The following is a 144,179-nucleotide window of genomic DNA, read 5'->3' as shown; positions in this document are numbered from 1 at the left end:
GCTCACAGATCTACTGATTGAACAAGGCTGGAACTGAACCCAAGTGTGTCAGAGTCCTGAAGACAGGGTCCTGCATCTCCCAGCACCACTCTTTCTCTCACTAGCTATTTATTTGCTGAGCTAGTCTCTAGACTGCCACTCACAACCTCTCCACTTCTCCAAGGAGATTTGATGTTGACTTTAAGTGTTTGTTTGTTTGTTTTTTCTCTAATGAACATTTGAAAGAACATTTTTATTGACTGCTCACTATGTGCCAGATATTTTGTTAATCACTTTACAATGGATTTTCTTAATTATTCCTGTGGGCTTTCCTGGATCCCACTATAGCTCTGGCTTAATTCTTCAGCTTCAATTCTGTTTTTGTTTTTTTTAATCTTATTTGGTTTTTAAAGTCTTATTTGTTCCCTTAACAACTCTGCAAGGTAACAACTGATATTCTCCTTTTGCAGAAGCTCCAGGAGATGAAATCATACAACTCTTCACTAGCAGGCCAGAACTGATTGAGGGTCTAAAGTCCTTCATCTTTCTACTTCACCATAGCCACACCCATACAACCATCACCCACCACTCAGAAACCTTTCCCCTGTGCAGCAAGCTGGTCAGCTCCCAGGAGGAGGCCTCCCCAGCATCCTGGTCATGGATGTGCTGAAGTTGATAGAAGGGGAAGAGGACCAACCAATGAGTCAGTCGCTTGGCTCTGATGGGAGGCCTCCCTTTGACCTGCTGCTCCAGCCCAGCCCTATGGAGATGATGAGGCCCGACAACCTCACAGCTGGAGGTGTGGTCGGCCTGCAGGGATCTGATTGATGATGTTTGTCACAGTTCTAACTCTGGGTGTTATTCTTTTAGCACTTCATCTATTTCTCTTTAGATGGCTGGTGGTGAAGATTTTCATTGTTGCCTTTTGGTTAACCTCAAAGAAGGAGGAAGTTAACAAGCACCAAACATGTTTGGAAGGATTTCAACCCCAATTAAGTGCATACTGTAGCATGATTTGATTTGTGGGAGAGGCATAATAAGGAATTCAGAGTAAATCATATCTAACATGACACCAGGAACTAAATATAGATGCTTCACATCATGGAATGTGTGGTTGCCCACCCAGGAACACAGCTATCTGCAAATTCCTGTAGGCTGCTTGTGCTGGCTGACTCTCCAGATGTTTGTTGACATCTCATAGGGTTTTTTGCCTGTTGGATCTTGGAAGTGGGCATCACCATTTGGGTCCCCTCTCCCCATATTTGCTAAGAGAGTTATAAGAAGATCTGCTGACAATTCTTTGATAGAGAAGTGCTCCCTCAGTACAAAATAAAGACTTCCCTGGACCTGGGAAGTCCACACAGACCTGGACTCGGGGCACCTAAGACTCACTAGTTAGAAAGGTGTGTGTCCATTCTAGTTGTTCTGTTTACAGACCCAGTGGTTTCTTGATTTTCTCCCTCTCCCACGGTGAGCTTTTTCCTTACCATTGACCAAAGGGAAATGGCAGACTCAGCAGCTTTGGAAAGCTCATTTCCTTTCCCTCTATTTAGTTCCACTGAACAAGGCAGCATTTTTGGATAGGCCACAGCTCTGTCAGCGCTCTTGGTAGAACTCTTACCTGCTCATCATTCATTTCCTCTCATTTGTTGGTTTATCACTGTAGCCAATTTTCAAGGTGCTTTTCTCTCCTCTCTGTCTTCTTACTGAGGATGAGACATGGTTCTCTAAAATTTCCTACTATAAAAAATCATTTTCAAATTTTGGTTCATCCTGTAAGTCTTCAGAGTCAGTGTCCTTTTACTTATTTATTTTTTTGTCTAACGTTTTAAATAGGCCTGATGTTAGTTTTTTACTTTTCTTATTTTTAAAGAATGGAAGATACAGTATTTTTCATAGATAGAGTCTGTGGTTTGTCTTTGAGCTCATTCTTCATATGAGCAGCTGAAGAACATGTTCACGATCACAGCTCCTAGACCCTCCTCAAACCCTGGGCTGAGAAGTCTCATGGGCTCCTGTTAGATTGACATTTCATTTCACCTCACTCCTGCCTCCTGACAGCTGACCCTGATTGAAATCCTAAAAGGCTGTCACTTCCGCATGTGCCCTTCCTGGGACTGCTTCTAGAGAGCAGTGCTGCCTGTTGTGATTTAGAGAACTGTACTTTCCATGCATTTGCTGGGAATTCCTATATCTGACTAAATATAGGAGAGAAAGTGTTGGGCCAGGATGAGAGGTAGATGAGGATGGCACAAGTCTCCAGAGAACGTCACCACATAGAGAGAGAAGGCCCCTGTTACCCAGTTAGTAGTCTCTGGCATGTCTGAGCCCAGGGATCAGATATGGAGAAGGGCAGGGACCACTTCCCTCCTCCTGTCTGTTTTCAGCGTGGCACGGGGAAGTTTGCTCTATTTCTGTGGTTATAGCACCAGGCGTTGTGGTTTGTGGTTTAATCCCAGTTTGCCAGTCTTGCAGTTAATGGAAGTTGATCCTAGATTCTGAAAATAGGTTATTTAGTTCCAGTTTTGCTGGTGGCATAAGTGTGCATTTGTTTCTGTGTATTTATAGGTATTTTGTTGAACTGATTAGAGAGGTTGAATAAGGGCCTCTAAGCCAGATGGCATTTTAAACCCAACTTTCTCCCAATCTCCATTTCTTAAAAGTCAAAAAGCCCTTTAGTCCAAAATATGGCTATGTTGATATCCTTGTAGATAATGCATCACTTAGCTGACAGGAAAGAAAGGTCTATTGAGCTGCGATGAGCTCGCTAAGGCAGGGAGGCTTCTAATTGAGGAACAGGTTTCCTGTAACACAGTTTCTCATTGTCTGGGGAGGCTGCATTGACAGAAAGGCTACATTGGTGAAACCATCTGATCTTTCAGCCCATTCACCGTACGTAGAGAGATCCTATAAATTCTAATCCAATAGCAGAGCTTAGAAACACGCGAATATAAAAGCCACACAACTCTGAGAGCAGATTGTGAGTTTGTGTCCTCCCCGCTCAGGGGTCAATTACTGAGGGCTGCGGACCAGTTTTTCTGACTCCCCTGAGGACCAGCCCTGCAGCTCACTTCAAGATGTGTGCCCAGCCTCTTTGGCTTCACTGCCACGGGACACACGTCCCATGGCGGGATGGGAAAAGGAGTGCCTTCCTCCCGTGACAGGGATGTTGACAGAGCCGAGTCCCTGCTGCATGGGAACAGAGTGCAGACAAATGTTTGGCACTGGAGCAGGGCTTAGGCGCCAACGTTTGAGCTGCTAAAGCCCAGCACAGTCATGCAGCCAAAACTGCAGAGTCCAAGTACTCCCTTTACAAAACCTGAAGTGAACAAGCATCAGTCTAGACTCTGTCTGATGGGATGTCCTACACACTGGTGATGTCTTGTCAGGGTGTCAGGATGCATTCGGTTGGGTGGAACGAAAAGACGCACGTGAGGGGATCTCCTCCCACTGTTCTTCTGCTTCACCAGCACTCAGGGGCTCTGAGCCAGGTCCTCTGTAGTTTTAGGAGAATAGCTGGGAGGCAGGATCAAATAAAAAGTATAGAATGTATTTTTTTTTTTTTTGGTTCACACACTTTGTTGTTGTTGTTGAAGTATAGTTGATTTACAGTGTTTTGTTAGATTCTGGTGTTCAGCAAAGTGATTCAGTTCCATATATACACACAGATATATATTCCTTTTCAGATTCTTTTCTATTATAGGTTATTATATGCTGTGTTGTGCTTAGTCACTCAGTTGTGCCCAACTCTTTGCGATGCTACGGACTGTAACCCACCAGGCTCCTCTGTCCGTGAAGATTCTCCAGCAAGAATACTGGAGTGGGTTGCCATGCCCTCCTCCAGGGGATCTTCCCAACCCAGGGATCGAACCAGGTCTCTGATTCTTTACTCTCTGAGCCACCAAGGAAGCCCATACATTATTATAAGATATTAAACATAATTCCCTGTGCTGTACAGTAGGATCTTGTTATTATTTTATATGGAGTAATGGGTATCTGTTTGGATTTTTATGTCTGTGAGTTGGTTTCTGTTCTATAACTGAGTTCATTTGTATAGTTAAGATTCCAGAATAAGTGATATCATATGATATTTGTCTTTTTCTGTCTGACTTACTTCATTTAGTATGCTAATTTCTAGGCCCATCCATGTTACTGCAAGTGACGTTCTTTCTTTCTTTTCTATTGCTGAATAGTATTCCACTGTGTAAATATTCCCACTCTTCTTTATCCATTCATCTGTTGATGGACACTTGGGTTGCTTCCATGTCTGGGCTATTATTAATAGTGCTGCTATGAACATTGCGGTGGATATGTCTTTTCAAATGAAAGTTTTCTCCAGATTTATGTCCAGAAGTGGGATTGCTAGATCAAATAGTAGCTCTGTTTTAAGTGTTTTAAGGAACCTCCATGCTGTTCTCCATTGTGGCGGTACCAGTTCATATTCCCGCAAACAGTGTAGAAGGGTTCCTTTTCCCCACATCCTCTCAAGCATTTATTATTTGTAGAGTTTTTGATGACAGTCATCCTAACTGGTATGAGGTGATACCTTGGTATAGTTTTGAGTTTTTCTAATAATTAGCAATATTGAGCATTCATGTACCTATTGTCCATCTGTGTCTCTCCTTTGGAGAAATGTCGATTTAGGGGTTTTGCCCATTTTTTTATTAGGTTGTTTGTTTTTTTGATATTGAGCTGTATGAGCTGTTTATATGTTTTGGAAATTAAGTCCTGTCAGTCTCATGGTTTGCAAATATTTTCTCTCATTCCATAGGTTGTCCTTTCCTTTTGTTTATAGTTTCCTTTGCTCGTTGAAAGCTTGCTAAGTTTTATTAGGTTCCTTTTTTTTTTTTTTTTTTGAAATTTTGCTTTTACTTCTTTTGCCTTGGAAGAGTGACTTAAGAAAATGTTGCTATGACATATTTCAGAGAATGGTTTGCCTGTGTTTTCATTTAGGAGGTTTATTATGTCCTGTCTCATATTTAAATCTTGAAGCCAGTTCAAGATTATTTTTGTGTATGATGTGAGGAAGTGTTCTAATTTCAAAGATTTACATGTAGGTGTCCTTATATCCCAACTATACTTGCTGAAGAGACTATCTTTTCTTCATTGTATACCTGGCTTGAAGATTGTAGAAGATTAATTGACCTTAGGTGTATGAGTTTATTTTTGGATTTTCTATTCTATTCCATTGCTCTATATGTCTGCTTTTATGCCAATATTTTTTCATTTTGGTTCCTGAACCTTTGTAGTATTGTCTGAAGTCTGAGGAAGTTATGCTTCCAGCTGCATTTCCCCCCTCAGGATTGCTTTGCCAATTCTAGGTCTTTTGTGGTGCCATTAAATTTTGGAATTATTTGTTCTAGTTCTGTGAAAATGTTATGAATAATTTGATAGGGATAACATTAAATCTGTAGATTGCTTTGGGTTGTATGAACATTTAAACAATATTAATTCTTCTTTAAGAGCATGGGATATATTTTCCATTTCTTTGAATCATCTTCAATTTCCTTTATGAAGTAAGTCAGAAAGAAAAACACCAGTACAGTATATTAACGCATATATATGGAATTTAGAAAGATGGTAATGATGACCCTATATGTGAGACAGCAAAAGAGACACAGATGTAAAAAACAGACTTTTGGACTCTGTGAGAGAAGGCGAGGGTGGGATGGTTTGAGAGAACAGCATTGAAACATGTATATTATCATACATGAAATAGATCTCCAGTCCAGGTTCGTTGCATGAGACAGGGTGCTCAGGGCTGGTGCACTGGGATGACCCTGAGGGATAGGATGGGGAAGGAGGTGGTGGTGGGGGGGTTCAGGATGGGGAACATAGGTACACCCATGGCTGATTCATGTCAATGTATGGCAAAAACCACTACAATATTGTAAAGTAATTAGCCTCCAATTAAAATAAATAAATTAAAAACAAAAAAGAGTTTCACCTCACTGGCCAGGTTTAATTCCTAAATTGTGGAGTGTTTTGTTTTGGTTTTTTTTTTGATGTGATTTTAAAGGGATTTATTTTTACTTTCTCTTTCTGACAACTGTTATTGTAAAGAAATGCAATGTATTTCTCTATGTTAATCTTATATCATGCTACCTTGCTTAACTTGTTTTTAGTTCTAGTAGTTTTTGTGTGGATTTTTTTAGGGTTTTTTATACATAGTATCTTGTTATCTGCATATAATGACACTTTTGCCTCTTCCCTTCCAATTTAGATATGCTTTATTTCTTTTTCTTATCTGATTTTTGTGGCTAGGGACTTCCAATTATTGGAAGTCCTGTGTTAAGTAGAAGTGGTGAGAGTGGGCATTCTTATCTCATTCCAGATTTTAACAGAAAAACTTTCAGTTTTCATGGTTGAGTATTATGTAGACTGTGAGTCTGTAATAAATAGCTTTTATTATGCTGAGGTATATACCCTCTGTCCTCACTTTGGTAAGAGTTTTTTTTTTTTATCATAAATGGGTATTGAATTTTATCAAATGCTTTTTCTGCATCTATTGAGATGATCATGTGGCTTTTGTCTTTTCTTTTGCTGATACTGTATATCACATTGATTGATTTGCAAATGTTGAACCATCATTGTGACCCTGGGATAAATCCAACTTGATCATGGTATATGATTCTCTTATAGTATTCTTGGACTCAGTTTGTTAATATTTTATTGGGGATTTTTGCATCTATGTTCATCAAAGATATTGGCCTGTCATTTTCTTTGTTGGTAGTGTCTTTGTCTAGTTTTGATAACAAGGTGATGGTGGTTTCATAGAATGACTTTGAGAGTGTTCCTCTTTAGTTTTTAGGAGAGCTTGAGAAGGATCAGTGTAAGTTCTTCTTTATATGTTTGGTAGAATTCCCCAGTGAAGTCATCTGATCTTGAACTTTTGTTGGCATGGAATTTTAAATTACAGATTCTATTTCACTCCTAGTGACCAATTTGTTCAAATTATTTATTTCTTCTTGATTCAGTTTTGGTGGGCTGTATGTTTCTAGAAACGTGTCCATTTCTTCTAGATTGTCAAATTTGTTGGTATATAATCGTTCATAGTATTCTCTTATTGTTTTTTTATATTTATGCAGTATTGGTATCAACCAACAATTTCTCTTTTTTCATTTCTTATTTTATTTGTGTCCTTTCTCTTTTCTTTCTGGTGGGCCTGGCCAGAGGTTTATCAATTTTGTTTATTCTTTCAAAAAATAAGCTCTTGGTTTTATTGATTTTTTTCTATTTTTTAATCTCTAGTTTATTTCCTCCCTAATCTTTATTGTTTTCTTCTATTCACCTTAGGTGTTGTTTGTTCTTCTTTTTCTAATTCTTTTAGGTGGTAGGTTAGGTTGTTTATTGAGATTTTTCTTGACTTTTGAGAAAGGCCTGTATCACTGTGAATTTCCCCTTTCGGACTGCTTTAGCTGTATCTCATAGCCTTTACATGGTTGTTAAAATGTCTTTAAAAGTCTTTTTGCTGAGGCCACAGACTGACTTTTAACTGCACAAAAGTAAGTAGGTCTTGGAGTAGTGTTAATGAGAAGCTGGTAGTCACCTGTCTGGTCACTGGTACACCATCATCTACACAACCCTCAAGAGAGAATGAGAGAATGCTAATTAGGCCCTGTCAGGGTTGACATTGAGACTGTGTGACCAATTACTAAAACAGTGTGCTCACAGAAATCACTGGTAAGAGCTAGTACGTGTGTGATGGTTTCTGTATATGCATAGGGATTCTGGAAGTGCAGCACACGCTGTTATTCACTCTGGTTGCCAACTTTGTGAACTAAGTTTTTCAGTTCTCTATATTTTTTGTCATATATATTTTATGCCTCCTCTGCATTGCAAAAGAGGAAGAAAAGAGAAAACCTACAGTCAAATCATATTCTTGAATTTAATTTAGCTTGGATTGTTTCACCAAGAACACCTTCCTCAAAAGATCTTTAGCCTCCAACCATCTTTCTAGAGGCTAAGCCCTGTGTTGACAGTAGAGAAAAGAGGCCAAGAGTCCTATCTTGTCCACATTATCCCTGACTTGAGGCAATCTAGTTACATCAGGTTGGTTCTGGAATTTTCCCTGATGTTGTTTGAATTTCTCTGGTGACACTTAGCCTACTGGTTGGTCTCAAAATGAGGTCATGCTTCAAAAGTCAGGGTTTTCTGTGGTAACAAACAGCCTCAAAATCTCAATCACTTACCCCACTTATTTCTCACAGTTCTGCAAGTCAGCTATAGCTTTGATGGCTTAACTGGGCTCAGCTAGAATTGCCTCTAGGCTACAAGCTGGGTTCCCATCTGCTCCATGTATCCTCTCATCTCACTAGCTACGGCATATTGTCTTTATGATAGAGGGTAGAGGATCAGGAGGGGTAAAAGAAAACACCCCTGTTTGAAGCCTTGGCTCTGAACTGGCACAACAACACTTCCACTCAGATTCCATTGGCCAAAGCTATTGATTCACAAGGCCCATTCCAAGGTTGATGGTGTGATGTTATATAGTCTCCCTAATAGGAAGTATGGACAAGTCACATGTAAAATGGGTATTATCTTAGTACCAGGACAGAACAGAAAGTTGAAAACAGTAATCCTGCTTTATCCCAAAAACCATATAGTGACCTGAAAAGGAGAGTCACCATACTTCACTCCTAGCTTTACTAGACGTCCTCAGTCCATCTAATATAATAACGGTAGAGTATGTATCTCTCCTAGAGAGCTAGAAAAGCGTTCTTCCACTCCTCCTCACCTCCACCCTCTCCATGTATACACACTGGAGGACGTGCTCATTAGGCTAGACAAGATTTATTTTCTCTTCTCTTCAGTGGAGTGTGTAGTAGAAATAGCTTGGAATCTGTTTTCACATAGATGTTTCTTTCACTTCAGCTAAGGAATTAAATAGCTGAGAGTCATCTTGGGAAATTTATGAGGCTTCCCCAGTGTTCATTTCTTCCATCCAGCATAGGGGACAAAGAACCTTCTTCGCTGACTTACTCTGTAGATTAAATGAGATGACTTATATAAGCTACTTACTATGTCTCTCATAAAGATTCATTTCCTTTTCCTTCTCCTAGATCTCATCAGCCATCCAAACTAAATTTTAAATCCTAATGCCTTCCCTTAACCATATTTAACTTCCCTTTGAATTCACTGAGTTTCTCCTCTGAACTTCAATAGTTCTTAGGGAAGGGATCCATAAACTGCTCCTATATTCATGAGTGGATTTCAGGAATTTCGTGGACCATCCCTCTCTTCTTTGGAATCCATGTGAAATTATATGCTTATTTCTGGGGAGAGACTACAAAGTCTTCTTCTGAACCATCAAGTGCCTCTGGACCCAGAAGAGGTTCTGAACCATTGATATTAGATGAGCTGGATAACCTGACCTCCACAATACACCACTGTGTATGCTGAGTGTTGCTTCACGCTCTTAGCTCTCTTTCCCGATCTTAATTATGAACTTATTGAGAGGAACCAAAATATCTTGCATGGCTTACAAATCTTCTCCAACCTGTAGCACAGGCTAAAACTTGGTAAAAATTCAAGAAATATTTGTTGAATAATTATCCCCAGAAAAAAGGCTTAAGAAGTTTTACTACCACACCCCTTCCCACCAGGATGAACCTAAAGAGTCAAACATTTAATGACAGTGCTGAAAGCATGTAGAGAAAAAAAAATCACTTAAAAAAAAAAGCCCCCAAAACTCTGGTAGTAGCTGTTTGTCTGTCACATGAAACATTTCATCAGATGTGACTGAGGCACATCTCACTCCTGATCAAAACCCATCTCCTTCCTTCATTTCATATAAGAAGTATGGAATATTTTAGTGATTACATGTCTGGTTTTAGGTTAGAGCTAGGAGGGGGAGGCTGTTGGAGAGTGACATTTTGAGAATGTATTGGAACGTAACACAGTTCTACTAGAGAACTCTCTGATCTTTTTGCAAAAGGGGCCTCTCTTAATCCATAGGTTGATATTTGGGTCCAAATATAATCTTTAAAAAAAAAAAGGAAGAAAAGAAGAAATAAAGGTAAATGAACTTTTTTGGTGCTCTTTATTTCTGGGAAGCAAAATAAATGTAAGGTTGAGATAATTAATCAGAACCATAAACAACACCCAAAGATATCTTCAGAAGGTATATTTCTAAACATGTTTTAACCCATTGAAAATACCAGGTAGGTTTGAAAGAGAAAGAATGGTCAAGAAATATTTCATGGAAGATGGAAGCATGTTGTCAAATGTCAGGGAGCTCTTGCTGGCCCAATGGTCCCTTTATTGGTTGTGACTTCCAGGATTCAAGTCTTTGATTCTCCAAGATTTGCAAAATGAGTTGTGGGGACACCATGGTCAAGTGCAGCACGGCCATGGAATTCACAAGACACGTTCTCTACATAAAAATTCACAAGCATACATTTTTTTTTTTTAAATCAATCCTCGAACACTTTCTGACGGCCAGATTGTGTACGCCTAGCAACAATTCTATTTTTGTGTGTGTTTTATCCTTTTTCTCAGCTTCCTTGCTAGGCTTTAGGGAATTAGCAGGACTTACCACCAATTGGATTGCAGGCTTTTTGGCCCACAGCGAGGCTTGCTATCATCAGGTATGTAAAATCTTGCCCAATGTAGTCAGAAGTTAAAACCAAACCATCGTAAACCTGCAGGACTTATGACCCTGAAAGCCCTGGGGGAGGCTGCTGGACCAGACCTCGGTGGAACTTTGCCCATAGCCCCAAATGGGAAATATATATGAACTGGTTCCATGCAGTGTGAAGGCTGAGGCAGCAGCAGAATGCTTTTATAGACAGATACAATGATAGATTAGTACACATTTAATCTTAGGCTGGGGGTTTAGAGGACCCAGTCTTCCTTAGCTCCTCCTCCCTCTCTGTTAATGTTAATGGTCCAGAGTGCAGATTTAATGATAATGGGCATTTTTCTTTTGTGACACAATTATTTTATACTTAAGCCAATTAGAAAGTCATTCCATAAGGAAAAGAAATGCAAATGGGACACCAGTGTATCACGTGGCTGAGATGTACTGTAGGATTGTTCTAGTTTAATTGGGATTGGAGGGATGAAAAGAGGTCATAGGTAGTTTAATAGTAGTTTGGCAACAACAAAAAATAACATCACATTTTAAAGTATGTAGATATAATTGACTTAAAGAAAGTCTGCTTACATACAAACTTATAGAACCAATGAATTAGGGGCCATTGTTTACACTACAAAATTTCTTTACTGTTTGCTAGAGTCTTTATGAAGACTAAGTTTCCTGGTTATCTTTAATATACATTTGATTTGCAAGCATCCAGGGGGTATACTGCTTTTCAGGAGCCAACTTATTGGGAAAAGGAAGATACTTTGCAAAAGTATTAGAGTTAAAAGATGTCATGTTGGAAAACACTTCAGATATAAGCACAAAGACCTTGACCACAGTTTATGATGGAGATAGAAATTATAGGCTGTCTTGAGACAAGCTGAAGAAACAGAATCTTGTGGAACTGTTAATCTCATGTCGTGTATACAGGTAATTATGTATTTTGATCATGGAAATGATTAAGCACACGTCCTGAACAGAAAAACCAAAGCTGTTGGGTTTAGCGCTTTGTTAGATTCCATATTACATTCTATATTCTATCAGAGCTTAAATAAAAAACAAAAGCAACAATTAAAAATTACAAGTTCCTGAAGAAGTATCAGAAGCCTTCTTTAGATCAAGGATTAATTTCTAGCACTGTTAGAGTTCTTCACAGTTAGATATCTCTAAGACATCCAGCATGTCCTCACCCTGGGTTCATTTTTAAGTTATCTGACTTCTCAGAGGCTCTAAACATCGGTGGTCGCTGGGGAAGTTTTCTGCATCCTATTCCCATGCGAATGGAAGATGGAAAGTAAATACATTTACATACACAGTGATTCTGCCAGAAGAACTAGGAGCAATGAACATCTTTCCCCAAGGCATCGAGAAATTGTCCAGGGATCCCTCTAATAGAGGAAGGTTCACAGTCTCCAGGCCTGTGAGCTACTCAGTTTTTTCTTCTGGGACTTTTCTTCACATCTCTGAGAAATGCTCCAAAAGGCATTAAGTGAAATGGAATAAAAACAGGACAAAACCAGAAACTGTGCTGCTCCTAGTGACCGAGCTCAGGGTGCTCTGTTAGAGCGTAGACTCAGATTTCAGCTGTTCCCACCATGTCCCAGATCTCCACTTGTTCTGGCTACTTTGCCCTTTAATATTTAGATACACTTAGTTTGAAGCCCATGAAATATATAGTGACATATCTGATGTTTTATTACATATGAGAAATTCTCAGTGGTGATGGTGGTGATGAGTAGGAGTGTATGTGGGGCAGGGGGATGGTGATGACCGTGATTATGAGGCTTTCTTTGAGAATTCTTACCTGTAGTGTGTTCTCTGGGCTATGCTGGATTTCTCACATTCCTTTGCAGCACTGTATGGTTCCTGGGTACAATCCTAATCCTTTTTCATCCAGAGAACCCTGACTCAGGACTGTGTATGGCAGTCTTCACTCAAGGCTTAGAACTAAGGGTGCACAGTATAAAAATCTCAATGGAAACTCGGCATCTTTCTTCTTAAAGTATTGTGGTGATTCCCCAAACCAGGAATTTCCTCCCCCTCTGTCTCTAACTCATTTATCATTCCTCCCTGCAGCCCATTTACCCCTCATCCCCCTCCCCTCAAATTCCTATTCTTTTGTGTATAGAGATCAGTTTAGTTTACTCTGTATTTTAATTTAAACTCATCTTAGTTTTTCCTTAACCTCATTGCCAAATAAACCCAGTAAACAAAGATTGTTCTTTCTATCACTTAGCGAGAGTTAACAATTCTGTTCAATGAATTTTCACTTCATTTCAGTCCTTCAGTGCACACCTATCACTCACTCAATAAAGTGTCTTTTGAGCACTTTAAACACATTTTCACTTCCTCAGTGGGCATGTGAGAACAGTGGCCCTTTTTCATGGAACCCGACTGGTCTTGGAGGTAGAAGCATGGAGGCTGTGGGATTTCTCCCTTGCCAACTCCTTCCCCTATTTTGCTAAAGGGTAGACTTGGGAAGAATACATAAACTCTTTTAAATTCTTTTCCTGAAATTTCTTGTGGTTCTGAGAGACTCCTCCTCTGCTGCCCATATAACTCCCTGTTCCCTCTGCCTTTCCACATTCAAAACTGAGTGTCAAATTCTCTGCTGAAAACTGCCACCATCCTTATCTCCATTGGCATGGATGTCTCTGCAGTGGACCAGCCCCAGTGATGACACCTCAATCAGAGCTCCACAAGATAGCTGCAATCCACCCCAAACCTCTGCTTGCACAAAGGTTGGGTTTAAAGGGCTATTTGTATGTCCTTTTGTTCCTAAGTCCTTCATGATTAAGGGTTTAAACTTTAAAAGTAGGCATTTTGTTTTATTTTGTACTGACCTGTATTCTATTGGGGCATTTTTTGGAAAAGTAAACCAGTGTCAACCATATCAAATTTCTATTGCGGCAGGACCACTTCCATTTATAGGTCATTTTAGATCAGATTACTCCACCTAAGGTGGCCAAACTCCTTATCCCCAAGTTCCTACCTCACCCGACCCCATGGCATCGGCAAGTGATGTCAGAAATATCTCAGCAGTGACAGTATTCATACCGATAGCCCAATCAACTCCCATTCTGATTCATAGACTCATAAGAGCCTCTGAAAATGAAACCATAGGAACTATTGAGACAAAAAGGTTTCTGTAGCCGACTTTTATAGTTAAGTTCTCCAGTACCCTCCTGGCCTTCTCCTGAATTAGTATTAGGTTAACAGTCTTTTGATATTAACACTATTCCATTTCATCAATCACTTGCCCTTGTCTCTTGCTGATTACTGTCCTTTGCTTAGACCTAGAGGTTTTCACTTTTCATGGTTTGCTCTTTGTCCTTCAGAATTGTTCCTACTGAGAGATGACTCATCTCACAAATCTGTGTACTTCTGTAATCTTTTTGCCACTTTTCATTTTTTAAAAAGTTTCTAGCTTTATTTCCATTGTCATCATAACCTTTTATTAATGGCACTTTCAAAGATCTCCATGTCTCTGTACTCATCAAAAATTAAGCACATACAAAAAATAAGGAAAACAGAAACAATCAGGGTGTGGACTAACAAACCAAAGGATGGCTGAGCCCTAAATGACCAACATGACCAGTGACAACGTCTGCGGTAGTGGTAGAGTTCAGAGTCTTGTGCTTTGGGCTGTCAGTTTGCTTATAATTTTAAAGGCATATAAGGTGAAAGTTTATAAGTAGAGGATGTCTATATGTCTCTCTTGCTACTGAGGAGATCATGCTAGGCTCCCCAGAGTTGGAATCACAGTGCAACCTCAGCCTTTGAAACACACCATTCCTCACTGAATCTCTATTCTAAGATGGGCTCAACATCCTATGTCTCAGCACAACTAGCCTGTTTCAGGACCGCCCTTTCAGGGGCTGGAAGCAGAGATTTGTTCTGCCTTTCTTTGTTGAAGAGTCACCTTTTCCTGGGGGAAATGTCTTCCCTACTCTTTGTTCAAGGTGGAGAATTGGGTGAGAAGGTGAAATGAGCATGGTTAATATTTCTGCTGAGATTTCCTTCATTTTTCTTCCAAGGGATCGAGATGCTCTCCTGCACACAGTTTTCCTGGTGGCCAAACTCCTTTTCCCAGGGTTCCTAAGAAAGATCTCCAGGTTAAGGTCTCCATCATGCTCCTTGCTAAAGTGCTATGAATGAATATAAAGAGTAGCCAACAACGCTTTCCCTCTGTTGCTCCCTATACTAGCCTGTCCCGAATGGTAAAATAATTCTGAAGATTTGGTGAAACCTGTTCCATTGCATCTCCATCCCAGTGCACAGAGGGTGGGAGTGGAGGAGAAGCTGTGGTCCCTGAGCCAAACCTTGGCCTGGGCTGCCTGATACACTCGAGGACCTCAAAAGAGCTCTGCTCCACTAATTTTACAGGATTTTACCCTATAACTTAACCCAAAAGATGCCAAGACTTTACAATAAATGGTTACCCTGGAAACTCAGGGAAACCCAGGATAAATCCAAAGTATGAAATCATTATTTAGAATGTCCCTGGCCTACTTTTTCTAATTCTTGGTTCACGCTTTTTGGACAGGCTCTTTGTTGCTGAGGAGGAGGTCTGAAACAGCACATGCTTCATAAACAGATGAGAAATTCAACTGTTTCAGAGGAAATCCAACCTAACCAGCTATGGGCCCTGCTTTGACCTTCACCTAGCTGCTCATTTAGCTTGAATTCCACACCAGATGAAATGCAGAAAGCCTTCGTGTCTCCCTCCCGTGTGCTCTTTGGTACCTGCTAGCATTCTCCGTTCCTCAGTTTTGAAGATGTCATGTGCATATTTGAGGGACCCTTTAAAGAAATTATTTACTTTTTATTGAAGCATAATTACGTTACAGAATTTTGCTGTTTTCTATCAAACCTCAACATGAATCAGCCATAGGCATACATATGTCCCCTTCCGTTTGAACCTCCCTCCTGTCTCCCTCCCCATCCCACCCCTCTAGGTTGCTACAGAGCCCCTGTGTGAGTTTCCTGAACCATACAGCAAATTCCCATTGGGTATCTATTTTACATATGGTAATGTAAGTTTCCATGTTACTCTTTCCATACATCTCACCCACTCCTCTCCTCTCCCTATGTCCATAAGTCTATTCTCTATGTCTGTTTCTCCATTGCCGCCCTGTAAATGAATTCTTCAGTACCATTTTTCTAGACTCCGTATATGTGTGTTAGAATATGATATTTATCTTTCTCTTTCTGACGCACTTCACTCTGTATAATAGGTTCTAGTTTTGTCTGCCTCATTTGAACTGACTCAAGTGTGCTCCTTTTTATGACTGAGTAATATTCCATTGTGTATATGTACCACAACTTCTTTATCCATTCATCTGTCGATGGACATCTAGGTTGCTTCCATGTTCTAGCTATTGTAAATAGTACTACAATGAACAATGGGATACATGCGTCTTTTTCAATTTTGTTTTCCTCAGGGTGTATGCCTAGGAGTGGGATTGCTGGGTCATATGGTGGTTTTATTCCTAGTTTTTTAAGGAATCTCCATACCATCTTCCATAGAGGCTGTATCAATTTACATTCCCACCAACAGTGCAAGATCATCCCTTTTCTCCACACCCTCTCCAGCATTTATTGTTTGTAGACTTTTTGATGATGCCATTCTGACTGGTGTGACGTGATATCTCATTGTAGTTTTGATTTACATTTCTCTAATAATGAACGATGTTGAGCATCTTTTCATGTGTTTGTTAGCCATCTGTATGTCTTCTTTGGAGAAGTATCTGTTTAGTCTTTTTCCACTTTTTGATTGGGTTGTTTGTTTTTCTGGTATTGAGTTGTATGAGCTACTTGTATATTTTGAAAATTAATCCTTTGTCAGTTGTTTCATTTGTTGTTATTTTCTCCCATGCTGAGTGTTGTCTTTTCACATTGCTTATAGTTTCCTTTGCAGTGCAAAAGCTCTTAAGTTTAATCAGGTCCCACTTGTGTACTTTTGTTTTTATTTCCATTACTCAAGGAGGTGGGTCATAGAGGATGCTGCTTTGATTTATGTCATCAAGAGTTCTGCCTATGTTTTCCTCTAAGAGTTTTATTGTTTCTGGTCTTACATTTAGTTCTTTAATCCATTTTGAGTTTATCTTTGGGTATTGTGTTAGGAGGTGTTCTAATTTCATTCTTTTACATGTAGCTGTCCAGTTTTCCTGTTGAAGAGGCTGTCTTTGTCCCATTGTATATCCTTGCCTCCTTTGTCAAAAATAAGGCACCCATAGGTGCATGGGTTTATTTCTGAGCTTTCTATCTTGTTCCATTGGTCTATATTTTGTTTTTGTGCCAGTAACATAGTGTCTTGATGACTGTAGCTTTGTAGTATAATCTGAAGTCAGGAAGGTTGATTCCTCCAGCTCCATTCTTCTTTCTCAAGACTCTTTTTGGGTATTCAGGGTCTTTTGCATTTCCATATGGGTTGTGAAGTTTTTTGTTCTAGTTCTGTGAAAAATGCTGTTGGTAATTTGATAAGGATCACATTGAATCTATACATTGTATTTGGTAGTATAGTCATTTTTACAATATTGATTTTTGCTACCCAGGAACATGGCATATCTCTCCATCTGTTTATGTCAGATAGACCCTTTTTGTTCTAGGAATTATTGCACAGCATCATCTCACGAGAAAAACAAGAAAGCATCATAAGCTGTTCAGTGACATGATCATGATTAGTGTTTCTATGGCTTACTTTTCCCCTCCTTTTCCATTTTACATTTTTCTCCTCCTTTTTCATTTTTGTAGACAACAAATGGTTTCTTTTGCCTTTTTATTCATTACAAATATGTTTGCTTTTGTTGTAGTATATATCCTTCACATTTAAGGTAATTATGGATCTATTTGGGTTTAATCAACCATCTTGCTATTTGTTTTTGTATTTATCATATCTGTTCTTGGTTCCTTGTTTTCCCTTTTTTCTTTCCTTCTTTTGGATTGGAAATTTTACATGATTTCATTTTATGGCCATTACTGGCTTAAAAGCTTGTCAGTTAGACCTTGCTGATTTAGTTTTTTGTGGTTGCTATATGTTCATAGGATTCCTCATTAACTTAAAATTTTTTTATATTATTTCATGGAAAAATGAAAGACACTTACAACAATCTATTTTCATTTCTCCCATCCCATCCTTTCACTACTGTGTTCATACCACATTAAAAACCCACAATACAATGCTATTATTTTCTTAAACATACTTATATTATAAACTCTACAATGTATTGTTACTAGTTTTGCCTGATCTCTTAAGTGAAACACAAAATGGAAAAGTTTTAAATATTTATCTGTCTATTTCCCATTGCTGGTGTCCTTCTGAGTTTCTGTCTGGTATCATTTTACTTCTTCAGGGAACTTCCTTTAACAAATTGTGTCAAGCAGAGCATCTAGAAATGAATTATGTCTGAATTTTTGTTTCTCTGAAAAAAATCTAGATTTTTTTCCTTCATTTTTGATAAACATTTTTGCTGGATTTAGAATTAGGTTGATAAAAGTCCCCTCCAAGCCCAGCTCCTCTCAGTACTTTAAAAGATATTGTTCCACTTCCTTCTGGCTCACATAGTTAATGACAAGAAATCTATTTTATTTCTTACCCTAGTTCCATTTAAGTAATGTGTCTTGATGAGTTTTTTTTTTGTTTGTTTTCTTTTTCAAAATTGCTTTTCTGGACTAATTGAGCTTTGTGTATCATCAAATTCTGTAGCATCAAAAGCAACAGTTTTCCCAGTAGTCATGTGTGGATGTGAGTTGGAGTGATGAAGAATTGATTCTTTTGAACTGTGGTGATAGAGAAGACCCTTGAGAGTCCCTTGGACTGCAAGGAGATCAAACCAGTCAATCCTAAAGGAAATCAACCCTGAATATTCATTGGCAGGACTGATGCTGAGGCTGAAGTTCTAATGCTTTGCCCAGTTGATGCTAAGAGCCTAATCGTTGGAAAAGACCCTGATGCTGGGAAAGACTGAAGGCAGGAGGAGAAAGGGGCGACAGGCTGAGATGGTTGGATAGCATCACTGACTCAGGGGACATGAGTTTGAGCAGACTCTGGGAGATAGTGAAGGACAGGGAAGCTTGGCATGCTGCAGTTCATGGAGTTGCAAAAGTTGGACATGACTGAGTGGCTGAACAACAAGTCACCCAATTCAGAAAATGTTCAGCCTTTATTTAAACAGAACATATTTAACATATAACATATTAACAAATATGTTAAACTACTTGCTGTTGTCTCACAGATCACTAAGGTGCAGTCAGTCTTTTTCTGCTTCATTTGGATAATTTTTATTACTGTGTCTTCACTAATCTTTCCCTTTAGAATGTCTAACCCTTGTAGTGTTTTTCTAGTTTTCTTTCTTTTTTTTTTTTTTCTAGTTTTCTGTTTGGGGAAGGTGAATGAAATCTTTGCTACTTCTTCATGGCCAGATGTAGGCCTTCTCAAAGAAGTCTTTTTACATTTAGTTTGTTTAAATGTAAAGGTCATCTGTTATATTCAAAGGTTTTGCCTCTATTATCTCTTTTTCTTAACTCATTCTTGTTTTCTTATGTCACTGATTTCTTGGTTACATTGGGAAGTTGCATTTTGAGATTCTGGATTTGGCTGATTCCTTCTTCGTGTTGTCATTTAATTTGTCTCTCTCATCCTGGACAACTGTGGTTAGATATAGAGTTTCAATAACTTAGGTGAAATTGTTTAGACAGTATTTCATAGGTGTGGTGTACACTCCTAATGCATTACATCATGAGACAGATAATGTCTGACATTCCAACTTACATAAATGTTAAAATTGGTCATTTTGTTCAGGTCCGATTATTCCAGTTCCCATTATCAATTCCACCAACTAAAAAACTCTTTTATTCTATAGTTTTGGTATTTATTCACAATATTTGACATTCCCATTGGGATTTGTAAATCATAATTTTCTAATTCTATCATTTTTTCCTGCATTTAACTAGAATTCTACTTTATAATAGGTGTTTCTCAATAAAATTTCTAAACCATTATTCTGCCATTTTTAAGGACATCAGACTGGAATTTGGGAAAGGGGCATTTATAGAAAAAGATAAACAAATGGGACCTAATTAAACTTAAAAGCGATTGCACAATGGAGGAAACTATAAGCAAGGTGAAAAGAAGGCCTTCAGAATGGGAGAAAATAATAGCAAATGAAGCAACTGACAAAGAATTAATCTCAAAAATATACAAGCAACTCCTGCAGATCAATTCCAGAAAAATAAGTGACCCAATCAAAAAATGGGCTGAAGAACTGAACAGACATTTCTCCAAAGAAGACATACAAATGGCTAACAAATACATGAAAAGATGCTCAACATCACTCATTATGAGAGAAATGCAAATCAAAACCACAATGAGGTACCGTCTCACGCCAGTCATAATGGCTGCTATCAAAAAGTCTACAAATAATAAAGGCTGGAGAGGGTGTGGAGAAAAGGGAGCCCTCTTACACTGTCGGTGGGAATGCAAACTAGTACAGCCACTATGGAGAACAGTGTGGAGATTCCTTAAAAAACTGGAAATAGAACTGCCATATGACCCAGCAATCCCACTGCTGGGCATACACACCAAGGAAACCAGAATGGAAAGAGACACGTGTACCCCAACGTTCATCACAGCACTATTTACAATAGCTAGGACATGGAACTCCAGGAGTTGGTGATAGACAGGGAGGCCTGGCGTGCTGCGATTCATGGGGTCGCAAAGAGTCGGACACGACTGAGTGACTGAACTGAACTGAACTGAACTGAGGACATGGAAGCATCTATCCATCAGCAGATGAATGGATAAGAAAGTTATGGTACATATACACAATGGAATATTACTCAGCTGTTAAAAAGAATGCATTTGAATCAGTTCTAATGAGGTGGATGGAGCCTATTATATAGAGTGGAGTAAGTCAGAAAGAAAAACACCACTACAGCATATTAATGCATATTATGGAATTTAGAAATATGGTAATGATGACCCTATATGCGAGACAGCAAAAGAGACACAGATGTATAGAACAGTCTTTTGGACTCTGTGGGAGAAGGCGAGGGTGGGATGATTTGAGAGAACAGCTTGAAACATGTATATTATCATACGTGAAATAGATCATCAGTCCAGGTTCGATGCATGAGACAGGGTGCTCAGGGCTGGTGCCCTGGGATGACCCTGAGGCATGGAATGGGGAGGGAGGTGGGAGTGAGGTTCAGGATGGGGAACACATGTACACGCATGGCTGGTTCATGTCAATGTATGGCAAAAATTACCACAATATTGTAAAGTAATTAACCTCCAATTAAAATTTTTATTCAAAAAAATAAAATAAAAAACATTTTCCTATTTAAAAAAAAGATGTATATGGTTTATATAAATCAGGTCATTCTTTTTCAATTTTAATAGCAATTTAGTGGTTGAGCAGGTATATTTGAAGGAAATCACGTTACTATTTCATTTCTGCTAGCTGTTAAAAGTGATAACTTCAGCAACTCAGAGGATAATCCTGGAGGTAATAATGACCGACAGTTTCATACTTTAAAAGCCTATTTAAATGTAGAAAAAAATAATGGTTCATTAAACTGACAGGAGCCTCAAAGGTCACCTGCTATACCCGCTATTTTTACTGATGAAGAAAATGGAGCTCAGAGAGATTGAATGGAGTAAAATAATATAGTGGCCAAAGCAAAGGCTCTAAGATCATTACAAACCTGAGTTTGTTTCTTAACTCCCCGCTGACTACCTGTGATACCTTAGTCAAATTATTTAACCTCTGAAGTCTTTGGCTTCCTCATTTGGGCTAGATGGCAGCTAAATAGGAAAGGCACGAGATACATCTAAGCAGTCTTGAAATAATATAGCCACCTATAACAACAAAATTCTTATAATGCATTTCACAGATACTTACTGAGTGTGCTATGTCAGGCATGTTCTACATCCTAGAGATACTATTTTTGTGGGAGGCAGAATAATGCCCACCCCACCCCCATAGATATGCCCAGAACTGGTGACCATGTTACCATACATGGCAAAAGAGAACCTGCAGCTTGAGTTCTGGCTCAAGATAAGGAGTGTCTCCTGGATTTTCCACTGGACCCAATGTAAACACAGGTGTCTTTAGAAGTGAAAGAGGGAGGAAGGAGAGCAAGAGTCAGAGATGGAGATGTGATGATGGAGCAGGGGGTGGAGCGATGAAGCTGAAAAGCAAAAGAATGCGGGCATTCTCTAGCAGCTGGAAGAGACAAGGAACAGATTCTCCCCTAGAACCTTAGGAAGGAACACAGCTGTACTGACTCTGTGACTGTAGCCCTGTAAGATACTTTCCTGACTTCTGATTTTTACAACAGTTAAGATGATAGGAGATGCGTTTGATCCCTGTGGTGGGAAGATCCTCTGGAGAAGGGAATGGCAACCTACTCCAATATTCTTGCCTGGAGAATTTCATGGACAGAGGAGCCTGGCTGGCTACAGTCCTTGGGGTTACAGTCCTGCTGGTTACAGTCCTTGGGTCAGACATGACTGAGTGACTACCACGTTCACTTTTTTGCAAGCCACTGAGTTTGTGGTTATTTGGTACAGCAGCAATAGCTAACGTGTGTAATCATAATGAAAACACAGCCCCTAACTTCAAGAACACTAGTATTAATTACTGCTTAACTATTTCCAATTGGCCTATGGTACCTATTCTCAATTCAGTGCTTTTCATGCTACAACACATCCCAGTTACCAGGCATTGATACATCATCACCATAACATTAAAAAAAAATTAATTGGAGGATAATTGCTTTACAATATTGTGTTGGTTTCTTCCATATATCAACATGAATCAGCCATAGGTATACATATTTCCCCTCCCTCCTGAACCTCCCTCCCACCTCCCATCCCATCCCACCCATCTAGGTTATCACAGAGAACCAGAGAGCTCAGCTTGAGCTCCCTGGGTTATGCAGCCATTTCCCACTAGCTATCTATTTCACATATGGTAATATATATGTTTCAATGCTACTCTCTTAATTCATCCCACCCTCTCCTTCCCCAGCTGTGTCGCCTTTTCTCTATGTCTACATCTCTATTCCTGCCCTGCAAACAGGTTTGTCAGTACCGTTTTTCTAGATTCCATATATATGTGTTTGACACATCAGGTGAATTACCTGATGTTGCTATTGGCTTCAACCTCTCCCTATACGCAAATATATTTATAAAAAGCACAAGTTTGATATATACTAACTGTTTAACACATATATATGGAATCTATAAAAATGGTACTGACGAACCTGTTTGCAGGGCAGGAATAGAGATGTAGACATAGAGAAAAGGCGACACAGCTGGGGAAGGAGAGGGTGGGATGAATTAAGAGAGTAGCATTGAAACATATATATTACCATATGTGAAATAGATAGCTAGTGGGAAATGGCTGCATAACCCAGGGAGCTCAAGCTGAGCTCTCTGGTTCTCTGTGATAACCTAGATGGGTGGGATGGGATGGGAGGTGGGAGGGAGGTTCAGGAGGGAGGGGAAATATGTATACCTATGGCTGATTCATGTTGATATATGGAAGAAACCAACACAATATTGTAAAGCAATTATCCTCCAATTAATTTTTTTTAATGTTATGGTGATGATGTATCAATGCCTGGTAACTGGGATGTATTGTAGCACAAATAGTTTTGTCAGTATCATTTTTCTAGATTCCACATGTATGTGTTAGTTGACAGTATTTATTTTTCTCTTTCTGACTTACTTCATTCTATATAACAGACTCTAGGTTCATCCACCTCACTAGCATTACTTTTGTATTGTAACTTCATATCACCTGATACCATAGCTACAGTTTTGAGGATTAGCATCAGGTGAATTACCTGATGTTGCTATTGGCTTCAACCTCTCTCTATATGCAAATATATTTATAAAAAGCACAAGTTTGATATATACTAACTGTATTCTTTTTGAATATGCATTAAAATATGTTCATACCCTCTGAAATTAGTTTCACATAGTCCCTCCCCCAAAGTACTTTGTAAACTGTCATGTATTTTGAGATACCTAGCTGTACTCTATTTAGCATTTAACAGGATTTTCCTATCTTAGTGCTTCATGTTGGGGAATGTAGTTAGCTTCTATGTGGCATGGGTTAACCAGCATGACTAGTAACTAGCATAGCAGCAACGGTGGAAAGATGCCAGGAACTCAGTTCATTGCTGATCTGTGATGTTATTAGGCATCCGTCTCTAATCAACTCCAGTGAGAGCTTGTAGATCTGTGTAATTGGGAAAAGCAGCGCAGTGCCTTGAAATGTTTAGTGTTTACACCGTCACATGCGCAGCCCCCCTCCATCACTGCTTGCTAATACTTTTCTTCAAAGGAAAACAACCGGGAAAGCTCCTTAAAATAAAAAAGAGAGAGAGAGAGATTTTTCTGTCAGTATTCACACTCTGGCATTTAACTACTGATTTAGGTAAACTTGCCAAATTCTTGCATGTCGCCCATAAAATGACCAGCTAGAGATGGGGGAAGACACACCCCCATTGACCACACCATGCACATCCTCTCCAAGTTTACAGCAGTTGCAGGAGCAAGTTGAAACAGCACCCAGAAGGCTGGAGATTTGTCCCACCCCCTTCTTTCCCCACTGTGTGCACAATTCTGTTCTCTACATCTGCATCTCTATTCCTGCCCTGTAAATACTTTCATCTGTACCATTTTTCTAGGTTTCATATATATGTTTCATTATACGATATTTGTTTTTCTCTTTCTAACTTGCTTCACTCGGTATAACAGACTGTAGGTTCTTCCGCTTCAGTTAAACTGATTGCTCTGTGAAGCCTAAAGGAGTGGGATGGGTGGGCGGGCTCAAGAGGAAGGGATACATAGATATATATACTTACAGCTAGTTTGAGTTGTATAGCAGAAACCAATACAACATTGCAGAGCAAATATCCTCCAATTAAAAAAAAAGAAAAGAAAGCTATAGATGGCAGCTTCAGCAGTGAAGTAGCTGGATCAGACCAGACCTAACTGAATCTGGCATGGCTTTGAGGAGCGTGTTTTTGTTTATTTTTTGCCTTCCATTTGGGGTGAAACATTCTCAGATCATCTCTCCACTGCATATACCATGCTTGTTTTTTCACCTCAGGAACACAAGCCTCTCTTCTCCCTCAGCCTCATTTCTTCCACTGAGACCAGTGACGGAGATTTCAAGCATCCCCATCCTGTCCCTCTTGGTCTAGTTCAGCAGGAAGAAGACAAAAGCCAGAAGACTTGGATTGCATGCCTCACTTGTTACCATGTCACCATGTCATATTCACCATGTCACCTCAAGCCAGATTCCAAACTTTTGTGAGTCTCTTTTTCCTTCTTTATAAAATGACAATAGTGATTTAACTACCTTAAAACAGTAGTTCAAATAAAATTATACTGTGAACAAAGGACAAATTCACAAAAAAGCTTTTGGTCAACTGTAAAATGCCCCATTTTTGCCTTGACACATGTTGTTATAATACCTAGCATCTCTTTAGACAAATATGCTAATTGGCCATTCACTTACTCCCACAAATATAGAGAAGAGTAGAGAAATATCACCAGATTCTGTGATTCTTGGGGTTCGCAGGTGGTGTTAGTGGTAAAGAACCTGCCTGCCAATGCAAGAGACACAAGAGACACGGGTTTGATCCCTGGGTCGAGAAGATTCCCTGGAGGAGGGCATGGCAACCCCACTCCAGTATTCTTGCTTGGAGAATCCCATGGACAGGGGAGCCTGGCAGGCTACAGCCACGGGGTCACAAAGAGTCAGACATGGCTGAAGTGACTTAACATGCACACACCTGTGGTCCTTATCTTAAAACCCTTAAGGAGTTTAAGTAGTTTCACATTTTCACTTTGAAGTAGTATCATCTGACCACTACTTCTGTAAATTTATGTCCCTTTGGATTATACCTTTTTAACCACAATGGTTTCTGATATGTCCCCAACCACATCAAGGTCATTTCCATCTTGCAGGCTTACATCTTACACTTGCTCTGACTAGAACTCTCTTCCTCCTGGGCAGCTGGAGCCTAGATCCTCCACAGAACTGATCTGTCACCTGCTCAGAGACCCTTGCCTCATCTGCTTTATCAAAAGGAATCTTTCTGGCTCATAATTCCTTATCTTAGTAGCCTCTGTATTTCTTTCATATAGCTGATCATAAGCTGTAATTAATCTGTATATCAATTGCTGACAAACCTAGACAGCACATTAAAAGGCAAAGACATCACTTTGCTGACAAAGGCTCATCTAGTCAAAGCTATGGTTTTTCCAGTAGTCATGTATGGATGTGAGAGTTGGACTATAAAGAAGGCTGCTGCTGCTGTTGCTAAGTCACTTCAGTTGTGTCTAACTCTGTGAGACCCCATGGATGGCAGCCCACCAAGCTCTGCCATCCCTGGGATTCTCCAGGCAAGAACACTGGAGTGGGTTGCCATTTCCTTCTCCAATGCATGAAAGTGAAAAGTGAAAATGAAGTTGCTCAGTCATGTCTGACTCTTAGAGATGCCATGGACTGCAGCCTACCAGGCTCCTCTGTCCATGGGATTTTCCAGGCAAGAGTACTGGAGTAGGTTGCCATTGCCTTCTCCTTAAAGAAGACTGAGCACTGATGAATTGATGCATTTGAAATGTGGTGCTGGAGAAGACTCTTGAGTGTCTTTCGGACAACAAGGAGATCAAACCTGTCAATCCTAAAGGAAATAAACTCTGAATGTTCATTGGGAGGACATGCTGAAGCTCCAATATTTGGGCCACCTGAGGCAAAGAGCAGACTCATTGGAAAAGACCCTGATGCTGGAATAGATTGACGGTAAAGGGAGAAGGGGATGACAGAGGATGAGATGATTGGATGACATCACTGACTCAATGGACATGAATCTGAGCAAACTCCAGGAGATAGTGAAGCATGCTGCAGTCCATGGGCTCGCAAACAGTTGGACATGACTTAGCGACCAAACAACACAACAACAATCAATTGCTGGCCGGTTTATTGTCTGCTGCCAGTACAATGTGAGCTCAGTGAAGTAAGTAAGTAAGTGTTAGTCGCTCAGTTGTGCCTGACTCTTTGTGACCCCATGGACTGCAGCCCACCAGGCTCCTCTGTCCATGAGATTTTCCAGGCAAGGATACTGGAGTGGGGTGCCATTTCCTTCTCCAGGGGATCTTCCCAACCCAGGGATTGAACCCGGGTCTCCTGCACCGCAGGCAGATTCTTTACCGACTGAGCTACAAGGGAAGCCCTAAGCTCCCTGAAGGCAGGGCCATTTTTTCTCTTGACTTAAGAACAAATCTCAGTCTAGTATGCATTCATTCTTGCAGAAGCATGTTGATGCTTTTGGCCATGGTGGGGTCAGTTGAGCAAGAGATTTGAATCTTCTTCTGGGCTTCTGTTTAGGAAGATACTATCCTCTAGGAAATACAGTTAATCTTTCCTCAACACCCTCGGCATCTATCATAGAGCCTGACACACAGCTAGGCCTTACTGTGTTTGGGTCAGTACAGAATGAAACCTGCCTCTCTTTTCTGAAATGGACTAGCAGATTAACACACAGCTGGTCCTTGTCCGCAGAGAGCCGGCATCTCAGGACTCACCACTCATCCCAGCAGCTCAACCTTACCAAACCTGGTAAGGCGTTCCTCTTCCCCTTACCTGCTGGCTTGCACTCAATCTCCTGAGCCTGCTGAAACACAGTAAGGACTTTCCAACTTCTGTACTTCTTGTTGAAGGGCATACTTATGAGAACTTGTTAAAAATGAAAATAATTGATGATAACACTCATAATGAATTAAAACATGATATAATATGTACCAGCCATTATTCCAATGAAGAGTTTTGCACATTAGCTTTTGTGTACTAACTCACTTGATCCTAACAATAACACTGTGAGTAGATTATAATTATCCCATCCATTTTATAGCTAAGGAAATGGAGACCCTGAGGGGCTGAGGAACTTGTCAGTGACAGGGCTGGGTCAGCCTGGCTTGAGGGACCCTGTGCTTACCAATTCAGCTGTTGCTGTTGTTCAGTCACTAAGTCACGTCCCATTCTTTGCAACTCTATGGACTGTAGCCTGCCAGGCTCCTCTGTCCATGGGGTTCTCCAGGCAGGAATACTGGACCCTGTGCTTAGCAACTCACCTATAGGTATCACAATTCCTAAGGACAGATCTTTTGGGACTATGATTAGCCCTCACTAAGCCAGATGGCATATTTTTCCTCTAATTAATTGTTCAATGTTTTTTACATAAGTAATGCATGACATAAATTCTTCTGTAAAGCAGTCAGCACTATCAAATAAAGTAGGAGTTCCCCTTTGACCTCCTTTGAGCTCCTGAATGGCTTCTCCCTTCTCCACCGGTGGCCACTGCACTCAGTTCTGTGTCTGTCCTCCCTAACTATTCCCCACGCACTTGCATGCACCTGTGTGGCAATAGAAAACGCAAACTATTCCTGTGGGTTTATGTTTTCTTTTTCAGTATTACATAGAGAGCAACATGTGTAAATAACTAAATCGTTCAACTGTCTATATTAAGCCCTTTCTCTGAAAACACACATTTAGGTGGTCTTTTGCCTGCTGCAAAGCTGATGCTCAGCTGGGACACAGCAGTAGGGCTATACCTGGAGCTGACATTCTGAAACATTTCTGGATTGTTTGGTAAAATAGTCCCTGCTGCCCTTTTCAGATCAGGACCAAAGGTACATGCATGGATCCACAAAAATGTTTTAATTTTAGTTTCTTTGAAAATCAGAAGAAAATGAATAAGAATGACTTAAAAATGAATCTAACCAAGTTTATATTTCTCTTTATACCAAGAGAGTCTTAACATATGATTTTGATGTTTTATGTAAGATAGGGCCCTTGGAAGGCAAAAATACCTTGAACAAACACCCAGGACCCTGCCTGGGTTCCTTCCTAGGATGCAGCAAGTCCAGGGTCAATGCCTGGCAAAGCAGGGGCCTCCTGGGACCCATCCTTATGTGTGGACTGGTGTTGGTTAGGGTTGGTCGAGGCCATTCTCTATCTATGGGTGAATGTTTGCAAATATGACTCATATCCATATTATTCTGAAATGAACAATGTGCTGCCTAACACAGGATATTGCTGATACAAGCGGTGGAAAATGAGATAAATGAGCTTAAGCAAAACCAAGCATTTGGGGTGGAGCGGATCTAAAGCAGAAGGATGGTCAGGTCACATGGAGGTCTGAAAAAGCATCAGAAAACTTGCCTGAGACCCAGGTGGCCAGCCTTCTCTTTTCCAAGCCATGGCCTCTCTTCCGCTTCCTTCAGCGGATCTGCTTCCATCCTCTCTCTCTGTGAACCACCTCTCTTTTAGAGCTCTGCCGTTCACAAGACTCGTGTCCCACCTAACAGTCTCTGTGTTTCTCATTTCAAATTCCTATGTGAGAGAGAATCTATGGGGTCTCACTTAGATCAGCTGCTGATCACTCGTCCAGTAAGCTAGGGCCAGAGGCCAAAGAAACGGCAGTAGAGGTGGGATCTTGGTGGTATTTGCACACACACTCCAAGATATTAGTGTCATCTCGCCCTTGATTATCCAGTCAATATACCCTTCTGCCCCCGTATACAATGTCCACAATGTCATTGTTGTCCTGCTTAATGAGCCAGCCTTCTCATACACAACTATGCATATAATCTCTCCATTTCCATGGGAAGGAACCCATAATCCTTTCCAAGTAACAGAGATCTTGTCACAGGGTCAGGGCTCTTGGCATCCTCTATCTTCTGATGGTGTTTATTCCCGGATCCAAAATAACTACTCGACAAATGATTATCTAAATGAAAAACTTAACTACCATACAGAGAAACAAAAGAATGAAGTAGAAATCATAAGTGTATCATCATCTTTGTATACTTTAGCAGCAAACAGACAAGTATGGGTGGGGGTTATACTCTAAAAGAACACTCTCACACTGAATCATACAAAGGCAGTCTTTAGAAATGGCTCAGATTTGTCACAAAAATATTAAAGAATCAGTTGCTTTCTCATAAAAGTTGACTTATTTTTTCAAAGTAACTTTCCTACTCTCCTTGAAATGAACTTGCTTTAGCTCAGCCTCTTGGGAGACACTGTAATTTACATTCTAAAGCCATCATTTTGTCTGGGATAATAGCTTGAAACGTCACTCATTTCTTTACTATCTTATGACCAAGTCAACGAAACCTCAGTGATTGCTGTAGGGAATCACTATATTCTAGGCTTCCACCCAGAAAAAGAAGAGAACTGAGGCTGACATCCTAGGCTTTACCTCCCCTGACGGGTGGTTAGACTATGAACTTGACCTTCAACTTTAGAAGGCTAACAAAACAAAGGCAGGAACAGAATGAGCATTTAATAATCACAGAACATACAAGTTGGAGGACTTTGATTTTGACTATAAATTAAAACCTAGGAGAATGACTCAAGTTGGCTGTTATATATACAGCAGAATGAAAGTTTTATTAGTTATCCATCAATATTTTAATATGATGCCCAATATTGAATAAGGAAGCAGTGTTTGATTTAAAACCTTGTTCTTAAAAACACTTACAACCCAATAGTCTATGGAATCTGCAACCTTACCAAAAAGATGAAGATAGAACTTGAATATAATTTTAACATTTACTCAGATCATTTTCCACTCTGATCACAAAATGTTTATTATGCAATATGTAACAGTGACCAAAAAAAAAAATTTCCAGAGTGTCCCCACAATACAGATGGTGCCACGTAGCTTTGTAGTGAAGGGTCATATTGTAGGATAAAGTCTTGGTGGAAGTATTTTTGTGTGTTTCCCCAGGAGGCTGGAATAAATATGGGAATGTGTGTAGCATTATTGTAAGATCACATGTGCTGCACTAAATTGGCACAAGGCAGCTGGGTTACAGGTGCTCTGGCAAGTTGCACCGGGAAGGCTTCTTTTCTTTTGTATTTGTAACATCATGAGCATGAAATGATTTTAATGTGTTTGTGTGTGTGTGTGTGTGCTGGGGTAGATACTGCAGGCATTCCCTTTGGGCTGAGGAGTTGGACTTTGAATGTGGTTTCTGGAAACAGGTGAGCGTCCTGTTTTCTTCTTAAGAGGATCCTTTGTTGTGGGTCATGCCAGGGATTAGTAGCTAGAGCAGTTCTCTTTGCCTTTTCATCAAAACTGAGGAGAGGAAACTTAAAATGGACCAAAAGATTATCTTTGCAAAGCTTTAGCAATGCCGCTCTGGTAATGTTATTCAGGCCAAGGCAAATAGGTCACAAAGGATTAGCCAAAAATTTATAAACAAAGAGACAATTATGCACACACTTAATAGTCTTTAATCCAGAAGTGGGCCAATGTTTAGTTGTGATTCTGATGGACACCGTTTTTGCTGGTGGAATGCAATCAGCTTGCAGCAGAGGAGATGGTCCTGAAACAACAGAGCCCACTGTGAAAAACTGAGGATAGAGGAGAAGGCATTTGATTCACCTAGACGCCTGGCTGCTCTGTTGGGAATGAAGCTGCTTGAAACATGGCCATCTAAGGGCTGCTCTTCTAGATCACGAAATAAAGAGAAGAAAGAGAAAAAAATAGCCACCCCTACAACTGTGCTGAAATAAAACTGTTCTTCGTTAGATTCTGACCATTCCCCATTGTGCATTCTCGTTCGATGATGTAAAGTCGTTCGGGTGTGGGAAGCCATACCATGAAGCACAGGAAATAGCTTAAATCTTTGGAAATGTTTCTAAGGTTAAATAAATGGAGAAAAACTCTAGTTAAAGTTGCCAACCACTTCAGAGTAATTTTTACTGGCAGATATTTGTTAATTGTCAGTGTTCTTCTGAAAGCAGATTCAATCAAGGTATATTGAGTATAGCCTTCTCTCTGGGTGCAGGCTATGTGTTTTAAAGAAACTGTCATCACTTCATTGATTTCTCTCAGACTCAATTCAGATTTAGACAGCCTTCTGAGAATAAATCAGTGAATTAGGTGTATCTGATAGATCAGACAGTGTTACTAGGATTTCTAGATGGATGATAATAATGTGGCAAGACTTTAGAGGGTTTTGCTAAACATCAACCATTGCCTTCGATAAAATCAATAGACACATGTTCGAGTTGCTTTGATGGAAATGTTCCGTTTGTTCTGTCAACTATCCTTGTATGATGAATGCAGGGAAGTCATGGGATGTTGATTTTGATGACAAAATATGAATTCAAATAAAGTTAGAAAGTAAAGCTTATTGGCTATAAATGCTTAAAAAGCTGTAGTATTTTATAAAGCAGAAGTAGTTAACCTACTTATTTGATATAAAATCAGCAGTTTTCCTGCAGTCCTCATGATCACCGACTATTGATGGTGTAGATCTAGGAAAGCCAGTCTTTTGGGCCTCTTTTTTCTCTTCTATCTCTTCAGTTTCCTGACATTTGTCTCCTTGATCTCCAGAGAGCAAAGCAGGGAAGGCAAAGAAATTCATTTTAGGATCCTCTTTTGTTACAGGTCAGAATCTTAGCCAGTACTCTGTACGTGTCATTATTATGGTTTATGGAACTGATTATATGCTGCTGTAACTATATGATAATGTTTCTATTAGCCCTGCTGGTCTATTTATTCCTTAAGGGCATGGGATTATGTTTAATACTCTATTCTTCATACCTAGGAGATTGCCTACAAATAGTACATGCTTAATTAGTGATTGCTGCTAAGTCGCTTCAGTCATGTCCGACTCTGTGCGACCCCATAGACAGCAGCCCACCAGGCTCCCCGGTCCCTGGGATTCTCCAGGCAAGAACACTGAAGTGTGTTGCCATTTCCTTCTCCAATGCATGAAAGTAAAAAGTGAAAGTGAAGTCACTCAGTCGTGTCCGACTCCCAGTGACCCCATGGACTGCAGCCTACCAGGCTCCTCCGTCCATGGGATTTGCCAGGCAAGAGTACTGGAGTGGGTTGCCATTGCTGAATACTTAAATGAGTAATGAAAGGTCAGTATAATGTTTAAAATATGGACAAGTAATTGTGTCAACCCATTACTATGTCTAAGTATACTTAAAAAACAGCTTTATTGAGATATAATTCACAGATCATAAGGCTCACATTTTTTAAATGTGATTTTTAATATATTCATAATGTTATGCAGGGCTTCTCAGGTAGCTATAGATTCTCAGGTAAAGAATCTGCCTGCCAATGCAGCACACCTAAGAGATGAGGGCTGGGAAGAAATCTTGGAGAAGGAAACTGCTACCCCCTGCAGTTTTCTTGCCTGGGAAATCCCGTGGAGCCTGGCAGGCTACAGTCCATGGGGTTGCAAAGAGTGGTACCTGACTGAAGTGACTAAGCAGTGTTGTACAACTATAACCACTCTTTCAATTTTAGAACATATTCATCATTGCAAAAAAACCCAAAAAACAAAAAACAACCTGCTGCCCATTAGCATTCACTTTCCATACCTTACTTTTCCCAGATGCTAGCAACTAATAATTTACTTTTTGTCCCCATGGATGTGTCGATTCTGGATATTTCATATAATTAGAATTCTAAGATATATTTTCTTTGGGGTCCAGTTCTTTTCAGTTAGTATAGTGTTTTCAAGGTTTATCCATTTAGTGCCATGAATCAATACTCATTCCTTTTTTATGGCTGAATAGTATACCATTGAATATGCATACAGCAGCATGTTTCCACTCATCAGTTCATGGACATTTCATTGGTTTCTACTCTGTGACCACTAAGAATAATGCTTCTATAAACATTCATGTGCAAATGTTTCTGTGGACATATGTTTTCAGTTCTCTTGGGTATATAGCAAGGAGTGAAGTTACTGAGTCAAATTGTAACTCTATTTTTAACTTTTTGAGGAACTGCCAAACTGCTTTCTAAAGAAGCTGCACCATTTTATAATCCCAGAATTCATTAAGGTTCACATTTTCCCACATCTTCACCAACACTTGTTATATGTCTTTTTGTTTCAGCCATTCTACTCTGTGTGAAGCGGTATCACAGTGTGGTTTTGACTTGCATTTCCTTGGTGGCTAACGATGCTGTGCATCATCCCATGTACTTATTGACCATTTGATTATTTCCCTTGGAGAAATATCTATTCGTGTCTCTTGCTCATTAAAAATAAGTGGATTATTTGTTCTTTTATTGTTTAGCTATGTTATTTATATATTCTGGATACAAATTCCTTATCAAATGTATAATTTTAAAATATTTTCTCCTAAGTTTGGGGTTTCCATTTCACTTCCTTGGTGGCATCCTTTGAAGCACAAAAGTTTTTCACTGACAAAGTCCAGAGTATCTAGTTTTCCCTTTGGTTGATTATGGTTTAGTTGTCATATCTAAGAAATTATTCACTAAATCAACATCACAAAAGTTTAGACCTACATTTTGTTTTAACACCCGAGTAGTTTTATCTCTTAGGTTTAGGTCTTTAATTCATTTTGAGTTAATTTTTGTATTTGGTGTGAGGTAGGGGTGGAGAAGGCAATGGCACCCCACTCCAGTACTCTTGCCTGGAAAATCCCATGGACGGGGGGCCTGGTAGGCTGCAGTCCATGGGGTCGCTGAGGGTCGGACACGACTGAGCGACTTCACTTTCACTTTTCACTTTCATGCATTGGAGAAGGAAATGGCAACCCATTCCAGTGTTCTTGCCTGGAGAATCCCAGGGATGGGGGAGCCTGGTGGGCTGCCGTCTATGGTGTCACACAGAGTCGGACACAACTGAAGCGACTTAGCAGCAGCAGCAGCAGCAGGGGTCTAACTTCATTCTTTTTTATGTGGTTATCCAGTTGTCCAGGTAAGCTTTTAACATCTAGTGAATGTATCAGCAGAAGTAGACTGGTATTTGAAAACATAATAAACCATCAATAGTTCGTACTATATCACAGTCAAAATGAATGATAATATGGCAATTAACTTTTTGTGTTAGTTATAAAGAAAGGCTTTACCAGGAAATTATCAATAAATATGATATCACCAAGGAATGCTAGTATACTTGGACAATTCTTCTGAAAACCAGTAATTATATTCATTCACTCACCAATGTTATTCATAATATTTAAATTCATTCACTGGAAAAATTTTGAACATTGTGGTTTAGTTGGGCTCTTTGAATTGCAGAGGACAAAGATGTTCATCGTTAGCTTTAATATGAAAGGCTTTTACTGAAATGAATCTGTGAAACCATTAGAATCTGAGTCAGGTGTCCACATCCTTAAGAGGGCTCTTTGTTACTCAGTTCAAGGTAGAGAAAAAAGGGAAGCCTTTTGGTACAATAATGTAGAAAAGCTACATAGGAAGGAAATTAACTTTCCATGGAAGAATGTCTTCTTTTTCTTTAGATATCTCATCCTGAAACCAGAGCACCTTAATGGTTGTCCTCCTCTCTCTGTCTTCAGGAATAAAAGCATTCCAATTCTAGCAATGGAAGTGGAGCTCAGAGGGTAAGCAGGACTCATAACATAGAAGATTATGGGAAAGATAGGTAGTGAAAGACCAAGGGCTGTGGAGAGAGTCCAGGGGAAATCCTCTTTATCCTGCTTAGGGAGTGGCAGTGTGCAACACCCTTAAAGCTGCAACTAGAATGTAGAAAGGATGGGAGCACCATGACTTATTCCCACTTTCCAGCTCTGCATGGGTTCAGTCTTATCACTTAATGCTAGAGTAAGAAACCACCGTCAGATTTCGGGGGTTTGCATATGTCCGCCTGACATTTTTTTTATGTATACAGAGATATATGGGAGGGGCCAATAGTGTGAAAGGTGATGTACCTTCTCTTTCTTGATCAGACTGGATGCTTCACCTCCATCAGTGAGCTATGCCCACAGGAGAGTTATTAGCCAATCGATTAGTCAGGCTTCCCCCTCTTTACCCAGCCCCAGACTGTTCCTCCTCCCTTCTATACTCCTTGCTTCTGAGTAAAGAGGCTTCCCATGTGGCACTAGTGATAAAGAACCTGCCTGCCAGTGCAGGAGACGTAAAAGACATGGGTTTAATCTCTGGGTTAGGAAGATCCCCTGGAGCAGACCATGGCAAGCCACTCCAATATTCTTGTCTGGAGAATCCAATGGACAGAGGAGCCGGCAGGCTGCAGTCCACAGGGCCGCAAAGAGGCAGACGTGACTGAAGCAACTTTAGCATAGCACACACATGCCCGAGTTACATCAAGACATCTGGAAAACTGACTACTTTCCTTGTGACTTGGATGTCTATTTATTACTAAACTGCTTCATTTTCTTCTTCCATCTGACTTGACCTCCTCACCCTCTCCTCAATGCAATTTCTCTGATTCAGATTCAGCATGCTTTGTTTTCTTTAAAACAGCTTGGTATACCACCTACCTTCCTCGACTCTGCTTCCTAGTCCCTAGTCCCTTTCTTTCAACTCCAGTTCCCATAGCTAATTTCCAGTTCTTGCAAAAAAGAATCAGGTTGGTCCAGCTCAGCCTTCCCCAGCTAACCTCATGTGCGTCTCACCAGCTTTTAGACTGTTGGTCTTGGGCTCTCAATTTTACACTGCTATGGCTGAGTCTTAGGCTCATTTACAGTTGGCTACCTAAAGGCCAAGGGAAAGGATTAACTCTCTAGAGGAATACATGTATATGGGAAGCCCTGTGATTTTCAAATATAAGAATTACCCACTCTGGGATAGAAAACAAATATGTCTAACTTATGAGAGAGTATATATAAATGAATATAGATGCTTTCTGTTCTTTTACAAAAATAAAACAGTAACTTTCTCTTTTAAATTCACTAATTGAAACATTTCACAACTCTCCAATGATTACCAATTAGTAATATTTTTATATCTTTAGGAGCTCAGTTGTTTTGCTTCTGCTGCTAAGTCGCTTCAGTCGTGTCTGATTCTGTGCGACCCCAGAGATGGCAGCCCACCAGGTTCCACTGTCCCTGGGATTCTCCAGGCAAGAACACTGGAGTGGGTTGCCATTTCCTTCTCCAATGCATGAAAGTGAAAAGTGAAAGTGAAGTCACTCAGTCATGTCTGACTCTTAGCAAACCCATGGACTGCAACCTATCAGGCTCCTCCATCCATGGGATTTTCCAGGCAAGAGTACTGGAGTGGGGTGCCGTTGTTTTAACCACTTATACTCTTCAATATAGGACTCCGGTTTTTTGCTCCTTTACTCTAATGTTTCTATGTAAAGGCTCACTTTTTTCTTTTCTTAACTGTGTCGAGAAGTTCTTTTAGGGGGTTGAAGAATGTTATGGGCTGAATCATGTACCCCCTTCTCCAGACTCATATGTTGAAGCCCCAACACCCAATTTGATATTTGGAGATGGGGCCTTTAGGGAGGTGATTAGATTAAATGAGGCCTTATGGAGCCCTAATCTGATAGACAAATTGGAAGTGGTCAAACAAGAGATGGCAAGAGTGAACGTCGACATTCTAGGATTCAGCAAACTAAAATGGACTGGAATGGGTGAATTTAACTCAGATGACCATTATATCTACTACTGCAGGCAGGAATCCCTCAGAAGAAATGGAGTAGCCATCATGGTCAACAAAAGAGTCCAAAATGCACTACTTGGATGCAATCTCAAAAACGACAGAATGATCTCTGTCCAAGGCAAACCATTCAATATCACAGTTATCCAAGTCTATGCCCCAACCAGTAATGCTGAAGAAGCTGAAGTTGAACAGTTTTATGAAGACCTACAAGACCTTTTAGAACTAACACCCAAAAAAAGATGTCCTTTTCATTATAGGGGATTGGAATGCAAAAGGAGGAAGTCAAGAAACACCTGGAGTAACAGGCAAATTTGGCCTTGGAATGCAGAATGAAGCAGGGCAAAGGCTAATAGAGTTTTGCCAAGAAAATGCACTGGTCATAGCAAACACTGTCTTCCAACAATGCAAGAGAAGACTCTACACATGGACATCACCAGATGGTCAACATGGAAATCAGATTGATTATATTCTATGCAGCCAAAGATGGAGAAGCTCTGTACAGTCAACAAAAACAAGACCAGGAGCTGACTGTGGCTCAGATCATGAACTCCTTATTGCCAAATTCAGACTTAAATTGAAGAAAGTAGGGAAAATTGCTAGACCATTCAGGTATGACCTAAATCAAATCCCTTATGATTATACAGTGGAAGTGAGAAATAGATTTAAGGGCCTAGATCTGATAGATGGAGTGCCTGATGAACTATGGAATGAGGTTCGTGACATTGTACAGGAGACAGGGATCAAGACCATCCCCATGGAAAAGAAATGCAAAAAAGCAAAATGGCTGTCTGGGGAGGCCTTACAAATAGCTGTGAAAAGAAGAGAGGCAAAAAGCAAAGGAGAAAAGGAAAGATATAAGCATCTGAATGCAGAGTTCCAAAGAATAGCAAGAAGAGATAAGAAAGCCTTCTTCAGCAATCAATGCAAAGAAATAGAGGGAAAGAACAGAATGGGAAAGACTAGAGATCTCTTCAAGAAAGTTAGAGATACCAAGGGAACATTTCATGCAAAGATGGGCTCGATAAAGGACAGAAATGGTCTGGACCTAACAGAAGCAGAAAATATTAGGAAGAGGTGGCAAGAATACACAGAAGAACTGTACAAAAAAGATCTTCACGACCCAGATAATCATGATGATGTGATCACTCATCTAGAGCCAGACATCTTGGAATGTGAAGTCAAGTGGGCCTTAGAAAGCATCACTATGAACAAAGCTAGTGGAGGTGATGGAATTCCAATTGAGCTGTTTCAAATCCTGAAAGATGATGCTGTGAAAGTGCTGCACTCAATATGCCAGCAAATTGGGAAAACTGAGCAGTGGCCACAGGACTGGAAAAGGTCAGTTTTCATTCCAATCCCAAAGAAAGGCAATGCCAAAGAATGCTCAGACTACCGCACAATTGCACTCATCTCACATGCTAGTAATGTAATGCTCAAGATTCTCTAAGCCAGGCTTCAGCAATACGTGACCAGCGAACTCCCTGATGTTCAAGCTGGTTTTAGAAAAGGCAGAGGAACCAGATCAAATTGCCAACATCCACTGGATCATGGAAAAAGCTAGAGAGTTCCAGAAAAACATCTATTTCTGCTTTATTGACTATGCCAAAGCCTTTGTGTGGATCACAATAAACTGTGGAAAATTCTGAAAGAGATGGGAATACCAGACCACCTGACCTGCCTCTTGAGAAATCTGTATGCAGGTCAGGAAGCAACAGTTAGAACTGGACATGGAACAACAGACTGGTTCCAAATAGGAAAAGGAGTACGTCAAGGCTGTATATTGTCACCCTGCTTATTTAACTTCTATGCAGAGTACATCATGAGAAACGCTGGACTGGAAGAAACACAGGCTGGAATCAAAATTGCCTGGAGAAATATCAATAACCTCAGATATGCAGATGACACCACCCTTATGGCAGAAAGTGAAGAGGAACTAAAAAGCCTCTTGATGAAAGTGAAAGAGGAGAGCGAAAAAGTTGGCTTAAAGCTCAACATTCAGAAGACGAAGATCATGGCGTCTGGTCCCTTCACTCCATGGGAAATAGATGGGGAAACAGTGGCTGACTTTGTTTTTGGGGGCTCCAAAATCACTGCAGATGGTGATTGCAGCCATGAAATTAAAAGATGCTTACTCCTTGGAAGAAAAGTTATGACCAACCTAGACAGCATATTCAGAAGCAGAGACATTATTTTGCCAACTAAGGTCCGTCTAGTCAAGGCTATGGTTTTTCCAGTGGTCATGTGTGGATGTGAGAGTTGGACTGTGAAGAAAGCTGAGCACTGAAGAATTGATGCTTTTGAATTGTGGTGTTGGAGAAGACTCTTGAGAGTCCTTTGGACTGCAAGGAGATCCAACCAGTCCATTCTGAAGGAGATCAACCCTGGGATTTCTTTGGAAGGAATGATGCTAAAGCTGAAACTCCAGTACTTTGGCCACCTCATGTGAAGAGTTGACTCATTGGAACAGACTCTGATGCTGGGAGGGATTGGGGGCAGGAGAAGAAGGGGACAACAGAGGATGAGATGGCTGGATGGCTTCACAGACTCAATGGACGTGAGTCTGAGTGAACTCCAGGAGTTGGTGATGGACAGGGAGGCCTGGCGTGCTGCGATTCATGGAGTCGCAAAGAGTTGGACACGACTGAGCGACTGAAGTGAACTGAATCTGATAGACTGGTATCCTTATTAGAATAGGAACAAACACCAGTGCCGTCTTTCTTTTCTCATGCACACACAGAGGAGAAATCTGATGAAGACAGAGCAAGAAGATAGTTTACACAAGTAAGAGAAGTCTCACCAGAAACCAACCCCGACGGCACCTTGATCATGGACTTCTAGTCTCTGGAACTGTGAGAAAACAAGTATCTGTTGTTGAAGTCACCTAGTGCGTGATTTTGTTGTGACAGCACTAGCAGACTAATACACAAAGCAAAGCAAAGGTTCATGTGTTCGATCCTACTTGCCTCTAACGCTGAGCTCAGTTTTATTTTTGTCCTCGCACTATGAACTGAGCTTATTTAAGCATTTATTTACATACTTATTGGCCATTTCCTTTGCCCCTTTACCGTGTAAACTCCATGAGGAGAGCACTGGCCTATCTCGGTTGCTGCTCTGCTCCTAGGCACACAGCAAACAAATAGGTATTTACTGAGTGAATGCATTAATGATGAAATCATTTTGGTACACTTTTATGAATGAGAACATGGGAGATTTTTTTCTTTTAAACTTTTTATTTTGTATTGGGGTATAGCTGATTAATTCTGTGATAGTTTTAGGTGAACAGTGAAGGGACTCAGCCATACATATACATGTGACAATTCTCCCCCAAACTCCCTTCCCATCTAGGCTGCCACATAAGGTTGAGCAGAGTTCCCTGTGCTATAAAGTGAGTAGGTCCTTGTTGGTTATCTGTTTTAAATATAGCAGGGTGTACGTGCCCACCCCAGATTCCCTAACTATCCCCCTCCCCCCACCACTGGCAACCATAAATTTAGAGAATGTGGGAGATTTTTTTCTTCAAATATTAATATTTGGCCCAACTGATCATTCTTTTCCTTGTAATGCTGTCTACACTTGGTTCTGAGGAAACCATATGCTCCTGATTTTCTATTTTACCTGAAGCTGTGCTCCATCCCTTTTTCTTTTACTAACTCCTCTTATTTCTGGATGTAAAGATTGGTACTTCAGGTCTCAGTCCTTCTACCCATCTCTTCTGATGGAAGATGCCATACTGAATAGTGATTAAAGCACAGATTCTTGAACCAGATTGCTTGGGTTCAGATTCTGACTCTACACCTAAAACAGAAGAAGCATAAGCTTAGGCAAGGAATTCACTTCTCTGGACTTCCCTATCCTTATTTGTGAAATGCCAGTTGTAGGTAGTTCAAAGTATTGTGGCAAGAGTTAAATGTGTAAGACTTTTAGATGGTGCCTGGCATATAGAATGCATTTAACAAACATTAGATATAATTATTTTTATATTAATACCATTTTTTGTCATTTACAATCTCGAGGTGATTTTATCTAATCCCATGACTATAATAGCTCTGAACATGTCTGAGCTCCAGGCTCATAAAACCTCCTAATCCAACTGTGGAGGCAGGATTCTAAGGTGGCCCTAGGATTCCAGTACCCTGGTATCTCCTCCTGTGAACATAGTGTGATATCACTCCTGTTGGGATATTAAGCAGTCGACTTTGAGATCATCAGATGGTAGATCATCTTAAGTGGGCCTGACCTAATCTGGAGAGCTTTTTAAGGAAGGTGAAGCATCAGAGAGGTACGCTCTCGCTGGTCTGGAAGAAAGCAGCCAGTGATGGTGTGGACCGCCCACAGGAGCCAAGCAGTGAGGACTGAGAGCAGCCGCATGGGGCTGAGAGCCAGCGAGAAAACCGGGCCTCGGTCCTACAGCTGCAAGGAAATGGATTCAGCCAACAACCAGTGAGCTTGGAAGAGGCTCCCGAGTGTCAGATGAGAATCACAGCCCTGGCCGCCACCTTGACTTCATCCTGGTGAGCCCCCGAGCAAATGACCCAGCTCAGCCGGTCCCAGAATTCTGATGTACAGAAACTGAGAGATAATAAGTGGATGTTCTAAGCTGCTAAATATGTGGTACTCTGTTACGCTCAACAGGAAATGCATATACCAACTGCCAAGTTTACTTCTCTACATCAGCGTGGAGGAAGAATCTCACACTTTACACGTCCAAAAGGAGCTCTGGATTTCTTTCCACCCTCCTAAACTTTTTCCTCTTTGCCATAAGCTGCTCAGGCCTAAAAACTAGCGGGAGCCTTGAAACCACTCCTTCCCTCAGAACCCACCTACAATTCATTAGCATGTCATATATGGATGTGAGAGTTGGACCATAAAGAAGGCTGAGTGCTGAAGAATCAATGCTTTTAAACTGTGGTGCTGAAAAACACTCTTGAGAGTCCCTTGGACAGCAAAGAGATCAAACCAGTCAATCTTAAGGGAAATCCACCCTGAATACTCATTGGAAGGACTGATGCTGAAGCGGAAGCTCCAGTATTTTAGTCACCTGATGCAAACAGCTGACTCACTGGAAAAGTCCCTCATGCTGGGAAAGATTGAGGGCAGAAGAAGAATGGGGCATCAGAGGATGAGACAGCTGGATGGTATCACCAATGCAAAGGACGTGAACTTGGGCAAACTTGGGGAGATGGTGAGGGACGAGGAGGCCTGCTGTGCTGTGGTCCATGGGGGTCACAAAGTCGGACACAACTGGGTGGCTGAACAACAATATCATCTCCAAGTCAAGAATTTGTTCAGAAACAGGACCTACGCATATTTAATAAGGGAAAAAAATAGTTTCATAAAATTTTAAAATATTGGAACAAAGAAAGTGAGAAACAGTTAAAGGATAAGCTATGTATTAGAAGATATTTTCAACATATATATAACAAGCAAAGGACTAGAATCCAGGTTACAAAAGAATTCCCATACGTATGGGGCATGACTAAGTGACTGAACAGCAATAGGATCAGTCATCAAAATGAACCCTGCATCTGACAGCTTCTCTTCACCTCCCTTACAGTCATCTCATCCCAAGTCACCTCCACCTCCTGCCTGGATCCCTGCAACAGCATCTGACTCCTTTCCGCATTCATGCAGTAACTCCATCACTGCAGTTATAGTGGGTGACTGAATGTACATCAGGCCATGTTACTCTGTGCAGGATACACCAATGACTTTTCACGATGCTCAAAATAAAATCCAGACTCCTTGTTATGACCTCAAGGCCCTGCAGGATTTGGTCCCTGGCTACTTCTCGGATCTCACTTCCTGGCACTAGTTCCCTCATTGTGCTCCAGCTGCATTGGCCTTTCTGCTTTTTCTACATGATGCCAAGTAAGGTTGTATTCTACAACCTGTAGAATTGGTTTTCCCGTTTCCTGGAACATTCTGCCCCATGTGTTGCATGACTCCTTCCCTTGCTTCATGAAGGTTTCTGACCAAGTGTTACCTCTTCCAGCAGCCTTCCCTGATTGTCCATCCTAAAGAGCTGAGCCCACCACCTCCCACCACTGCCTGTTTGTCTTTATCTCACTTCATGCTTCTGCCGTGGGTACACAGGCCATGGTCTCTATTTGTTAGTTTACTTATTTATCACCTGTCTCCACTCTTAAGAGTATAATAAATTCTACTAGGGCAAGGACTTTGACTTATCACTCAATCCTTAGGCCTTGTAACAGTGTCTGGCATTTAAATCACCTTTATTGAATTAAGAATATAGAGAAATATTTGAAAAGTTTACATTCAAAGCATAATTGAAACTTCTGTCTTTTCTAAGAAAATCCTCATTGTGACACCTGTGAAAAATAGGAATTGAGAAAACACACATTTTTGTATTAAGAAATATTTGTGCTATCAAATTTTATGGTATTTTAGAGAAGTTAAAAAAATCCTAATGATATTGTCAGTGCCATTTTTGCTGATGTAAGGTTATGGGGCTTGAACTCTAAGACATAATGTTATTCTTATGATGTTCTCTTCTTCTCTCTCTCTCTCTCTCTTTTTTTTTTTCTTTTTTGGCAGGCAGTAAGTGATTTTGGTTATCCAAACGCTGAAATCTGAATTCTAGCTCTGATCAAGGAAGACATGAAAATGGGGCTGTAATGAGACCATGTCCTAGGTCAAATACAAACCTCCTTAGTAATCAATGGCAAACAGAGCTAGAAAATATCCAAAATATATGTGACATGGAAAATAGGGTTGTTTAGAGCTCATCTCATATTTTAGATATCTAGAGAGATCAGAAGTTCAAAGTTTCAGCACAACAAATAGATGCCATTACAATGAAGTTTAAGATGTTGGAAAGTTCTTCCCAGTATAAAAAGAACTTAAGTGATCCAAGATGTATCAGTTTTTAAGGCCAGATTTCCAGGTTTACAATGATCATTTCACATGTAGAGGCGTATTCATCCCCTTTCTTTCTTTTCAAAATGAAACTTATTTTAAAGACATTGGTCAATAGTCTCCACCAGGCTAATAATTAGTTAGCTTCCCCTCAATGTAGAAAGTGGCATATTGATAGTGAAGAAAGTCGAGACAATGTGGGTGCTTTTTTCCAACTGACATTTTAGGTTTCTACTGATTCAAAATGCTCATATCTCTCAAATAATGCACTCATTTCTTTTCTCCCAGCAGGTCATCTTGTCAACTTGAGGCTTTGTAAACAACATAAATATCTTTGAATTTATAAAGGAAATGTTTACTATAATTTAGCATGGCTTAATCAAGCAAGTCCAATTCAAATGCCTTCCAAATTATCTTCTTAACAAAATAAAATGCAATGTAAAATTGTTTTTAAGCTTTAACATAGATATGAAAATATTTACTGTTTACTAAAAAGGGCCTTTTTTTGAATCCTAGTCAAGTATGGAAGTATGCTGTGAATTAAAAATCTGATCTGATAAAATGACACATAAATATTTTAGCAGGAATTTTGGTCCTAATGCCCAGGAGATGGTTGTAAATCTGCCTGTAATACAAAGCTCTCTCTCTCTTTTGACAACTTCAGAGAGCCAACTATTTGGGTATTAAAAACTCCTGCCCAGATTACTGTTAATGCTAATCCTGATGGAATTACTGAATAAGTATGATTTTATCCCTTTTATAATATCCTAGCTGTATGACTGTTACATTGCATGTCTTCACTCTGACTGGATTCTGGCTTCTTCCAATGTGCACATGGATAGAAATTATGGTCTGTTTCTCATGAAGGTGAGTTTAGTTCCAGTTGAGTGAACGTTATAAAAGAATTATTTCTTTTTATTGAATGTCAATGTTATGCCCATGGCCTAAAAAAAGAGAGAGAGAGGGGAAAAGAAACAAATCTTTAATTTTATTTAGACAGAGAGACTGCCTGATATTTTTAAGATTAAGGAAAAAAAAAATTCACATTGACCAGAAATAGACTTGTTTGAAATAGTCAAAGCTTCAGTCAACAGAGTGGTTAAAGGACTAGGGGTGTCTGAGAACTTTCTAAATTGCACTAATCTCATACAATAGCAGTTGCTCCAGGGAGGTGAAAGTGATATGGACTTCTAGGAGCTAACAAGCTGGGATGAAATGTTCATAAATAGATCAATAGAAGATTATCAGTGATTTTCCCCTCATCACCTTCCCACCCTACACATTTCAAGGAAGAATAAAGAGCTATTCATTGCTCTTTCTTGCTTTTTATAACAAAATCTGCCCAAATTAGGTTACAGTTTACTCTGCAAGTTTATAATGACATTAAAATATGTTCAGATATGAGATACAGCACCAATAACCCATGATGTTCAAATGGAATCACTGGATTAAAATGCTTCAGAACTCAGTGCTGTTTTCTCATTCATCTTCATACCACTCCTGTGGGTGGGAGCTGTGATCACTGTTTGATAAATATAGGCACTGATGCAAGAGGAGAGCCAAGGATTTTTGAAATATCACCAAAGAGATTCAGGTAGGAAAATGGAAGCAGAATTCAGATTCATGGACTCCTTGTATATTGCTAGGTCCACTGTGGCACAAGCCATTGAACTTCACAGTTAAAGGAAAATATCTTTTAAAGTACAAACTAGAGGTTACCAGTGGAGAGAGGAAAAAGGGGAAGGGCAAGATAGGGTAGAGGACTAAAGTACAAACTATTATGTATAGAATAAGTAAGCTACAAGGCTATTCAGGACAGTGCGAGTGATATAGTCAATATGGTATATAACTATAAATGAGCTCAACCTTAAAAAATTGTGAATCACCATGTTGTATACCTGAAATATGTAATATGGTACACCAGTTTTACCTCAATTTAAAAAATTATCATAAATGATTTCTTAGGACCTACTTTTCTCAACTAAGCTTTCAATATGAGTTCAACAGCAGAAAACAAGAAAAAGGAAAGTATCTTTATTTACTGGAATAAAGAACAGGCACCTTGGGCTTATGTTGGCCTCTTTTATGAGAAGGAATTTTTTTTTTTTTTTTTTTTTACAGCAGAGGACCTTGAAAGTCTTTATGGAAATGTTATTTTTATAATTAAAATTTGCACACTTGGGCAATTTAGGAAATTTATATTGTTAAAGTGCCACTCTCTGCACCATGATTACCCAGGCCCTCATCATCACACCTGGTGACCAATTCCACTGAATTCAGCACACACAATATACTCAAAGCTCCTCCAATAATTCCTCTTAAATAATTTCTCAGCTCAAGACATTTTGATGATGCTTTATTGCAAAATGCCACATTAATTAACAAACTTGGCCATCAGAACACTCCACTAACTCTCCTTCTCCACCCATACCTCTCATTCATTCATTCAATGAATATTCGTTGGGTATCTATGCATATGAGGCACTGTTTTACACACTGTTTTGTGTAATCCATGTCTTTCATCCATCTGTAGAGGAACTCATACTTTTGAAAAGGGAAACTAAACAATGATTTAATAATGAAACAAATGAAATTAGTGAGAGAGCTGTGTCTATATAAATATAGTAGATGATTACCTTGAAGAAAATTTATAATATTAAAGGTAAGAAGGATTTGGAAAAAAAGATTTAGGCTTGTTTGTTATAGGAAAGTATCAAAGTATTGCTGAAGCTGAAGTTCCAATACTTTGGCCATCTGATGTGAAGAGCCAACTCTTTGGAAAAGACCCGGATGCTGGGAAAGATTAAAGGCAGGAAGAGAAGGGGATGACTGAGGATGAGATGGTTGGTTGGTATCACTGGTTCAATGGACGTGAGTTTGAGCAAACTCAGGGAGATGGTGACAGATAGGGAAACCTGGTGTGTTGCAGTCCATGGAGTCGCAAAGAGTGGGACATGACTGAGCGACTAAAGAACAAATTGTAAGCAACTCTACTAGAATGGGAAATGGGCTAAATAATTATAGTACATTCGTAGATTCGAATATGAGGCGATTTGAAATATTCTGCTCCTGACCTCTTTACAGTCTCTCTAGGAGTAAAATGGAATCTTCTCCAGCCCTGCCATCAGTTTCTCCACCACAGGCACTACATGGAGTGTTTGATGGAGGATTTCTATGGGACTTCTTCCTGGTGTGCTAAAGCCTTTCACAATGCACCTACTTTTTGTTCCTTGCCCGTGAGCTTCCTGGGAGTTGTAGTCTTTGGTTGAGCTTAAGCGAAACCATTCTCCCTCCCACAAAAAATAATAATCACTTGAAATAAGGATAGTTCCTCAGTTTTGTGTTTGAATTGGCTGAAAAAGAGAAAAAGGGTTCTCCTGTGGACTCCTAAGTAGGCATGATCATTCTTCTATCCAGCTCCATCACTTTTCTCTTAAGTGGAAATTCTTTTTAAATTCTGGCAATAACTAGTAGTACTGCTTTTCACTATAGTTGTTGGTTTTCATCTTTCTTTTTCCTTCCTTCTGAATCATCATAGGTATTTTAGAGGGAAGTTTAGAAAAGCTTTTTCAGGGACCAATGCCAGCAATATTTAAAAACCATTATTTTATTTGGCTTGTACAATTTTGAAAATTCCTTCAGGCTGGACATCAATTCTCCATTTTGCCATAGTTTTTACCACTTCCTATGATCTAAATTTGACTTACTCACTCATTTAAATTACTTTCCTGGCCACTGAAGCTGTCAGTGTTTGCTCTGTTTCATAGGCATAACAAAAATGGGGGGAAAATCACCTGGGCAGGTGTTAAGTTGGTAGAAGGGATTTCTAACATTTCCAACTTAGAAATCAGTAGGAACCGACAACAGTAAATTCATACAGGGGAATTCTTAATGGACCCTAGTATTTTTCATTCATTCCTAGATACAGGGAGAACTTCTTAGGTACTTATAAAGACTGTCTTCAGTCTTTCAATGGAAGAAAGGAATGTGAGGCCTAACAAAATCGATGTCTGAAAGAACTAGGAAATGCAAGCTCTAAGGAGTGACATGTAGTGGGAATTTTGCCAAGTAATAAAACATTTGCCTTTCAAGCCAGGCACTGCGCCCAAATCAACTAGCTGGATCCTTCATGGTTCAGATCCTCTTCATTTTCTCTCTAGCTCTCCATCTTGCTAGTCAACTCTGATGTTTTCCAAACATTTAGAAACTGGAATGTAATCCCAGAAAGTGAGGGATTTCCTCTGGGCAGCCACCCTGATCTTGGAAAGAAACAAGATTTCAGATTCCACACCCTCTTCCTGGAAAGCCTATTTCAGATTCCTTTCTGATAGCCTAGGGGAATGCAGATGACATTAGAAAAGACCTCAACCTTTAGTGGAATCCCAAACAGTGAACCCTTCTGGTCTCATTTGGGAGAACTCATTAGATTGGAATATTTGGGAGGATATCAAAAAATCTATTATCTATGTTGATTAGATAATCCATTTTTATCCAAATCATGCATACCCTTTGTTTCAAAACTATTAAAACAGAGAAGGGAGATTATGAGACATTGCTAAAAAACACAAAAATTGGGACTTGCAGGTGTTAAAGTAGGGTCTGGGAATATGAACTTTTAACAAGCAGAAAGTCCATAAGCCGCACGCCTTGAGAAGCACTAAGTGAAGTGAAGTCGCTCAGTTGTGTCTGACTCTTTGCTACCTCGTGGAGTCCAGCTCTTTGCAACGCCATGGACTGTAGGCTGCCACACTCCTCTGTCCATGGGATTCTCTAGGCAAGAATACTGGAGTGGGTTGCCATTTCCTTCTCCAGGGGATCTTCCTGACCCAGGGATCAAGCCCAGCTCTCCTGCATTGCAGGCAGAGGCTTTAACCTCTGAGCTACCACTAAGACTTCACTCAATCTGAAATATATCTTTAAATTTCCACTGTGAACTTTTTTTGCCATCTGTTTTTTTTAAAATTGAAGTACAGTTGACTCACAATATTGTGTTAGTTTTAATTGTACAGCAAAGTGATTCTGTTATGCGTATGTTGTTGTTCTTCCGTCTTCAGTCGCTTAGTCCTGTGCCACTCTTTCGACCTCATGTACTATAGCATGCTAGGCTCCTCTGTCCTCCACTGTCTCCCAGACTTTGCTCAGATTCACGCCCATTGAGTTGGTGATGCTATCTAACCATCTCATCTTCTCATGCCCCCTTATCCTCTTGTCTTCAGTCTTTCCCGGCATCAAGGTTTTTTCCAGTGAGTCGGCTCTTTGCGTCACGTGGCCAAAATATTAGAGCTTCAGCTTTGGTAACAGTTCTTCCAATGAATATTCAGGGTTGATTTCCTTTAGGATTGACTATATATATTCTTTTTCAGATACTTTTCTCATATAGGTTACTGTAAAATATTGAGTATAGTTCCCTGTGCTATACAATAGGTCCTTGATGGTTATTTATTTTATATATAAAATCGTCTTTATTCATTCATCTAAGGACATTTAGGTTGCTTCCATCCACTGTGAACTTTCAATTATTCTTGACTATGATGAAACTGGGTAACATAAATCTTCTAATAATTCATAACTCTAATTTTAGCTATTGGATCCAACATGTTTCCAAATCTCCACACCCTAATAGAGTTTTTCACTTGAACAAAGAAGAGAAGCAAATGTCGATCATCCATTCAACCGGCTACTCAATTCATGTTCACTATGGAGATCATTCGAGTTCTTTGGATGTTAAGGTTTCAAGAGCACACAGTATCACAGAGGGGAAAAATCAGTTTATTGAAATGTGACTTAACTACAGATTTCATGAATGGAAAAAGAACACAAAGTAAATTGAGAATGTGAGTTTATCTGTTACAAAATTAGAAAAATAACAGCAAGAAATATATGACCGCTAATGAAATTAAAGGGATACAGTGGATATGTAAAATCACTTATAGAAATATAAACATACAGTTGCCAAATTGACAATAGTACTTTAGGATCACATATTTACATTTTTGTGAAGCTTGTATACTACTACTAAGTCACTGCAGTTGTATCCGATTCTGTGCGACTCCATAGACGGCAGCCCATCAGGCTCCCCCGTCCCTGGGATTCTCCAGGCAAGAACACTGGAGTGGGTTGCCATTTCCTTCTCCAATGCATGAAAGTGAAAAGTGAAGTCGCTCAGTCGCTCAGTCGTGTCCGACTCTTAGCGACCCCATAGACTGCAGCCCACCAGTCTCCTCCGTCCATGGGATTTTCAGGCAAGAGTACTGGAGTGGGGTGCCATTGCCTACTCCAACTTGTATACTAGTCCATGCTAAAGAAAACTGCATCCTAAATGTATTATTAAGATAATATAAACATTATCTTTATCAAGGTCAATAAGGGCTAGAGTTTTGAATATATGCGATGTTAATATGGAGTGGGTTATAACTAACAGGAATTTCTTTGGAGGTTTTGTTCAGTTTGTGTATTAATTTTGTTTTAGGTCTTAAGAACTGAGTTCAAGAAGAAAATGAACTCCTGTTAAAATATATGTGGACATATTTAGGAAAGTGCCAATGTTACATAAATGAACAAATTCCTGAAATAATTCGCAACTTTTACTCTTTTGTAAGTATCCCTATAAGCCTCATTTTCTCAAATAAGTCTAGAATTCACTTAAGATGACTTGCTAGTAAGGAGCTTTATAATCTCTGATAAGACTGTTGCAGACTTTGAAAAGATTCCAAACATGGCTCCATCAATGACTAAAGTAAAGTGCCCTTGTTTGCACAGCCAACACCATAATTTGCGCATGTACCTGGATGAATACATTCAGGTACTCTAAGGAATAGTATCCAAGGCACAGGAATTTCAGAAGGTGCTGTTTGCTCTGTATATTTGCTCACAAATTTCTTTTTTTTTTTTTTAATGCTTTTGAAAGGATGGAATCAAGTACAAATAGCACTTACTCCCTAAGTAAAGTTTTACATATTATAGTTAAATAAATTAAGATTGGCAATTTACTTCTAATGTGTTCCTTCCCTAGATGTTAATGTTATTTTCACCTAATAGCACGAAGAGAAAGGCTCAAAAGCAAAAATGAAATCTAGTCTGTCCTTCCACTCCCTTCCCCCCAGCATAAAGGCACTTAAAAATTTAGATTCATCACATTTCTGTGATTTACTTTCTAATTCATTTACTTACTTATACAACTGAAGGATTGCAGCTCGACTTTATCTTCTGAAGTTTAGCAACTTTCTGAGTTCATGTGCTTCTCTCTCCACTTCTCCTTCCCTCCATCCCTTTCTTCAGTGAATACAGATAGGCACTACTGCATGCCAGGTACTCTTCTGAGCACTGGCAGGGGATGCAAGGTGAGAAGATACAATTCTTACTCTCTTGGAGGCTAACAGCCTAGTTAGGGGTCAGAGAAGGATATAACCATTACAATAATGTGTGGGATCCACGCAAGATAGGGGCGGCGTAGGAGGAGGAGAGTGAGTTGAGTGGAAACACCTGGCTAGAGGCCTAACCTAGTCCTGGGAGAAGGAAGGTCAATTAAAGTTTCTTGGAGACTCTTCTTAGGTCATTGTCAATTTTGGACCACTTCTGACTTTCAGCTCCAAATGGAATCAGTATTCCTTGCTTTTTATGACAATATGTATTTTTTTTTTAACATTCCCTTGACTTTCTGAAGGGATGTTTCATATATTCCAGCCACCATTCAATTGGCCAATTTTAACCTATTCATCTTTAACAGCTGTAGTGTTGTACCATTGAGATGTGAGGATTTCGCTGTTACAACAGTTACTATTACCCATCCCTTGATCCTGATTCATGACAGCTGTGGGATTCCCATGTATACCTCTGAGGCTGAATGTCGTGGAAAGCCCAGATGAGGCCTGGGAAGAGGCCTATTCCTTCCCTCCATTACCTGCCATGGTTCAAGGTAACAACTTGCATTTCTTACTTACCTTACCTTCTCCAAACTTCGTTCTAAATTTCTTCCTGTGTCCCATCTTTACGTCTTGTCTTTGAAAAGTTTAAATATGCAATTTAAAGAGGAAAAAACATGGTCAAGAAATTTGAAGTAGACACTCTGAATCCCCACAATAATTTCCTCTATCAAGTATCTTAGTGTATCATGTTCTACTAAGAACTCTGTGCTGAAAAACCCAAGGGCATATGTGATAAAATTAGATGAGGCAGGATAAAAAAGAACGCTGGATCTTTTCTGAATTTTGTCAAGGCCTGTAGTACTTTGTCTATGTAGCTAGTTTGATTTCTTTCCTTTTTTCCCCATATGGGCACTGTAATTTATCAGGTTTCATGACTGCCTGCAAGTTGAGAGCCAAAACTGTGGCTATAGCTCTTTACGGAATGTGCGTTTGTATTAACTTCATCTTTGGTTCCATTTTAAGGCCATATCCTTGTTTTTCTTCCTCATCTATTTTTTTCCAAGTGGAAATATCTTTATTATTTTTTTTAATTATGAAGTTAATTCATGCTCTAAGTAACAGTACTCAAACAGTGTTGAAAAACAGAGTAGAACCTGAACTATGCCAATAATCCCACCCTGACCCTCATCCCCTGAGAATGTGAATGTTCTCACCTACATTTAATTAGATATCTTGACATATTTTTTAAACATGTATCTTTACAAGCTGGCTTAAATTCTTCTGGAACATAGCAGTGTACCACTAAATAATGATTTAAAGTGTTTTTAATAGTGCTTCACAATTTACAAAGCACTTTCACAAGCTTTAGCTCATTTAATCTTATAAGCAAAGATCAGTATCTTCTAAAACATGTTCATTTTATCGTTGCCAAAAATCTCTTTGATTTGGCTGAATTTCATTTTCCTGCCAATACCTTTCTTTTGCCAGTGTATTCAGTTCAGAAAAAACTATAAGCCATACTTCAAATTTTATGTTCACATTCTTCCCAGTGGATACTGAGATCCTTGTTAGTTGAATCTTAGAATAGGAAGAGCAGCAGGTAAGACTGTTGGAGCAGTTAGAACAGGTAGAAATGTGTCTGTCAGTAATTATGGGGTCACAAAGAGTTAGACACGACTAATACACACACACAATTGAGAGTGAAAAGGAATAGTTGCTTTCAAATTCATATCACCTTTTGTTTTATTCCAATTCTAAGAAAATTATTTTACTAGAAATTATTTTGCTAATTCATTAGTGAGAAGCAAACAAAATTCTTTGTTTTCGTGCATTCGCATTAAACGGAGGTATAACTTACACACTGCCTTCTATACATGTCTCTAGCTAAACTGAGGATAACTTACTCCAAAAGAAAGAGGTCCATTTTCCTTTCGTTTAGACACTGATTTCAAGTTAAAAACAAAAGATGATTATAATAAGCAGAAACTCTTAATTCCAAGTCATAGGCAATGGCTGAAAAGTGGAATGTTGCTTAGTACATCAGTGACATTACTTTGCTTCTGTTGTGTTTGCTAAGGTGCTCTTGTAACACAAAAAATCCCCAGCACCTGGGACTTATTTTGGAGGTCTGTGACACCATCAAGGAACGTCAGATGCTGGGTTTGAAAGAGGTACTGTATTTCATTTACCAACTTTCTCGTATGCCCGGTGTGCATGGAAGTAGAGAGAACATGGACAGATACTGGGCTGGATGATGTTGCAATGAAGCAAAATATACCAAAACATACAGACGGCTTGCATTTTCTTAAAGGCATTCTTTTATATATAGGGCAAACTCCTATAACAAAATGTTGAGTTTGTTGACTTGACAACTACCTACTAAACCACTGGGGGTTTCCCTGGTGTCTCAGATAGCAAAGAATCTGCCTGCAGTGTGGGAGACCCAGGTTCTATCTCTGGGTCAGGAAGATCCCCTGGAGAAGGGAATGGTAACCCAGTATTCTTGCCTGGAGAATTCTTGCCTGGACAGACGAACCTGGCAAGTTACAGTTCATGGGGTTGCAAAGAGTTGGACACGACTGAGTGAGTAACGCAACACGCACTAACCACTGGTACTTTGTATATGATAGTGGAAGTTGCATCTCAAAGCGTGCTGTGTCAGGACTTCAGAGAAATAAGGATTCTGCTCATTGACATACTCTGACAGGGGCTTTGGGAAGCTAGTCATAAATGCAGAATCAGGGTATGTCCTTGCAGTTCCCACTCTGGGGTTTTAAAATAAGTGTTCAGTGCTGTTCATCAAACATTTATTGAGTGCCTGCTGTGTGGTAGGAATTAAGGATACAAAAATGACTGTGATAGGATATAATTCTTTCAAAGGGCTTAAGAAAAAAATGGGAGAATAGATATTCGGGGGATGGAAATTTCTTTCATAAAATTTTGCAAACTTTAATTATGAATTTTGACAGAACAAGGGTCACGTATTTTACTTCTTTTACGTATTTTCATAACGGCTTGTACAAAACAGAAACTGGATATCATTGTTGACAGACTAGCGGACTTACGGAAAAATTGTTGCCAAGTTCAGGTAAACAGTATCTGAATTCTCCAGAGAAGATGAATGGAATGAAAATGTGTGTTTCTAAATGCAACTTCTTGATTTCTTTATAATCTCTGCTGTCCTTTGCTGTGTTATTTGGACAAATCCTTCAACATGAAGAAAGAATGACAATTTTGTGAAAAGGCTATTATTATATAAGATTTTCTGTGTGATAAAACCACACCCAATGGGCCTCACCCAGAGGAGCTTATATGTGTTATTAGACGCAGGAATGTTAAGTGTGTTAGATTCGGTCCCTGTTGGGCAGTCATATGACGCAAACGGTGACTCTGAAATGAAGCCATAATATATGGTTTAACCTCTTAACAGTTTGTGATGTCATTTTTTATGTGGTAAGAAAAACAAATGCTGTCACATTTTATATTTGAGACTCCTGCAAGCCAACATCAAGAGATTAAGTATGAGCATTACCAACACAGTATCATGAATGCAGTCATATGGATGCCAGAAAATCATTGGGACCACAAACACTCCCCAGTAACTCAGTGTTATAGAATGGAAAGATAAGTCTGCTGATAAGTTATAACCCTCATGAGACACTGCGTTTTTCCCTTAGAAGGAAGCAGAAGTAATCTTAAATATGTCGATTTGAATGTTAATTCATCTAACTCTAGTTCCAGCTAATCTTTATGCCTATAATTTAAAAACACAGAAATAGAGTAACCAAAATTTTTTTAAAAATCTGTGTGTTCATATAAAAGACAAAATTAGAACAGAGATGAAATTGGGGCAGAGTCAGTAAAACCGCTGCTTTCCAGTGTTTACTTTCTTGAAATATAGTTTTGAGTCATTTCTGTGAGATATAAACATACTACTTTATGTTTCCTATCATTTTTTTATTATGCACATAATTTAACAGTTTGTAATAGTTGAAGCCACATGTCTCTATGGACTAGAATATTGTTGAAACAGCTTCACTCAAGTGAGAAGACTTCTAGTATAATTCAGGTATGTATATTTTCCTAGAACCAAGTGTGTGACATTCAACTTGTCAAAAATGAACATTTTGCTTGACTGAACAGCTTTGCTCTGTGTTTTGCTTGTCTACCGAGGCAAATAAAGCCTGACAAGAAGAGCATTTCCAGCTAGTTAGAGACCAAGAGGGGAATGAATGAGGATTTGAGCCAGTTATCAGAAAATTCCTTTCTTGGTGAATATTTTATAATGTACATGATATACCAACAAGAAATAATTTAGATAAATCTTAACTGCAGGTGACAGAAGGTGTGCCTCTTGATTCCTCCTGCTTCTAAGTATTTACTGAATTTCTTTTTATCATATGCTTTTTATTTTAAGAAGGTATATAATTTTTGTATTGTGGACTTTCTATATATATTGTTCATGTTATTTTATTTCTGTTTCCTCCTATTTGGGGAAACTTCAAGGTGATGATGAGGAACACAACTGGCTTGGTACCAAACTTCATTTTATTTTTTAAAAGCAGGAAGGGTTGTTGGAATGTTTTATTATCACTCAAGAATTATATGGCTTGTGGATCTTTGTTTGGAGTTTGCCTAAAATTTTATATAAAGAGGCATTCCATTTCACTAGTGAATTTTGCCCACTCACTTAGTCAACTTGTCTTTTTCTTTTCTGAGTACTTGCTATGTTTTTAGGACTTACGTTGGTTCTAGGAAGAAGGTGAATAGCGTATAAAGTTTGTCCTCAAGGACTTTCAGTTTGTGTCTCACTTGATGGCTAAGTTTCCAGGACAGCTGAAACTTAAATAATGAATGAACTAAAACCTAAATGATAAATAAACTGAAAGAGTTTATTCATTTATTAATTAAGTCAACAGATTCCAATTTTTGTCAGACATGATGTATTAGGAGCATTTGAACTGGATAAGCATTGGAATCACAGTGATGAACTGCTTAGAATTTACCACCTAATAGAAGGAAAGACACATTTTGGTCAACTGATCACATCAGTAAAAGTACAGTTATAAACCAGAATAAATTTTATATGAAGAAAAATAATGCAGATACAAGAGTGCATATAATTAAGGAATCCAACCCAGATATGGGAGGGACTTGCAATGAGTTATACTGGAGAAGGAGACTGGGAGGGAAGGGTACAGGACGAACGAAAGATATATTCCTAGGAGCAGCACACCAGTGTCTGAGGAACAGCCAAGAATGAAGGAATGATCCACATTCCTTTGGTTTTACAAGGACAAGTAGGATAGAGGACCAGTCGATGTTCATTGGACATAACCGCATGAAAATAACTGGTGACTGGAGCAGGCTCCATTTTTCTAGAGTGATGGTGGTGAGTTCTGACTGGAGTGGACTGATGATCAAATAGGGAGAAAACAAGAAAGGGCATAAATGAAACCCTCCAGAAGTACGGTTATAAAGCAAAGATCTCAGGTAGTTGAAGGAGAGTAATTCGTTTCTTTATTTGTATATGGTAGAGGCTGGACCAAGTTTGAGTATTGGAAAGTTGGAGAGAGTGTACAGGGGGTTGCTGAACATACAGTGGAAAAGAGGCAACATTTGTAGTGAGTTTCCTCACTAGTTGAAGGTAGGCAGTGACTAGACCCAGAGCCCTGTGGGGGGACTGACTAAGAGAGGAAACGAGAGGGTCTTGTGGGTATAAGTAGATTTGGTGGGAAAAGGTAAATGTAGAAGTTGTTCCCATTCAACTCACGCAGTTTTCTCTGTAAAGTTGGAGCTCTGCATTATCTGTAGAAAGGGAGGAGATAAAGGAGGAACTGAAGGTTTGGGGAACGTTTGAAATAGTCATTGTAGGCAGTGAAACAGAAAAAGAGTGAATGGACCAGGAGGATTGATGGGCAATGCTGAGGGTCCGTTTGAGGTGGGTGAAGATGGTGCTCTGGTAACTAACATTTATCTGCTCTATTCTGTGGCTTTCCCCTGCAGTGCTGGGCTCCTGGAGGGCAGGACCAAGAAGCAAGGGTGTGTAGGGTATTGAAAGAGTGTTATTAAATGATGGGCCCCAGGAGTGGGGTTAGGGGGAAGGATGCTCGATGAAAAGGTACAGAAGAAAAGACAGGGATGAAGAAAGGATTGGGACATAGTGAGGAGTCAGTGGAGTAGCAGTGCCCTGACATCAACAGGCAGACCCAGAGTCAAGCTTCGAATCAAATCTTCTAATATTCCAATAATGTTCCAATAAAATGATTCTTTAAGAGCTCTGACTTGTGATGCCAAAACACATCTGCAAGCCTCCAATGAAAGGCCCTGTGGTCCAGAGCAGAGGCTCTGGAAAGACTAGGACTGGAGTGAGATGAAGAAGTATTAATGGTGGCTGGGATCCTCTAATACTCCATGTGTATTCTAGTACCTGAAGAATGTGACATTTTTAGTTCCTGTGTTACACTGAGGTCATTAAGTTGTTAAGGAAAAACATCTGTTTTAAAGCATCCTCCCTATATTTTATGCAGTATCAAGGAAACCTGATCTTCAGTGGATACTGAGAATACTTTGTTCCATTTCATTCAGTTATTTCTTAAACTATCAATGTTTATGGATTGGAAAATAATCTAAGGACCTACAGATTTTTAAAAAACTTTTTATTTTGTTTCGGGGTATAGCCAACTAACAAACACTTGTGATAGTTTCAGGTGAACAGGGAAAGGATTTAGCCATATAGGTACATATATCCATTTTCCTCCAACTCCCCTCCCATCCAGGCAGCCACATAACACTGAGCAGAGTTCCATGTGCCATACAGTAGGTCTCTGTTGGTTATCCATTTTAAATATAGCAGTGTGTACATATCCATCCCAAACTCCCTATCCCTTCCCCTTGTAAGATTTTTTGAGCAGGAATCAGTCAACAGAATCAGGCTATCTGTTAACATTTGAGTCTGGGCTCAAGGATCTGGACTTGGACCTCTGGTATGGTGGTGCTCTAAGTGTATATACCATCTACTTAGGTTATATAGAACAAATAATGCTTTCCTTCTCTATCTGGCTTTCTGAACACACTTTGTTCTCCAGGAGCTGGAATGCATCTCCAGTAATGGAAGCCTTCATCATCTCATGGCTGGTTTAAGGCAGCATCTTCTTAGCTGGTCTCCCTCCTTTTGGACTGTCTACCACCTTTTTACCCTATACTTTACTGCCTTATTATTTAACTTTAAATCTCTGATCCTTCTGTTACCTCCTTGTTCAAGAAATAGAAGCTCACCCCTCCCTTACCACATTAAGATAGGAATAAATTCAGCTGCCTCTTAAGTGACTTGTGCAAAGCCTCACTCTAACGGGGGAGAAAGACAATAACCAAGCAAAGTAACAGAGGATGCACTACATGTAACCACTTTAGTCTCTTCACCCATTTAAAAATAAAAATGTGGCTATGGAACTAGATGGCCAAGCTCGTTGGGGTTTAGGTATGTAGTTGGTTAGTTCAGTAGCTCAGTCGTGTCTGACTCTGCGACCCCATGGACTGTAGCACACCAGGCCTCCCTGTCCATCACCAACTCCCAGAGTTTACTCAGACTCATGTCCATTGAGTCGGTGATGCCATCTCATCCTCTGTTGTCCCCTTCTCCTCCTGCCTTCAATCTTTCCCAGCAACAGGGTCTTTTCAAATGAGTCAGCTCTTCGCATGAGGTGGCCAAAGTATTGGAGGTTCAGCTTTAGCATCATTCCTTCCAAAGAACATGCAGGACTGATCTCCTTTAGGATGGACTTGTTGGATCTCCTTGCTGTTCAAGGGATTCTCAAGAGTCTTCTTCAACACCACAGTTCAAAAGCATCAATTCTTCAGTGCTCAGCTTTCTTTATAGTCCAATTCTCACATCCATACATGACTCTTTATCAATTCAAGTTGAAAACCTGGCCCCAAATTCCTTTTAAAAATTTTCTAAAGATTTGGGCCTTCCAGCTCTGACTTTCTGGGATTCTAAACTCAAACGAAAATAATTTTTTCTACTTCTGATTTTTTTATTTTGCACCTTGGGAACTCAAATATACACATAACTAGCTCATTTACCATATACAAGAACAAACTCCCACTATTCTGGGCACAAATGCTCCTGCTGGCACATGTAGCATTCACTTCCTATGGGCACTTCTGCCTGGAGGACTGTACCTCTCATTGTCTGCGGTCTGTGTCTGGTCTGTTTAGGCAACTAACATGGGCAAGATCTGAATCTTCCAAAACACTGATGAGCTACAGTGTGTAAGCACAGTGCTTGGCTTTTGGAGTGTGTGGACTGATGAATAGTTGCTGAGGAGTATGGCCCCATCGTCATCTTATGCAGGGTTCATCCCAATGGGCACACATGGGAACTTCAGAAAAGTTATTTCACCAGCACTGGGCTGAATCCTCTTATCATACGGAGTTCACTGAAGTGGGGCCAGCCCTCCGCCTCTGCTAGCTCACTGCCAAGGTTTGAGAGGGGTGGAGTGGCCTGGAAGATGGTTAGAAGAAGGGTGGGGGACTTGATTTCTTATAAAGATGCTTTGGAAGGCTGGCCCAGAGCGTCAGGTTTTCAGGAATAGATGAGCCTGGGTCTCAGTGGCAAAGAACTTCAAAAGGGCAAGACGTTTGATTTTTGCTGGAAGAAAGCTTGGAAGCCTCGAGTCTAATTAAGAGTGCTGCCCACACTGGAGAAGGGGGGGGGGGTCCTGGCTTGCCCCTCAGAAATCCATCCATACAAGAAGATAGCAAGCAAATTCATTCTCACTCAACCCGTTTCTTGGACTCCCTATGTGTAATGCCGGCTCCTGAGTCTCTGTGTCCCTACCTGGGTGTCAGGGACCTCAGACCCAGGATGCCAAACAAATTAACTCCACGGGAGAATCTCTGCGCGCCCAGAGTTTGGTTCCCCAAATCATTGTGTGGAGTCTTGAGATTTAGAAACTCACCCCAGCCACCCCACACGCAAACTCTTCCCCACTCCCTGAAGGTCTTGCGTGGTTCCCAGGGCGGTTGAAGCGCGCCGAGCTCCAGGGAAGGCGTACTGGCTCTCGGTCTCGTTCCCGGGAAAGCGCCAGCATCCGGGGAAAGCCTTAGCTTCTCATCCCGCACGCTCCCAGGACAGACAGGGAGGCATTCCCAACGTGAGCAAGGTGTGCCGCGCAAGACTCCCCCTGTCTTTAAAAAGAATAAATAAATAGAACCAGCGCCTAGCTCCGCTCGGGTTTCCCGAAACGCGCACAGCGGTCGCTGCCGGGGCGGCTGGGTGTCTGCGCTCCCCGCCTTCGTTGGGCTGACACAGGAGGGGAGGAGCAGGAGCCGGAGGGGGTGCTGGGGTGGGGGGGAAGGGGGAGCGCGAAGCATCCGGAGCCAAGACAAGCAGCACATTCACAAATAACGCCCCCACCCCCAGCGCACGCGCTCCCATTCAAAGCCGCCGGCTCCACGGCCGCAGGGAGGCTCGGAGCACGCGCGGCCGCCCCAGCTCAGCTCTGCCCCGCAGGCTCACATCCCGCGTCAGCCCGCCGACGCGGAGCCCCGGAGCCCACGCGGGACGCGGCTACCGCTTGCAGGGTGGGGTCTCGTCTAGGATTCCCCTCCCTCCACGCTGCGGGACCATGGCCCGGCTGGCTGCGCCCCAGCGCTCGGGGCTCCTGGCCCGCATCCTCGGAGGCACCTGGTGCCTGCTCTGCGTCGCCGGACAGGTAGGGCAGTTTGCGCGTCTTGTGTCCCCTCCCCCTCCTGATAACTTTCTCTTAGGCTGTGCTACTGCGGGAAGTGCTAAATAGCTCGGGGCGCGCTCACTCTGGTCAGGGACTGTCCTAGGGTTGCGCTGCCACCCGAGCTGGGACAGGTGGCGCGGGGTTGGAGCTAAGGCTGCTCCTCGCCCGCAATCCCTGAGCTGAGTCTCTGCCCAGCCTCCTGGGGCCGCGTCCCGGCTCCCCGCCACGCCCTGGTCCTGCCTCCAGCTGGGCAGAGTCGAGGCGAGGAGGTGGCGCCTGAGTTTGGGTGCGGCCCTGTCCCAGGGAGCCCGCGACCCCGGCAACCCTTCTGGACAGTCAGTTCTTCAAGGAATCCCTTCTCTCTTTTCTGGCGGAGGCTGAGGCGGCTCTGGGAAGGCTCGGACGCTGGGACACTCCTCATTTCTGTCCTTTCTCGGGCCCAGTAAACTTCTGACATTGTCACCTTAGGGCCACCCGCGTCCGGTAGAGTTGGGGGCGGTTGTATGGTGTGTGGATGGCAGACCGGGTGGGCTCCATGACGCTCTGCAGTGGAGAATAGGTGGTCGTGGGGGCTGGTGCAGGGGGACTCGCCCTCGCCACACCCCCTTCACATACTCCCAGAGTTTTCTCCCAAGCCAGATGGGTTATAGGAACTGAGTTCTCTTGACCGGGTGGGCTCTGGCCCGAGGCAGAGCAGAAGAGCCCTGGAAGGGTGTCTAATTCACAGTTGGCTTGGCTCTGGTTTATTACAGCAAAGACCCTGGAGAGAGCTGCTTTGGGGAAGGGGGCGGGGGTCATTCATACCCCGTGATGCATGTGGTGTCCTTGGCTTTCAGGATTTCCAGAGTCAGGTAACTTTCGATTAAAACTCATGATTTAGGCAGTTTGTACATAATTTAGCCTACATAGATTTGCTTTTCACAGGATTACTTGGGTAATTCTGGGAAAATGCCCAAGTACTCTTGGCCGGAATTATCGCCAGATAGCCTCCCTTTCCTCTGTTTTGCTTATGGAGACTTGTCCAAATCGGGGGATTTCCTTCCTTTGCTTTTAGTTAACAGTTTCTGAAACTTGTTTTCAGATTTCTGTTTTAATGATCATTTTGATTGCATTGGTGGACTTTTAGAGGATGAGCAAGGACCAAGAATGAGGGCTAAGAAGGGCCCAGAGCCCAGTGGAACCTGACAGACAGAGACTAGGCTAAGAAGTGATAAAGATTTTCAACAGGGAACACCTGCTTAGATTGGAGCCCAGAACCCTTGTAAAACCTTGTGTTAATTATGAGCCAGTTTTATTCCCCAAATGCCTTACTGCACGGGCAGGCCTTCTCAGAGGTGGCTGCATGTTAGGATTGCCTATGAGAGCTCTAGATACTCCTGGGGCCAGGCTCCACCCTAGCTGAACTGCATCAAGGTCCTTGAGGGGTATATGATGATAAGGTGGAACACTGGGGCTTATAAAGCTCCCAGGTGATTACATTATGCAGCTGGGTTGAAAACGATGGTGTCAGAATGACCTGCCTTACCAGTGACCTGTTCTAACAGAGTCATCAGCCCAAAAAGAAACGCAAGGGAGAACTGTAAAGAGGGCCTAATAGACATGCTAGGGGAGAGAGGGTTAACATGCAGCTTCCAGTCCTGGCTCTGTCCCTAACTAGATGTGTCATTTTAGTCAAGGCCCTTAACCTTCTATTTCTTTATCTGTAAAATGAGGGTGTTGGCCTGTGTTCTAGAAGGAACTGCTAGCTCTAGCATCACCAGGCAGGTTGGCATCTAACCCAATTCGAGACTGAACACATTGTGTCTTACTTTAAAATAATCATAAGGGTAGAAATCCTGCCTTATCCTTGATACTTTGGTAAACTATCTGGTAATATTTGAAACCAGCAAAGATGCTAAAGAAAATGCAAAGATGCATGAAGTAGTTTCTTAGACTTGTGTATTTGTTGTTGGTGGTTTTTAAAAATATACTTCAACAGACTGCCTATATATATATATTCACACACATATATACATGCATTTTAAACACTGGACTTGTTTAGACCTATTTCAAGTCATTTGGTACTCTCTTGACATTTAGGACAAACTGATTTTCCCAGTGTTACACACCTGTTCCTCCTTGCTTTTCTTCTCAACCAACTTTCTTCTGGGTGAAGATGATGAAAGCAGATTTGAGCCGTGTGTGTGTGTGTTGGAAGTGGTTTATTGCTTAATTTCAAATGACTTTTTCTTGTTCCGCTTGGCAGGGCTGCTGTCCACATGTGCAAAGCCTGACTAAACTTGTCAGGGAAGGGATAGAAGAGGGTTTAAAGCGGTAGATGGGTTCTGTATTCTTATTGAATGCAGTGCACTTTAGATATAATACTTAGGTGTTGGTCAGAAGCAGCTGATCTTGCAACACAATTTAACACTTCTATTTTAAACTACATGAATTTTATACCTTATCAGTGAATTTAACAGACTGGAAACTTGAGGATACTTAGTATCAAATCAAGAAAAAATCAAACCAATAGCCAGTGCCAAAGGATTGGAATACTGTTTGGAATTTATATTATACATTCTTTAAATGTTTTTTTCTTCAGAACATAAAGGCATGACTACCAGACTTATCAAAACTCTTGTATATATTGCACCCATAGTTAAAGGAGGCTCTTTGCTTAAGAGGTTCTGGCTCCCTAAACCGAATTACACCTAAGTTATATTATCAAAGTCCAAAGAACAATTTTAATGCAAGTTAAAATTATTCAGAAATCTCACTGAATTTCTGCTTTCAGGGGTTATTCCTCTTTGATCCTGATTGAATTACCCTCCTAACTTGCAGTTCTTTCCCTGTGCAACTGGAAGGTAGCTCACTCTTTGGGTTCTTAAGAAACTGATTATTTTACTGATATCAATTTCACTTCATCAGCTGAACTCAAATTCATCCCATTGCCCAAATTGCTCCCAGGTAAGGAAGTACATAATTAACTGTTTTAACCACTAGAGGTTACCAACTACTTAATGATTTCTACAAGTCATCTGTAGCAATCCACTGTAAAAATAAACAAGGTTGTTGGAGAGGATTGTGGCTAGATCAGCACAAATCCATTACTATTGCTTAAAAATGTCACTTAGTGGCAATTCATGTTCTTATGGTGGCATGCCAATGATAGCTTATTCAAATACTAACATTGAATATTTTGACTTATGTGGTATTCTAAATCCTACCCTTGTTAGGAATTTGGTAATGAGGTTAAAAACAGGATGGTTGGAAAGAATTTGTGTGTTTGCCGGCACCTGAGTTTCAGCTAAAGACCTCGAAGGAAACATTTTCTTTTCTCTTTTATTGTTCTCTTATATGTTCTTGCTCTTGTTTTATTTTTTATTTTTACTGTGATAATAATTTTCATGGTTAAAAAATATTACTAAGGGCTTATAAAGAAATATAGCAACTTCTTACCCTGTTTTTTCCCTAACTTTTCTCCTAACGTCAGATCCCATGTCCCAAAGGCAACATTATTTTCTTGTTTATTTGTTTTATAGTATTTTGAGTTATTTTTGACATACAGTAAGTTTCACATATTTACACTATACAGTTTAATAAATTTTGACATATATATATACACACACCTGTGACACCATCACCTCAGAGTTTCCTCATTATCCCTTTTAAAATTTTAATTGGAGGCTAATTACTTTACAATATTGTAGTGTTTTTTTTTTTTGCCATACATTGACATGAATCAGCCATGGATATACATGTGTTCCCCATCCTGAACCCCCTTCCCCCCTCCCTCCCCATCCCATGCCTCAGGGTCATCCCAGAGCACCGGCCTTGAGCATCCTGTCTCATGCTTCGAACCTGGACTGGCGATCTGTTTCACAGATGATAACATACATGTTTCAATGCTATTCTCTCAAATCATCCCACACTTGCCTTCTCCCACGAGTCCAAAAGACTGTTCTATACATCTGTGTCTCTTTTGCTGTCTTGCATATAGGGTCATCATTACTATCTTTCTAAATGGTAATCCCTTCCTGCTACCCTTCCTCACACCCTAAATCACCATGCAAATGGTGATCTACTTTCTGTCACTGTAGTTTGCATTTTCTGGAATTTTATGTAAATAAAATCAGAGTAGATTACCACACCCCCCTCTTTTTTTTCCTGGCACTCTGCATAGTTTTTTTTTTTTTTTGAGATGATCCATGGAGAAGGAAATGGCAACCCACTCCAGTGTTCTTGCCTGGAGAATCCCAGGGACGGGAGCCTGGTGGGCTGCTCTCCTTGGGGGTGCACAGAATCAGACTGAGTGACTTCACTTTCACTTTTCACTTTTCTGTATTGGAGAAGGAAATGGCAACCCACTCCAGTGTTCTTGCCTGGAGAATCCCAGGGACGGGGGAGCCTGGTGGGCTGTAGTCTATGGGGTCGTGAAGAGTCGAACACGACTGAGCGACTTCACTTTCACTTTTCACTTTCCTGCATTGGAGAAGGAAATGGCAACCCACTCCAGTGTTCTTGCTTGAAGAATCCCAGGGATGGGGGAGCCTGGTGGGCTGCCATCTATGGGGTCACACAGAGTCGGACATGACTGAAGTGACTTAGCAGCAGCAGCAGCATGCTGTAGCATGTTCCCAATAACTCGTTTCTTTCTGTTTCTAAGTAGTGTTACATTATGTGGAAATATTATACTTTGTTGTCCATCAGCATTCACCTATTTATGGACTGCGTGTTTCCAGTTTTTGGTTTTACAAAGAAAGTTGCTATAAAGATATGTTTATATATCTTTGCATGGAGATGTAGTTTTGTTTCAAAAGTGGGATGACTGAATCATTGGTTTGACTTTTTAAGAGAATGCCAGTTTTTCAGAAGGTTGCAATATGCCATTCCTCTGCATCCTTGCCAGTACCTGCTGAGGTCAGGCTTTGGTTTTAGCCATGCAAATTGGTATACTAGTAGCTTGTTCTGGGTTCTAATGAGCAGTTGCCTAATGATTGATGACCTTGAGCATTTTTTTCATGGATTTATTTATGTAATGTTTTAGGCAAAATGTGTATTCAGATATTTTGTCTATTTCTCATTGGGTTTTTTTCCCCTGTTATGAGAATTTTTTATGTATTCTGGCTATAGCTCCTTTATCATTTGCAAATGTTTTCTCCCAGTTCTCTGCTGTGGCTTGTCTTTTCATTTTCTTGATATGATATATTGATGGGCAGAAGTTTTTAATTTTGATGAAGTTAAACTTATTGTTTATTGGTAAATTGTGGTTTTGCTTTTATTCTTAAGAAATAAGATCAAAAGATCACACAGGTTTTTTCCTTAAAAATTTTTATGTCTCACATTTAGGTTATGTGCAGTTTTGAATTTTGTATGTGGTGCAAGATATGGGTCAAAGTTCATTTTTTTACCCATGGATTTTCAGTTGTTTTAAAGCAAGATTTTTTAACTAGACTGTCCTTTGCTGAATTGCCTTTGCACCTTTGTTAAAAATCAGTTTTCTGTATACATGGGACTATTTTTCAGATTCTTTATTCTGTTCTGGTGAATTATATTTCTGTTGCTACGCTGGTACTCCATCGTTTTGAGTACTGTAGCTTCACAATAAATTTTGAACTGAGGAAGTGTGATTTCTCTGACTTTGTTCTGCACTTTCAAGGATGTTGATTTGGCTACCCTATATAAATTTTAAAGAGAGTTTACCAACTTTTTTTTTTTAATGCATTCAACGATTTGATTGGGAGTGTTTTAATCTATAGATCTATTTCAAATGACATAGTCTGTTGACAATGTTGAGTTTCATGATTCTTGAGCATGCTAAGCCTCTATTTAGGTCTCTATTTCTCTAAGCAATATGTAGTCATTTTTAGTGTAAAAATCTGACATATTTCTGTCAGATTTATTCAAAATATTTCATGTTTTTGGTGTTCTTTTAGATGGCACTTAAAAAAATTTTTGTTTCTGATTTTTCTTTGTTAATTAATAAAAAGAGTTGATTTTTGTGTATTGTTTTTATCTTCTGCAACTTCACATAGTGGTTGTAGCAGTTTTTTGGTATATTCAATCAGATTTTCTACACATATGATCATGTCATATGCAAATAAACAGTTATTCTCTCCCAGTTTGAATATCTTTCATTTTGTTTTCCTGTTTAATAACATTGGCTAGCACCTCCAGTTCACAATTGAATAGAAGTGATATGAACAGATATCCTTGCTTACTCCCAATCTTAAGGAACAATAATTCAATATTTCACCATAAAGTATGATGTTACGTGTAGATTTTTTAGAAAATATCTTTTATCAGAATTCATCTTGTTCTTTGTTTACGCAGTTTTTCTTTTTCTTTTTTTAACCAGAGATGAATGTTGGATTTCTGTCAAGTGCTTTTTCTGAATATATTCTATATGACTTTTCCTTTTTAGTTTATTAATATAGTGAATTATGTCAATTGATTTTTGAATGTTAAACCCATTTTGCACTCCTGGGATCAGCTTGATGTGGTAACAATATATTACCCTTTTTCTATATTGTTGGGTTTGATTTACCAAATTTTGATGATAACTTTTGTCTTTATGTCCATGTAGAATATTGTTCAGCAGTTTTATTTTCTTGCAATGTTATTATTTGTTTTTAGTATCAGGGTTGAAATACCCTTTTCTTTTTATGATCTGGAAGAAATTGTGTGTGGTTTCTTTCTTAATTGTTCTATAGAATTCATCGGAGAAACTATCTGGATTTGGAATTGGCTTAATGTGAAGATTTTTAACTTCCAATTTAAATTCTTAAGTAGATATAGGGCCATTCATGTTATCTATTCATATTCCATCTTGAGTTAGGTTTTGTAGTTTGTATCTTTCATGCATTTGTCTATTTTATTTCAGTTGAGTTTCTTGGCATAAAGCAGTTCATGATGCTCCTTTATTGCATTTTTAATATTAGCGCGTGGGGTTGTCACCTCCTTCATTCCTGATGCTGGTTATATATTTATTCTTTATCAGTCTGCTTGGAAGTGGTGGTGGTTTAGTTAATAAGTTGTGTCTGACTCTTTTTGACCCCATGGACTATAGCCTGCCAGGCTCTTCTGCCCATGGGATTTCTCAGGCAAGAATACTCAAGTATCAGTCTGCTTAGTGGCTTAAAAAATTTTATAGGTCTTGAAGAACCAGCTTTGATTTCATAGATTTCCTTCATTGTTCTGTTTTCTTAGTAGAAAATAGAAATATGTAAGATTTTTACACTAAAAATGACACATTTTCTGTCTTCTGCTATTTTGCATTTCATAAGTTCTTATTTTTCTAGTTTCTTATGGTATCAAGGTGATGCTGAGGTCATTAATATAAGATCTTTTTTTTGTTTTCCAACAAAGATTTCCAGTAATAAAATTTTTTTTCCAGTGCTGTTTTAGTGGCATATCATAAATATGTTTTCATTTTTCTTCACTTCAAAATACTTTATTTCCCTTTGATTTCCTCTTTGACCCATGGGTATTTTGAAATGAATTGTTTAGTTTCTAAATATTTGGAGATTTTCCAGATATGCTTCAATTATTTACTTTTAATTTAATTCCAGTGTATTCAGAGAACACACTTTATATAACTTGAATCATTTTAAGTTAATTGACATTTGTTTTATGGCCCAGAATATAGTCTGTCTTGGTAAATGTTCTATGTGTATTTGAAAAAAAATTAAGCTTCCTACAAATATGTTTCTTCTAAATTTTACAGATTGGTCTAGTTATTGTTGGGTGGAATACTCTATAAATGTCTTTTAGGTCAACTTGGTTGAAAATTTTATTAAAATATTCTACATCTTTACTGATATAGTATCAGTTATGAGTGAGATATATCACAGTCTCCATCTACCATTGTGGATTTGTCTCTTTATGTCTCCTTGTAGTTCTATCAGTTTTTGTTTTATTTGTCCTGAATCTCTGTTATATAAGCATTTAGAATTGTCTTTTTGGCAAATTTGACTCTTCCATCATTATTAAAAATGACCTTATCTATCCATGGTAATAGTTTGTGTCCTGAAATCAACTTTGCATTTGGTTATATTAATATTAGATAACCATTTTAATTCTTTGTGTTTTTAATATAGTGCCTTTGTTGTTACTGCAGCATTCCTTAATGTGATTTATTATATTCTATTAAATTTTCATTATGGTGTGATTTCCTAATTCTCTTTCTCATTCTCCTTTTATTATTTTTTCATAATATTTTATCACATTTTAAAGACCCAGTGGTCAGTATTACTATTTTGTAATAACTACAGTGTGCCAAATAGTATATTATTATTCTATCTTTTAATATACTTTCCTTAAAATAGCTTTGAGATATAATACATATATCATGCAATTCACCCCTTATAGTGTTTAATTCAATAATTTTTATTATGTTGACAGATATGTGTACCATCACATAGTCAATTTTAGAAATTTTGGTCACCTAGAAAAACCCCAATAAACTTTGTGCTCTTTAGCTTACCCGTACTCTCCACCATTCACCAATCCCAAACAACCATAATATATTTTCTTTCTCTGTAGATTTCCCTACTCTGGATTTTTGTGTGAATGCAGTTATGTAATGGAGTCATGTAATATGTGAATTTGGAGGACTGGCTTCTTTCACTTAGCATGTTTTCAAGGTTCTTCCAAGTTATAGCACGTATCAGTATTTCATTCCTTTTATAACTGAATAATATTTCACTGTATGGATATATAATATTTAGTTTATCCATTTGTCTCCAGAGGGACATTTGGGTTGTTTCACCTTTGGGCTCTTATGAATATCGCTACCGTAAACATCCATGTGCAAGATTTTGTGCAAACATAAGTTTCATTTCCCTTGGGAAAATATTTTAGGCTTTGTGTGCTATACTATCTCTGCCACAACCACTAAACTCTGCCCGTTATAGCAGGAAAGCATGTGTATGTGCTAAGTCGATTCAGCTGTGTCTGACTCTTTGTAATCCTGTGGACTATAGACTGCCAGGCTCCTCTGTCCATGGGATTCTCCAGGCAAGAATACTGGAGTGGGTGGCTGTACCCTCCACCACGGGAATCTTTCCAACCCAGGGATTAAACCCGGGTCTCTTATGTCTCCTGCACTGAGGGGCAGATTCCTCACCACTAGTGCCTCCTGGGAAGCCCCATCAGGAAAGCAGTGATAGACAATACAGAAATGAGTGGACCTGGTTGTTCCAAGTAAATAATTGCAATAAACTATTTACAAAAATGGGTGGTGTGCTAGATTTGGACCGCAGGTCATTATATGCCAACCTCTGAACCACAGTTTCAAGATGCTGTGCCTTGGTGTAGATTATTTGAATTCAGTGTGCTAGGGTCTTCATGGAATTCAGTAGATCTACAGCCTTCAGACTGGGAAACATTTATTTTCACCTGTCTTTGATAATTTTCTTGCCAGCCTTGTATATGTTTGCCTTTTTTTTTTTTTTTTAATTCCTTTCAGTTAATATTTTAGCCTCTTGGATTGACCATATATTTCTTAAAATCTCCTTGTCATTATTTTTATCTTTTTATTATACTTTCTGAAAGATTTTCTCAGTTTTACTATTCAGCAGTCTTTGTTTGATAACATGAGACACACTCTTTCTAGTTATAGCCAAAACTTCAGTCCCATCTTTGGCAGCATCAGGTGCCTCCATGTCTGAAGCCTTTCTGAGCTTTTACAGGCCAAATGGTCTTGCTTCCTTCCCATCATTATATCCTGTTGCAGGCGCAGTTCTGTTAAGTCAGTTACAATTCCTCCACCAGCTTTCCATATTACAAAAATTTATTGGCATCTTCTGTCTGCTGTTGTGTCCTTTCCAGTTCTCTTGTCATTTTTATTTATTTACTGTTATTTTAGCAGACATTTGGGAGAGAATGGGGGAAAAAAATAGTGTTCAACCTGCCATGTTTAACTGGAAGTTAGCACTATTTATTCTCTTTCATTATTTCTATTTTCCTGTCTTGATCCATTTCCAAATCCCATTAAAGATTGTTCTGGTTATTATGCTCACTTTTCAGTGACTCATATGTTTTGTTTCCCAGTGTAAGTAAAACTTTGGTCAGTATTAGAAAAAAGACACTAGGTTTGAGTTCCTAAGACCGAGCTTCTACTTCTGGGTTTACTGACCACCTCTGCACCTAGAGAGTCAGACTTTTTCCAGGGAAGAGAATTCATGCTGACTGACTGCCTCTTAGTTGCCACACACAGTAATAGGTACTCTCTCCATCCTCGTTTTTATATTTTAGTTTTCAGCCTTTCAATAACTGTATTTCACATTCTTCGCTTAAATAAATAGTCTAACCTATTTGCTCAGATACAGCACAGAAATATTTTATTGGTTTACAAATTTTGATGTTCATGTTTGGAAACAGTTTTATGAGAGAGCATGGAGTTAACATGATGTAAAGATCTGGCCTTAAAATATCATATGTGGTATTAAAATTTATTCTCTAATGTGCAATTGAGGCTCAGGGCTTTTGTAGTGAGGAAGGGAGACAAGGCAAAATGAATGGGGAAGTAGTTTTGAATGGTTAGTATGTAATACCATATCAGTTTTAATATTTTATTTTGTACCAGGATGATCTCTATGTAGAGAATTAAGCTTTTTTTTTTCTTTCTTTTAATTTTTTTAAGGGGATAAGTGGGTGGTGCAGGAGCTACATATTTCATTTCTACTCATGTCTATAGAATTATAAAACCAGAAGTGGCCTTAGAGATTCTTTAGTCTCTTGGTTTAGAAACTTCATTGTGCATAAGTTGGTTTGGTCTTCTGCACAGTTCCAAAGATCACTCAAATATTAAAGCTGTGCCACTGGAAGCTGAGAAACTTTACAAAAATTTTGAAGTATAATTGCTTCACAATGTTGTGTTAGTTTCAGGTATACAGCAAAGTTATTTATACACACACACACACACGTGTGTGTGTGTGTGTGTTTGTAAAGAGTCTGCTTACAATGCAGGAGCTGAAAGAAACACAAGTTTGATCTCTGGGTTGGGAAGATCCCCTGGAAAAGCACATAACAACCCGCTCCAGTATCTTTACCTAGAGAATCCCGTGGACAGAGGAACCTGGCGGGCTACAGTCCAGTCCGTAGGGTTGGAAAGAGTCACTGAAGCTACTGAACACACACTTGGGACTAGAAACTGAGAAGTTTTGAAAAACCAATTCCTGGGTCTCACTCTTGGAGATTTGGATTGCATAGAAAAAGATGCGTCTGTGTCTTTGGTACAGATACCCCTTTCCCCTCACCACGTATAGAGCAGCAGTCCCCAACCTTTCAGGCAGCAGGGACCAGTTTTGTGGAAGACAGTGTTTTCAGGGGCTGAGGGGGGAGGGGTGGGATAGTTTCAAGATGACTGAAGCACATTACATCTATGTACACTTTATTTCTATTATTATTACATCAACTCCACCTCAGATCATCAGGCTTTAGTCCCAGAGGTTGGGGACCCCCTGGCACAGAGGATTCCCAGACGCAGTTTGACCAAAGACCACATTTCAGGAAACACTGGTCTGGTCTATCTTATTTATGGAGGAGAGAAGTAAGGTCTGAGGATGTTGAGCAATACGTCCCAGTCTGTTAGTGAGGGAGATGGGAATGGACCACGCATTTCAGAACTCAGTTCAGTGATTTTTTTTCCCACCAGAGCATACACTATTACTTTAGTGTCTAGTTACATCATGAACTAAAGATATGAACCACCAGCTTAAAGTGTCTTTATTTGTTGTAACCTCCGTTTTTTTATAAATGGTTTTCAGAATAGCCTCAGCTGCAGCCGAAGAATGATTGGGGGATGAAGGGAAGGGAAAACCCTCTGCCCTTCCACACATCCCCCTCAACACTCCCCCCCCACATAACCTGCTGGAAACTGGCTTCTGTGTATTTTCTTCTCGAGTCACATGCCCCTGGAAGATTAACAGATACTTATTTAGAAAACTGTCCAAAGCATTCAGGAACTTGACACTTGTTGAAAGGGAGAGGATATGCTGCTGAACACCTTCTCTACCCAAGTGTGATGTAGCAACTGTTGCTCCGCTCTTGGAGGGGAGGAAGGAACTGTGTCGTGGGCCTCTTCTTCAGGATGTCCCCCGCATCTCTACCACAATCCGGCCAAACAAAACAGGCACGTGCTCACTGCTGAGTCGTGCACAGTCTGTGATGTCGTCTTACACATGGAGGAAAGATGTTTCCTTTCCTGCTTATATCTGGTACACTTAATGAAGAGTGATCACTGTGAAGTTTCTTTCAGAAATCAGTTGCAGAGAAATAGAAGATTTTTACCATTAAAGAGTATCTGTTGATTAAGCTGAAATTCAAATTCCCATATTCCCTTTTTACTTTTTTAACTCTACATTAGTCAGGATGGGTTAGATGAGGCCGTGGTAACAAACAGTCATAGTGGCTTCACACATCTGAGCCATGCGTCTCCTGCGGGTTGTCAGGAGGGCATGGCCCATCGTGCGCGCTGAGGAATCCAGGCTGACTGCAGCTCCGTCTTGGGCTTCCATAGCTGTCAGGGCAGGGAGGGGCGAGTTCTGCTCTGCCTTGCTCTGACAATTAAATGCTTCCACTCAGTGACAGATGATTGTGTCTGCTCACGTTTTGTTGGCCCAATCGAATTCAAGACAGTTGAAAATATAACCTAACGTTATCATGAATCCAGAATATTCTTTTTCTTGCTTTTGTTTCAGTCTCATTAGTTCTGCTAATGATTTCGGACTTCCGAGATGTGACCTAGATCTTTTAAGTTTTCTGCTTGTGTGTATATACGTGAACAAAGGGTCTTTGACATTACTGTAAAACCACTTAGAATTAACTTTGACTTCTCAAATTAAAAAATTATAATTGTTAAATATAATAAAATTAACATCTTAATGGTTAAATGTGAAGTATAGTTGTATTGAGTACATTTGCATCGTTATGTAACCACTGTACAGAACTCTCTCATCTTGCAAAACTGAGACTCTGTACCTGTTAAATAATGACTTCCCATTCCCCCCCATCCCAGCAATACCATTCTATTTTCTGTCTCTATGAATTTAACCATTCTAGTTACCTCGTATAAGTGGGATTATATGGCATTTATCTTTCTGTGATTTATTTCTCTTAGCATAAGGTCCACAAGTTTCATCCATGTTGTACCCTGTGGCAGACTTGCTTTCGTTTTTAAGGCTGGATAATACTCCATTTTGTGTTTTTAGCACATTTCGTCTTTCTGTACGACTGTCGACGAACACTTGGGCTTCTTCCACCTTTTGGCCATTGTGGATAATGTTGCTGTGAACACTGGTATTTTATCTTGCCTTACGTGTGCTGCTTTTCCTATACAAAAGAGAGGCAGCCCCTTCCTCTTCAGACTTCTAGTTCACCATTCGCCAGGGACAGGAAACAGTTATTTGAATGTTGAACTAATAGGCTTACTTTGGGGATCTTCTGCCATTGGTTACAACAAAAGCTGAGCGATACTCCACTCTCCTCTTGCAAGTTCAACTGAATCCACAAAGCCAATGGATTCTGGTGTTTTGTCTTGGATGTAACCTGCAGATCTTAACATTTTTCTCAGAGAGGTGACAATATATGCCTAGCACGTTATTTTTCCTCTGAAGGTCACGGCAAATAAATCTGTTTACGAGTGCTGTGGCTCTTTGAAGAACCTCAGTCCATTTTATTATCTAAGTCCTTTCCTCTCCCCCCTCCAAGGAACCAATTTTTTATCCCCTCAGGAGGCATTATCACCTTTGGGTGACAGTGTATGCTTTAGACTAAGATTGCTGATTCTTACTGGTCTTCAGGCCCGGCATGATCCATCTCCTACTGAACTCCCCTTCTCTCCCCCTTCTTGCCCCACCTCCCCTGGTTCACCCCTGTCTAGCCCCACAGGCTTCCTTTCTGTTCTTCAAGGGCATCAACCTTGTTTCTACTTTAGAGTCCTTTGCACAAGTTGTTCTCTTTGCTGAAGGGCTATTTCTTTATTTTTAATTAATTAGTTTCTGCTCACACATCTGTTCTCCACCTTAGATATCACTGCTCTGGAAGAATCTGTCCTCCAACTCTCTTGCTCCAGTCTATATTAGATCTTTGCTGTTGTTCTCTCACAGTGCTGAAATGATACATTTATTTGTAATTTTATTATATGTCTGCTGTCCCAATGTATTATAAACTTGAGGTCAGAGACTGACTGGCTTTCCTCTGTATATATAACATTTAGCTCAGCATGTAGAATTGTTGAAAAAAAGGGTTAATGAAGTGTTTTGTGAAACTACACAATGAAATAAAACTGCTCTGAACCTGGTATTGCTTTTCTAAATGTATGTATGCATTTATGTTGTGTTCTGATCAAAATTAAAAAAATATATTTAAATGAATTATACATTGCTCATCGCAACAGCTTTATATATGTATACATATAGGAGGTATAGGAAATGCTAGCTGCTATAACATACATTAGGTGAGGAAACTATTGTTCCTATAACAATGAAATCCTGAAATATCAGTGTTTTGATAAAATAGTTTGTTTCTTATTCACATATGAGTCCAACTGGTAGGGCTGAAGTGGAGGCAGAGCTTCTGTTCCAAGCAGCCATTCAGGGACTCAGTTGATGGGGACTTGCTGTCCATAATGCATGGCTTCCAAGGTCACCTTGGTGTCCGTGTCTGGATGGGAGGGGTGGAGGAGAATGTTGAGAATTGCATGGGAGGTTTTCTTGGGGTAATCTTGGGAGTGGAATGCATCACTCCTGCCCACATCCATTTTTTGCATTCCTGACCAGACTCAGATCTCCAGTAGGTTTGCAATGCCTTTTATCCCCCGACATGAACCCAACCACATGGCTGCACGTCCTAGGCAGGGAGGCTGGGAAGACAGCTCTGAACTCAGGAGGTAAACTGGTCTCCTCCATCATATCCTTGGAGAGTCATACATATGTGTAAAGTATAGTTGATATTTGGGTATACGTGGATTTATAAATCCCTTTCAGAAACTTGGGGGCCCTTGCCAAGTCCAAGATGCCGAGAATGGGAATCACTAAAAACAGGAATACGTGAGCTTTATTTTAGGAGAGGGTTTTGTCTGCTTCATCATTTTCAAAATTGAAAGAGAGAAGGTAGACTGAAATCAGGGGAAATGGGCTCAGGTTAGAGAGGGGCTATATACACCTAACTGAACAAAACAATTTAAATAAGAACTAATCTTGCCAGGCTCTTCTGGTGTAGCTGTGTTCACGAGAGTGCAGACTGGCATCTTGTCAGCTGAATGAAAGCCCAGGTAGGGTTCTGGTTGGGCTGCTGGCAACGTTGTCATTAATAAAATGGAGCCTTTATTTATTTTTTTAACCAAAGACCTGTTTTCAGTTCCCAGATCACCTGATAAGTCCTATTCTTTTGATGTCCTACAAATAAAAACTAGTTCTCCATCCCATGGGGCTACTAATCAAATAGTGTCTGTTTGTTAAAAGAAAAAAAAAAAGACCTATTGCATGTCTGGTCCATAATACCACAAGGCAGTTGTAATTGATCTGCAAAGTCATGACAGTATGCTTTTATCTGGGCCAGGGCTTACCTGGCCATCCTCCGGGTTTGCCATTCTTCCCTATGCCAGGGGGTGGGAGCAGAAATACGAGTCCGGGTGTTTCTTCTATGCTGTTTGTGTTTGCTCTCTCAACGCTTCTCCTTCACAGAAAGAGACTGAATTCAGAGCTCAGAGGGCTAGGTGGGTGGCTGTGTTAACTTCTGTTTCATTGTTATTGACCAGCTTTTAAGACTTGTGCCTTTTTTTCCCCCTTCACCATCCATCTAACTCTGTAACCTAGTGGTCCTTTTAGAAAAGTTGGGAGGTAAAAAACACAGCATTTGCAGACCGCCTCTCACCTCCAAATAGACAAAGGTTGTACATTTTAAATCCTAAAATTTCAAACAGGTTGATTGGCCAGTTTAATGCTTTTCAACAAATGTCAGCAGTTTCCACCTCCTGCCCCTTTCAGCTCTCTGGTTTTTCCTTTTGCATAAGATGCAGTTTCAGGTCAGCATTGTTCTGCTTTCTCTGCTGAAGCTGAAGCTGAAAAGGGTTTGACTGGCATTATCAGAAAGTTCTGACAGCTGTGAACTTAACCCCCAAAGCAGGGTGCTGAGGTCCTGCTGGCATCCTTCCTGGTGCCATGGTAGCATTAGAAAGGAGGTTTAATATATATCGGATAGTTAATAATAAGTAATGTTATTACCCCAGGTTTTGTGATTAAGTATGAGTTTTCAGTTTTGGTTAATTTGTAATATGTTTTCTCATTCTAAATAAATACTTGTTTTTATACCTAAAAAAAGAAAGGTTTATGCCCAAGTTCCAGCCAACCCTGGATGGGGAACCCCCAAATTCCAGGATTTGCAGCTCAGCAGGACTGCACAGTGGTGCCGATTTGCAACAGGTGGGGGGAGTAATCATCATTTACTCCTATTACAAAAAAATCATATTACCAAGAGAAAAAAAGAGGTCTTAATTACAAAAAAAAAAATAAAATCTTATTTGGAACAAGACAGAATGTAGGAGCTGGGTAGAAATGGTCTGTAGAACTCCTGCAAAAGCAATAGTACTTGAGTGTGTGTGTATGTGGGTGAGAGAGAGAGTCACTTAGTTACATCCAGCTCTTTGTGACCCCATGGATTGTAACCCGCCCAGGCTCCTCCGTCCATGGGATTTTCCAGGCAAGACTACTGGAGTGTGTTGCCATTTCTTTCTCCAGGAGATCTTCCAGATCCAAGGATTGAACCCAGGTCTCCTGCATTGCAGGCAGATTCTTTACCATCTGAGCCACCAGGGAAGCCCTTAACTTACACTTAGTTGGAATCTGCATATGACGAGCTGTAAATGTCCCTCTGTTTGGCAGTGTACTGTTTTCAGCTGGGTTTTTGTTCTAGGTCTTCCCCAAGTAGAAAAGGGCTGTCAGAGAGATGCTTCCTGAGTGAGAATTCAGGAGCCAGTCAGCCAACCGTGAGCTCAAGCTTGCCTTCCTTGCAGCTGCACTCGATTGTGTGTTTAGCTGCCACTGGTAATGAGTCCAAAGCAGCAGCTGCTGAGAGCCAAGGCTGGCACCTCCAGGGCGGTCTGCCACCACCTCCCCATCAATTGCTCCAGCGCGGGTCCAGGGTGTGGAACAGCTAGAGCTGAATGTAGTGTGTGGGTCTTTGAGGCTGTTTTTCAAGGAACATGGGAAATGATTGAATCTGACGTTGAGCAACTTGCCAGTTAGTTTCAACCTCTTACACATTCTGTGTCTAGTTGCTTTTGTTTCAGATAGAAGGCTGCTGAGGGGTGAATGCAGTTTGGATTGAAGGGACCATAGAGAGTTCTCTCTGAGTTATAAAGGTTCCTCCTATAGAGTCATTAGTTTCCTGGGTGATTTCTGAAGTTGAGACTTTGAAACAGATGACAGGAAGCCCTTCTGCTAAATTTATTTCATTCATTTTCTTAGTCTTCTCTGTGTTGGGTGGGGATTAGTATATTCCCTTTCGTACAGGCTATCCCAGAAAATGTTTTCATTTTGAATACAGTGATCTAAGGAATCAGGTTATTACAACAGCTTATTCTCCATGTTATATATATATATATTTTGAAACAAATATGAGTAAAGGGCAAGCTCTTTGGAATTTATTCAGGAATCCTCTATCTACAGAATAACTCCTCTTGTCAAATGGTATGGTCTTTTCCCCACATTTAAGGACACAGATCTAGAAGTGGCTTGACTTCTTATTTTCTGGACTTGATCGATTACTTCTTTCAGAGCAATTAACTAGACAGTCAAAATTTTTAAGGAAAAGAACTAAACCTTGTATGTCTTGGGTCCTTCTAAAGTGCCCTGCCTAGCACCATGCTTAGCAGACACACTTTAGATTTGATTGTATGCATTTCCTTTGACTTTAGGTTCAACTGTATGCATTTCCTTTGACTGCTTATAATAGATTATCATAAACTATGTGGCTTAAAATGAGAGAAATGTATTTTCTCACAGTGTTGGAGACCAGAAATCCAAAATGAAGGTATCAGCAAGGTCATGCTCCCTCCAGAGACTCTGTGAGAGAATCAGTTAAGTTCCTTGCCTCTCCTAGCCACCCGAGTCCACTAGCCATGCCTTGGTCTTCCTTAGCTGTCACTGCATCATCCTGGTCTCTGTTTCTGTCTTCCTATCACCTTCCCCGTGTGTGTCAAACCTCTCTCTGCCTCTCTCTTGCTGTGGCTTGTAAGACTTAGTTGGCTAATCTGGGATAATCTCCGCATCTCAAAATCCTTAATGTAACCACATCTGCAAAGGCCCCTTCTCCAGTCACTGGGCATGACAGGAGCTTACCTTTGGCAGCTATTATCAAGCCTAACTCACTTATGTACAGTTTTCGCATATTCTTGTGGCCAGTCATTGGGTCTTCACCACAGGCACTTCAAGGATATTTGCTTCTATTTCATTTTGGGGGGTTGTTTGCCTCAAGTCACTTGTTTTAATATCCTCTTATGTTTAAAGAATTTTTTTATGTGGACCATTTTTAAAGTCTTCGTTGAATTTGTTATAATCTTGTTTATGTTTTATGTTTTGTTTTTTTTGGCCATGAGGCAGGTGGGATCTTAGCTCCCCCACCAGGGAGCGAACCCACACCCCCTGCATTGGAAGACAAAGTCTTAACCACTGGACTGCCAGGGAAGTCCCTGTTTCAATATCTTCATATTCTTTATCCTTTTGCTGTTAGGATACCAAATTATTTTCAATGGAAATGGCTTTCTCGGCACTGGGACTGGCTTTGGCCTTGGCAGTGTATGCCTTTGACAGCGAGTTTTACATTCTGTTTGGGCCTGCAGACAAGGAATTATTGCTCTTACTACTGAAACTAAGGACAAGCTAGATATGGTGTCCAGGGAAGGCTTATTGAGCATGTATAGGTCAGAGGGCATCAAAGTCTTGTGTTTACAATATTGTAATTCCCACATAATCTTGAGTGTTTTACTCTCTAAAATTCATTGCTATTTTTCACAATTTATTTCCTTCAAAATCCCCAATTCCATAATTTTTCAAGTCTACTGGGACCTACAAGACCTAATTTCCGCCACGTTTTCCTTATGCCTCACTCACCTTCCTTCCTTAGCCAGTGGAATAAGGAATAGCCAGCCATGCCTTGGCCAGTCATGATAACCACCCCCTCAGTTTCTTTCTTCCTGTCTCTTTGGTGCACTCACTCGGCTAAGCCTTAACTCAAGTTAACCCCACCTGTGCAGGCGAATGTGATTGCTTTAAAGTCAAGATCACTGTCCTCCACTGGGCCCCTTGGACTGCTCAGGAATCCTGCTGCATTTCTCTTCACTCTCTCACTCCCTCAGATGAGTATTTTATTTCTTTCCTCTGATCAAACCTCCCACAATTTCTTCCTTGTTTCCACTCACAGATTCCTATTTAATTAAGAAAATAGAGACTATCGGAAGAAAATTTCCAAGTTTTTCCTATTTACCTTCATCTCGTTCACACACTGTGACTTCTGTCCATTTATGATGGATAAGTCATCCATCTGGTCCCCTAGCAAAGTCTAGTCTCTCCACTTGGGGTCCCACATCCCATCCCCATTTGCCTTTTTGAAGATACTGCGCTGATAGTTCCCCTCTTTTCCGCATCTCTTGCCTTGCTTTCTCCCTTCCTCTCTTCCTTTTATCCTGGACTTTCCCCCTTCAGTCCACAAACACGCTGTTGTTTGTTCCATCATGAAAGCTTTCTCTTGATTCTACGTGGCCCTTCATTCTCCACTCCATTTGCCCACTGTTTTATATCCAAACTCCTTAAAAGAGCTGCCTGTATTTGTTCTGTTTATCTCTTGAGATCATTGTCATCAAGCTTTCATATCAGTTAGTCCTTTCAAACAGTTTCTACCGAGGCCATCAATTACCTTCATGGTACCAGAATGCTATGGACCTGTCTCAGTTCTCATTTTCTTGACTTAACACAAATGATCCTTCCGTTTTCCTGTAACATCTCTCGTCACTTGGCCTCTAGAGCACCATACTTTCCTTGTGTCCATGCTCCACCCACATTAGCCTTCATGCTGTTCAATTAACCTGCCACGTATGCCTCTACCTCAAGGCTTTCTATTTAGTATTTAGTGCACTAAATACTAAATATTTAGTATTTAGCCTTGAGGTAGGGACATACGTGGCAGGCTTTATAAAACGGAGAAGGCAATGGCACCCCACTCCAGTACTCTTGCCTGGAAAATCCCATGGATGGAGGAGCCTGGTAGGCTGCAGTCCATGGGGTCGCAAAGAGTCGGACACGACTGAGCAACTTCACTTTCACTTTTCACTTTCATGCATTGGAGAAGGAAATGGCAACCCACACTCCAGTGTTCTTGCCTGGAGAATCCCAGGGACGGGGGAGCCTGGTGGGCTGCCGTCTATGGGGTCGCACAGAATTGGACACGACAGAAGCAACTTAGCAGCGGCAGCAGCAGCAGCAGCTTTATAAAAACACTGTATTTATGCTCATTTATACTCCCCCAGTTTGGGGACAATCATGAGTGTGTGTAGTTTTTCTAAACATAGTTTCCTTGTTATTTGCTAAACAAAAACTCTCTATGTGAAATTTTATACCTAAGATGCTTGTTCCTTATGCCATTTTACAGACTTGTTATCTCTCCTTTTTGCAACTTGCCAAAATTGTTGACATCTTCATTGTCTCTTGGATTTTTAAACCACTGTGGTTCATTTAAAAATGATGGTTCTTGTACTAACTGTTGGGGTGTACTCAGAACTCACTGGCACCATAGGCATAGAAGAAGATTGAAGATACCCTTGAGTAGAAGTTCACAGATTACAGAGGCCAGGGTCATGACCATGTCTTCTCTCCTCCTGGGTCTGTGAGGGAAAGAACACGGGCTGGGTACTGGCTCAGCCAAATAACTGGCAGTGCAACCTCAGGCAAACACCGTAACCTCTGTGAGCCTTCCTCTCCCATCTGTAAAGGGTAAGGGCTTGAACCAGTTAATCTCTGAGGCCCTTTTTATCTCGAACAATCTGTGAACGTGGGCAGGGGCACCACTCAGGCTGTAAATACCTGCTGGATTATACTGAGGTCTCTCCCTTTTCTTACCTGCTTCTTGCCAGCTTTCATGTTAAAATTTTCCACCCAACCAGGCACAACAGAGGCACAGGGCCTAGAGCAGGTACCACCCCTGCTGACTGCCAAATCTCTCTCCAGCCTAGCCACTGCCTGCATGGATGGGCTTTTGCGTGAAATTGGCCAGCTTCAGTCCCCTTCCACAAATAAACTTTCAAGTACTCCCTGGAAGAGTGAGAAGCTGCCAGTGGTACTGGCAGTGAGTTTTATAATGATTTTTTGATGCTTTCCATGTGACTTGGGGTCTGAGGGTGATGTGTTTGGTTGGGTTGTATTGACAGGTTTCCCAGGGATGTGTTTTACACCTGCTGGTCATGCAGGAGAGAGTGTGGTGAAGAGCTCTTGCTCCTCTGGCTCTCTGTAGCCTCTGGGCACAGTGCTGGCTGTCTCTGCAGTCATGGTCTTAGCCAGCCTGTCTGCCATGTGCCTCATGCACGGCTGCCACTGAGGAGAACCTTGGACTCCTCAGCTTAGACACGCCAAGTCAGTTCTCAGAAAGCAGGCACTGATGAGGCATGATAATAAAAGCTGTGGGCCAGGCTGTGGATTGGCCTTTCCTTTACTCCTCAAGCTAGCCCTCTCAGGGAAGGTTTTGTGTCCATGGTAGGGATGATGGAATGACAAAAGTGACCTGGATATTAACTAACAAGCAGTAAATAGCTGAGCTGAATTGGAACCCAGACCTTTCTGACTCCACAGTGCATGTTTCTGCACAGCTCTGTGCTCCTATGAGATAAAGCCAGTGCTGCACTTAGGTCCCTTATTGCTAATTACGCTTTCGTGAAAATGAAGTCACTCAGTCGTGTCCGACTCCTAGCGACCCCATGGACTGCAGCCTACCAGGCTCCTCCGTCCATGGGATTTGCCAGGGAAGAGTACTGGAGTGAGTTGCCATTGCCTTCTCATGGGCTGGTCTCAAATGCAGCTTCTAATTCTGTAATATTGTTACACAGAAAAAGAAAAAAAAAAAAACAACTGAACTCTGATTGTGAAAAAAGTAAACTTTGGTAATATTAACTCCTTGTAGGTTGTAGGGGGTGATGCTTGGTTTACTTGTTGATTTCAGTTCCATTTTTGATCATTACTCAGGCACCTCTTATCAAAAAAAAAAAAAAACAGTTGAGGTTAGTTGAGAATTGGCCTATGATTGGCCATATTATGTTTCTTCATGTCCCTCTTGCTTAAAATAAAAAGGATCGTCATCACCAAAATAATCACACACTTAGAAATCAGGCAAAAGGGACAACGTTCTTTTAAAACACATGAATCTTAAGGTTTAAATCAAAGTGATACTGTTTTACCATTCATATCTGTTTAATTGTGACACAGTACACCTGCTTACTTTAAAGAAGAAAAGTAATAGGAGTTTAAGCAGGGGGAAAGTGACGTGGACACCCCATAACTCTTCTCTAGTGATATCCTGAGGAGTTAAGCATAAATGAATCAGAAACAGATGGATTTTCTTCTCCTCTTGAAATACACATGGGTTTAAAAACTTGGAGAGAAAAAAAAAAGTTCTTTGTTAGAGTCCAAATGTTTGAATTAGAATTTAAGATTTTCATAGGTTCCAGCAAGTAGTTGTGTGGACTCGTCTCTAATTTAGATGGGGTGTGTGCTTAAGCAGAGCATTTAAACTATTCTGTGGAGCTGCTGTCAGGGAGGCATAACAGTTCTGTAAAATGACATAAGGCACAAGGGCCTTATGTGCAAACTTGTTTCACATGGGTTCTTGGATATTGAGTAACATGAATTTCATGTAATTTGATTCTTAAAAATTTCATAAGGTTTACCTCAATCTTTGTGTTTGAAAGTGGAAACAGTTTCAAAGGGATCATCCAGGTGCTGTGCAGGGCACCTTCCCTTTCCCTCCTTCTGCCAAGGGTGGTGTGTCATCTCCACGACCTTGTGCTTAAATAGTTCTTCTTCAGTTTTATGGTCATTGTTTCAGGCCCCACTGAAGCCAGTGTTCCCCATAATTTGTTCTACTAGCTTCAGGTGTTCCTAGAAACTTTGACTTAACTTTGACTTGACTGTTAACTGGAAAACTACAGAAAGGAGTCAGATATTAGGAAATCCTCCTGACCAAATGGAAGCTGAGTGCTGGAAGGGATCACCCAGTCACTGTCTCCAGATGAGATCCTTTCGATACTGGCTGGCTTTCCTTGCTGTAGGATCTCTGAGGAACTGTGGAAATGATGACGTTTTAAGAGCACAATTTTTTCCCCAAATTATGAAGCTAGACCATTCAGGTATGACCTAAATGAAATCTCTCATGATTATACAGTGCAAGTGAGAAATAGATTTAAGGGACTAGGTCTGACAGACAGAGTGCTTGATGAACTATAGACAGAGGTTCGTGACACTGTACAGGGGACAGGGATCAAGACCATCCCCAAGAAAAAGAAATGCAAAAAAGAAAAATGGCTGTCTGAGGAGGCTTTACAAATAGCTGTGAAAAGAAGGGAAGCGAAAAGCAAAGGAGAAAAGGAAAGATATACCCATTTGATGCAGAATTCCAAAGAATAGCAAGGAGAGATAAGAAAGCCTTCCTCAGTCATCAGTGCAAAGAAATAGAGGAAAACAATAGAAGGGGAAAGACTAGAGATCTCTTCAAGAAAATTAGAGATACCAAGGGAACATTTCATGCAAAGATGGGCTCGATAAAGGACAGAAATGGTATGGACCTAACAGAAGCAGAAGATATTAAGAAGCGGTGGCAAGAATACACAGAAGAACTGTACAAAAAAGATCTTCACAACCAAGATAATCATGATGGAGTGATCACTCACCTAGAGCCAGACATCCTGGAATGTGAAGTCAAGTGGGCTTTAGAAAGCATCACTACGAACAAAGCTAGTGGAGGTGATGGAATTCCAGTGGAGCTATTTCAAATCCTGAAAGATGATGCTGTGAAAGTGCTGCACTCAATATGCCAGCAAATTTGGAAAACTGAGCAGTGGCCACAGGACTGGAAAAGGTCAGTTTTCATTCCAATCCCAAAGAAAGGCAATGCCAAAGAATGCTCAAACTACCGCCCTATTGCACTCATCTCACATGCTAGTAAAGTAAAGCTCAAAATTCTCCAAGCCAGGCTTCAACAACACATAAATCATGAACTTCCAGATGTTCAAGCTGGTTTTAGAAAAGGCAGAGGAACCAGAGATCAAATTGCCAACATCCGCTGGATCATCGAAAAAGCAAGAGAATTCCAGAAAAACATTTACTTCTACTTTATTGACTACACCAAAGCCTTTGACTGTGTGAATCACAATAAACTGTGGAAAACTGTGAAAGAGATGGGAATTCCAGACCACCTGACCTGCCTCTTGAGAAATCTGTATGTAGGTCAGGAAGGAAGTGTTAGAAATGGACATGGAACAACAGACAGGTTCTAAATAGGAAAAGGAGTCTATCAGGGCTGTATATTGTCACCCTGCTTATTTAACTTATATGCAGAGTACATCATGAGAAATGCTGGGCTCAGTGAAGCACAAGGTGGACTCAATGAAGCACAAGGTGGACTCAATGAAGCACAAGCTAGAATCAAGGTTACCAGGAGAAATATCAGTAATCTCAGATATGCAGATGACACCACCCTTATGGCCAAAAGTGAAGAAGAAGTAAAGAGCCTCTTGATGAAAGTGAAAGAGGAGAGTGACAAAGTTGGCTTAAAGCTCAGTGTTCAGAAAACTAAGATCGTGGCATCCAGCCCCATCACTTCATGACAAATAGATGGGGAGACAGAGGAAACAGTGGCATACTTTATTTTTTTTGCCTCCAAAATCGCTGCAGATGGTGACTGCAGCCATGAAATTAAAAGACACTTACTTCTTGGAAGAAAAGTTATAACCAACCTAGACAGCATATTAGAAAGCAGAGACATTACTTTACCAACAAAGGTCCATCTAGTCAAAGCTATGGTTTTTCCAGTAGTCATGTATGGATGTGAGAGTTGGACTATAAAGAAAGCTGAGTGCCAAAGAATTGATGCTATTGAACTGTGGCGTTGGAGAAGACTCTTGAGAGTCCCTTGGACTGTAAGGAGATCCAACCAGTCCATCCTAAAGGTTATCAATTCTGAATGTTCATTGGAAGGACTGATGTTGAAGCTGAAACTCCATACTTTGGCCACCTGATGTGAAGAACTGACTCATTTGAAAAGATCCTGATGATGGGGAAGATTGAAGGCAGGTCAAGAAGGGGATGACAGAGGATGAGATGGTTAGATGGTGTCACTGACTCAATGGACATGAGTTTGGGTGAACTCTGGCAGTTGATGATGGACAGGGAGGCCTAGTTTGCTGCAGTCCATGGGGTCTCAAAGAATCGGACTCGACTGAGCTACTGAACTGAACTGATGAAACTAGTAATCCCAAGCAGGTCCATTGCCATCCCCTGATATTTCTGGCTGGGTATCTTGCCACCATGTTAACCTACATATGGAGTGGAGAAGATGCCCTCCTCCCTTTTTTGGGGGGCTAATCATGAAACACTTCTCTACCTAGTGCCTCCCTCCCTGTTAGCAGGGAAAATATTTTTCGTTCTGCTTATGGTGTCCCCATATTAAACTCCTATTAAAAATATCAATCACTTCCCACTCTTACACTCCATTTGTAGAGTCTAGTAACTTTTGTATAGTTTAGTCATCTGATTTCATGAGGACTGCCCTACTTTCTTTCAATTTCTAGAAAGCTCTGCAGTTTCAAGCCATTGTTATTACATTTTGAACTATTTTTTTTAGCATATATGTGATATTACTTTACCTTGCAGAGTCTTCCTTCATAAGACTTTTTAACTCTTGCAGTTTTTAGTTGGTTTTGAAAGGTTGATGCTGCAAGCTGTGTGTTACTCTGGGATTCATGACCTCTAGAGGAGATGATTTTGATCCAGGGTCAGAGACGAGGCTTGACTATTTGGAGCTTTTTGTATAGCAAAGTTTTATTAAAGTATAATCGAGATAGGGAAAGCTTCTGAAATAGACATCAGAAGGGGACAGAAAGAGTGTCCCCTTGCCAAGTTTATAGCAAGCTGTTTTATGTCTATTAGAAAACTATTAATCAAATAAGAGAGACACCCCAAGGCTGAGAGAGTTTCACCAGGCCCTTCTCCCACAATATGAACTTTTGATATAGGAAGACATGAGGTGTGTCATCCCCCGGCCATAAAACAATTGACAGGAATACTGGTTTGTTGAGCTATTATCAGCCCAAGGTTTGAGAAAAGAAATAAGTTAGTCTTAGGCAGAACCATTTTGAAGAAAGGCAAATTGCAAAGCAAATACATAGTTTCATTAACATAAAAAAAACAAAACAACACATTGGTCAGCTCAAAGCAGAACCAGGCGTTGTCATCACAGAATTGAAAGAAGCCTCTTCTAATTTTGTGTGCAGAAGGAAAAAACGGCTGCCTCTTGCAGTTTATTTCCTCCTGCCGCTGGGGAGCTCTGGCCGTCATGCCTGTTACCCTGTCAGGCTCAAGTTGGGTTTCTTTTTTTGTTTGTTTGTTTGGTTTTAATCAAACTCATCTCCCTTGGGGTCCCTTTCATTTCTTTCCTTAATCATGAATAATGTTCCATGCCGTCTCTAACATCTAAAATACTGACTTTTTTTTTTTTTAACCTGATCGGTATCTTTTTATCTTATTCAAAAATCTTTAAGATTCTCTTTTAAAATAGTGTATACTTGGCTGGTAAGAATGATGCATGACTGTTGATATATACAATTCTGCCTCAAGGGAAACTTTAGCTTATTTAATGAAAGAGTGATTCTAAGATCATAATGAATGTTGTTGAGATTTCTGTTTTTTCAGCTGGTCTGTGATGTTCCACATCATTCATTCCTTTACTTGCATATGTTGAACTTGTACCATATTCTTATACTGTGTTAAGCGCTGAGGATAAAAATATGATTAATATGTTACCCCACCCTTGGAAAGTAATAATCAGAGGTAGATAGACATGTATAAGTTATATTACAGTAGACTGTATCTGCTGTGATGAATATTTTAAGAGTCCTGTGGGCACATGGAGGAGAGAGTAAGAGTCAGATCAAGTAAGGGAGGGTGTCACCAAGAAAGTGACCCTGGGCTTACTTGAATCTTCTTGGCTGAGTGGAGGAATGGGGAGAACCAGGATACTGATGTAAGATGGCATTGCAGAGGCGTAGAAACATGAAGAAGGCTGTGTTGGGGTGAGAGGAAGAATAAAAGAATAAGTCTAGTTAAAATGTAGAGTGTGGTAGGACCCGTAATAGGACATAAAACAGGGTGGTAGGTTAGACTAGATTTGTGAAAAGTGCAAACCTTGTTTGAAGTTTAATGTTAGCCCAGAGTTTTTAAAGTTGTTTCATGTTTGTGTAGGTGTGTTTAGCATCATGAAATGATCTTTTGTGTGTAAGACTGTAACCCTTATACCATTGTGGAGGATGGATTTAAGGAGAGAAAAGGCTTCAAATGCAAAGATGAGTATTGGTGTAAGTATTCCTAGGATCTGCGTGAGAGATGGAGAGGGTGCTAAGAAATTCATAGCTCGTATGTATGTCAGTGCAATTTACTGAGATAGGAATACAGGAAGAAAAGTTAATTTGGGATGGGTAGATAAAGAGTTTAGTTGTTTCCTTGTTGAGTTGGAATTGGCTGTCTGGCAGCCAAAATATGCTGTCAAGTAGACATTTGGAAATGCAAGATGGTTGTACAAAGACAGAGTTTGCCTTAGAAATAGCAACATGTATATCCTCAGGTGTCCATGATCTGAACACTGCTAATTTTATATACACTTAAAGTTCTTAAGGACAGTCCTGCTTATGCTTTTATTACTTTTTTCCCCTCTTAGTTATTCTCACATTTTCTTGATAAATTGTTCCGTTAACATCTATTCCATGGTTACAGCTTTTGCCTCTTTTTTGTTTCTTAATAAGAGTTGTTATTTTTGGCCTCCACTTCAGATATTTTGAAGCGATAACAATTTCATTTCTCTATGTCATTTTGAAGTTGCAGTTTTTTGGCCAACCATGTGTTTGTCTATATCATAAAAAAGAGAAATCAAGCATGTTTTTCCTGGTGTAAACATTTTGGGCAGGTGATTTCCCAGCTGTTGTCTGTTGGAAATCTTCCCAATCCTCTCTTTGTCTCATTGGGCAAAGTGGAAACTCTGAAGGTCTATAATTTTTAATTTGTAGTTACAGAAATTTATGGTTTGGTTGCTAACCAAAACAGCCGATGTTGTTATTAGCATTGTTAAAAAGACTTCAACTATTAATCGAGTTTTTGAATACTTGTGACTTATTCCCAATTTGAGAAGACCATTTTTTATGTGATTTCAGCATAGAAGCTATAAATTTTCTTAGTTGATACAGTCTCAAAAATGTATACCACAATGGGGAGAATATTTTGTATGCTATGTCCAACATATGTCTGACCTTATTTTTCAAAGATCCTGAGCTTTGAATATAGTGTCAGGGGTGTGATATTAAAACTTAACAACTAGTATATTAATATGTGAATGTTTATTCATTTAAAAACATTGTATGGTTCTACCCACCTATATGCAGTGTATAATGGCAAATTCATGGAGACAGTAAGTAGGACAGAGGTCAATAAGAGGCTAGGGGAAGGGAGACTAAGTGGGTACTGAGTTTCTGTTGGGAGTGATGAATAAGTTCTGGAAATGAATAGTGATGAGGGTTGCCAAAAATTGTGAATGTACTTAATGGCACTCAGTTTTACACTTAAGAATATGTTACTACCAGAACATACAATCTGAATGCCGATCTTCGTTACTTACTGCAATGGGTTTTACTTATATGAGAGTCTACAAGAATGATATTCATTAAGAGTAGATTATAATGGGTTATTCCTTAGAGTTTAACATATTATACCTGGACTTGACCTAGATTGCCTTGTTGTTCTTGGATTTTTAGTTGCTCAGAGGTACTGCTGTTGATTTTGAGATGGGGTAAAAGACATTCTTATATCATCATCATTAACGCAGATATATATACTTATGATATAAATATATATTATGTATGTGAAGTGAAGTCGCTCAGCCGTGTCCGACTGTTTGCAACCCCATGGACTGTAGCCTACCAGGCTCTGAGGAGCCTCTCAGTCCATGGAATTTTCCAGGCAAGAGTACTGGAGTGGGTTGCCACTTCCTTCTCCAGGGGATCTTCCCAACCCAGGGATCGAACCCGGGTCTGCTGCACTGCGGGCAGATACTTTACCATCTGAGCCACCAGGAAAGCTGTAAATATAAATTCAAATGTATATATTTTATATATGTATTTTTTTACTTCCTACATAAACTTTCCCTGAACCTGATGAGTAGGTAGTGGCAGGATCCCTGTATAAATTATTTTGTTGTTTCCTCTGGGGTAGACATGATCACTTTGCCTCTTTTTCACATGGGTTAAGAATAGCTTATGAATTCTGAATTTGAACCATTTTAGAAAATACTGTAAAAGCTCCTCAAGTCATTCCCTAGAGACTATCATCATGTTCCATAAATGTGGACTCTGTATTATTTTGCATCAAACATTATTGTCACCCTTTAGAAAATTTGCCACAAATGAGTTGTGTGTTGATAATTCTTTGTCTTGATAAATAAGCCCATAGTGTGAACACGAACAAGGAGAATGAATGAAGTAGCATTGTTCCTTTATAAACTGCATATTTAAATCGGCTTTGCTGGCAGCCAGATTGATGTGGTCCAGTTAATAATGGCTACTGTTTATTGAGAGAGGTATTCTGTTAGGCTTTTCACATAAATTATTACCAGAGTGGTCATAAAATTTAATGTTCAAAGAGGTGAACTTTTGTGAGTGTAAATGGACAGTAAAAATGAAAATGATAGACTTTTCTAAAAATGGATTAATCAACAGTTTGGTTTGGCTCCTCTGTCCATGAGACTCTGCAGACAAGAATACTGGAGTGGGTTTCCATGTTTCCATGCCCTCCTCTAGGGGGTCTTCCCAATCCAGGGATCAAACCCGCATTGCTTATGTTTCCTATATTGGCAGACAGGTTCTTTACCTCCAGCACCACCTGGGAAGCCCTTTAGTATGCATACGTAGTATTATTTTAAATTTTCCTAAAAATCTAAGAAAACATTGCATATTAAATATGGAATTTATTTATATTGATTATCTGAATATTAAAAGCAACAAAGAAAGAAAAATTATTCTTGGAAAATATGTACATAAGTTAGTTACCTCAGCATTTCTATTTATAATAATGTATCCCCAGTATTTTTTAAAGGTTATACTTTAAGGTATGGTTTTATGTACATAAATAATTACCTACAAACTTCTTTCAATTTATATTTTATGATTACCTTTTTTGAAACTACATTCATTTTCAGACATCTCTGTAGACTGTAATATTTTTGATATAAAAAATATATTGTCAGTTGGTACTTAGGTACCTGCTAATCCAGAAAATGTTTTGACAAATAGAAAATCTCCTCATATCCATATTTTCCCATAATTAAATATATAATTATTTTAGCCTCAAGAAGTTTGCCATCTTTGGGTCTCCTCTTAGTATTTTTTTAAAACTATTTTTACAGGATAAAACTCATCAAATAACTTGCCTCTATTTATGATCCTATTTAATATTTTGCTAAATTCCAATGTGAAATTTGAGGCCTTTGGAACTTTTTTCCATTCTATTTAATGAAAGTTTTCTAATTTGTGAAGATAGGAATTCTGGAATTTCATCAAAAGTTTTTCCTACTAGTGGATCTAATGCAAAGTACAATTAGAGAATTTAAATATTGCATGCTATTTGAGGTGCTCTCATTATTTGATTATTTCAGTTGCTCCTTTTTGTAGGGATTAATTTTTAATGTCTTCCTGTTTGAGAGCTTTGAGTTTTTAAACGGAAATATGCTAAAAGCTTCAAAAACTTCAGTGTTGTGGCATTTCATTGATTGGCACTTTGATTACTTCATACAAATATTTCTAATGGATTTTGAACAGAATGCAATAAAATCTAAAGGATTTATTTATTAAAAATAGATCAACACTGCTGTAGGGTACTGGAGATTATTTGTGAAATAGTTCTACAAATTTTCTAAAATCCTGTTGATGGTTGAGAACAAAGAGAGGAAACACATATTACATGAGTAAGGAGCATCAGAGAAGGCAATGGCACCCAACTCCAGTACTCTTGCCTGGAAAATCCCACGGGTGGAGGAGCCTGGTAGGCTGCAGTCCATGGGGTTGCTAAGAGTCGGACATGACTGAGCGACTTCACTTTCACTTTTCCCTTTCATGCATTGGAGAAGGAAATGGCAACCCACTCCAGTGTTCTTGCCTTGAGAATCCCAGGAATGGTGGAGCCTGGTGGGCTTCCATCTATGGGGTAGCACAGAGTCGGACACGACTGAAGCGACTTAGCAGCAGCAGCAGCAGCAGCAAGGAGCATCAACTTTGCCATCAAAACTTTGTTTCTGGCTGCTGCTCCATGTGTGTGTAAAATATAATGGTATATATTTATAGTCTCTTACTATTTAACTGTGCATATATTTATATAATTTATATTTAGTTACATAAAACAACTATAAATCAAAACCTGTGAAGCTATCTACATATGTATATGTGATACGAATATGCATGTATTTCTGTAAATATATATATTTATATATACACTTAAAGTATGTCAAATAAAAAGTAAAAGGTTTTGATCATAATACACACATACATGATCATTTTGTAAGCTGTAGGTTTTAAAATTTTCATTGGAATATTGTTGCTTTAGAATGTGTGAGTTTCTGAAGTACAGAAAAATGAATCAGCTATACATATACATGTATCCATCCTTTTTTGGACTTCCTTCCCTTTAGGTCTCCACAGAGTGTGGAGTAGAGTTCCCTGTGCTGTGCAGTAGGTTCTCATTTGTTATCTGTTTTATACATAGTATCCATAGTGTATATGTCAATTCCATTTATTTTGATTGGTTGACTATCATGGTATGGGAGCATTTTCAAATTCTTTCAAGTATATTTCTGCCTTATACATTTCTTTATTTTGTAAGAACATTGTTTTTTACCAGGATGCTGTGTTATACCAATTTGTGTTTGTACTTATAATCACAAAAACAAATACTTTTACCTTAAATGATGAACTTTTTAACTGAATTTGCAATAGCAAACACTGTTGTCAACTGCTTCAGTTAAGACAATAAACTTTGCAAAGCTTTACTCTTACACAGGAAGTGTGTGAGGAATCAAATGACTGTTGACATTCACTCGACTTCTCTTTGAAGTATCTGTAGACAGTAACCATTTAATTGTTTGCAAATCTATGCTAATTAGCCAAGAATTCAGTTAATAGTATTGATTCATTCTTTTTTGCACAAGAAAACTTAGAATTGAAATAAATGAAATTAGAGGAACAACTCGTTTGCTTGAAAGTCATGCATCACAGAGTAATCCGTAAATACACCTTCTGCAGCTGCGTGTGCTACACCATCATCTTCAGGCACCGTCTTCTGAAAATACCAATTTTTGAAATAGAAGTGGATGGTTTTTGGGCAGATTGATATTTTCTGATGTTCATGCGGTCAGTGAGTCATCCTGTCTCCCATTGTGGGTGGTAAATGTTGACAAACATCTGTTCAAGTTACATGTTCTTCCTCAGTTTTCTTTTGAAATGGATACTCTGTACTTCGTTTTTCACTAAACATGCATTTTTACTTTTTTTGAGCTTGTTGCTGTCAGAAGCGTTCATTGAAATATTACAAAGCATTACCAAAAAAAAAAAAAATAGTTGCAGCCTTCCCGTACAATAAACGATGAAACCATTGTAACGAGAGTGTTCAAACTACATGCTGTATACTCTCCAGCAGGATGGCCCCTTCTTTATTTCCTACACACATTTCACAAATACCTGATTTTTCCCGATTTTCATCTCCCCAGATGACTGGTGAATTAGCAGCTTTGTGCCTTTCACAAGCAAAGGCCTGGACCACAGTATATCAAGTTGTTGGCTGAAATTAGAAGTTTAGAATGTTCCAACCACCATTTGATACCAGAAGTAACTATCTCAAGCTATTGGTATTAGAGTATCCTTTAATTTGTGGAGTGCAGTGTATACTGTCCTTGTAAATGGAATGTCAGTTGTTTCAACATGGGTGTCTGGAAAACAGTGTCAGTTGAATACTGGTTGTCTCTAGATGTGATCCTATGTTACAGTGAAAACTCTTGACCACACACACGTGTCTCACCTTCTAATAGATAAGACCATGGTGGAAACTGAAGGTATAGAGTGATTTATGGCAATATCAGAAAAAACTAGTTAATTCATCCTGATTTAGTTGAATGCAAATGTTAATAAAACTATTTTAAAAAATAAAACAGTAACATCAATTCCTAGGACAAATGCTAAAGTTGGCTGGATGCAGGGGTAGTTATGTAAACCATGACTATAATGTAATCTTCTTCACAAGATTGGTGTTATTACCCCCACTTTATCTGGGAGGAAACTGAGGTTCAGATAGTTTAAGCTGCTTATCAAAAATCACATGGCTAGCTAAAAACATCTATATGATTCCAAACTCTTATCTCGCTGCAAATCACTGCCATCTTTAGTATCTAACCATCTTAGGTCTACAGTAAAGGTATGGTGTTAAGTAATTGTGGGTCCTCAATACAAACTTGTGTCTAAAAATACATTTACATGTTATTTCCTTATGGAACCTTAACATCATGTGCAAGACGGTTGAATGAGAAACTAAATTATGACTACTTTCCCAGCAGGACTGTTTGGAGCTTAGAGGGGTGATATAGAAGTGAGAAAGGTGGTCTACCATCAAAAGAGTCAGCCAGTTGGAGCCGAGCCTGAGTGCAAAAGAGCTGAGTGAGTGGATGCAGAGTGCTTGCCATAACAGTTTGCCCAGAAGGTACTGAGAAGTCAGTTGGTCAAGGAACAACTATAATTATTCTACTATTGAGCAGAACTTTGGAGGAGAGTGAAGGTTTTGTGTTCATAATTCAATGAGAAAACATGCCAGGGCCCTCAAGCGAAAGCTGGCTGACTGAGGGGTTTGTTTTCCCCTTTCATTAATCAACACATTCTGGCTGTGTAAGACTTTTATTCATTTATTTGAAATCCTGGTCACTCTGAACTGTAGCAGCCTAGTTGTCAACAATATGGACAAAATGGTATTTTTCTGTCTGATTCCTCTTTGGCGGACTAGTGGAAATCTGAGTTTCTTGCTTATCTCTCTTCTCTAGGACTGATGCACCAGTGCCTTAGTGTGTCTTGTGTGTTTCCACAATAGTATTCTTGCCAGCGTGTGGCATCATTGTCTTAGCAAAGATGGCCACGTGCCTGTCAGGTCTCTGGTGTGAGTTACTGAATGCTGCTGGCATGTAACCACTCCCCATTTGACCCTAAAATATGGAAAACCAGCCTTCTCCCCCAATTTTGTTACATCCTGTTACCATAATGCTTCATGTTCTTGTTTTTTTTTTTTTAAATAAACAATTCAGAAGTTATATAGAAAAAACCATACAGATACTACTATAAAAATACTCATGAACTTACCAGCTAGAAATAATGTATACTGTATTATCATATTTCTTCTTATTTTATTTAACGAATTAAACATGATCAGCATCAGAGAGGTCCTCTTTGGACCATTTTTCTAATTCTCTCTTTTCTCCAGAAACAACCAGCCTTTGAGTTTTGTGAGTTTCCTTCTATCTCTCTTTTTAATATTTTGGACCACATAAATCTAGTTGGATTTTTAAATTTTAAACATTTATATAAATTTTATATATTGTAGTGCATGAAATAGTCTGTCGCTATTTTATGCCACACTGTTTGTGTGATCTCCTCATATTGATGCATGAAGATTTAGTCATGAATTTAATGGCTGTTTAATATTTTCATTATGTGAATGTCAGAGTTTATGTATTTCTCTATTGATAAACATATAGGTTGATATTCACTGGAATCCTAACAAAAGTAGATGGCATGCTCGTGCAGTGTAATTGAGGAGAGCTTAATAAAAGGATTGTTAACGACTATGTGGGCCAGATTTCCGAATGAAACAAGGGAGGGGACAATATTCCAAAGGAAAAACAAAAAAAACAGCCCACCTTTTACCACCCCTAGGCCTGACATAGGGCTGTTGTTCCCAGAGAGAACTGTCTTGAGAGGCCTGATGTGAGCTGTGTCCTCCACAGAAGTGAGACTACCTCCCCATGATCCCTCAGAAAGAGAGGAGGCCAAACACTTTGACTGTATTCTCTTCCCTCCCTCTGGCTTCCTGTTGGGTCTTCCCATTGGATAATCTCAAATGGAAGACAGAGGGCAAGGGGGTCATTGCTCTGGTCCCTAAAGATGAGCTTCCCAGGTCACAGCATCGTGGTGGAGGGTGCACTGTGTGTCTGCAAGGGTAAAACAAGAGAGGCAGCACACTTTGCTTCATAGGTTTTGCTACTCCAGACACTGCTTCAAGAGCCCATCTTTGTCGTGCCTCCTTATCATCTGTCCAGAATCTTTTAAGGGTGTATATGGACAGCAGTGGAATTGCATACTCTTAAAAATATAGATTTTTACATTTGTCTGCATATTGTCGTCTTCTTCTCCAGAGTGGTTATATTTTTACCAGCTCTGCACCTGAGTTACTTTCTCTGTGTCCTCAGAGCACTTGACATTTTATTTTGGCACAGTGGTAAATTTGAAATGGTATCATGACATGGCTTTAGCATATCTTTCCTTGATTTTCTGTGAATTGAATGACTTTGTTCATGTTTACTAGATATTCTATTTTTTGTTTGTTTCCTGTGTTTTACAACTTGTAGCAGTTGCTCATTTTCTACTGAGTTGTTTATTCTCATTGATTTTTAGGATTTTTTTTTAAATTGAAGTATAGTTGATTTACAATATTGTGTTAGTTTCAAGTGTATAGCAAGTGACTTAGTTATACACACACACACGTAAATATCTTTTTTCTGTTCTTTTCCATTATCATTTATCACAAGATAGTGAATATAGTTCCCTATGCTATATAGTAAATCCTTGCAGTTTATAGGATTTTTTAATGTAACCTGGATTCTAGTACTTTACTTGTTATATATGTTGAAAATATCTTCTAATATGTGGCTTATCTTTTAACTGTTCTTCACTTTCTTTGTTCCAATATTTAAAATTTTTATGAAACTATTTTTTCCCTTATTAAATATGTATAGATTCTGTTTGTGAACAACTTCCTGACCTGGAGATGATGTTGTTGTTGCTGTTCAGTCGCCTAGTCATGTCTGACTCTTTGTGAACCCCATGGACTGCAGCACACCAGGCTTTCCTGTCCCTCACCATCTCCCCAAGTTTGCCCAAGTTCATGTCCATCGCATCAATGATGCCATACAGCCATTTCATCCTTTGATGCCCCCTTTTCCTTCTTCCTCAGTCTTTCCCAGCATCAGGGACTTTTTCCAATATGTTGGCTGTCCACATCAGGTGACCAAAATACTAAAGCTTCAGCTTCAGCATCAGTCCTTCCAGTGAGTATTCAGGGTTGATTTCCCTTAAGATTGATTTGATCTCCTTGTTATCCAAGGGACTCTCAAGAGTCTTCTCCAGCACCACAGTTCGAAGGCATCAATTTTTTTGTGCTCTGCCTTCTTTACAGTCCAGCTCTTAAAACCATATGTGACCACTGGGAAGACCACAGCCTTGACTATATGGATCTTTGTCAGCTGAGTAATGTCGGCTTTTAAACACACTGTCTAGATTTGTTAGTCTTCCTGCAAAGCAACAATTCTGATTTCGTGGCTGCAGTCAACATCCAAGTGATTTTATAGCCCAAGAAGAAGAAATCTGTCACTACTTCTACCTTTTCCCCTTCTATTTACCATGAAGTCATAGGACCAGATGCCATGATCTTAGTTTTTTTTTTTTTTTAATATATTTAGTTTTAAACCAGCTCTTTCACTCTCCTCTTTCACCCTCATCAAGAGGCTCTTTAGTTCGTCTTCACTTTTTGCTATTAGAGTGGTGTCATCCACGTTTTTGAGGTTGCTGGTGTTTCTCCTGCTTATCTTAATTTCAGCTTGTAACTCACCAGCCCAGCATTTTTCATGATGTGTTCAGAATATAGGTTAAATAAACAGGGTGACAGATACAAGTATTCTTATGAAGTATTTTTCTAAAATTTTGAGTCTAAAAGTTTTACTTTTGACTTGAAGGGCTTTAATCCATGTGGATTTTTTGCTTGTTTACTGTGATATAGACATCTAATTTGTTTCTCATGGAAAATTCATTCAGATACAGTTTACATACAGTCTGTCATCTCTCTCCTGTTTACTATGCCTTCTGTCTTACACCCAAGTTCTCATTTAAGCATAGGCTTGCATCTGGGCTTTCCATTCTGCTGCATGGATCATTCTGAATGTTCCTGCACAGATACAGCCATGTTCTCTTTACTGTGATTTAATAAGCTATGATGTTGTGAGTTTTGTTACCTGGAAATAACCTCCCTTCTCTCCACTCCACTTCCTCATCCCCCCTCATTCTTCAGGATGTCTTGGCTGTATTCAAACCTTGATTCTATCACATGAATTTCATTAATTTTTGTCTAATTTTTTGATTAGACTTGCATGGATTGCTTACATGAATTTGGGTATAAATGACATCTTTATGATATGACATCTCTCCATTCTTGAACTAGGTATCTCTCTCTACTTCATCAAATCTTCTTCTGTGCCCGTCAATCGAATCTCATCATTTTCTCAGATATATCTTACATATCTTTGGTTGGAATTCTTCCTGTCTCATTGTTTTTTGTTATTATTCAAAACTAGAGTCTTTTTCTCCATTGTATTTTCTCTTTGGTCATTATCAGTGTGAAGAAAAGCTATGTCATTAGTATGGAAAAATGTTACATGTTTTACCACTTCTGTAACATATTATTCTTTGCTTCCATAGGCTTTCCATCTGACTTAGTGTAACATCCAAAGTCATTATGGTGGCTTGTACAGCCTTCCTGTGATCTGGTCCCGTGACCCCCTTCTGGGTTTATCTCTTACCTTGTTCTTCTTTCTTCCCCTTACAAATTTACATGATATACCTCCCTCATTTTCTCCTTTACCATACTTGGTTTTCTTCATAGCTCTTGTTACTAACTGGCACTTTATATCTTTAAGTTTTCTTTACTGTTTCACCACACTATAATTAAGCTCCACAATGATGGGGAATTTGTTTTATTTACTTTTGTAATTTCTATACCTAGAGCAATGCCTGGCACTTGGTAGGCTCTTGGTAAATACTTGTTTGAGTGAGTGAATAAATGAATCCAGCAGCTTTGTGGAATTCTCTGTTGGGAAATCAAAGACACGGTAGTAGAACTGTCAGTGTGCAGATCATGACAGTACTGGAAGAGACATCCTTTTATTATGACCCCTTCTCCCCAGGACTCTAGTAGGCTCACCTTCACACATGATTGGCTAACAGGATGCCCAAGTAGACACATCATGTTCTTCCTGCATGGTCTCCTCTGAAGTCTTGGAAACATCTTGAACACTCAGGCCCACTCTCCCCATAGGGTGAGTTGTCTCTCCAGGTTATTCAGCACAATGTGGAGGAACATCCCTCATGTATGTGAGTCATTCCCTGACAGATACATAGGGACCTCAGCATCTGCTTTGATTGGACCCTTTATAAGCACTGAGCCACGTGGCAGTTTGGCCAACAAAAAAGCTGCCCTTGGTAGAACGCTTTGTTGCACAAGTCACTGCATTGCTAGAATTTCAGGCTTTTCTTACTGCTGCTGATGCTCAACAGTACATTTGTCACTATCTGTACCAATATATTTACCCATTCACTCATTTATTCATTCTACAACTTTTGATAGAACAAGAGCATGCTTCAGGCACGCTACCTGAAGCAAAGTTCAGTTCAGTCGCTCAGTAGTGTCCAGCTCATTGTGACCCCATGGATTGCAGGACACCAGGCCTCCCTGTCCAACACCAACTCCCAGAGCTTACTCAAACTCATGTCCATTGAGTTGTGATGCCATCCAACCATCTCATCCTCTGTTGTCCCCTTCTAATCCCACCTTCAAACTTTCCCAGCATCAGAATCTTTTCAAATGAGTCAGTTCTTCACATCAGGTGGCCGAAGTATTGGAGTTTCAGCTTTGGCATCAGTCCTTCCAGTGAATATTCAGGACTGATTTCCTTTATGATGGACTGGTTGGATCTCCTTGCAGTCCAAGGGACTCTCAAGAATCTTCTCCAACACCACAGTTCAAAAGCATCCGTTCTTTGGTGCTCAGCTTTCTTTATAGTCCAGCTCTCACATCTATACATGACTACTGGAAAAACCATAGCTTTGACTAGATGGACATTTGTTGGCAAAGAAATGTCTCTGCTTTTTAATATGCTGTCTAGGTTGGTCATAGCTTTTCTTCCAAGGAGCAAGCATCTTTTAATTTCATGGCTGCAATCACCATCTGCAGTGATTTTGGAGACCCCAATAATAAAGTCAGCCACTGTTTCCTCTGTTTCTCCATCTATTTCCCATGAAGTGATGGGACCAGATGCCATAATCTTAGTTTTCTGAATGTTGAGTTTTAAGCCAACTTTTTCACTCTCCTCTTTCACTTTCATCAAGAGGCTCTTTAGTTCTTCTTCGCTTTCTGCCATAAGGGTGGTATCATCTTCATATCCGAGGTTATTGATATTTCTCCTGGCAACCTTAATTCCAGCTGCGCTTCATCCAGCCCAGCATTTCTCATGATGTACTCTGCATATAAATTAAATAAGCAGGATGATAATATACAGACTTGATGTACTCCTTCCCCAATTGGGAACCAGTCTGTTGTTCCATGTCCAGTTCTAACTGTTGCTTCTTGACTTGCATACAAATTTCTCAAGAGGCAGGTGAGGTGGTCTGATATTCCCATATCTTTCAGAATTTTCCACAGTTTATTGTGATCCACACAGTCAAAGGCTTTGGCATAGTCAGTAAAGCAGAAGTAGGTGTTTTTTCTCTTTTGCTTTTTCGATGATCCAGCAGATGCTGGCAATTTAATATCTGGTTCCTCTCTGCTTTTTCTAAATCCAGCTTGAACATCTGGAAGTTCAGTGTTTACGTACTGTTGAAGCCTGGCTTGGAGAATTTTGAGCATTACTTCGCTAGTGTGTGAGATGAGTGGAATTGTGCGGTAGTTTGAGCATTCTTTGGCATTGCCTTTCTTTGGGATTGGAGTGAAAATTGACCTTTTCCAGTCCTGTGGCCACTGATGTGTTTTCCGCATATTGCTGTTGCGAATTTGCTAGCATATTGAGTGCAGCACTTTCACAGCATCATCTTCCAGGGTTTGAAATAGCTCAACTGGAATTCAGACTCTTTTGTTGACCATGATGGCTACTCCATTTCTTCTGAGGGTTTCCTGCCTGCAGTAGTAGATACAATGGTCATCTGAGTTAAATTCACCCATTCCAGTCCAGTTTAGTTCGCTGATTCCTAGAATGTCGACATTCACTCTTGCCATCTCTTGTTTGACCACTTCCGATTTGCCTTGATTCAGGGACCTGACATTCCAGGTTCCTATGCAATATTGCTCTTTACAGCACAGGACCTTGCTTCTATTACCAGTCACATCCACAGCTGGGTATTATTTTTTCTTTGGCTCCATCCCTTCATTCTTCTGGAGTTATTTCTCCACTGATCTCCAGTAGTGTGTTGGGCACCTACTAACCTGGGGAGTTCCTCTTTCAGTATCCTATCATTTTGCCTTTTTATACTGTTCATGGGGTTCTCAAGGCAAGAATACTGAAGTGGTTTGCCATTCCCTTCTCCAGTGGACCACATTCTGGCAGACCTCTCCACCATGACTCCACTTCTCAGAAGAAATGGAGTAGCCATCATGGTCAACAAAAGAGTCCGAAATGCAGACTTGGATGAAATCTGAAAAACGACAGAATGATCTCTGTTCATTTCCAAGGCAAACCTTTCAATATCACAGTAATCCAACTCTGTGCCTCAACCAGTAACGCTGAAGAAGCTGAATGGTTCTATGAAGACCTACAAGACCTTTAAGAACTAACACCAAAAAAAGATGTCCTTTTCATTATAGGGGACAGGAATGCAAAAGTAGGAAGTCCACAAACACCTGGAGTAACAGGCAAATTTGGCCTTGGAATGCGGAATGAAGCAGGGCAACGACTAATAGAGTTTTGCCAAGAAAATGCACTGGTCATAGTAAACACTCTCTTCCAACAACACAAGAGAAGCCTTTACACATGGACATCACCAGATGGTCAATGCCCAAATCAGATTGATTATATTCTTTGCAGCCAAAGATGGAGAAGCTCTCTACAGTCAACAAAAACAAGACCAGGAGCTGACTGTGGCTCAGATCATGAACTCCTTATTACCAAATTCAGACTCAAATTGAAGAAAGTAGGAAAAATTGCTAGACCATTCAGGTATGACCTAAATCAAATCCCTTATGATTATACAGTGGAAGTGAGAAATAGATTTAAGGGCCTAGATCTGATAGATAGAGTGCCTGATGAACTATAGAATGAGGTTCGTGACATTGTACAGGAGACAGGGATCAAGACCATCCTCATGGAAAAGAAATGCAAAAAAGCAAAATGGCTGTCTGTGGAGGCCTTACAAATAGCTGTGAAAAGAAGAGAAAAGAAAAGCAAAGGAGAAAAGGAAAGATATAAGCATCTGAATGCAGAGTTCCAAAGAATAGCAAGAAGAGATAAGAAAGCCTTCTTCAGCGATCAATGCAAAGAAATAGAGGGAAAGAACAGAATGGGAAAGACTAGAGATCTCTTCAAGAAAATTAGAGATACCAAGGGAACATTTCATGCAAAGATGGGCTCGATAAAGGACAGAAATGGTCTGGACCTAACAGAAGCAGAAGATATTAAGAAGAGGTGGCAAGAATACACAGAAGAACTGTATGAAAAATATCTTCACGACCCGGATAATCACGATCGTGTGATCACTCATCTAGAGCCAGACGTCCTGGAATGTGAAGTCAAGTGGGCCTTAGAAAGCATCACTACGAACAAAGCTAGTGGAGGTGATGAAATTCCAGTTGAGCTATTTCAAATCCTGAAAGGTGATGCTGTGAAAGTGCTGCACTCAATATGGCAGCAAATTTGGAAAACTCAGCAGTGGCCACAGGACTGGAAATGGTCAGTTTTCATTCCAATCCCAAAGAAAGGCAATGGCAAAGAATGCTCATACTACCACCCAATTGCACTCATCTCACATGCTAGTAAAGCAATGCTCAAAATTCTCCAAGCCAGGCTTCAACAATATGTGAACCGTGAACTTCCTGATGTTCAAGCTGGTTTTAGAAAAGGCAGAGGAACCAGAGATCAAATTGCCAACATCCACTGGATCATGGAAAAAGCAAGAGAGTTCCAGAAAAACATCTATTTCTGCTTTATTGACTATGCCAAAACCTTTGACTGTGTGGAACACAATAAACTGGAAAATTCTGAAAGAGGTGGGAATACCAGACCACCTGACCTGCCTCTTGAGAAATCTGTATGCAGGTCAGGAAGCAACAGTTAGAACTGGATTTGGAACAACAGACTGGTTCCAAATAGGAAAAGGAGTATGTCAAGGCTGTATATTGTCACCCTGCTTCTTTAACTTATATGCAGAGTACATCATGAGAAACGCTGGGCTGGAGGAAGCACAAGCTGGAATCAAGATTGCCAGGAGAAATATCCATAACCTCAGATATGCAGATGACACCACCCTTATGGCAGAAAGTGAAGAGGAACTAAAAAGCCTCTTGATGAAATTGAAAGAGGAGAGCGAAAAAGTTGGCTTAAAACTCAACATTCAGAAAATGAAGATCATGGCATCTGGTCCCATCACTTCATGGGAAATAGATGGGGAAACAGTGGAAGCAGTGTACACTTTATTTTGGGGGCTCCAAAACCACTGCAGATGGTGATTGCAGCCATGAAATTAAAAGACGCTTACTCCTTGGAAGAAAAGTTATGACCAACCTAGATAGCATATTCAAAAGCAGAGACATTACTTTGCCAACTAAGGTCCGTCTTGTCAAGGCTATGGTTTTTCCAGTGGTCATGTATGGATGTGAGATTTGAACTGTGAAGAAGGCTGAGCACTGAAGAATTGATGCTTTTGAACTGTTGTGTTGGGGAAGACTCTTGAGAGTCCCTTGGACTACAAGGAGATCCAACCCATCCATTCTGAAGGAGATCAGCCCTGGGATTTCTTTGGAAGGAATGATGCTAAAGCTGAAACTCCAATACTTTGGCCACCTCAAGAGAAGAGTTGACTCATTGGAAAAGACTGTGATGCTGGGAGGGATTGAGAGCAGGAGGAGAAGGGATGACAGAGGATGAGATGGCTGGATGGCATCACTGACTTGATGGTCATGAGTCTGAGTGAACTATAGGAGTTGGTGATGGACAGGGAGGCCCGGCGTGCTGGGATTCATGGGGTCGCAAAATGTCGGATACGACTGAGTGACTGAACTGAACTGAACTGGAATTCTATCACCTCCACTAGCTTTGTTCATAGTGATGCTTCCTAAGGCCCACTTGCCTTCATATCCAGGATGTCTGGTCTAGATGCGTGATCACAGCATTGTGATTATATGGGTCGTGAAGATCTTTTTTATACAGTTGTTCTGTGTATTTTTGCCACCTCTTCTTAGTATCTTCTGCTTATGTAAGATCTGTACCATTTCTGTCCTTTATTGTTCCCATCTTTGCATGAAATGTTCCCTTGGTATATCTAATTTTCCTGAAGAGATGTCTAGTCTGTCCCATTCTATTGTTTTCCTCTGTTTCTTTGCATTGATCACTGATGGGCAGGGCCATGCTCAGTAAAACTATAGTCTAATTTTCTGTTGATGGGCAGGGCTGTGTTCCCTCCCTTTTGCTTGATCTGAGGCCAATCTATGGTGGAGGTACTGAAGATAGTGGGCTCCTTCAAAAGGTCCCATGCACACACAGCTGCACGCAGTGCCCCCAACCCTGCAGCAGGCCACCACCGACCCACACTTCCACCAGGGACTCCTGGACACTCATGGGCAAGTCTGGGTCAGTCTCTTGTGGGGTCACTGCTCCTTTTTCCTGGGTCCTGGTACACAAGGTTCTGTTTGTTCCCTCCAAGAGTCTGTTTCCTGAGTCCTGTGAAGTTCTAGAGGCTCTACGGTGGGGTTAATGGCGACCTCCTCCAAGAGGGCTTATACCATACCCAAGTCTGCTGCACCCAGAGCCCGTGCCCCTGCAGCAGTCCACTGCTGACCCGTACTTCCACAGGAGATACTCGAACACAGTTCTGACTCAGTCTTTGTGAGGTCTCTGGGTCCCGGTGTGCACAAGGTATGTTTGAGCTCTCTGAGCATCTCTGGAGGACATGGTGTTTGATTCTAAACACGATTTTGCCCCTCCTACCATCTTGCTGGGGCTTCCCCTTTGCTCTTAGACATGGGGTGTCTCTTCACAGTCGCTCCAGCACTGTGCAGCGGCTGCTCCCTGAAGTGGGGTAGGTTGTATAATAAGTGTGGCAGAAACCATGCCCATGACAGGATTCATGGTTTATTAGTGGAAATAGTTAAAATGCTATATTCAGGGACACCAGAGAAGAAGAGCAATTCATCTTGCCTGTCAAAATCTTGAGAGATTTCACAGAGAAGGCAACAACTGGGTTTGGCCTTGTTTGTTAAAAGATCAAGTTTCTAAGGGGAGAATGGAAAACCATCTTTACAGAAGCAAAGTGTTTTCAGTCTAGAAATTTCAGTTACATTAGTTTGTCATATGCACACAGAGATTTATTTATGAAGAGTTTTGTTCTGTCATTCAATATTATTCATAAAAACCAAAAAATGACAAGTATTTAAATGTCCATTACTAAGGAACTGGTTTTATACTTTGTAAACTTTAATCATATTCAGTAAGTCTGCATGCACTGATTTATGTTAGAAAGATCTAATGTTAAATATGAAAAAAAAACCCTCAAGTCTCAGAATAAGACATGTAATAAAAGAAAAGGTTATGCTTATATAGGCACAGAGAAATTTTGGAAGGATACTGTGTTAGTTATCTATTGCTGCGAGACAAATCACTCTGCAACTTCATAATTCCAAACAAGCAAGTTTTTATGCTCTTGACTTTGTGTGTGAGGAATTTGTGCAGAACGAACTGGGAAGTCCTACTTGTACTCCAGGAAAACTGGAGTCTCAGGTAGGTCATTTGAATGTCTGCAGGTAGCTGGGTAGCCTGAAGGAGCCATATGTCTGGCTGTTGGTTGCATTCCTTGGTCTAGTTAATGTGACTTCTTCAGTCACAAGGCTGGTGGCTAGGCTGAGCTAGTTGGAAGATCGGGAAATTTCCCTAGCCAGGGAAATTTCTCTCTCCTTCCCACACGGCATCTTCATGTAGCAAATTTGGGCTTCCCCACAGCAATGGCAGTCTCAGAGTAGTGTGTGCTAAGTCTCTTCAATTGTGTCTGATTCTTTGCAACCCTGTGGACTGCAGTCCACCAAGCTCCTCTGTTCACGGGATTCTCTAGGCAAGAATGCTGGAGTTTAAGATGGCTGGCTCCTTCCACAGTGAGTGTTCCTAAAGGCCCAGGTGGGAGCTACAAACTTTCTTATAACCTGGCCTTGAGGGGGTTGCAGAAAATTACCTCTACCACATTCCGTTCATCATGTGAGTCCACTAAGACCAGTCCAGATTCAAGGAATTAGATGCCCCCTCTTAGAGGTGAAAGAGCAAAAAATTTGCAAATATCCTGCTTGTAAACTTAACTTTGATTGTCTTTAATTTCTCTTAATTTGTGTTTAAACTCAGATATGTAAGAAGTTTGTTAAGAGTAATTGCATCTGGAGAGGAACCCAGAGGGTTTGGATATTATGGAGACTTATATTTAATTGTATATTTTTCAGAATGGTTTCATTGAAAAAATAATTCTTATTCTATCTATATGATGTTTTCAGGAAAACAGCCCCAGACGTAAATGTTATTCATACAGCTCAGGGATTTTAGGATTGTATGACTTGTTGGCACATAGGAACGAGCTGTACTCTGGTTCAAGTTGTCCTTCAGTGTGCCTAGAAAATACTCACTGTCTTCCACAGATAAGGGGGCTAGATTCAGAAAATAGAGAAGGTAGAGAGCTAGAGTTTTAATCTAAGTTAACAACCTGAAGTTTTAAAAGGGGGAAGAAAATTAAACACAGTTGGGCCTGTTTAGGGTTTTCACTTAAATTGAAGTCACTCTGTACAGGAAAGGTTCATGTTTCCCCTAAACGTCCTGAATTCCCACCCCTTCCAATTCAGCTATGTGATGGTGCTGGACCTGGAGTCTGTCAAACCAAAGGTGAAAGGTACTGGGCTGCTCCGGAACTCTGAGGTCCCTTAGGACTTTTCACAGTAGTGTCCAGATTGCAAGATGGAGGTTAGATGCAAATGGATGTGGCCTCAGTTAAAAACAATGAATAATAAGGTAAATGTATGTATACAAATGTATATGTGTGCATATTTTATGTCATGTATAGATATGCTATATCATGTGGCTAGAAAGTTATAGAAAGATTTAATCTACCATCTAGTGTACACATGACATGGCTTTTTCTTAATAACACAATAGCCTGCCTCTCATGTGACTGCCAAGTCTGTTCTCTGTGGCTCTCTGGCTCTTGGCAAACTTGCAAGCTATTGAGTCGCCAGAGTACCTCATCCTTTCCTGGGACCTGGAATAGAAGACTTTATTGGCTATATTGTCAGCAAAAGGAAAACTTTTGCTTTCTTAATTTGCTTGATTTGCTGAAGCATGAGTCTTAAAAAATTCCAAATTTAGGATTGTGGTTATAATGTCTTTTGGACTTCTAATGTTATATTTCTCTATTGAATTTTTATTTTAGGAAAAAAATTTTAATTTGAAAGCTTTCAGGGGAGAAAAGCATTTTTGAAATATTTGCTGAAGTTTTTATAAATGGCAACCAAATGTGATGGAAAAATCTGAATATTTCATTTTTTAAATCCAAGTATGCTCAGTTATCTTTTAGACTAATGTTATGTAAATTAAATAATTCGTTTAACAGAAATTTGCATTTTTCATGAGTGCATTTTACCTTCTTTGTGAAGTTGTTATAAAGCTTTCTTTGGAGACACATGTCCTCAGTGTTTCGCTTAGAGGTGATCTAAGTCTCATAATCAGTTACCCTGCATGTAGAATGTAGTCTGATCTTGTTCATTTGGCTAAACTGCCTGGCACAAATAGTACTGATAGTGGTGTTGATTAGATAGTATTGATGGTAATATTGATTATTGGTAGTACTGATAGACTTGATAATTTTGACTGTGCACCCTTCTTTTGATGTAAAACAGAAATTCTAATGAGATTTTTATGTGATTTGAGCAAATAAAAGACTTGAAGGTAGCATAGAAAGTTCCAGAGTAAAACACCTTATGAGTGGGCCACCTAGGTAATTTCAGCAGGTTAAGATGCTTGCAGGCTGTGTGTCTGTAGGAGAACTCAGTCTTCCTGCCCCCTTCCTTTGTTTGGAACACTGAAAGCCTTCTCTGTATTGCTGAAATAGAGCTATTGTCCCTCACCTTGGCTTAAAAATGAAAGCTTGATTTTGAGTTCACGCCTATTCTTCTTCTCACTAGTTTGCAACAATTAAAATCATCCTGCTCTGGTGCCGCTTAATTATTACCAGTAAGGTGCATGTGAAAATTACACAGTTATCTTATGATCCAGAATGTACATTTTATTTTCCCAGATTTTCATGAAAACGAAAATTAGTTAAAAAATGCTTCAGTGCTCATAAGAAAACTACTATTAAAAAGATTGATTGAAATTCAAAGATGGATCAAATATGTGTGTTGTGTGTAATTATTTTAAATGCATAAGGAAAAATGAAATGTTCCAGAGAAACTCACAGACACATAAAGCCTCAGTATGAGAAATACTGCTGGAGAATCAGAGCATAGATGAGCCTCTTGTAAACACCTTAGAATTCTGTCCTCCACCCCCTCTCTACCTTGCAGACAACTGCTGCTGCCACTTCTCTTTAATCTCATGTTTGCTCTTACTTTTGATGGGCATGCCTTAGACTCTAACAGACTCTGAAAAACATTACTACCAGAGGAAGGTTGCCATCATTGCCCTTACAGCTCTTTGAGATTCTGACACCTCCATCCTTAAGCTTTCTCATTATCTCTACTCCTCTCTTGCCAGCCTATCTTTTTGCCTCTCCATAGATCAGTTTCCAATGGTAAGGGAAGCAGTAACTCAGATTTGGCCTTTGCTCCCCACAGTAATGGGTTGAATAGTGTCCCTCCAAATTTATGTTCACCTGGAACCTCAGAATGTGACCTTATATGGAAGTGTGATTACGAAGAGTTCCTACTGAATTGGGGTGGGTCCTAAATCCAGTGACTGGCGTCCATATAAGAAGAGGAGACACAGAGGTACAGAGAAGATACCCACATGAAGAAGGAGGTAGAGACTATATGATGTAGTTATGAGCCGAGGAAAGCCAAGGGGTACCGGAGCTTCTAGAAGTGAGCAAAAGGCAAGAAAGGATGCTCCCCTAGATGTTTCAGAGGGAGCATGGCCCTGACATCACCTCAGTTTCCAACTTCTAGCTTTCAAGACTGTGAGGGAATAAATGTCTCTTCTTTTAAGCCTCCTGGATTGTGACAATGATCGCAACCCTAGAACACTAATACACTCACATACCAAAATATATTGATCATACCCTTTGTCTCACTTTTCTCCAGCTCTTTTTCTTTCTAGTCCTTCTTCTAAATATCTCTTCTTTCATTTTTCATTTTTGTGTCTTAAGTTATTTCACCTCTTTGTAGTCAAACTCCACTATTTAATAAGGGATGAGTAAGTTTTAGCTATAGAGTGCAAGCCATCCTTTCACACAAAACTGCTTCCTTTTTCCTGTTAAGAGCAGTGGAGACAATAGAGCCACAATAAATGGTGCTAAGATTTGTTTTTCCACTAGACATTCAGATGAGATCATGGGGGAAAGAGGCAACATGTAGAAGCATTCCCTCCATCTCGGGAAATACTTAGCAGTCTTGTTTATTAAAGGCTCAAGTTTTGTGAGCAAGTTTATTGCATTAATTTTTGTTACAGGAAGATTATTTTAGCTGACATTCTTCTTCCAAGTAAAATTCATGGAGTGCTAACAGTGTCTTAGGCTGAATCCTGAGCCAAAATAATTTGGTTATCCCTAGATGAATAATGGCTTCATTAATTGGGCATTGGACAAAATGTTCTTTTCCTTTCCTTGTTCTTAATTACATTAATTAGCCACAGTTTCTGTGGTATTGTATGTTTTGTGCATAACACATTCCAGGGCAGTTCAAGTAAGGTGATTTAAAAATTGGATTTGTGTATCAAAACCCCAAATCCAAACCAAACCAAAACTCACATTTCTTCCATGCCAATGAAAAGGAAAGTAAGTCCTAAAAATTACATTTAAGAACATGTGCGATCTTGCCTGATATAAACAGTATGTACTATTATAGAATGATAACCCTATTAAATTCCATGAAAAATTATGGCTTGTTATAATTTCAGGCAGCAGTTGAGAAAACCTGTATCAGTTTGGTACTAATACTGTCATACTTTAAATCAGGGTGAAACCAAATCCTGAGTAGGCAGAAATATAAACTTTTTATTTTATCAGGACTTTAAAAGTAGTCAGATGAGCACTTCACCAATACTTCTAGATTTTAGAGACTTTCAGAATTTGTATTTTAAATTATTTTAAAGTTTTCTGCCTGTGGGAATATTAACTTAAAACAGTTACTCCTATAGTGCATTAATACGACATTTTCAAGTGCCAACAAAAATTCTATATGTAGTTTATGATGTGAAAAGGAACCCTGAAAGAATTTCTAAATATCCTGAATATGTTTACATTCTTAAGGAAGATAAAGGAAAAGTTAAATTTGTTCCTAGAATTTTACCAAACAACATTTAGACTTTTAGTTTTATGATGAAGATCATTTTAATGTCATACTTTTTTTTTCTCATCTCCTATTGCTTTCAAGATTTGGTATTTTTAGCTTTCTTGTATAATTATTTAACTGATATTGTATAAATGATAATGATAACCCTTCTTTTCCCATCCATAGCTTTACTGTGTATTTGAAATATGTCATAGACATGGTTCAGTTTTTCAATCTTCCCCCCAACCCCCTGTATTTTCTTTTTTATTTCCCCCCTCACCCCTGGACCCTGTTCTAGAGTATGACCTTCTCAGTTTGAGTTTCCAAGTCTGATCTGAGTTATCTGTAAAATGGGTCTTTATGACCTTCTGCTATTACTGCTTACCTTTCAGATCTCACACTGGAGTTACTGAGAGAAAGAGTAGTATATTTGTTGGGGTTAATTTTAACTGTGATAGAGAGCCCAGAGTTTTTTAAAAGCTTTATTTTATTGAAGTAGAGTTGATTTTACAATGTTGTATTAATTTCTACAGTACAACAAAATGTTTCAGTTGTATATAATATATATATATTTTCCATTATGACTTATTGCAAGATATAGAATATAGTTCCCTGTGGTATACAGTAGGACCTTGTTATCTGTTCTGTATATAATCAATCCATTCCTCCTTCACCTCCCGTCCCCCTTTGGCCACTTTGAGAACTCAAAGTTTAATGCCTGTAACTATGACACAGCAGAAAAATATGAGATGATGGCATAAGCAATGCTTAAAGTTCAGAAATCTGAAGTTCTAGATTAGCTTTATGATCCTCTTTGTGGAGGTTCCTTGGACCAATTATACAATCCTTTTCTCATATATGATATTAAAAAATGATTTTTAAATTTCAAATATATTTTCAACTATTTTCCTTAAGAAGTACATTAATTTTTTTCTTTGAAGACAACTTTGCACAGCATGTAGTTATTTCTTTGAATCAACAGTGACGTCATACTCAAAGTATACAGTCTTATTGCCAAGTTTCCTGATGAAGTAATTGTCTGTTGGTATTTAAGAACCCACATCAATTGAAACTATTTCTCATGATGTCACTGGTGTCAAGGCAGGGGTCCAGAAGACAGGATTCTGTCTGACCCTCAGGGTCAGAAACTTGCTATTAGCTACCTAAATAAATAAGATTAAGAGGTCCAATTGAGCAATTCCAATTAAGTAATTAAAAAATTTTAATTTATGATGATTTTCCCAGTTTTATCCAGCTCTGTTTCAGAGGTTGAAGTTTTTTTTATCCTGTTATTTTGAATATTTCAAACATACATAAGAATCAAACACATAGGAGAGTACTATTAAAACCCATATATCTCTGCATAGATTCTACAAATAACATTTTGCTATGTTTGCTTAATCACACATTTATTCATCTATTCCTTTATATTAGTGGAGTTTTTAAGCATCATTAGGCACTAACAAAGGCCAGCTATTAGACTGCATACATTGGGGAATTTAAAGGAAAATTAAATCATGGCTACTAGTCCTTCAAGAACATTCTTTATGACAGAAAGAGTGATTTTAAGATAATTACAGTTCAGGTAACCCATTGTGGTAGCATTATTAGTGAAATTGAGATTGAAGGTGAAAAAAATTTCCATATTAAAAAAATAGAGACTCTAAAGAAATGAGTGCAGTTTTAGAAAGTCCTTGTACTCTAATATCTGCATGTTGTTGACTGTAAAAGGACAGACTTTCAATCATACTTAGTCATTCAGTCGTGTCTGACTGTTTGTGACCCCATGGACTGCAGCCTGCCTGTCTCCTTTGTCCATGGGATTTAACAGGCAAAAATACTGGAGTGGGTTGCCATTTCCTCCTCTAGGGAGTCTTCCCAATCCAGGGATTGAAACAGCATCACTTGCATTTCCCTCATTTCAGGCAGATTTCTTTATCAGTGAGCCACCTAGGAAGCCCAGATTTTCAATTCAGAAAACATGAATTCTAGAGGCTTCCTAGAGTCACATCATTATGTCACACCAAGTAGTCCAGATTGAGATCCAAATTGAAGTACCTTTATCCCTTTAGCCTAACAGAAATCCTTGTTAGTAGATCCCTTTGGTTTTATTGTTGAAAGATTCCCAGGAATAACAGAATTGTACACCCTACTCCTTATTTTCCTACTTAAGAACAAAATTTTTTAAAAGGAATCCTTAGTGATAACAGGGAGAGTTGTGCTTGCTCTCACTTTCCAAACCTCCTCAGTGATGGATAGGTGTGGCTTTGATGTGCTGATAGATTTATGTCCTACATATTTTTAATTTTTAGTTTAGTGGGATGTAAGCATAAAAATTAGACAAACTTTTGCAAAGCATGCTAAAACAAAATTGAAAATAAAACAGAAAAAAAAAAAAAAGCATTCCCCTGGACTACCCTGGCCTTTGATAATTGATCACAAAGTTTGCAAAATTAATTATTGGTGACTCATTATGCATGGAAAAATAGCCCTTCCTGGGTATTAAAAATATTTTGTTGTTTTCTCAATGTAACACCATATGCTCTGGAGTCTTGTTCATGAGATAAGTCATCCCTGTATCTTCCTTTCCCAGATTTTTTTTTTCCCCTATGAGTTTAAAAATCTCTATTTACTGGGACCATGTATTTCTTCAAACTCTAAAAACAATATTCCATATAGTATGATTCCACTTGTTATTTAGAGAAGAGCTAACACCTATCCTACTCAAACTCTTCCAGAAAATTGCAGAGGAAGGTAAACTGCCAAACTCATTCTATGAAGCCACCATCACCCTAATACCAAAACCACACAAAAGATGCCACAAAAAAAGAGAACTAACTCCAATATCACTGATGAACATAGATGCAAAAATCCTCAACAAAATTCTGGCAAACAGAATCCAACAACATATTAAAAACATCATACATCATGACCAAGTGGCCTTTATCCCAAGGATGCAAGGATTCTTCAATATTTGCAAATCAATCAATGTGATACACCACATGAAAAATTGAAAGATAAAAACCATATGATTATCTCAATAGATGCAGAGAAAGCCTTTGACAAAATGCAACATCCATTTATGATAAAAAAAGAAAGCCCTCCAGAAAGCAGACATAGAAGGAACATACCTCAACGTGAAAAAAAGCCATATATGATAAACCCACAGCAAACATTATCCTCAGTGGTGAAAAATTAAAAACATTTCCCCTAAAGTCAGGAACAAGACAAAGGTGCCCACTCTCACCACTACTATTCAACATAGTTTTGGAAGTTTTAGCCACAGCACTCAGAGAAGAAAAAGAAAGAAAAGGAATCCAGATTGGAAAAGAAGTAAAACTCTCACTGATTGCAGATGACATGATCCTCTACGTAGAAAACCCTAAAGACACCACCAGAAAATTACAAGAGCTAATCAATGAATATAGTAAAGTTGAAGGATATAAAATTAATACACAGAAATCCCTTGCATTCCTATATACTAACAATGAGAAAACAGAAAGAGTAATTAAGGAAACAATTCCATTCACCATTGCAACAGAAAGAATAAAATACTTAGGAATATATCTACCTAAAGAAACAAAGACCTATATATAGAAAACTATAAAACACTGATGAAAGAAATCAAAGAGGACACTAATAGATGAAGAAATATAGCTTGATAATGAATCAGAAGAGTCAATATAGTGAAAATGAGTATACTACCCAAAGCAATATATAGATTCAATGCAATTCCTATCAAGCTACCCATGGTATTTTTCAGAGAACTAGAACAAATAGTTTCACAATTTGTATGGAAATACAAAAAGACCTTGAATAGCCAAAGCAATCTTGAGAAAGAAGAATGGAACTGGAGGAATCAACCTGCCTGACTTCAGACTATACTACAAAGCTACATTCATGAAGACAGTATGGTACTGGCACAAAGACAGAAATATAGATCAATGGAACAAAATAGAAAGCCCAGAGATAAATCCACACACCTATGGACACCTTATCTTTGACAAAGGAGGCAAGAATATACGATGGAGAAAAAAGAATCTCTTTAACAAGTGGTGCTGGGAAAACTGGTCAACCGCTTGTAAAAGAATGAAACTAGAACATTTCCTAACACATACAGAAAAATAAACTCAAGATGGATTAAAGATCTAAATGTAGAGCAGAAACTATAAAACTCCTAGAGGAAAACGTAGACAAAACACTGTCTGACATAAATCACAGCAGGAGCCTCAAAATAAAAGCAAAAGTTAACAAATCGGACCTAGTTAAACTTAAAAGCTTTTGCATAATGAAGGAAACTATAAGTGAGGTGAAAAGAGCCTTCAGAATGGGAGAAAATAAGAGAAAATGAAGCAACTGATAAAGAATCTCAAAAATATAGAAGCAGCTCATGCAGCTCAATGCCAGAAAAATAAATGACCCAATCAAAACAATGGGCCAAAGAACTAAACAGACATTTCTCCAAAGAAGACATATGGATGGCTAACAAACACATGAAAAGATGCTCAATGTCACTCATTATCCGAGAAATGAAAATCAAAACCACAATGAGGTACCATTTCACGCCAGTCAGAATGACTACTATCAGAAAGTCTACAAACAATGAGTGCTGAAGAGGGTGCAGAGAATAGGGAACCTTCTTACACTGTTGATGGAAATACAAACTAGTACAGCCACTATGGAGAACAGTGTGGAGATTCCTTAAAAAACTGGAAATAGAACTGCCATATGACCCAACAATCCCACTGCTAGGCATACACACCGAGGAAACCAGAATGGAAAGAGACACGTGTACCCCAATGTTCATCGCAGCACTGTTTACAATAGCTAGGGCATGGGAGCAACCTAGATGTCCATCAGAAGATGAATGGATAAGAAAGTTATGGTACATATACAAAATGAAATATTACTCAGCTATTAAAAAGAATGCATTTGAATCAGTTCTAATGAGGTGGATGAAACTGGAGCCTATTATACAGAGTGAAGTAAGTCAGGAAGAAAAACACCAATACAGTATATTAATGCATATATATGGAATTTAGAAATATGGTAATGATGACCCTGTATGTGAGACAACAAAAGAGACACAGATGTAAAGAATAGACTTTTAGACTCTGTGGGAGAAGGCGAGAGTGGGATGATTTGAGAGAACAGCATTGAAAAATGTATATTAACATATGTGAAATAGATTACCAGTCCAGGTTCGATGCATGAGACAGGGTGCTCAGGACCAGTGCACTGGGATGACCCTGAGGGATTGGATGGGGAGGGAAGTGGGAGGGGAGTTCAGGATTGGGGACACATGTACACCCATGGCTGATTCATGTCAATGTATGTCAAAAACCACTACAGCATTGTAAAGTAATTAGCCTCCAGTTAAAATTAATTAATTAATTAAAAAAAGATGTTGCCACTAAGGTAAACTGGGTGAAGAGTACATGGGCTGTCTCTGCACTAATTTTTTTTTCCAACTATATGTGAATCTACAATATTTTAAAAATGGAAAGCTAAAGAAATTTATTCAATGACTTTCTTGTGGGGGAGGGGAGATAATTTTCTTGTTAAAAAACAGCATTCACTTCATCTAGCTTTTATTTTTCCAACTAGCATTTTTACAGTTTCAGTGATATATATTGAACAAGTTGGAAATTAATTGGAATCTCAACACTTAATTTCTTAAACCTCACAATAATTTTCATTTCTACCTTTTTTTGATGTATTTTTCATTAGAACAGTCCCATTGTTTCCTGTGACCATTTAAAGGGAATATTTTTACCAGAATAAAGGTGAACACTTTATTTTTAAAAAGGAGAAGAAATATGATACAACCAAATTTTAGCATATTTTGAACTTTGTATCTCTAGAGAATATACTTACATTAAATGACGATGAATTATTATAGACCATAAAGGCATGCATATTGATTTCTGATTGATTAAATGCTGAATTTCTGGTGTTGTGGAATAAAAAATATTCCATCAATGTTAATTACTAACTGATGTGCTGTGTATAGACTTTAAAAAAAGCGATCATACCACTTACTAAGTTTATCTAATCAGTAGAGACGAACCAAACCAAGGGGGTCCTGGTAGAGACTGCTATGATATCCTTAAAGAAAATTCCATTATACATGATAAATTGGGGTATTCAGGGTTTTGACAATTTCTATGACTGAAAGGAACTTATTTTCAGAATTTTAATTCAATGGGGCTTGGATAATTGATTCTGTAAGAGCTGGAGGCCCAAAGGGCATGCAAGTATTCAACCAAATACATGTGGTTACTATGTCTCCAGGCTTTGAGAATGCCAGATAGCTTTAGTCTGCTTGGATGAGCAGATATCCCATTCCAGTGGGTAAGCTGCTCCTACATCCTCAAAGTATACTGAAGCATTGGTTTTTTTTTGGGGGGGGCGGGGCTGATGACAGCATATCTATTATCTAGGAACTGCTATCTGTCCAATCACTGTGTTTTCTCTGCTCTGTTCCTCTCCTGCCAAGTTTTGAACTAGTGAAAAGATGCAAATTAATCTCCTATTAGTGAGTATCAATTCAGTGGAATAAAAGCTATCTGTGACATTTTAGCAAATCTAGCGTAAAATATGGAGAAGGCAAGGGCAACCCACTCCAGTACTCTTTTTTTTTTTTTACTCTATTTTACTTTACCATACTGTATTGATTTTGCTATACATTGACATGAATCTGCCACAGATGTACATGACTTCCCAATCCTGAACCCACCTCCCACCCCATATCATCTCTCTGGATCATCCCTGTGCACCAGCCACAAGCATCCTGTATCCTGTATCGAACATAGACTGGTGATTCATTTCTTACATGATAGTATACATATTTCAATGCCATTCTCCCAAATCATCACGCCCCACTCCCTCTCCCTCAGAGTCCCAAAGTCTGTTCTATACATCTGTGTCTCTTTTGCTGTCTCACATACAGGGTTATCATTACTATCTTTCTAAATTCCATATATATATATGTTAGTATACTGTACTGGTGTTTTTCTTTCTGGCTTACTTCACTCTGTATAATTGGCTCCAGTTTCATCCATCTCATTAGAACCGATTCAAATGTATTCTTTTTAATGGCTGAGTAATACTCCGTTGTGTATATGTACCACAGGATTCTTCAATATCTGCAAATCAATTAATGTAATTCACCACATTAACAAATTGAAAAATAAAAGCCATATGATTATCTCAATAGATGCAGAGAAGGCCTTTGACAAAATTCAACATCTATTTATGATAAAAACTCTCCAGAAAGCAGGAATAGAAGGAACATACCTCATAATAATAAAAGCTATATATGACAAACCCACAGCAACCATTTTCCTCAATGGTGAAAAATTGAAAGCATTTCCCCAAAAGTCAGGAACAAGACAAGGGTGCCCACTTTCACCGCTACTATTCAACATAGTTCTGGAAGTTTTGGCCATAGCAATCAGAGCAGAAAAAGAAATAAAAGGAATCCAAATTGGAAAAGAAGAAGTAAAACTCTCACTGTTTGCAGATGACATGATCCTCTACATAGAAAACCCTAAAGACTCCACTAGAAAATTACTAGAGCTAATCAATGAATATAGTAAAGTTGCAGGATATAAAATCAACACACAGAAATCCCTTGCATTCCTATACACCAATAATGAGAAAGTAGAAAAAGAAATTAAGAAAACAATTCCATTTACCATTGCAATGAAAAGAATAAAATGCTTAAGAATATATCTACCTAAAGAAACTAAAGACCTATATATACAAAACTATAAAACACTGATGAAAGAAATCAAAGAGGACACTAATAGATGGAGAAATATACCATGTTCATGGATTGGAAGAATCAATATAGTGAAAAAGAGTATACTACCCAAAGCAATCTACAGATTCAGTGCAATCCCTATCAAGCTACCAGTGGTATTTTTCACAGAACTAGAACAAATAATTTCAAGATTTGTATGGAAATACAAAAAACCTCGAGTAGCCAAAGCAATCTTGAGAAAGGAGAATGGAACTGGAGGAATCAGCTTGCCTGACTTCAGGCTCTACTACAAACCCACAGTCATCAAAACAGTATGGTACTGGCACAACGACAGAAATATAGATCAATGGAACAAAATAGAAAGCCCAGAGATAAATCCACACACCTATGGACACCTCATCTTCGACAAAGGAGGCAAGAATATACAATGGAGTAAAGACAATCTCTTTAACAAGTGGTGCTGGGAAAACTGGTCAACCACTTGTAAAAGAATGAAACTAGATCACTTTCTAACACCATACACAAAAATAAACTCAAAATGGATTAAAGATCTAAACGTAAGATCAGAAACTATAAAACTCCTAGAGGAGAACATAGGCAAAACACTCTCCGACATAAATCACAGCAGAATCCTCTATGATCCACCTCTCAGAATACTGGAAATAAAAGCAAAAATAAACAAATGGGATCTAATTAAAATTAAAAGCTTCTGCACAACAAAGGAAACTATAAGCAAGGTGAAAAGACAGCCTTTGGAATGGGAGAAAATAATAGCAAATGAAGCAACTGACAAACAGGTAATCTCAAAAAAAAGCATGCAACTTATGCAGCTCAATTCCAGAAAAATAAACGACCCAATCAAAAAATGGGCCAAAGAACTAAATAGACATTTCTCCAAAGAAGACATATGGATGGCTAACAAACACATGAAAAGATGCTCAACATCACTCATTATCAGAGAAATGCAAATCAAGACCACAATGAGGTACCATTTCACACCAGTCAGAATGTCTGCGATCCAAAAGTCTGCAAGCAATAAATGCTGGAGAGGGTGTGGAGAAAAGGAGACCCTCTTACACTGTTGGTGGGAATGCAATCTAGTACAGCCACTATGGAGAACAGTGTGGAGATTCCTTAAAAAATTGCAAATAGAACTGCCTTATGACCCAGCAATCCCACTTCTGGGCGTACACACCAAGGAAACCAGAATTGAAAGAGACACATGTACCCCAATGTTCATTGCAGCACTGTTTATAATAGCCAGGACATGAAAACAATCTAGATGTCCACTCCAGTACTCTTACCTGGAGGGTCCCATGGATGGAGGAGCCTGGTAGGCTGCAGTCCATGGGGTAGTGAAGAGTCAGACACGACTGAGTGACTTCACTTTCACTTTTCACTTTCCTGCGTTGGAGAAGGAAATGGCAACCCATTCCAGTGTTCTTGCCTGGAAAATCCCAGGGATGGCAGAGCATGGTGGGCTGCCATCTATGGGGTCGCACAGAGTCGGTCACGACTGAAGCAACTTAGCAGCAGCAGCAGCAGTGTAAAATATATATATATTAGGAATGCAGTGACCCAAAGAGAGCTTGCAGGTTAAGATGTGTCCAGGAAACCTACTGAAAATATGAAATGAACACCTCAAGACACAGTTTTTGCCTGAAGGAATCAAGTCTTAGGAGAGAGAGAAGGCATAAACCATTATAATCAGAGTGCTGTGATGGAAGTTTATTTACTGATTTACTAATTTTTTGCTTTTGTTTTCACTTTTTCCTGTAAAATAAAACACAGATACTGAGAACCACAAGACTCAAACATATGACTTAATGACTATAAGATAAATGCTACCCCAGTCAAGAAATAGAATTTTGCCATTTATTCAGAAGTCTCTTCTGTGTGCCACATTCCAGTCACAAATCCTCCTTCCCTTCTGTAATAAGTAACCATTATTCTGCCTTTTATAGTATTTTTTCCTCCTTGTGTTTTTGATTTTACAGTTTTATCAGCAAAATGTGATTGTACAAAATGTACATCACAGATTACAGATAATACAGTTTAGTCTTGGCCTTTAAAAAATAAGTGCCTTAATTTTTCTTCTGTCTGTATGTCTCCCCACTCCATCCCTTTCTTTTTCTTAAAATTTTCCGTTATAGAACAAGGGTTGTTTAGCCAGCAGTTTCCCACAGCTGGGTTTTGTTGATTGCCCATTCATGAAGCAGTTTAACATGGTCCTCTGTCCTTGGTATCTCTGCAAAATCCACCACCAAACTCAGAGATTTGCTTCCATCTTTTTGACAAGACTCTATCACTTGTAGCTTTAAATGGTTTGTTGTCTTTCTTTTTTTTTATGGTTTTAAAAAATGTTAATACTGAATGCTTATGTCTCTTCATCCATTAAAGCTTATAAATGGTGATATTCTAATTCTAGCCTTTCTTTTTCATTAACAGCTGGATTACTTTTAAAGAGAGTTTTTCCTCTTTTGGTTGTTTGATTATGTAGTGGTACAATTCATGTAGGGCTTGCCAGGTGGCTCAGTGTTAAAGAACCTGCCTGCCTTGGCAGACCTAAGAGACATGGGTTTGATCCCTGGATTGGGAAGATCCCCTGGAGAAGGGCATGGCAATCCCACTACAGTATTCTGGCCTAGAGGATTCCATGGACAGAGGAGCCTGGTAGGCTACAGTCCATAGGGTTGCAAAGAGTTGGACATAACTAAAGTGACTTAGCATGCATGCACAGTTCATGGAAGAAAAGAAAATAAGTGCTTAATAATTTCTTTTAACAGTTGCCAAGATAAATACTTAGTTTTCTATCATGTTTTGAAAGTGACTTTTTGTTGTTCATTTGCTCTGTCGTGTCCAACTCTTTTTGACCCCATGTACTGCAGCACACCAGGCTTCCCTGTCCCTCATCATCTCCCAGAGCTTGTTCAAACTCATATCCACTGAGTGGGTGATTCCATCCAACCATCTCATCCTCTATTGTCCCCTTTTCCTCCAGCTTTCAATCTTTCCCATCAGGGTCTTTTCCAAAGAGTCGGTTCTTTGCATCAGGTGGCCAAAGTATTAGAGCGTCAGCTTCAGCATCAGTCCTTCCAATGAATATTCAGGATTGACTTCCTTTAGGATTGACTGTTTTGATCTCCTTTCAGTCCAAGGAATTCTCAAGAGTCTTCTCCAACACTGAAAGTGACTAGTATTTTAAAATATCATTATGAACTCATGAATTAAAAATTTCAATCCATTGATATTTCTTTATTATTGAAATTCAAATTGACCGAGTTCAGATAATTCTTCAAAAGCCTTGATTACTTTCAGTGTGAGTGATATTTCAGAATCATAATATGGGCACTAAGGGAAGCTTATCGTTACTGGATGAATCATTGTCTTTAGGGCTTTCAGTAGACCTAGGTAGGAAGCTACCATGTACACAGTCATTCCTAGATTTGAAATTTCTGGGAGTTTCTGATATAGTCAAACTTAAAGGTGGTTTTTTTTTTTTTTTCCTAATGCCTTTTCAGACAGCTTATACCAGTTTATGCTCCTACTGCTGCATTGGGCTTCCCTGATAGCTCATTTGGTAAAGAGTTTGCCTGTAATGGAAGAGACCCCAGTTCAATTCCTGGGTCAGGAAGATCCCCTGGAGAAGGGATAGGCTACCCACTCCAGTATTCTCTGGCTTTCTTTGTGGCTTAGCTGGTAAAGAATCCGCCTGTAATGCGGGAGACTGGGGTTTGATCTCTGGGTTGGGAAGATCCCCTGGAGAAGGGAAAGGCTACTGACTCCAGTATTCTGGATTGGAGAATTCCATGAAATGTATAGTCCATGGGGTCTCAAAGTGTAAGACACGACTGACTGACTTTCACTGCTGCATTATTTATTCATTATAATGAATATAATTATAATTTCAGTTCGTTAATTTGTTTCAGTCTTTTTGCCAACCCAGTTTACCATGATTTGCTATTCTTATGTTCTTAATTTAAATTCATCTCAGAGTTGCCTCAGGTCAGTTCAGTTCAGTTGCTCAGTCGTGTCCGACTCTGTATATTTATAATTCTTTACAGATGGACATTAATAAAAATAATAAGTAATATTTCTTGAGCTACTATTATGAAGCAGGTACTCTCCATTGCACTCTCCACAGAATTATCAAAGCAACACAGTTAGGTAAACTTATCATTATATTGCCTTTCTAGATGACAAAACAAGATTTAGGGAGGTTAAGTCTTCCAATGTAGATTATAAATCCTTAATTGGATTTTTAGTTTCCTTGTCATCATATTGTGTCTGATTTAGCTTACTTTTTTATCTCAGCTTTTTCTTTCTGTTTGGATGCCTGTTCCAGATTTATAGAGGTCTTTTCGTGTCCTATTGAGGATGTCAACTGGTTTTCTGAAATATTCTTTTGGTTCCTGCAATATTTTCTCCCAGTGTTGTCTAATTTTGTTTTGTTCAAGGTTTTTTTTCTGTTTATTCACCCTGGGACAATGAAAAGTCTATCCAAACTTGGTATCTGCCAACAGACTGGGTGTGTAGCTTGCACTTGGCCTTGCTCACTGACCACGTGTGAACTGTCAGATCTCATTTTCTGTTTTTCAACTGTATGGCAAGTTGCTATCCACTGCTCTTACTGCAATCTTTGTTAAAAAATGTTTGTGTAATATAGCTTTATTTGTTTGAAGAGGAATATTCTCTTCCTTTCTTCTTGGTTCTCTGAAACAGAACTGCCTAGTTATAGCAAAGACTACAAATCTTAGCATGAACTGGGTTTATCACATCTTTGTCCTCCACCATCTCTTGGTACAATATGTGCTAATTCTACAACTCACAGGATGCATGTGCCCCTGGAAGTTCCCATCCTTTTTCCAGGGAGTGTGTGTTTGTGGTCCACGTATATGTTTTCTTCCTGAACACTGAAGTTTCTAAATACATGTTGGATCAGAACTGAGTAGATACTATACGAACAGCATACTGGACATTCAGATGGCTTACAGAGTGAGCTATAAAGGTATGGCTGCCCGATTTTAGCTGATTAGCTCAAATGCTTGGTCTCCTAGGTAAAGCAGGATGGATGAAATTCCATCTCTATATTCATGCAGGTTGGTGAGTGTGCTTCGTTTCAGCCGGTAAAGCAGGCATTGACTGCTGATGTTTGATTCTTAGCTTACCTCCACTGTAATGTAGTTAATAGAATTCTCTCTCAGATTCTGACAATGTTATTCTCATTTATTGGAGCTGATTTGACTTCATCTATTTCTGAATCTTAGAGGTTATCGTGTAATGTTAGGAAAGGCTGTGCTTTACACTAGTCTGAGCCATGCCATTTTTAAACCAGCATCCAAAAATAAATTTTGACAATTTGTTATTTTGAAAGATCTTTGGGAGACCTGTTAATATATTGGTAGTCCTTTCATGGGGTTTTAAACAATTTCTTCATGTGCAGAATGGTTTATAACTACCTCAGTGACATTTCAGATAGGATTTTTTCCCTCTGTTCTTTGTACTGCCAGTACTGGCTTTTAATTGCATTGACCCATGATATATTTCTGATGTCCTTTACCAGTTCTTTCTTCTGAGATCTCTTTCTGAATCTTGCTTTAGGAGTGCTGTATGATCAAACTTTGTTCCTCCTGCCATAGCTGCAGGAGCTTTTCTCCTGTTTGAATTACATCATTCACCGTCTAGGATTTTTTTTTTAGTCTAATTTTGATTATTTGCATAAATACCAACCCTGCCTAAAACACCACTGAAAGATTAGAACAGAAATGGAGTGTTTACTAGATTGCCAGTTGAAATCAGCTTTCTCTCTTCTGTTGGGAGAAATAAACTTTATAGGAAATAGGCAGGAGATGTGATATTAGAGAATGATGTTTCTTGGCCAACTCTGAGCCTTCCTCAGCAGGGTGGACAATGTGACAATGCTTCCTGGAACAGTGAATGAGGCTGAGTTATGAGGAAGGAAGCTCTGAGATGGAGGAGACTGACTTTGTCTTCATGAGGTATCTGGTTTCAGACACATCATTCTGCCACATTTGAATTAAACAAAAAGAAATTATAGTCAGTAAATCAACACTCTTTGGAAGGATTTAAGGTCTTATGCAGCAATACTCTTTCCTTTACACAGCTTACCTTCCCCCCCGCCCCAGAGCTAAGGAAATGTACATGAAATTCTGTCGAGTATTAGATGCTATTTATTATCTAAAAAGGAGATCTGAAAAAATATTTGAGTGGTATACTAAATGAGGTAGAACACCTAGTTGTACATTGAAAACATATGTCTTATCTGTACATTATTAAGTTTTTCTTAGAGAGTATCTTTAATAAACTGAATATTGATAATTTTTGAAGTCTAATATTTGTAATAGTAACAAAGTAAATAATTTTATGAAAAAGTTATTTTAGCCATATTCATACTTTTACTGGTGTTGAGTCCATATTACATGCTGTATTAAAAACCTAAAATGAAATTCTTTTTAAAAATAAAATCATGAAAGTAGTTCATAGAGCACAGCACTAAGACGAAAAGTCGTGACACTGTGTACTGATATATAAAATACTATTATTTGTGTGCTTCACTCCATGGATGACTTCCAGAATATCCAGTATGGATCATGGCCCAGTTTTGTTTGTTGAATTAAAGGCGCATCATGTAAGTTCTTGTGTACTGTTGTTGTTTAGTTACTGAGTCATATCTGACTCTTGGAATCTCATGGACTGCAGCCCTCCAGGCTCCTTTGTCCGTGGAATTTTTCAGGCAAGAATACTGGAGTGGGTTGCCATTTCCTTCTTCAGAGGATCTTCCTGACCCAGGGATCGAACCCACATCTCCTGCAGCTTCTGCACTGGCAGGTGAATTCTTTACCACTGAGCCACCAGGGAAGCCCAAGTTCTTATGTATACACTTAAAAAAAAAAGACAAAATAATACAATAGAACATTGTTGTATTACACTATTATAATGTACTGGGAGTGGCTATACATCTATTTAAAATAGAAACATTAAATTTTTATTTCCTCAGATGCCCTTTTTAATGCCTTCTGGTGATTCAATCACCTACTTAGGATTTCCAAGTAGGTGGAATAGCTATATATAATAAAAGAACAGGTAGCCTTCTTGCTTATTTAGTGAAATAAAGGCTTAGGGAAATGTAAAAAAAGGACACAACTGGTATTTTCATGTAGAGAGTGTGGTGTGGAAATGTGTGTATAATGTATACATGGTTTCATGCATGAAAACTGAATGACCTGGGGTCACTCTTGGTTTTTTGTTTTTAAATTTTTGGCTGCACTGCACTGCATACAGAATGTGGGATCTTAGTTCCTTGACCAGGGAGGAATTAAACCCCCATCTCTTGCAATGGACGCTCAGGGTCCTAAACAGTGGACCACCAGGGAAACCCCTAGGTTTACCCTTTATGATACTCTTCAGTCCAGTAAATGTTAGATTCTTTATTTTCTTGGGCAAAAGGGGGATATGTCAAAGGAAGGCATTTTTGCCACATTTCTAGAAGTGTTTACATGTAGAGTCAATGACATGGCAGCATAGTTCTCTCAAGTAATCAGATCTGGTTGTGTTTCAGTAATTGATTTATGGGGACTTCCCTAGTGGCTCAGATGATAAAGAGTCTGCCTGCAATGCAGGAGACCTGGGTTGGATCCCTGGGTTGGGAAGATCCCCTGGAGAAGGGAATGGCTGCCCACTCAAGTATTCTTGTCTGGAGAATCCCATGCACAGAGGAGTCTGACAGACTCAGTCCATGGGGTCACAAAGAGTTGGACACTACTGAGTGACTAACACTTTCACTACCTTTGAATTATAAGGCCCACTGGGTTTAAGTTGGTTTCAGTGTTAAGTGCCCTTGTATCTGGTGCTGGTGCCTCTTTCTTTGAAAGTTTAAAGTCCTTCCTTAATTTTTGTCTACTTACCTAGAAAAAAAATTGAAACCATCTTAGATCACCATAGTAATCTTACCCTGTATCTTTAGACTGACCTCTTCCACCAGGCTTTGGCTTTTAGTTAATCTTCAAGTAGTATATTTAGATGGTTGGTGTACATTTCTATTGGGTTTTAAGATTGATTTCTCTTACATAGTGTGGCCTCCTCATCTTTCTCCAGGTCCTATTTTAGATCATGATTATTTCCTGAATCAATTGATTTTCCAACTATTTGTCCAATCCCAACAAAAACCACAGGAACCCTCTTAGACTCAAGATCCCCTGCAGAAGGAAATGGCAACCCACTCCAGTATTCTTGCCTGGAGAATCCCATGGACAGAGGACCCTGATAGGCTACAGTCCATGGGGTCGCAAAGAGTCAGACACGACTTCACTTTCACTTTTATATGGACCTATTATATCTTACCAATGGGCTACAAAACCATCCTCTCCATTCTATCCTGACTACCTTGATAGCTGTTACTCAAAACATGGCAATATCCTTCTTATCTGTTCAAATTATTCCAAAGAATATCTATGCCATTTTCCTATTTAAAACCCTCATGTGACTCACCACTGTCCTCAGGATGGAGTCAAAACACCCAGGCATGGAGTTCAGGCCATGTAGTGAGCTTCCTGAGCCTGTCCGCTTTCCCTTACCACTTTTCAGTTTGTGCTTCAGTGGTTCTTAGCTGTATGGATGTTCAGGCCTCTACACTGACCTCCTTTCTAGGCAGTGGCTGTTTCCTGTGTACAGAAACACCATTGCCCTTTTCTGTTAAGATGCTCCTCTCATCCTTCAGGTCTCAGCTCATGAATCATCTTCTCCAGGCTGTTGTCCCTGGTTCTGTCTTCTCCACACCTCCTTCCCCATCCCTACAAGCACATATCCATCTATAGCTTGGATTAGGTGTTTCTGTGCTCCATTGACACCTTGTGTTTATTCCTATCTTTACAATTGTCTGGGTGTACCTCTGGCATGACACTTTTCAAAAATTATCTGATCTTGTGTCTTCTTCATGAAGTTCCATGTTTTCAGAAGGTTAAAATCAAGTCTAATATCTAGTATAGTTCCTAAAGTATAGAAAATGATTATAAACTAGATTATATATATAGTTATATGTCATGCTTTAATAAATATTTCTCTAAATGTTTGCATATTCATTTGACATTTAGTAAATTTGGTTATTGGTACATGTAGATCTGTTTGTACATATACACATAAATCTGTTTATATACCAAGACTTTGACTTATGAAACTTAAACTTCCTGCTGTTTGCTTTGTGAAGGGCAAGCAGGTATGAGAAAATTAAATGTACCATCAGAACACTATTTTCTTCAGTTGATTTGGGGGGGTACAGGGTAAAGCACTGGGCTTCCCAGGTGGCATTAGTGGTAAAGAACCTGCCTGCCAATGCAGGAGACATAAGAGGCGTTATATGGGTTTCCAACCTGGTTCAATTCCTGGGTTGGAAAGATTCCCTGGAGGAGGTCATGGCAACCTACTTCAGTATTCTAGCCTGGAGAATCCCATGAACAGAGGATCCTGGTGGGCTATCATCCACGGGGTCGCAAAAAGCCAGACACAACTGAAGCAATTTAGCATGCTCACAGGGTAAAGGTGCAAAAAATGTAGTCAAACAAATTGCCAAGCATCCTTTGAACATTAAAATATTCTTTTTTTTCTGGAGCCAGATTTTCGCTTTGAAGAAAATAGCTCCTTGTCTTCTTATCTAAAAAGAACAAAGTCCTTAAATCTCTAAACTAATGAATAATTTTTGTGACTTTGTTTTTGCCATTTAGCCTCCAAATGCCTGGTGACTATCAGTGCTCATTTGATTTTAAGTGGATTCTTAAATCTAGGTACACATGGTCAGAGTTAGTAGTTTCAGAAATCTTAGAATTTGTCCATAATTAATTTAACCTATGAATATAAAATAAAAAAGAAAGAAAAGTCCTAATCTGCAACATACATGTATCATTTTTTGAAAGGTAAATATGTACAGATCTTCCTTGATTTAGGATGGATTTACAGTTGACTGACACACCTTGTTATTCAGTCACTAAGTCATGTCTGACTCTTTGGAACCCCGCAAACTGCAGCATGCCAGGCTTCCCGGTCCCACACTACCATAAATTGAAAGTATCTCAAGTCAAAAATGCATGCAGTACACCTGACCTACTGAAATTATAGCTTAGTCTTGCCTACTTTAAATGTTCTCAGAATACCTTCATTAGCCTATAGTTGGTCAAAATGACCTAACAAAGTCTCTTTTATAATACAGTGTTGGTTTTTTAAATGCTATACTAAAAGTGAAGACTCGCATGGTTGTGTGAGTCAAGCGCTTATGAGTTGCTTATAATGCTCATAAGGAATTGTTTAAACTTATAATCATGTAGCTGATGGGGAGCTGCAGCTACTGCCACAGCCCAGCATCACCAGAGCATCACTAGCCCCAGAAAAGATCAAAATTCAAAGTATAGTTTTAACTGAATATGTATCTCTTTCATATCATCATAAAGTTGAGAAATTATAAGTTGAACCCGTAAACGTTGTGGACAATCTGTACATGACTTTATTGATTAAAGTTATTTCTTACATGTCAATGGCTGTTTTTAACCTTAGGCCAGGTTTAAATAGCTCTATTGGTTTAACTAAATGGGATTTTTATTCAATTTAGTGATTCCTCTGCCTGGATACTTGAATATGCCTGTCCAAAAGACACATTTTTACCTTCTTAAGTGTGACCATTGATTAGGAGGAAATCTTTTTTTGTGTGTTGCTTAATTTATGACGTGGAAGCCAATGTAAAACTCACTATCTATATTTTCCTTCTGGGAAATTCTAATGAGAACCGGGTTAGAGGTCTACCTATATCCTCAATGTCTCTTTTCTATATTTTCATCTTATTGTCTCTCTGTGTCAAAGTCTGGAATTTTTTTTTTTTTCTGTTGCTTTTTCATTTACTATTTCTCTCTTTTGTTACCACACATGGCCAGTGGATTTTAATTTTCATTATTTATATTTTTCATTTATAGCATACAATACCTTTTTCAAATCATCTGTGTCACTTTTTGTGACTCCCTGTTCCTTGGAGTTATTCTCAAGTTTGTTATCTATTTCATTAAGCACTCACAGTTATTTTGATAGTTTAAATATCTGAAGTCGCTCCAGGGTTCTTTCTGCTCGTTATTTATGCTAGTCCTTACTTATGTTGTCTTGTTTCCTATGGGCCTCATTAATTTTCATTGCTTGTTTGGCGTTGACTCTCGATGTTGTGTGAGCCAACTTTAGAGTCTAGGACTAATGTGCCCTTCTTCGGAGATGCTTTTCATTTTCTTCTCCAGGGTACCTGAGGGCACTATTTCGAGAAAGCACCTTCACAGATTTGCGGTGGAGGTTCCCTACCGCACTCGGTCAGCTAGCACCTGATGTCTAGATCTTCTCAAGGTCCAATCTGTGACTACATGTTTAGATACAGGCTCTTTTTGTCCTTTTTCTTCCCCTGCTTTGCTCTGTACCAGGATATCTTTTCCTTTAGTCCTGGAAGCTGATGGGAGGGGGCAGGGGTTTAGTTCTGGGTTACTTTGACTATAGGGTGTAGCCTTTGGGGCACCCCTTTAGTGTGTAAGACTTCCCACAGGGGGCCTTGACCTTGACTTTTGGTGGAAAAACAAAGGCTCAAGGTTGAGGTATTGGTATATGCCCTTGGGGCAACAGTGGCTAGATGCTCCTAAAAAAAGACAAAAGGCACAATTCAGAGTCAAACCACATACTTCTTGCTTAAATATTTTCTATACCCGTAATTCTATACTTTTAAATACTAGTCAATTTATGATTATACACATTCATTACTGACATAGCATGGCATTAGCTTCACAGTAAAGCCATGAAAATTATACAGGATTCAATCAAATAATTTATCTATACGAGTTGTGGCTCTGTCAGACAAGAAGACTATGAATACAATTAGGAATGAAGTCAGGAAATAGACTAGCTAATCAAATGTATGGATTTGCAGACTCTGTTCAAATAGCACAATTAGATAATGAATAGCCTGCCTACCAGTCCATTCCATTTGTAGGGAATGAAATATTTAAAGGGGCATACCTGTCCTAAGTTTTAGGAGCATTCAACTTCATTGCCAGCCCCCAAAACTTCATCAGAATAAGCAGTGTCAGTGTCAGTTTATTGCCAGTTATCCCTGAGATGGTAAAGCCAGTTCTTGCTTGGAATGGTATAATTATTTCCTTAGAACAGTAGATCCTTAGAACCCTGGCTGCATATTACCATCCCCTGGACTTTTTCTAGCAAAAAAATTATCCCTAGAGATTCTGAGTTAAATGGGTCAGATTGAAAATAGGCTTTAGTCGTTTTTTTCCTTTAAAGAATTATAAATGATTTTAATGTGTAGTCAGGGTTGAGAACCTCTTCCTTATTGAGTAAGTGTATACTTTAACCCTGAAATGGTTATCATTAAATATTCTAAAAATGCATTCAATTAAAATTTTGTGTTGCATTTGAGAATAAGCTCTGTATATAGTTAGTATTTAAAGTTTTCATTAATGTTTAAGAGAATTTGATATTTGACTAGCCTTGTTATTCTGATTGAAAATGTGTAATTAATATTAAGATTTGGGATTTTAAAATTGAAATGTAATAAGTTAATTTGGCTGAATTTATGGATAGAGTTAGACTACTTAAAGTACTTGAGAGAGACCATATTTATGTTTAACTGACTAGACTTATTAGGATTAATAACCAAGAAACACATTGTTTGTTAGGCTTTTGAAGTTTTTAAAAAGAATCCCACATATTAAAATTTAAAGTGCAATTTGAAATATTTAGAGGATTTAATTTTCTAATTTCATAAATGAGACCAAATGTTAATCAAATCATCCCTTGAAGATGATTAACAATATATTTTGGCTTATAAATAAATAATGAGATTTATAAGTTCAATTAAAGTACATAAGAAATACTAGAATTCTTAAATTATAACTTTAATTAGTTGAATATTATTTTCAAAGTAGTCACAGATGGTCTTTCAAAATCATCTTTTATTGGCATGTATAAGAACCATTCTCATGAATACCAAAAAATTACTTTGACACATGTTGAGTTCTTGTGATTTTTCCTTTTCCTTTTAAAAATTGAAAGTTTTTTTCACCATCTTTCAAAAAGTGATACATAATTCACAATGCAAAAAAAAATGTGAAGAATAAAGTGAAACCTTCATTCACAGTACCCTGATTGCAGTTGGTAGCACTTTGATGTATCTGGCCCAGTGACTGGCTTGCTGACCTATGTCTCTTTGTCTATCATTTATCTATTTAATATTTCCTTGATTAAATGGGATATTACATGTGCTGTTTTATACTCTTTTTCCTTCCATAGTCTCCTTTGGACATAATATCCTTATACAAATAAGTTTTATCTACATGCAATGTGCCATATTCTACTACAGAGATTTACCATCATTTACATGAGTAATGTACTCAATTTATAAGTTATTTCCAAAGTATTCTATTATAAGCATTACTATGAGGAAGATACTTGATTTTTTACTTTTTGGCACTTGTGTGATTATTTACAAGGCTTCATTTCTAGAAGTGGAAACTCTGTGTCTTTGAGTTATGAACTTTTAGAATTTGGAAAAATAAACCTATTCTTTTGATGGCAGTTGGGCATTTCAGGCTGTTCTGTAGTTCTCACTGAGGCTCTGCCTTAGTGGCAAGAGTTCAGAGGCCTGGATCTAAATTCTTGCCTTAACCCTGTCTATTTTTATTTTAATCATCACTTAAATTATCAGTTTTCTCATTTCATAAGGTGATGATAATAAAATTTGCCTTAAAACAATTTTGGGAGAGGATAGGTTTTTTTGAAATCCACATATAAGGGGTGTCATAGATATTTCTCCTTCTCTGTCTGACTTACTTCACTCAGTATGACAATCTCTTGGTCCATCCAGGTTGCTGCATATGGATTATCTTACTCCTTTTCACGGCTGAGTAATATTCCCTTATATATGTACCACATCTTCGTCTGTCAGGTTGCTTCCACGTCTTGGCTATTGTAAATAATGCTGTGGTGTACACTGAGGTGCATGTATCCTTTTGGACCATGTTTTTCTCCAGTTAAATATCCAGAAGTGGGATTGCAGGGCCTTATGGGAGCTCTATTTTTAGTTTTTTAAGGAACCTCCATACTGTTCTCCATAATGGCTGCACCAATTTACATTTCCACCAACTCTGTAGGAGAGGTCCCTTCTGGGAGAGGACAGTTTTGTAAAAGTAGCTAGAATGGAGCTTAAAACACAGTAAAGCTCAGTGTAGTTTTTATTTTCTCTCTACTTGAACCTGAGAAGATGGAATTCAATTAATTCCTCCTAGTTTCATAATTGTTTGAATTGCATAAAAGGTTGGAGCATTTTCAGTTCTTGCTTGAAACTTCATTCTGCTATCTCTATTTCCAGGCAATTGATATTTAATATTTTGAATAAAATGAAGTCATCATCTTATTTACAAAACAAGCTTCTTACATATTTTTTCAGTAATGAAATATATTTTTGCTCTGTTGAAACTTCCTTTGCAAAGATAACTAGAAAGACCATTTAAAATAGTTGTAGCAGTGTCTCTTTTTCTACATATGTCATAAAACTTAAGTGGGCAGATTTAACCAAGGGAAAAGAAAATCTTGGGAAACACCTTTGAGTTCTGAGTATTATACAAAGATGCATAAAGTTAAGAATTAACTTGTAGTATATAAGACAAGGAGGAATGGATTGATTTTAGGCTGAAATATTTTGTCTTATTGAGTTTGAGTTAAAGCAACTTAGTGAAAAGAGCTTTTTCCTCTGATTGAAAACTTTGTATAAATGGCATAATTTTATAAGGGATCCTACAATCTCTAAATATCACATGGGATGCAAGTTTAGAAATCATATAATTCGATTCCTTCGTTTTATCGAGCAAAATGAGACTCAGGAAGTTCTGATGTATTTGAAGATTTAAGGAGAAACTAGAATTTTTGTTAGAATGAATTGCAGACACCAACTTCATTTTATGCAAAGGGAAGTATGGCTAGGGAATGTGAAATGCCTTGTCAGTGGTAAACTGGAGCCTAGGCCTAGGACTCTTTTTCCAGGGTTCCTCTAACATGGGTCAACACACATGTTGAATGGGCAAGAATAATACATGACTTCTTTTGTTAGCCTGAGCTTCTTCTAACTGTGAAGGAGAACTCAGAATCAACTGAAATTTGAATCAACATTTATCTTTGGATATTTCTTGGAGATTCTGAGTTCCTGAGTGCAGAAGCGTTTTCAGGGGAATCTTTTAAGGAATATTGAAAAGCCAGGCCCATTTTCTTAAGGATTTCTACCTCAGGTCAATTGATCATTGGAAGACACACATTGCTTTAACTGCTAAGTTGCAGTGACTGTTGCCCAGAAGGACTCATCTGTTGGTCCTCTCTGGTTTTCCATGTAAAAGTGACCCATTCACGTTCATTCAGCTCTACTATCCATAAGGTGAAAGACCAGGAATTTTAAGAGCTATCCACCTCCCAAATAGTTCTGAGTTCACACACTAGTAAAAAGCAGCAAACAAAAGACAAAAAGTCAATGTGAACAAATATCAGAAAGTAAGAATGATCCATAATTCACTCTGTTCAGTTCAGTTGCTCAGTCGTGTCTGACTGTGCGACCCCATGGATCACAAATTCACTATCCATGTGTAAATAAATGTTCTTAAGTCTTCTCTGTTTTCTGTCCTATGCACGATTCAAAGAAAAGATACCTCTTTAAACTAAGACATTGTTGAATTTACAGAGGCGAGACGAAGACATCCATTCAAAATTCTGCTGTTTTTCTCTAGTGAGGTCAGAGATTTCTGGTAAGCCCTCCCCATTGCCCAGGTTAGCAAACCGTAACAGGGAGTGTGGCATCATATCACAGTAACTTATTTCAAACTCCAGGTGTGTATGCAGTACCAGTGTTGAGCCTGAAGAAAATTTATTACAGATGTCTGGAATTGAAGACTGTTGACTAGGTGCAAACATTACCTCATCCTCCACTTGACACTAGCACAGTTGGGGGGAGATTATAAAGGTAAATACAAATGTGCTAAAATGTAAATGTGGGCTATTTCTTTAGCAAATTGGGTTTTCTTGTTATAGCCATCTCAGTGTTTTATGAGTCAGATAATAGAAATCCTAAAATTAGGGACAGATTTACAGCTTGTTAGGGAACAGTTTCCATTAATCCCTTGAATACTTGATGCTCGTGTTCTCTTTCACAGAATTCGTGGGACTGGCTAAATGTCATGGCTCTTTTAGTTTTCAGAGTCTGTAAATTTTGATGACAGGCAAGATTGACTTTCACTGAGAGATCTAAAACAATGGCAGTCCTGGGTGCACCAGAGCAGTGAACACAAACTGGTATTTCTTTCATTGCATTCACATCATGTTTTCCCATCCTGAAGGTGGGTACCCACATGGTAAGCACCAGATTGGAATTATTTTGGAAGGCTAAGGAAACAGGGATGTGAGAAAAAAGAGACACCATTTGATGACTGTCATAACAAAAAAATGGCTCAAGTTAAGTAAATGTCCCACACTCTGAGCTCAGTGTCATATTACATAGGTTGGAAAATGACATGCAGATCTGATCTGCACAGCTAAAGCAAAGATGATTTTAAAAGAAATACTTATGGATGAGGGAGCTTCTTGGAATAATTGGATCATTTTGGACTTGTAGAGTTAATGTGTTTGGAGTAGGTTACTAAGCAGCCTTTTTAAAGGGCTGGGCAGGGAGAGTCTATTTTGGCCAGTGAAACCACCTGAAACGTGCCTGTAGAAGCATCTGGTAATAAAAGAATTGATTAACTATCAAATCCTTACAGAAGTCAGCCAGCAACATGCTCATGATGGTCCCCAGTGCCAAGCTTTTGCTTTGGGACCATTGAAACCTCTTGTCTCGCTTCCAAGATCAGTGGAATCAAGTTCCATAAATGTGTTCTTGACTACTGGGGTCAAGTGCAGCTCAAATCATCAGAAGCTTCTCCTGTATTATGGTTAGTCTCCCTGTTATATCCCAGGATGTGCATGCTTGCTTTTGTTGAGACCCCAGCCCAGAATCCCAAGTGTATTTTTGTATCTTATTGTCAGTTAGACTGGTTAGGATGAGTAAGTTTTGGTCTACTAGAATAGTAGTTTCAGAAATACACTCAACATTCAATTCTGTGATGTTTGGATTCGCGTTGCCTGGTGTTGATCGCTGGTTCCACTGTTCTGACATTTATGGCTGTGTTTCATCTTGGAAACCATGTGCAGTTGTAACTGGGAGTTGGCAGGTGCAAGAAAAGAGTAAGTGAAACTTTATTGGCATTGTTTTATTCCTCAAGATTCCTTTCAGAAGGTGAAATAAGAAATATTGATGAAATTGGGAGGACTGTTAAAAGCCTGTTAAAGGTGTGACCTGATTGTGAGTTCATATGTTACTTGCTGTTGCCATTGCTGTGGTGACAGATTTAACCTTAAATTTCAAATATTTACCTGAGTAATTATGCTTTCCCACCATGAGCAGTAACCAGAATAAGAGATTAGATGGCCCCAAAGTGAATAGACTGTAGGTTTCCCTAGGGATTATTACACTGATGTGAAAAATCATGAGTGTTCACACCAACCCATGTGTTATGAGTTATGTAATTCTTTTTGTAAAATCCCTATCTCTCTTTAAAAAATCAATTTATTTGAGGAGATGGCCAAGGGTGCCATCATTGTAGAGTAAAATCTCTGACTTCACCTGCCAAGAAGAGCCAATTTGATATTAAGGTCTGTTAATGATTTACCTTTTCTTCGGTTGATGTCATCTTGAGTGTGAGACTGCTTTCAGTTATCTGCGAGACCTTTGCTTTTTTTCAGAGGAAGAGAATATGCAAAGAAAATATGTGTTAGAATAATGGTTTTAGTTTTAATTATAAATTATGATTTTTATACTTTGTGTATATTGTAAAAAAAGTTTTATCTTGGTCAACTTCAGTGTTTCTCAAATTTTTAAAAATTATTTTCCCCCAAAGACCTTATTTTTAGATAATTTTTTTCTTCTAAATTGTTCTCCACATGAAATTCAATATTAAGAATAACAATATTTTACTGGACAGGGTTATTCATATACTTCTAAGACCCAATACTTTCCCACTTTTGGGAGTGTATGGCCCTCATTGAAAATACATGGTTTATTTTAAATAAATTTATATATAGTAAACTAATTTTAAAAAATTTCTTGAATATTATGAAATAATAAAAATCAGAACACAAAGCAAAGAGAATATAACATACACTCATAATGCCATCTACGGAGACACAGTTAATGATTATACTTTGATGTACATACTTGCAAATCCTTGTCCTGATATGTTGTGTTTAGTACTTTAGACAGACAAAAAATATATATTATGCCATCTGTCATGTTTTGTAATTTGCTTTATTCATTTAATAATATTTTATGAACATTTTTTCAAGAGAAAAATTGACTTGTACAACATCATTTTTACTTGACTGAATTTATCTTTTTAGGGTTAAATTTCTTTACCTCTATTATTTGATATCATGTTGTTTTAGAAACCATAACATTGATTCAAAATCATTTAGAGAGCCAGAAATAAACCCACATACCTATGGTCAATTAATCTTCAACAAAGCAGCCAAGAATATACAATGAAGACAGTCTCTTCAGCAGGTGGTATTGGGAAAACTGGACAGCCACATGTAAATCAGTGAACTTAGAGCACACACTCACCCTCACACCATGCAGAAAAATAAACTCAAAATGGCTTAAAGACTTAAACATGAGACCATAAAACTCCTGGAAGAGAATATAGGCAAAATATTCTCTGACGTAAATTGTAGCAACATTATCTTAGATCACTCTCCCAAGGCAGAAGAAATAAAAGCAAAAATAAACAAATGGGACCTAATCAAACTTACAAGCTTTTGCACAGCGAAGGAAACCATAAACAAAATGAAAAGACCGCTTACCAACTGAGAGAAAATATTTGCAAATGAGCCAACCAACAAGGGCCTAATTTCTAAAATATACAAACAGCCTATACAACTCAATAACAACAATAACAAAAACAACTCAATAAGAAATGGACAGAAGACTTAAATAGACATTTCTACAAAGAAGTCATATAAATGGCCAATAGGCACATAAAAAGATGGCCAACTTTATTATTAGAGAAATGCAAATCAAAACTACAATGAAGTATCAATTCACATGAGTCAAATGGCATCATTAAAACATCTACAAATAAATTCTGGAGAGTCCATGGAGGAAAGGAAGTCCTCCTGCAGTGCTGATGGGAATGTAAACTGGTGCAGCCACTATGGAAACAGTATGGAGTTTCCCTCAAAAACTAAAAATGGAGTTGCCGTATTATCCAGCAATCCCACTGGTGGGCATATATCTGGGAAAAAACTCTAATTTGAAAAGATGCATCCCAGTGTTCATAGTGGCACTACTTACAATAGCCAAAACACGGAAGCAACATGAATGTTCATTGACAGATGAATGGATACAGAAAATGTGGCGTGTGTATGTGTGTGTATGTAGCCATACATATACATAAACACAATGGAATACAACTCAGCCATAAAAAGAATGAAATAATGCCATTTATAGCAATATAGATGGACCTAGAGATTGTCATCATAAGTGAGGTAAGTCAGAAAGAGACAAATATACGTTAGCACTTACACTGGAATCTAAAATATGATACAACACAGAAACAGGCTCACAGACATAGAAGACAAGCTTATGGTTACCAAAAGGGAATGGGAGGAGGGATAAATTAGGAGTTTGGGATTAGCAGATACAAGCTACTATATATAAAATAAACAGCAAGATCCTACTGTATAGCACTGGGAACTATGGTAAATATCCTATAATAAACCATAGTGGGAAAGAATATGAAAAAATAATATATTCTCTCTTCCTGTCTCACCAGATATATGTGTGTGTATATATATATCTGAGCCAGTTTGCTATACAACAGAAATTAATACAACATTGTAAACCAGTAGTAATTCAAGTAAAAAAAGTCTCTATGCTTTCTTTGTAACTAAAACTTTTTATGCATTAATTCCTTAAAAAATTTCAGAAGGATTAAAATCCATGCACACTTTAAAGCCTTTATCAACAATCTTGCACTAGTTTACATTTCTGTTCCCATGCATTAATTGAGAATGTCCGTTTTCCTGCAACTTAACCAACACTATTATCACTTCTAAAAATATTTGCCCTCTGATAAGTAAAATGCTTGTGTTAGTAAGCATTCTTTTACTTTACTTTTAGAAAGAGTGGTCTTTTTAAATACCACTTTTTTTTATTGGCCATGTGCATTTTGTATAGCATTTCTCTAATTTAAAAATGAGCATCTGATTTTTTTTTATAGCATGAAAAACAAGGTCAGTGTAAAAAAACTTTTTGTGAGAACAAGCAGGTCCTGAATGTAAGTTCACATTAAGACAAAGCAGTTATTTATATTTAAGACACAGATAAATCAAATGAGACGTAAGATTATTTAAACCAAACCTTCTTTGGGTTGAGAGAGGGTTACGGGGACCAAGAAAGAATTATTTTCAGAATTAGGACTTATTAAAAAATAATCTTTCTCAAAGAAGACATTTTAAAAGTTGCTAACCTGGCACAGAGAAATTATGTTCTGTCATGTCCACGAGCTTACTTTTTATGTGACAAACTTGACCTTTTGAATAGTTAGAAAAGTAACTCTTCTCTTTGGGTGATTTTGTAGGTGGTCAGTTACCTGGTTTAATCCACATTATTGATCTTCAAAAGGTTACACACTTTATCACTGGGATGTTTAGACTCCTCCCATTCTGTTTTTGTTCACTTTGTTGACTCAGTGAATTTCATCACTTTACTGCCACAAAATAGTAACTAATCTGTGTTACAACTTTCAGTAGCCATGAGCTATTACTTCACAAAGGGAACCTCAAGATCTTTCCTACTTTTCAGATTTTTCAAAGTAGATTTAAGTATCAAAATGTGTCGTTACATTCATTTTATTGGCCTCACCTTGAGTTAAGCTCATAACTTCCTGCATGTCACAATGAGTCATTAAGCCCTGTTTTCAACAACACAACCTAGGAAGCCAGATGATTTTTAATGAGATATTGAGAGATGGTTATAACCATTGTTTGTTTAAAAGCTGAACCTTGTCTCTGGATAATATTATTTCACCTTTGAAATGATATATTTTCCAAGGACTGATGATTATATCATTTCTGTCCAAAATTATAACAACTGTCTTCTACTTTTTGGCATATGAGGTCTTAACTGCTATACCAACTTTAGCTGGTAGAAAGATGTATACCCTTAATGTATGGTTCAGTAGAGTTCAGTCGCTCAGTCGTGTCCGACTCTTTGCGACCCCATGAATTGCAGCACACCAGGCCTCCCTGTCCATCACCAACTCCTGGAGTTCACCCAAACTCATGTCCATCAGGTCGGTGATGGCATCCAGCCATCTCATCCTCTGTTGTCCCCTTCTCCTCCTGCCCCCAATCCCTCCCAGCATCCAAGTCTTTTCCAATGAGTCAACTCTTCGCATGAGGTGGCCAAAGTACTGGAGTTTCAGCTTTAGCATCATTCCTTCCAAAGAACATCCAGGACTGATTTCCTTTAGAGTGAACTGGTAGGATCTCCTTGCAGTCCAAGGGACTCAAGAGTCTTCTCCAACACCACAGATCAAAAGCATCAATTCTTTGGCACTCAACTTTCTTCACAGTCCAACTCTCACCTCCATACATCACCACTGGAAAAACCATAGCCTTGACTAGACAGACCTTTGTTGGCAAAGTAATATCTCTGCTTTTGAATATGCTATCTAGATTGGTCATAACTTTCCTTCCAAGGAGTAAGTGTCTTTTAATTTCATGGCTGCAATCACCATCTGCAGTGATTTGGGAGTCCCCAAAATTAAAGTCTGACACTGTTTCCACTCTTTCCCCATCTATTTCCCATGAAGTGATGGGACCAGATGCAATGATCTTAGTTTTCTGAATGTTGAGCTTTAAGCCAACTTTTTCACTCTCCACTTTCACTTTCATCAAGAGCCTCTTTAACTCTTTTTCACTTTCTGCCATAAGGGTGGTGTCATCTGCATATCTGAGGTTATTGATATTTCTCCCGGCAATCTTGATTCCAGCTCGTGCTTCATCCAGCCCAGTGTTTCTCATGATGTACTCTGCATGTAAGTTAAACAAGCAGGGTGACAATATACAGCCTTGATGTACTCCTTTTCCTATTTGGAACCAGTCTGTTGTTCCATGTCTAGTTCTAACTGTTGCTTCCTGACCTGCAGACAGGTTTCTCAAGAGGCAGGTCAGGTGTTCTGGTATTCCCATCTCTTTTAGAATTTTCCACAATTTATTGTGATCCACACAGCCAAAGCCTTGGCATATTCAATAAAGTAGAAATAGTTGTTTTTCTGGAACTCTCTTGCTTTTTTGATGAGCCAGCAGATGTTGGCAATTTGATCTCTGGTTCCTCTGACTTTTCTAAAACCAGCTTGAACATCTGGAAGTTCACAGTTCACATATTGCTGAAGCCTGGCTTGGAGAATTTTGAGCATTACTTTACTAGCATATGAGATGAGTGCAGTTGGGTGGTAGTTTGAGCATCCTTTGGCATTGCCTTTCTTTGGGACTGGAATGAAAACTGACCTTTTCCAGTCCTGTGGCCACTGCTGAGTTTTCCAAATTTGCTGGCATATTGAGTGCAGCACTTTCCCAGCATCATCTTCCAGGATTTGAAATAGCTCAACTGGAATTCCATCACCTCCACTAGCTTTGTTCATAGTGATGCTTCCTGAGGCCCACTTGACTTCCCATTCCAGGATGTCTGACTCTAGGTGAGTAATCACACCATCGTAATTATCTGGGTCGTGAAGCTCTTTTTTGTGCAGTTCTTCCATGTATTCTTGCCACCTCTTCTTAATATCTTCTGCTTCTGTTAGGTCCATACCATTTCTGTCCTTTATTGAGCCCATCTTTGCATGAAATGTTCCCTTGGTATCTCTAATTTTCTTGAAGAGATCTCTAGTCTTTCCCATTCTGTTGTTTTCCTCTATTTCTTTGCACTGATCGCTGAGGAAGGCTTTCTTATCTCTACTTGCTGTTCTTTGGAACTCTGCATTCAGATGTTTATATCTTTCCTTTTCACCTCTCGTTCTTTTCACAGCTGCTTGTAAGGCCTCCCCAGACAGCCATTTTTCTTTTTTGCATTTCTTTTTCTTGGGGATGGTCTTGATCCTTGTCTCCTGTACAATGTCACAAACCTCCGTCCATAGCTCATCAGACAATCTATCTATCCGATCTAGTCCTTAAATCTATTTCTCACTTACAGTGTATAATCTTAAGGAATTTGATTTAGGTCATACCTGAATGGTCTAGTGGTTTTCCCTACTTTCTTCAATTTAAGTCTGAATTTCACAATAAGGAGTTCATGATCTGAACCTGTCAGCTCCTGGTCTTGTTTTTGCTGACTGTATAGAGCTTCTCCATCTTTGGCTGCAAAGAATATAATCAGTCTGATTTCTGTGTTGACCATCTGGTGATGTCCATGTGTAGAGTCTTCTCTTGTGTTGTTGAAAGAGGGTGTTTGCTAGGATCCTTTTATAAAAAATCTCAATAATGAAGTAGATGATAAGACATTACAATCATGAAAACATTAACTTTTAGGAGGAGGGAATGGCAGTCCACTCCAGGATTCTTGCCTGGAAAATCATATGGACAGGGGAGCCTGGTGGACTACAGTCCATGGTGTTGCAGAGTCAGACACAACTGAGCATGCACACAAAATACCCCTCAATACTCCAATTATTTCCTTATTTCATTAAACATTATTCCAAGACTTGGTTCTAAACTATAAATACATATATATACACATGCACACACACGTGTGTGTGTGTTTGCTCAGTCGCTAGGTCATGTCCGACTCCTCGTGACCCCATGAACTATAGTCTGCCAGGCTCATCTGTCCATGGAGTTCTCCAGGCAAGAATACTGGAGTGGGTTTCCATTTCCCTCTCCAGGGGATCTTCCCAGATCAAACTTGTGTCTCCTGCATTGCAGTGCAGATTTTTTAACTACTGAACAACCAGGGAAGTCCCTCCTTTTTTAAATTATCTAAAAAATGTATTGAATGATTGGTTTTCATTGATGGTGCAGATGGTAAAGCATCTGCCTACAATGTGGGAGACCCGGGTTCAATCGCTGGGTTGGGAAGATCCCCTAGAGAAGGAAATGGCGACCCACTCCAGTACTCTTGCCTGGAAAATCCCATGGACAGAGGAGCATGGTAGGCTACAGTCCATGGGGTCACAAAGAGTCAGACACGACTGAGCAACTTCACCCTGCTTTCTGAAAAATAGTTATGTACTTGGTCTCTTTAACCTGTGGGAAGTAAATGTTGTTATTCAGCCTCTTATAATAGATTCATGAAAGTCCCTTGGACACCAAGGGAATCAAACCAGTCAATCCTAAAGGAAATCAACCTTGAATATTCTTTGGAAGGACTCATGGTGAAGTTGAAACTCTATTACTTTGGCCGCCTGATGTGAAGAGACAACTCATTGAAAAAGACCCTGATTCTGGGAAAGCTTGAAGGCAGGAAAAGAGGGCAACAGAGTTGGATGGCATCACTGACTCAGTGGACATGAGTTTGAGCAAACTCTTGGAGACAGTGAAGGACAGGGAAGCCTGGTGTGCTGCAGTTTGTGGGGTCACAAGGAGTCAGACACAACAACTAAACAACAATAATTGGGGAACTGGGAATATCACACAACTGGAGAGTGAAGGCAAGATTAAAACCCAGGTTTCTGTAATTCCAAAAACTGTACTTGATGTATCATCCATGCTGCTCTCCCACAGGATACATGGCCATTATTAAATTTGAAAATAAAGCTGAATAGAAAATTGCAAATGTGGAGAGAGGACTATTAATCTAGTTAAACTGATACATGATGCTACATTTACTAAAGCGAATAGCCAACTTACAGCTTACAAATTACCCGATTTATCCTAATACTGTATTCAAAAGGTGGTGGAGGCAGGTAGTACAGACTTACCAGCATGGGTTTATTTCTCTAGGGATTTATATAGCAGCTCTTCATGGAAAGGAAGAAAGATCGTAAAAATGCTGGTAGGTTATCTCGTCGGGTGGAGTTGTAAAAATGATGAAATCATACAGGAGGGTGTGGCACACAGCTGGCCTTTTATGAAGTTAGGGGAAAGTGTGACATTCATTTCTATTCAATATGTTGTTACATCTTTGGTCATGAATTTTTCTCTCTTTCATTTTAAAGATTTTTACATGTG

This window comes from Capricornis sumatraensis, chromosome 6, assembly GCF_032405125.1.
Source record: "Capricornis sumatraensis isolate serow.1 chromosome 6, serow.2, whole genome shotgun sequence".
NCBI lineage: Eukaryota > Metazoa > Chordata > Mammalia > Artiodactyla > Bovidae > Capricornis > Capricornis sumatraensis.
Note: the sequence above shows the minus strand (reverse complement) of the source record.